At 36.5% G+C, this 144,179-nt stretch overlaps 1 protein-coding gene and 1 long non-coding RNA gene across 6 annotated transcripts; one reads left to right on the forward strand and one right to left on the reverse strand.

Moving 5' to 3' along the window:
- Positions 1–7,484: 7,484 nt before the first annotated feature.
- Positions 7,485–113,001, reverse strand: SNCA (synuclein alpha). Of its 5 annotated transcripts, none has more exons than XM_063663906.1 (6): positions 112,949–113,001; positions 110,240–110,385; positions 102,849–102,890; positions 97,019–97,161; positions 10,625–10,708; positions 7,485–8,090 (listed from the first exon to the last, which is right to left on the reverse strand). In XM_063663906.1, the coding sequence occupies exons 2-6, from the start codon at positions 110,358–110,360 to the stop codon at positions 8,058–8,060; spliced, it is 423 nt and encodes a 140-aa protein (XP_063519976.1). In that variant the 5' UTR covers positions 110,361–110,385; positions 112,949–113,001; the 3' UTR covers positions 7,485–8,057. The 5 variants fall into 5 exon arrangements, with proteins under 5 accessions (XP_063519976.1, XP_054342217.1, XP_054342218.1 ...); XM_054486242.2 differs by lacking the exon at positions 112,949–113,001 and adding an exon at positions 111,795–112,362; XM_054486243.2 differs by lacking the exon at positions 112,949–113,001 and adding an exon at positions 111,441–111,951.
- LOC129035651 (uncharacterized) lies at positions 111,095–116,670 on the forward strand. The gene is made up of 4 exons (XR_008502265.1): positions 111,095–111,432; positions 112,958–113,103; positions 116,014–116,073; positions 116,390–116,670. It is a non-coding gene; the product is annotated as an uncharacterized LOC129035651 (long non-coding RNA).
- Positions 116,671–144,179: the final 27,509 nt, after the last annotated feature.

Below are 144,179 nucleotides of genomic sequence, written 5' to 3' on the forward strand. Positions count from 1 at the left end.
CCTGGAACTGCCACTATTTCTTCCTCGGAAAAGATACCAATTGTGAATATGTCTTTGACTATAGGGAATTATGATTTGGAAGGCTGCCATTTGACTGTCATGTTTTTAAAAGAGCTGTTTGGTAATAAGCTGCTATTGAATATTAAATTGGAAAAATAAATGCAAAATAATAATAATAATCACAAACAATAACAATAACCAAATGGGTTCTTTCTACAGACATTGAAAACTATGTGATCTTTGTGTTGCTCTTATAGATTTGGCTACTAAGACACTTAGATCTCAGTGTAGGATATAAATACATTATTCTGTACCATATTCTCAGCAGTCTCATTTCCCCATTACATATGTAAGTGATTTCTCACTTACGAAAAATTTAGCTTTATTTCATAGTCCAGTGTAATTTTTTGTTTGCTTAGTGGTTTGTGTGTTTATTTTAAACCAGGTCAGTTTTTTGTGGATAAGTGGAATACAAATAAAAAATGCATTCAGAAGTCAGAAACATACAGATATCAAGTGTTACAGATTAGCTATTAACATTTTCATATTGAACACATTCCATAATTATATATGAAGACTACAGGTCAGTCTTTCCTGCACTGCTGCTGGGTGTATATGGGAGCTGGATGGAATGGTTTGTCAGAAAAAATACTGCTCAAAAAAAAGAAATTCAGTCAATTACAGACTGTCAATATGAGTTCTCATCTATAAAAGGGGACTGTAATGTGGAAATCATTGTTATTCCAGAAAGAATTACTTCAAATGAACTGTTTCTAGCATGTCCAGAAATAATTGGAATGAAAATCATGACTAAAACCTATACAGGTGACTAAAACCTAACTAACAGCCTGGAAGTAGGTCTGATCATCAAAAACCAACACAGTGTAGCATTTGAATGTCTATTCTCACCATGGGCAGTGAAAACACAGCCATGGAAACTCCATAATATTGATTTACAGAGCTGTTCTTAAACATAACTTCGAATTGTGTTGGACTCCTTAGAATGGCACCAAGTATCCGCCAGTATTCACCTCCAAACATTACTGTGATAATCAGAGCTCAGAATCAGTTGTTAACAATATATAATTTACAGTTCCTTCAGAGATATGTCTTCTTTTGCTTTATATGAGATCAAGAAAATTGTAGGAAAGGTCTTTTTCTCAGCTGTTACCCTTTTGCCCATCAATCTAAGACAAATGGCCTAACCTAGCTAAAGGATGGCACAAACAGCTAAGGATGCCCAAGATGGATTTCCAAGGAAGTTTGCCAAAAAGACTTGCCAGATTTCTCATCATTCAACATGGACACTCCATCTTCAGTAGCAGGAGTCAGTGCTGCCACATTACTAATGTTTGGCAGCCTCTCAAAACTTGCTATGACCATTTCCATAGAGATTTGGATGACGCCTTACACAACACATAGTACATTCTAGAGGCTCATCTGTCTGTATTTAGTCTTCATTTGTTTTTTTTTACAAGAGTTGATTTTGTTAGGAAACATAGTATTCAACAATAATTTTCTGCTACTCTCAATTCCTAGGTAGTCGTACAGTGTCCAGAAGGCAAAAGGACAAGTATGCACTGCCCTACTGACCTACTTTCCACACTGCTGCACAGGAAAATCTGACAGAGGACAATGACAAACGTCTCACCAGCTCATGTGTTCTTTTTTGATCTTAATTCCGAGAGACTCACCAAAGACATGAAGAGAAAACAAACAATACTTTTCTTAGAAATATTGTAATTGCTGGTATATTTGTTGTTCTGGCATAAGGTAGAAATTGTCAGGTAAACATTGCTTCCTTTTGGATCAAAAAGAAATTTAACCAAATAAATGCAAGAGGTATGAGGGAAGATAATGGGAAATAAATGAGATTTGAGAAATCAGTGGAGATTCAAGTGGTTTTTTTTTTCTTTTGTAGTTGATAATACTCTGTTTTAAATCAGTGAGTTTTACTTATATATGCTGGTCCTTTTTTTTCTGGAACAATACTCAGTGAACCTATGAATATATGGTAAATATTAAACACATCCCACTTGGATGAGAAGATATGTGAGTTGATGAGTATAGCTAAGTCTAAAGTTAGATGTGTTCCATAAACATAGTGTTTATGGAGTTGGTGCATATTCACTTCTCAGTAAGTTACACTTTCTTAATTTCTTTTTGGTGCTAGGTGATATTCTGCTAAGTACACATAAGTATAGTAATATTGGTTAGTAAACTAGTAAAATGCTCCCCTAGCTATTAGTAAATAGCTTCTGCCTTATGTCTCCAAAATATCTCTACCATTATCCTTATCTTGATTGCTATTTTATATTAAAAGAAGACATGTGAATGTATCTGAACATTTAAAAAAATTGTTATTTCTTATTTACCTTTAAAAATACAGTGTGCTGTACTAGCACTACTACTAATAAATAGCATCATTGACTTATTGATCACTTACTATCAGCCAGGAAGTCCTAAGTGTTCCACTTATATTAACTCACTTAATGCATGCAACAATGCCATGAGGCACTATTTTTATCATTTGCATATTTACATATAAGAAAACAGAGACACTAATATTAAGTAGTTAAGTGACATAAATGGGAGTTGAAGTTCCATAGTCTATTAATAGTTTTAGAGTTCAGGATAGTCTCTATTACTCTAACCTACCTCATTAAGCAGCATCCTTGACTATTCTAGGTAAAGAGTATTGTATTCTTTTCTAAGATAAAAACATGACTTGCTACTATATTTGTTTAGATTCAACTTTACTGGAACACAGCTTAGCTTTGACATTTACAGACATGGGTTAGCTTTCATTTTGTTGCAAGATAAAAGGCAATCTGATATTTAGTGTACCTGCAAAAGGCAGTTAGGAAGCCCTAGAGGAACCTAATTAAAATGCAGCACATTTCCAAGGCACCATATCTTGCTGTGTTGCCATAGAAACAACGAGGATTTCTGGTCACTGACCTTCAAGGGAATCTGAGGATATATTTTCATAAGGTTCATAAGAGAAGCCATCCTAGTACATTAACCTATAGTTGCAGATCAACTATATGTTATGGAAATTCCCTATGCAATTCTAGCCAATTTTAAAACCAAATTATACTAGCAAAACTTACTAGAGGTTCAAACTAAGGGCTCTTTGAAGGAATGTGGTTTAACTGCTTTCAGTATAAGATTTCAAATAATTAAGGGTACTGTAGTACCAGCAAAAACATTAAAGAAAAGCTTAGGTAATTACACAAAGAACATTGGAACTAAAATCATATTTAGGAACAGTTTTAGTGTTATATCTATTCTATTGCATTTTGGGTTCTTCAATTCTAGGCTTACTCAAAGGATAAAATGAACATTACTGCTTCAAACAACTACACCTAGAAAATCAAACTTTATTATACAATATTAAGTTGCTAATATTATTTATACCTATAGATTCTTAATTCATGCCCTTTACTATTTATTTATAAATTCATTCATTCCATTACTAAATATGTATAACTGACAATCTTAGTTATACCTTAATTTATATTTTTTTGGCTATTTGACATAAGCCAAGTACCCATGCCATGATTCAACATAGAAAATTACAAAGCCCACCTTACTGTAGACTGCTGCTCTTATTGTATCGACATTTGTATCTTCCACTGAAAATAAATAACTTAGTTCTATAATCAGAATATGCCTGGTTTAGTTACAAGGAAATATCTATCAGGTGCTAATTTTTCTTAGAATTAGAAATCTTGGCCAAGCCTACTGGCTCACAACTGTAATCCCAGCACTTTGGGAGGCCGAGGCGGGTGGATTACCTGAGGTCAGGAGTTTGAGACCAGCTTGGCCAACATGGTGAACCCTGTCTCTACTAAAAATACAAAAATTAGTCAGGCTGAGGTGGTGTATGCCTGTAATCCCAGCTACTTGAGAGGCTGAGGCAGGAGAATCGCTTGAACCTGGGAGGCGGAGGTTGCAGTGAACTGAGATTGTGCCATTGCACTCCAGCCTAGGTGACAAGAGCAAGACTCCATCTCAAAAAAAAAAAAGAAAAAAAAGAGAAATCTCTCTATATGTATCTATAGATATAGATATATGTTTATAGACATATAGAGAGATATATAGAGACATATATAGAGAGATGAGAGATATGTGTACACATATATATAGATACACATTTTGTGTGTGTGTGTGTGTGTATGTATGTGTGTGTGTGTATATGTTTGTCTTCAGGAACCTGAAGAAAAACAGATATACTAGCAAAACTTACTAAAGGCTCAAACTCTAGTAAGTTTTCTTTAGGTGTCTGAAGAAAAACAAATATCTAATTATTAAACCTAGAAAAGTGGGGCTATCACCCCATTTCCTAGACTTCTGGAACTTCTCTTAAATAGCTGTGTGTCCTCACTCAGACACTATGTGGCCAAGGGGCTGAGAGCACAGACTGTGGTGCTGTAATGTTGGGCCTCTTGGCTCTGCCACTTACTAGCTGTGTGGCCATGGGAAATTTATCTAGCCTGTGGGTGCCTCCGTTGGCTTATGTATAAAATTAGAATCATAATGGAACCTATTAAGGTTGTTTTGAGAATTAAATGACTTAATATTGACAAATCACTTACATCTATATTTGACACATAATAATTTGTCACAGGGACAGAGCTCATATGAAAATGTCAGCCCTGTTGCACTCTTGCCCTGCCCAAGACAGAAAGAACAAAGTGGGATGAACGCATTCCAGATAAAACACAGAGTTCCATTAGTGTGTGGACAACAGAGGCAGTCTGTCAGGTTTACAGACTTGAAAAGAAAAATGTGTTTTCTTCCTCAGTACGGATTTAGACAGCACTATCTTTGAGAATTAATGGTTGTCTTTGAGATGTGTGAATGCATGAGTGTGTTTGTGTTTAATCCAGTAGTGAAAAGGAAAAGCTGTTTTTCTTTCTGTACACTCACTCACAACACTCAATATTTCCGGAACACTTCATTTCTGACACCACACGTGTGTGTGGCGTGCGTTTCCTACACCAAGCAATTCTCCCATTCTTCGTAGCTACTGACCGGGTGTCCCGTAATTCAAATCGGACACTATCTACCTGGAGTCAGCACTGACCCACAGGTTAAGGGCTCAGTTTTACAAGACTTTTCCCCTCCCCACTGAAGATGACAATCACAAATGATGAGTCCTCATGTTACTCATAGCTTCTGTTTGACTTGTCTACAAATCCAAGGTCTCCATGGCCCTCTCCTCAGGTTTGAAAATTTGCTAGTGTGATTCACAGACTTCAGGAAAACAGTTTGCTTACTAGATTACCAGTTTGTTATACAAAGGATACAACTCAGGAACAGCCAGATGGAAGAGATGCACAGGGAAAGGTATGGGGGAGGCGTGGGGAGCTTGCATGCCTTCTCTGGACACACCACCCTTCCCAGCACCTCTGCATGTTCACCTATTTCAAAGCACTCTGAATCCTGTCTTTTAGGGATTTTTATGGAGTCTTCATCATGGAAGCATTGCTGCTTATTAACTCAATCTCCAGCTCCTCTTCTCTCCTGTCCCCAGAAGATGTGAATGGGACTAAAAGCTTCAAGCTTCTTATCATGGCTTGACCTTTCCGGTGACCAGCCCCCATCCGGGAACCCAGCAAGAATCACTTCATTAGAAGAGAAGATACTACTCTCACCCAGGGACTAAGGAGCTCTGTCAGAAAGCAGGGTCAAAGACCAAATATTAGAACAAAAGATGACCCTAGCACCCCTACCACTCGGGAAATTACAAGGGTTTTAGGAGCTCTTTGTAAGAACTGGAGGCAGAAACCAAATACATATTTTCATATATGTATATATGTATTATGTCACAAATAGCTACATACTGGATGAGCCAGAAAGATAAGGAAACATATTTGCATCTCACACTAGTGCAGATATTCTGAAAAAGACCCCACTTGGAATACCAAACCACACATTAGATTGTTCTGCTCCCAACTGTGTGCCAAAATGCACTCTGAACTGTTTTGGTAAAGCCCACCGTGGAGTCATATGAGGTTGAATAACTTGGGAGAATGTATGACTGCAAAATAAACCTAGGACCGGATTGATCCTCAGGCCACTTGGCAGGTGAATGTCTCGGGAGTGAATATGAGACAAGCTTCCTGAAAAGGCTTATATGACTTATAGAACTTTTTGTTTAAGTGCTTGGTCCCAAATAAACTATTGAGATATATAAAATAATTCACTGCTCATAAATAACTGTCAGATAAATATTAAGGGAAGAAACACTTTAAAGGAGAATTTGTATCCACATAAATCCTTAAATTCATGGTCACAACTTTCCTAATCTCAAATTGTTCTAGGTCACTGCTATCAGTCTAGTTCTGTTCTCTTATTTCTTAATTTAATACCAATACTTTTAAATTTTTAAAATATGCTGCTTTAGGTAGATTTAAAATATATCCTAACCGCCATTTTCTAACCTTCCTGAAATATACTGTTCAATAACAAATCCTTTCCTTGCTTAAACATAACTTAAATAAAACAAGAAACTTACCATTTCTCTCTAGTGTAAGATGACACATGCAGCTTAGCACTCTGTAGTAGTCTCTTTTCAATTAGGTAAAAAAGGAAGTTTCTATGGTAACCATCCTTATAGTTCCTCATTCCTCCTTCCTTCCTCACCAGTGCCCAATATATATCACATTACTCATGAATACATATAAACTGCTAGCATGTCTAGAATATTCTGTCTTGAAATTATGCTTTCTACTAGTGACTTTTAGAAATGACTATGCCCCAGAATAATTAAAAAGAGAAACCAAATAATTTTTAAATTAATTTATATAGAGTTTCTCACCATCAAGTTTATTTTCAGCACCCATGGGGAGTTAATAGATCTTCCCTGAAAGAGAAAAACCTTTCCCAAGGAAAAATCCTAGAATTCATATATTTGGCAACATTTAAAGGAGACCAGGAAATTTTTATCAGTCTAGAGAACTGATCTCCTTTAAGGTGACTCTGGTAGTTCCAATGATGTTTAAAGGCATTTCCTGGAAAAAAAGAGAGCGAGAGAAAAAGAGAGAGAGAGAGAGAAAATTTCTGATGATTTAAAAAAAAGAAAAGTGGGGAATGCTGAGTTAAACAAAGTTAACCACATTCTCTCAGAGCCTTGAATGTGCTAATATGTGCTAATGTGTCTTATGGTTCTCTAAGGAGGATGTAGTCAAAATCATCTTTTACACAGCTTAGTTCCCTGGAACCCACTTTTTTTTTGTTTTTAATCACAGCCACTTAAGGAACCAGTACATACCAAAACACACTTCTGGCAGTGTTGCTTCAGGGAATTCCGAGTGTAGGGTTAATGTTCCATTTTCTCTACCTCTTCTAAAATTCCTCCTTCTTCAAATGGCTATTAATAACTTTATATTTATGTCCATTGTGTCAGTTCTTAATTCATGTTGCTTATAAGCATGATTTTTATTATTAAAGTGAGATGGGATAAAAATAAAATATTTTTGCAATGAGATAACATTTTATTTTAATTTTCACCATTTATATACAAACACCAGTTAATAAAACACATCACAAAATGGTAAAATTTCATATTTAGTATTTATAGGTGCATAGTTTCATGCTCACATATTTTTAAGTATTATATATATTAACAAATTTCACAATACATCATTATTCTTAGACAGTATCATTAAAAGACACCTAAAAATCTTATAATATATGATAGCAAATCACTAACAACTTCTGAACAACAGCAACAAAAAAATAGTGAGGATTTAGAAATAAGTGGTAGTCACTTAGGTGTTTTTAATTTGTTTTAACATCATAGATTGAAGCCACAAAATCCACAGCACACAAAGACCCTGCTACCATGTATTCACTTCAGTGAAAGGGAAGCACCGAAATGCTGAGTGGGGGCAGGTACAGATACTTCAATCATTGCTGATGGAAGACTTCAAGATACACTGTAAAAACTTTGAGAAATGTCATGACTGGGCACATTGGAACTGACCACTTGTACAGGATGGAACGTCTGTCAGCAGATCTCATGAAACTGGGAGCAAAGATATTTCTTAGGCTTCAGGTTCGTAGTCTTGATACCCTTCCTAATATTAGAAAAATCAAAAAGCACACACTGTTAAAATAAGTTTCAATCACGCATCAGCACTGACAGCCAATGAGATAGGAAATGGCTCCCCACTTACAGTAAAATTTACAATCAATGTTTTCGCAAATATTCTGCAGCAAACATTATCTTATTTTTAATAGTTGTGTCTTTCTTGTCCAATATAGAAGTGAATTACGGTAGTAGTCAGAGTTAAAATATCTAGGTTCTAACCCGGATGTGCCATTTAATGATCATATACCTAGTTTCGTAGGACAAATAAGTTGGACTATCTGGTTCTCAGTTTCTTCACCTGTAAAATGTGAGAACAAAATCAAGCGGTCTATAAAGCCTTTTCCAGACTAAGATGCTCTAATTCTCAGAAGGAAATTAAGACGTTTGAAGGCAAGGTACATTTTCCCTGCTTTCACTCTTCAAGTTGAAAATTTCATCTTCATCTATGGCTTCAATTATTACTTGTATTTCAAACCTCAAGCTCTCCACACAGTATCTGGATAGCATCCACTATACAAATATTAATGGATTTAATTAAAGGGGTCAGATTATTCCTCCTGAAGAGCAACTCTAATAATATCAGGATTCTGCTTAAAAACAAATAAGCATAACTTCAATAACTCAAGTTGTTTTCTGAATAGAATACAAACTGAAATGACAAGATTGTCCTAATACTCTATAACTTGTCTTTGACCCATAGCTGCAAGTTCAATCTATCACCATTTTCCTTGTTCCTAAGCTTGAGTCGTAATTATTCACTGTTCTCAGACATAGCCATTTGCATTCTCAGACATACATGCCTTTGCTTCTGATATTCCCTTGTGCCAGAACATCCTCTGTTTGTTTTGACCTACCATATCTCTTACCTTTTCCCACCCAGATCAACATTATCTCCTCAGTAAAACTTCTCCTGATTGATTGAAACAGATCCTTTAAAATGTTATACTTTTTAATATATCTTATATATTTTTGCTGCTGTGATGCCTGGTACATTGAAGACAATCAATAATGTTTGTTAAAGGAATCATAATGAAGAAATGAATGAATGAATGAATTTCTATTTTTTTCATCAAACCTACCAGACTGTAAACTTCTTATGTCCTGGTAATGTCAATTACTCTATAGTTTTCTATAGTGTTTAGTACTGTGTCTTGCATAAAAGACCCCAAAATATTGGAAATTCTTATTAGGCAAACAAACAATTTAATCTCAATTTCTATAAGTTGAATTATTATCAATATGCCTTTTGTGTGTGTGTGAGACAGTCTTGCTCTGTTGCCAAGATTGGAGTGCAGGGGTGCCATCTCAGCTCACTGCAACCTCTGCCTCCTGGGTTCAAGTGACTCTCGTGCCTCAGCCTCCCAAGTAGCTGGAATTATAGGCGTGTACCACCATGCCCGGTTAATTTTTGTATTTTTAGTAGAGATGGGGTTTCACCATGTTGGCCAGACTGGTCTCGAACTCCTGGCCTCAAGTAACCTGGCCACTTTGGCTCACAAAGTGCGGGATTACAGGTGTGAACTGCTGTGCCCATCCTCAACATGCCTTTTAATAATGCCATGAGGAATAATACATAACCAAACTACAACATACTTAAACTCAATTTTTAATGGAACCATTATATAGTTTCTTTTCTTGTGATGCCTTCATTTGGTTTTGATTATCAGGGTAATATTGGTCTCACAGAATTAGTTGGGAAATGTCTCCTCTTCTGTGTTTTGTCAGAAATATTAATTGGTGTTAACTAATTAGTATTAATTCCTCTTTAAATGTTTGGTAGAATTTACCAGTGATGCCATCTCAGCCTGGGATTTTCTTTGCAGGTAGGTTTTTTTTTTTTATTATTACTAATTTAATTTATTCATTGTGTTACAAATCTATTCAGATTTACTATTTCTTCTTGGGCCAGTTTTATTCATCTAACAGTATTTTCTAATTTCCCTTTTGATACATTTTTTATTAAAGATACTTTTATTTTCAATCAAAATAAAATTAACAATCAAATTGTGTTGTTTAAAACGTTAAACTGGAATATATCAATTGTTGCAAATCATGCATTTATCTTTTCATTCTGTAACTTGTGTGGGTAACTTTTATTTTACTATGCAGTCATCCCATTGGACATGTATGGCAAAAAATAATTACCTTCCTTTGACATTCCATTGATTTCCCTAACTTTCCATTTAGAAATTTATTTTAGAATGTAAAGTTTCTAAAAATATATTCTCTAATGCAGGGGTTAGTAAACTTTTCCTGTAAAGGGTCAAGTAGTAAGTATTTTAAGCTATGTGGACTACATATGATTTCTGTTACATCCTTTCTTCCTCTTCTTCATCTTCCTCCTCCTCTTTTTTTTTTAAGGACCCTTTAAAAATGTAAAAACCATTCTTAACTTGCAAGTTGTCCACGTAATGAGCATGTAGAGAGCAAATGATTCTCACTAAGCACTAATGAAAGAGAAATGTGACAATGACAGGTTTTTGGTACTGTCTGTTAGAAAGATTCAGCTTGGACTCCTACCTCAGAAGGCATTTCATAAGCCTCATTGTCAGGATCCACAGGCATATCTTCCAGAATTCCTTCCTGTGGGGCTCCTTCTTCATTCTAATATTTAAAGTAAGAATCACAAAAAGAACATGATGAAGTAGCATTTTTCATTTTTAAAAATCAGAACCATGTTTTGGAAAAATCTTACATATAGGGATGTTGGCCAGGGATGTTGAAAATCGCACACCTTAATATTACTACTGGCATTCTAAACTCCACAATGCCTTCGGGGAAACATTGTGGCAACATGGGTTATCAACCCTCAAAGTATGTAAACTTTTTGCTCAAGTAATTCACTATTTAGGAAATAATCCACAGATATAGTCCAAAGATATTTTTCACAAGATCAATGACAGCAGGAAACAAAATTGTTAGAACTGTTAACTAAATGTTCAATGAATAATGAAGAGTTAAAAAATTATTGCTGGGTGCGGTGGTTCACTCCTGTGATTTCAGCACTTTAGGAGGCCGAGGCAGGTGGATCATTTGAGTCCAGGAGTTCAAGACCAGCCTGGGCAACACAATGAAACCCCATCTCTACTAAAAATACAAATAAATAGCTGGGCATGGTGTCACATGCCTACAGTCCCAGCCACTTGGGAGGCTGAGGCAGGAGGATCACTTGAGCCTGGGAGGTAGAGGCTACAGTGAGCTATGTGCATGCCACTGCATTCCAGCCTGGGTGACAGAACGAGACCTTGTCTTAAAAAAAAATTATCATTCAACTACTCAGTAGATTATGATAAAGACATGTATTAATATTACCTGAGAATTATGTAACAACAACCTATTCATGGTATAATATTTAGCAGGCTATAAAGTGTTGTCTATATTATAGATACAACCTACACAGAATTCAGATGCAAAGGTAAAAAGTTGGGAAGAAAACACAATAAAATATGAAAGTTATTTTGTTGGATAGTTATGTATGTTATTTTGACTTTTTTTCTAAGTGTTTAACTTTTATAACCACTTATAATGTAAAAGCACACATATTTAACACATTAATTTTAAATGACAACGAAGAAACAAATTCTTTTCTGAAATTTGAAGACTGAGACTATACATATTGAAGGAAAATAATCAAATACATGGTCAGAAAATTTTTCTAGGTATCTCTTCCTAGACAAAGAATACTACAAAACTCAGCCTGAAATGGTCATGGCTTTGTTGGTATTCTTCACTAAATACCCTTTGTTGCTTTGCATTTATTTCAGCAAAGTAATTATAAGAAGATAAAGGTAACTGAAAATTCAAAGAACAGAGAGGCAATGTAAGCCTAACTGGACTTGGAGGAAGAGATCAAATAATCCCTCAGCCAACGCGGCTGATTTTCAACAACATGTCTGATGTAAAAAAGCCTCCCCATGTCTTCACATGGAAGTGACTGACAGGGACGCAGAAATATAAGAAAATGGCTGACAGTAAGAAAAGGTCAAACTAAAGATCATGCTTATGGTAGGTGGGCAGAGAAGCTTACAGATCATTCTGCCCTTGCCAATGCCCTTTTTATAAACTAAAAAAATCCAAATAATATATAAATTAAATAAAATATAAACCACCCCAAACTACCTCACTTTAAAATGTGGAGTAAAGATATTGTTTTCATAGTGTTTCACTTCTTGGTAGATACGGGCTCTGCTGCGGGGTGGCTAGGCACAAGGTCTTCCACATCACAGGAGTTGAGCTCAAGTCCTAGCTTCTCTAGATGACAGAGCTTTTGTGATGCTGAGAAGTTTCCTATGCTTTTTCTGAGTGTCAATTAGCCTTAGTGATCAAACAGGACAGCAAAACCTTCTTTACAACGGGGAGAAGCAAACGACATCATTAACTTTCTCATTAATATTTAGATTACTGTTAGGATATCCAAGTATAAGGGAAATAAGGCAAATCTTTTTTCCTTGCATTTTGAAACTGACAGAGATTTGATTTTCTAACATAATTTGTTAGAAAATTTTGATATGGACCAGACAATTAAATATGGCGGACCTACCCTGTTTGTTGTTTGATTATCAAAAAGTTGTTATGGCGGAACTAAGACTGATGGATATTACTGGATATGTTTATATGTTATTTGGCTGAACTTTGAAGGATGTACGCAGATATGTAGGTTAGGTGAGTGTGGGTGTCTGCATGTTTCCAGCCTGGGTGAGTGGGTGTGTACGAGAGCGCCCTGCAGTAATGGAACGGCATCCTGTCTGAGGTGGGTTCCCATATTGCTCCCTGAGCTGGATAGGCTCCAGCCACCTGTGGTCTCCACTGAAATAATTAGGTAAGTTATTTGACTTGTTTGTATTAATCTTTCTTAAACGTATATATAGCTCACATTAATTTCAATGTTTAATGTCAGAAGTGATTTATCTTTATTTAGGAGTTTGATGGTGTTTTTGTGTCCAGAAATTTGCCATAGGAACTTAATTCTTGCTTATATCAACTAGCCAATGGTAAAACTGGTTTTGTTATACGTTGTTTTGCTTCAAGTCACAGTTTCCAGAAACTACTGATGAAGTTAAGTGAGGATTTACTGTATTATGTGCCCTCTGATGGAAGTACATACACATCACCATCTTAAACCAAGACCGTACTAGTTTAAGTGGGCTATTGTTCACTGACCCAATAACTTCATCAAGTGGGAACAAGTTACACTAGGGATAACAGCACAATCCTATTCTAGAGTCCAAATTGACAATAGGGTTTACGACCTCGATATTGGATCAGGTCATCCTAATGGTGTAACTGCTATTAAAGGTTCGTTTGTTCGACGATTGAAGTCCTACATGATCCGTGAGGTCAGGAGATCTATAGCATCCTGGCCAACATGGTGAAACCCCATCTCTACTAAAATACAAAAAGTTAGCTGGGCGTGGTGGTGCGCCTATAGTCCCAGCTACTCGGGAGACTGAGGCAAGGTAATCACTTGAACCCGGGAGGTGGAGATTGCAGTGAGCCCAGATCACACCATTGCACTCCAGCCTGGCGACTCCGTTCAAAATAAATAAATAAATACATAGAAAAAGAGAAAAAAAGAAAAGCCCTACATGATCCGAATTTGAATTTGATTAACCTTTAACTATCACTGACAACTTACAGCAAATATAAGGTGGTGAAAAACATGTTCACTGTTCACAGCACGGCTACAATCAGCAAATTTTGCACTGTGAAAAACTACACAAGACACAATACGTCTAATTTCAACAAGTAAATTGCAACTAAAAAGAAGTTAGTGGGAACCTGCTGCTTAAAGTAGAAGTGAGAGAGCATTAGCCAATTGCAACCTAAGAACTTTATTTCATTCTTATTGGGATCCCGACATAAGCAAATGGAAAACACATATGAGGTAGTTGGGGAAATTTGAACACTGACTGGATATTTAAGAATTATTGTTTATTTCTTTAGGTGTGATGATATATTGCAGTTTTACTTTAAAAAGTTCTTAACTTTTACAAATTAATTAAATGTTTACAGATCAAATAAGATATCTATCTAGGTTTGGGTGGGGGAAATGGGTGGGATATAGAAGAAACATGAGTTTAATATTTCATCAGTTTTAAAAAGTGTATACAGTAGTCTCCTTTTATCCGTGGTTTTGTTTTCCATGGTTTCAGTTGCCCACCACCAACCGCAGCCCCAAAATACTAAGATATTTTGAGAGAGAGAGAGAGAGGGAAAGAGAAAGCAAGACCATACCCACATAACTTTTATGACAGTATATTATTATAATTGTTCTCTTTTGTTATTAGTTATTGTTGTTAATCTCTTACTGTGTCTAGCTTATAAATTAAACTTTTTCATAGGTACGTAAGCATTGGAGAAAACAGTATATGTAGAGTTTGCTACTATCCTCAATTTCAGGTGTCCAAGTGGGGGTTTCAGAATATATCCCTGTAGATAAAGGAAGACTGCTGTATGCTCATTTCAATAGTTATTTCTCTATGTTTTTCTAAATATGTGATCTAAATTTGTTGACTCTATCACATTCATAGATTTTAAGCATACTAAAATATTTGGCAGCTATTCCAAGAGAGAATATACCAACAAACACTTCATATGACCATCAGACACAATTTTATCCCTATACCTGTATATTTAATGTTTCATAAACCTATCTCTAAAAACATTAAGTGTTATCTATAAAGAAATATTAAATTTCAACTCCAATTTACAACTGTGCCTAATTATAGTTTGGCTGTAACAAAAAAAGAACATTAAAATTTGCATTTTATGAGTATTCATGACTTGTTTTCAAAATGTAATCATACTTGAAGGTATGAAATGCACCTTCTATTTATTTTTACCACAAATAAGAAAAAAAATCTACCAATATAACAAATGTTAAACACTTTTGAAAAAAATCAATTTTTTCTCAAATTTTCATTATGATATTATATTAACCCAGAATATGTTAGGGCAATAAAATAAATGAGAAAAAGTCTGGATTTTGGTATATGCCTGTATGCTTAATAAGAGAACCTACAGGGTAGGATATAGAGACATAGTAAGAAAATACCTTTTATTCTCTCTCTACTAGGCCCTATCCCTGGAATATCTGTAGACTTTTTTTTTCAAATGGGATTGTTTTACAAACAGTGAAATAGACTCAGTTCAGTATCTTATATCTGCATTTGACACACAGAAAGAAAAATGGTTATCAAAAAATTATAATGGAATGGCCCTCATTGCTAATAAGGAAAGACTTAAAAGCTATATTAGGAAACAGAAATGACTGAGACTGACCTCTTTCTCCCTAAAAAGCCTATTCAAGTTCTTTTTAAATAAACCTGTAGGGTTGAATAGCTGATATAACTGATTATCAGCTCGTACTCATCCCAGCTGAGGCGCTCTATAAAACAGATCGTGAGACGAAGCTTCACTGCTAATACCTTATTGGGAAGTACAATTCCAGGGAAGTGAAAGTGAAGGAAAAGGGAAGTGATACAAGGAGAAGCAGGAAAAAATTTCAGCTACTGTCTTTAGGAATACAACTACAGAATTTACATAATCTTTTTTAATTTCCTGTTTTGAACCATATTGTATTTAGATACCTAGTAATACTTTCTGTAAGGAAATTATCTTTATTCAATTCCATGACTTACAACTTTAATTTTAAATATATTTAAAATGACACATAATAAAGGCAAAAATTGCTTTCCAAGCCACACTCTTCTAGAATCATCTAGGGCCCTTGTTAAAAATGCAGGTTTGTAGGGCCTTGTGAATGTCTTGTTAAGTATGTTCCTTGGAAACCACTGCCCAACATCACCAATTGTTTGTAAACCCTGTGGTATAATTTAATATAGAGTATACCAATGTACTTGCTGTCAGTGTGAATAAATTTTTTTAAAAAAAAGATATGTTCATTTTGAAGTCCATCAAAGGTTGGCAAATGGTGAGGGTTGTCTGAAGACACTGGGAAGTAATCCATGGTGATCGTTAAAATGGCAAGGTTTCATCAATTATCTGGTATCTATGCTTTGTCAAAGTTAGAAATGTAGAGATACATTTCTAAATTAAACCTTTTATGTGGGAAGAAAAATTGAAATTCGAGGCTGGTTGGTCTTTGGTATACCCAAAGAACAAAGAGGAGGTTGGAGGTGTTCTAAAAAAGAGAAATGATACACACTGCTCTCTGAGAAAGTTCATTGGCACTAGAAAGGTTCTGGGGAGCTAGTAAGCTTCAATTGGTGAGTGACAGTGCTGGGCAAAATTAGTCCTAGAGCTGCAGCAAGTTTTTTCAGCAGTTACAGAAAAAATTGGTCCCAGGTTACAACAGGCAGCTTCAGCATGCGGACTTGTAGAAAATTACACTTTTGGAGCAATGTGATGTTTCTTGAATGCTTTCCCTCCTAGGCTTCTTGCTTGTTTTAGTTGGGTATAACAAGAATGACCCAATTTTGTGTGATCAACTTTCACGGCCTTAAACATTCAAAGCAGCAGAAGCGCACTTTCTCTTTTCCCCACTGCTTTTACATTCGAAGATATTTTGGGTAGAACCATTGTTTTGCTGCATTATTGAACAATGTCACTTAGCCTCAAATAATGGAATTAATACCTTCACTCAACAGCTCACACCATTAGGATGAAGGAGAGAGATAGTAACCAAAAAGATAAAAGAAGAAACTAAAAAAGAACTTTGACTTAAGAGGAAAAAAAGGTTCAACTTAAGCACACACCCATGTTCCAAAATGAAATCAAGCCCAGAACTCGTATTTAAATAAAAATAGCATAGACGTTTCAAAAATGTGAATATTCTATACTTCTCTACCTTAGACAGGGGAGTGTGTACATAGTGTAGATAGTATATTTCACTAAGAGAATTACCATGTATTTTACTGACACACTTAAAAATGAAGGAGATAGACATGAATATCTTGTTAAAAAGCAAGGTAAAGATATATTTCATATGTTCAATTTTCTATTATCAATTCCTAGTCTGCTCATAATGCCATTTTGGGATGGGGAGCAAAGGGCATCTGATTCAAAATCAAACTAATCTCAATTTTTAAAAAAAGCTAAGGAATTTTATTTTTAAAAAATTGAATTAAAGCAAACTTTGGATACTCTGGTTTCTCTTGAGGTCATAAATCCTCTGCCTTTTTAAGAGATCTGTGTGGAGAGGAAAACTCTGGGTCTTAAACGAATCATTGAGGTCTTGTTTTGGAAAGGCTAGATATTTTGTTAAAAAAATAAGATTTCAAAAAATCTAAATCTTTGGACAATGTTATTTAATCATCAAAAGCAAAACAATATGCATATTTCAGAAATAACACTATATTTTAAGTCTTACTATTATGTATAAGGAAGAACAATATAAAAATAATGTAATAATTATATTTATTGTTTACATACTCTAAGGAGTATTTAATTGCATCCTAGTAAGTATATTCTGTCACATGAGAAGCCATAAAAATTGGCATGTTCTGCTGTATCCAATGCCCAAAGGATAATAAAGCATGATAAAATTACACTTAATGAACCCAACCTCCTTTTCCAATTATATATGGTTAAGTTAAAATTCAAATTTTAATATTTGGGAAAGTACAGTTATGGCTTAGATCTAAGGTAGAATTAAAATGACCAAGGGACTTGGTTCATTTAATATTCTATAACTTTAGAAATGCATCAAAGTGGCAAGCCCAGCATTAAGAGCTTATTTGTCACTAGGGGCCTGTGGTTGAAGTCCATTGGATCCATCTGTTCTTTCTGAGGCAATATGCAGACAAAAGGTAAGGGGAGTTGCAACATAATTTGTAATATTTGATACATTATAATACATGATAAATTATAATATATTATAAATATAATTTATAGCATTACATCTAGTGAGATAGATATAAAAGTGAACAGGTAAGTGAAAGGGCAAGGCATAAGTCTTGTATAGAGTGACAGGTCTGGTACAGTCCTTCTACCAAATCTATAACTATAGTATTTTGAATGTTTTGCACTATTTCAATGTAGCAATATTTTAGGTTTGGTTGGCCTGACTTCACAACAAGATAAAAAATTCTAAGTTTTAACAATGTAGTGACCTACTGTGTTTTAGCTGTCAAAATCTATAATTTTCTATCAACATTTTCTACTCACCTGTAAAAGACATGCCTTAGAATGTGGGAACACACACAAACATATACATACAGATACACACATACAAAGTACAGTAGACCACTGATGATCTCTGGTGCCACTTTCTGAGATCATTTTGAATGTTCTAATTAAAAAGTGCAAGTATAATTTTTCGTCATAAATTATACATGCTATGCTATTATATATGCTAAGCCAAACCTAGCAACAAGGCTGAGTGAAGATGTGGCTCCTGGGTCATATGCTAGGCTTTCTTTCGGCAAATGGACTTACTCTCCTTCAGTTACGTTACATACCTACTCAGATCAGGTCTCAGCAAATGTACAAATTACTATGTCATCAGCCATCTGGATCACTTGGGAATAGTCACGTTGGTGAACGCTCTAAGTCATATTGTAAATACATTATACATAATCCATACCTACAGATTGAGAATGCAAATCTATTTTAATTAAATGATACCTTTAGAGAACCCAGTCTTACACATAAATAACATATATTTAGAAGCCATTTATGCTCTACTTTGTTTATCTTTTGTTTAGAGGCAGGGTCTTGCCCTATTGCCCAGGCTGTAATGCAGTGATACAATCATAGCTCACTGTAGTCTCCAACTCCTGGGCCCAAGTGATCCTCCAGCCTCAGCCTCCCAAGTAGCTGGGACTATAGGCTTACACCACCATGCATGGCTATTTAAAATGTTTTTTTGTAGAGATGAGGTTTCACTATGTTGCCCAGGATGGCCTCAAACTCCTGGACTCAAGTGATCCTCCTGTGTCAGCCTCCAGAAGTGCTGGGATTACAGGCATGAGCCACTGCACCTGGGCCGTGCTCTACTTTGGATAATCTGTTACTATCTTACTCATTTTCTTGCCTTTTGCCCTTCTAACTATTTCTTTAGTCTTGGCAATCACCTTAGAGAGAGAGAAAAAGAGAAAAGATGAAATAAAAACTATTTATTTCACTGTTTTTAAAGGTTTGGCAGTGGAGGAGAGGGTAAAGCTAATATATTAAATATATTTGGGGTTATTTGGGGGAGCTATTTACTGCTTTTATCTCTGAATTCAGGTTTAAATACATTCGACCATTAATTAAAAAATAATTGGTGGATAAATCAGGAATTGGTGCAAAATCATTTTTAAGAAGAAAACGTCATTACATAGCAAAGAGGTAGTATGCTGCTTTAAATCCTCATTTTCCTTGGCAAGCCTAACAAGCAGTGCAGTGCCTGCTGTATTTATGGTAGTGCCATGTAATTAGCTGACTCACCTAATAAGACTTCACAGCACAGCAACAACTGCCAGCTTTTTTTGTCCTGTTACTTGGATAGACTCAGTTGAATATACTAATGCACAAAGAGAAATCTGGGAATAAACTATTTTCACTTTTCATGTCTAAGGGCTGATCCACCTATAAATAAAATTTATTATGTATATTAAACTATATTCAAATTTGTTTACTATTTTAAGCTTTCAGGGATTAGATTCTTGAAGGTCAGCCCCTTGGGTAGTGACTGAATAAGACATCAACAATTTGAAGATGGGTCAAGCTGAGAAAGGTTTGCTCTTGTGCTGAGCTCAGAATCAATGAGTCATTTCATGTTTGCAAATACAATGATATTTGGAGGCAGGTCTTTTTTTTTTTTTTTTTTTTTTTTTTTTGAGACAGAGTCTCGCTCTGTCACCCAGGCTGGAGTGCAGTGGCGTGATCTCGGCTCACTGCAAGCTCTGCCTCTTGGGCTCACGCCATTCTCCTGCCTCAGCCTCCCGAGTAGCTGGGACTACAGGTGTTCACCACCATGCCCGGCTAATTTTTTTGTAATTTTAGTACAGACAGGGTTTCACTGTGTTAGCCAGGATGATCTCGATCTCCTGACCTCGTGATCCACCTGCCTCAGCCTCCCAAAGTGCTGGGATTACAGGCGTGAGCCACCGCACCCTGCCGGAGGCAGGTCTTAAAACTAGCAACTGGGTGAGAAATCAGTGGGGAGGGTAGGCTTTGACAAAGTAAGAGATAAAGAGTCTGCTTTCATAGTTTAGAAAAACCCAGGGAATGCTGAAAAGCCCATAGGAAAGAAGAAATATGCTGTCAAGATGTTAGTGAGCCAAGGCCCAGGAGTTTGCTTTCAAAAATAGATGAGAAACTGGACTTAATATCTGACTGGGAGAAAGTACTTTAGGCAAAACAAACTACTCATATACAAAAGGATGGGCTCTGAAGCAGAGAGTGAAGGCAATAGCTTCAAGATCAGTGGATTTAAAACCTAGAAGTATCTTCTCTAAAAGATAAAAGATTAAGAAAGGCTTTAAGATAGCTAGAGCAGGAATAAAGTAGTCAAGTACATGTGATACCCCAAGGTCCCAGAAGTTTCCATACTAATAGAAACAGACACTAAGTGAAGTTTGAGGGGCCCTCACAATCTGGATAGAAAACTCTTCAAGTAGATGTCAACCTTCAGGCTGGAATATCTTTGCTTAGCTATCCCCAGCCAGAGGACCATAGTGGTTGATTTCAAAAGGAGTTGCAATTATTCTATCTTGTAAATTCTCTCATTGTTAAGTTTTGTCACAGTTTGTTGTTGCTACTTTCTTTTAGTTACCTAGAAAATGTTTTTCTGAAAACCTCTATCCATGCCTCAACAGATCAGAGATAAAAAAGGAATCATCTTACAAGATTATCAAGAAAAATAATGGGCTAGGTGTATACTTAAAAGGTCATTCAAATGAAATATTAAAATTCTTACTTTTCTATGTTATTCGGACATGGAGTAACAATAACAGTTAATGTTTATTTGGTGCTTACTCTGTATTTGGTACCATTTCAAGAGTTTTATATGCATTATTTGATCTTAAAAAACAATTCTATGAGGAAGTTACTACTGTCTCCATTTTATCAGTGAATGAACAGAGATAGGAAGTCTGGCTATTAACTATTATGCAATATTAGTTGTCTAATATCTTGAGAAAAATCTTTGTAATTACTAAAACATTACACTGGGCTGCTTATTAAGGTAAAATTACGTTTCAAAAAAATTAATCCTTTCCAAATGCAATATTAACTATTCTATGATGAAATATCAGAACTATCTCTAGTACCAATATTTTTATTGGAAGAAAATAGGAGGTTAAAGGAAATGTTTGTATATATATAAATGTGTGTGTGTATATATATATATATATACACACAATGCAAACACATACATACATATATATGTGGATATATATGATTTTTTGCAAGGGCAAAAACCATATTTTTTTAAACATAATTATTAAATCTGCAAATATCAAGTTTATCAATTTTTTGTTACAGGAAAAAATAGTTTATTATAAATTCAACGCATAGCATTTTCTGTTTAGACCTTTCCATTATTGTTCTGACAGAATAAAAACTATGAGGTTGTCAGAAATACATTGTTCATTTTGTTTCCTAAATATGTGGCAAAGACACTATATGTTTTTTGTTTGTTTGCTTGTTTATTTGTTTTAGAACAGTTTGAAATGTCTTCAAACCTTTTGATCAACCAAGAAAGCTTTTGCCTGGGCACAGGCTTTATCTTTCTTAGCATTACACTAGAGATACTAATCCCTCCCAACAATTTCATTATGATTATCACAATAAAACTTAACGATCCATTAAGTCCATGGAGCAGATGTTTATTAATTTATAACCCTGCCTTATTCCACAGAGAATTTAAAGAGGAATAAAAGATTATTTTCTCATCGCATCAAATGAATATCTTTTATTTTGTCTAATGTTGTATTTTCTTTTTCTTTAGTTAGGCACTAAATGTTTGTTTGCATTCTTTTAATTACTTTTAAAGCATCCATTGTTTCTGGATCCCATTACTGAACTCTCAATAAATCAATACACAGTTCTGTATTTAATTTTTTCAATATTTTTTCCTTCTTTAATTTGGTTCATTTATATCTCCCTTTGCTGTTTACTGAGTAGAAATTCTGATTTTTGTAGCAGAGGGAGAACAAACAAACAACACACAGAATATTCTGTATTTAATGCTGCAATTGTCTCTATGGGTGCAATGTGTAGGTGGGGTGCATTCAAGTGGGCTTGTGGTATTTGTGTGTGTGTGCTGGAAGAATATATATTGAGGATGATTCCTAATTTTATCACTTTGTTGAGGAACTGAAATTGTGGCTACAAAATCACTCTAAATATTTTATCTCACAGTCCCCTCCCTTCAACAATTATATACAGTACACTATTTGTTGGAAGCTCAGGAGAAAAAGGGCATTTAAGAGCATGAGATTTGGTGGCAGACTGACCTAGTAGTAGATGGTACCAGTGAGATCTTGAGCAACGTAAATGTTTCAACTGAAAAACGGTAACAATAAAACATTTTTTCAGATGATTTTGTACTAAATGAAATGGTATACATAAAGTAGCCTATAATGACCCATGCACAATCATCATATCAAATATTTACTGAGCATCTACTATGTGCTAGATTATTTTAAGCACTTTTGAAAATATAAGTATTTTGATAAATGTATATCATATATTGTCTTAATAAGATTCTATTGTTCTTATATTTCATCTTATTGCTAATTTTATTTTTTTAAGAAAACCTTTTTTTGGAAAGAATTGAAACAAAAAACCCAACTATTTAAAAAATGGAAACTTTTGGCCAGGAGCGGAGGCTCACACCTGTAATCTCAGCACTTTGGGAGGCCAAGTGGGCGGATCGCAAGGTCAAGAGATTGAGACCATCCTGGCCAACATGGTGAAACTCCATCTCTACTAAAAATACAAAAATTAGCTGGGCATGGTGGCGCATGCGTGTAGTCCCAGCTACTCAGGAGGCTGAGGCAGGAGAATTGCTGGAACACAGGAGGCGGAGGTTGCAGTGAGCCAAGATAGCACCACTGCACTCCAGACTGGCGACAGAGTGAGACTCCATCTAAAAAAAAAAAAAAAAAAAAAAAAAAAGGAACCTTTTGCCTTACTTCGTTTGCTAGCTACATTCAAGTCTGCAATTAAGCTCGGTGTTTTGCCTTCTCAAACTGTGCACAGGTCCTCTTCTTTGTTCCCCTTCTCTCTGTTGCCTAGAAATACAGTCAAAAACTTGAGTAATAGATGATAGATGGGTCTGTCACTAAGCACATCCTAGTGACATAGATAAGAAGCAAATGCTACAAAATTATAGGTGCAAACTACAAGTTGTGTTTTAATTGCTTTTAACAAGTACTTATAAGCAGAATAACTGTGAAAAGTCTAACATTTTGTCCTACTTGCAAGCCTTCCAGTTTTTTGGGTGCTGGGCAAAGACACAATAGTGCTGGGTCAGAGACAATTGACTTTACTACTCACATTAATAGCATTAGCAAGAGTATCATGATTTTCTTGCACTGATTCCTCAAGCCCCAATTCCCACAGAAAAGCTCAGGTGACACCTACGTGCTCAGTGGGTTGCATTAGAAAAGAGGAACCCAGAGCTCAGGAAACATGGATATTTTATAATGGCCAGTAAAGATGTCCCTTTGCTTCAGAAAGAGGCACTAGCTCTATCCAAGGCTGCAAGCACACCTGCCTTTTGTTTTAGAAAGAGAAATGATTTCTATCTTCCAAGGCTGTTCACCATATGAAAAGATAGTCCCAAACAAAAGGCAGTTACTGACTTGCTTGAAAAATGTGCAGAAATGAGACCCTCCTTGAATGTGGACAGCTGACACAGGGACAAGGAGTAAAAATGATTAGGTTTTGAGCTTGACCAACTAGGAAGATAATTATTAGCAGTAGAGAAAAAAAGAACAAAGTAGATTTTAGGGCAGATAAGCCATTTTTTAGATAGGTTGAGTCTGAGATGCCTCCATAAATATAAGCTGAAAATATGAGATTAGAGTTGAGACACTTCAGAAATATATATTTTGAGTAGTTACACTACAGAGGTAAGTCATCAGAGTTCATAAAATTAAAGTGAGAAAAAGAGGCAAGTGAAGAAAAACAAGATGGCATTGCATGAAGAACTTTCTTAGGAAGGAAGGCAGCAAAGAGGAAAAATTGGAGGCATAGTCAGAGATGGAAGATGAAAAAGGAAAATAACAATATTTCAGAAATGAAATGAAAAAGGTCTTTTACTAAGTAATTGGTACTACTACTTGTCAGTTTCAAGTGCCGTAAAAAAAATGTAAAGAATCACATGTGCACTTTCAGTACTATGTATTTTATGCTTCAGGGATACATACCTGTTTAACAAAAATATGTTTTTTCTCTAAGTGTGTTGAATAGTCCAGAAAAAGATGGAGGTAGAAGTCAGACTTCAGGAGATAAAGGAACAAGAAAGATCACTGAAGGCTGTGATGGTAGAAAACATTTTGACAAAGGTGTGCAATGAGAAAGTTGGGGTTGGGACAATTAATTTTGAGGGTAACAATTGGGGATTTGAGTAGATTTTTTGCTTCTGTTCTTTAATTATTTTGTCTTCCTTTTTAAAGAAACCAAGAGACTGTTAATGTAGTAGGAGCAGAGTTTCACGATACAGAGCAGAGAGGGGTTGGTTGATAGAGAATTGTCTCAAATGAGAGGAAAAGAAAGGAGCCAAGAACAGAGGTGATGTTTAATTTGGGAAAGGTGGGACATGTTAACATGAGTCCAGAGAACTAAAATGAGCTTATGGCATGCAGATGCTGAAGATGAAGAAAGGAAAGGAAGGAAAAGGAGGAATAATCTTGTAAAACTGTTAATCACCCCTTTTTATTGAAGATAAGACATAAATGTCAGAGGTGTTTTGCCTAAAGTAAAAAATATGATAGTCAAGCTGGGTTCAAAACCATATCAGTCTTATGCCAAAGCATGTTTTAATTGCTGTTGTGTGGTTGTGATTTTAAGGGAAGAAGAAGAGTTTTATAATGGACTGTCTGAAAAATAAAATATCAATTAGAAAGAAATAAAACAAATGCTGAGAAGCAGTGCATCCAAGCAGAATCTGAGTATCATCACTTTTTAGTTAAACTAACCAGTCCAATATCCTGATTTTTCTTTAACAGGCAAAGAATTTTTGAGTCTTTCCCATAGACTGAATTCTTGTGAACTGTTTTACAGCAATAATGGCATCCAGTCCAATAGATAACAATAACAAAGCTGCAGACCATTCTGTTGCCAGGGTTTCTCCTCCAGGGTGGCTTTCCAGCTAGTTTGTAAACAAATAATTCAGGTGGCCCTGTCATGTTACACTGACTAAAAACCAAGTCTAAAGCACACATATAATAACATATGTGTGTGCAAACTGGCTGCTTTCAAATTCCTAAATTATACAATTAAATTTTAAAAATAACTGTATTTGGAAACAAGAAAAAAGTCACTTTGACACCCAACTGATGTATATAAAGGAGACTGTGCATATGGGTTTTAAAATGAGATGAAAATTGAAATTTGATCTTTGAGATTAGAAACAATGTTATGTAAATCTATTTTTATTTAATTTTTCTGAAAAATATTTTATTTGTTTTATACCCTCTTGCTATACAAACCTTTATTGTTTTGCTTACCCTCTTTTTTTATTCCTCCTACTTTTTCTTAATTTTGATATCTCTGAATTTAAAGTCTAGAGAATGATTCATCTTCACTAGTTCTGTCTTTTCCAGTGCTAGTATTTTTGTTTTTGAGCTGTGGCTTCCCTATCCCATTTTTGAGATCTCAAACTATAATTTGGTGTCGAGTACCGAGGTATCTCATCTTTAAAGTGAAGACATAGGCAGCACAAAGATGCTTTTTATTAGAACATCCACTAGATCAGAATGACCAGTGCACAAAATTTATTTTCCTAGTGGACTCACCAAATTTAACCTGGAAGAGAATGTCTGACTCTGTTGAATTTTCTTAGGCAAGTACAATATTTGAAAGTCACTGAATGTTTCAAACAAAATATAACAACATTCAGATAACAGAACTGTGTTATTGTTCTCATGTGTTTATGCCCAGAAAATAAGCAGATTGGAACTTCTCTAAGATTAAAAGTCAAAACAGTACTACAATTCCAGCCCAGATTTGACTATATAATCATTTAAACCTTTGTATCATCATCATCATCATCATCATCACCACCGTCACTGCATACTCATTAAGTAAAAAAAAAAATTCCTTTAAAATAAATGGAAAAGAAAATATCTGCATAAATAGATTAAAGCGATTCCTGCTCACCACTCCCTTTCTCCCTGGGGCAGGAGACTTGAGCACATCAAAGGAATTCATAGGGTTCTTGGAGTAAGTGTGAAAGCCACAGTGATGAACCAAATGAATGCTTACATCTAAAGAAAGATATAAACATATTACATTAAAAGGTGGCATGATATAATGGTATATCACTGATTAAGAAATGTGAGGCGACTTTCATGTGCCACTGATAAATCATTATAATTTGACATAGTAGATAATGTCCCTATATTTCGTCTGCATACCTGGAAAATGAGGACTTTCAAAACATATTCCTGCCAGTTACAGTCAGGTATTGCAAAACAAGCATTTAGTAAGCATCTAAACTGAAGCTTAGAACTTCAGTTTTATGGTGGGGTGCGGTGGCTCACGCCTGTAATCCCAGCACTTTGGGAGGCCAAGACAGGCGGATCACTTGAGGTCAGGAGTTTGGGACCAGCCTGGCCCACATGGTGAAACCCCATCTCTACTAAAAATACAAAAATTAGCCAGGCATGGTTGCACGCACCTGTAGTCCCAGTTACTCAGGTGGCTGAGGCAGAAGAATTGCTTGAACCTGGGAGGTGGAGATTGCAGTGAGCTGAGATCCTGCCACTGCACTCCAGCCTGGGCAAGAGAATAAGACTCCATCTCAAAAAAATAAAGAACTCCAATTTTATTTTCTTAATGGCATAGCATAATAGATGAATTAACAAATTAATGAAACAGATTGACATGTGTTAATTGCAATCATATACAGAACAGAAATCATTTCCATAAAATATTTAACCTGCCTGTTACTTCCCCTAAATCTCTCTGTAGCTGATGCCCCAATTTCACTATTAGCTCTTCAGACTTGGATGTTAAGCACTGTGCCTTCCCCTGGACCTCTCTTTAAATGTCACAGCTATTTCTGGCAGGTAAGACAATTGCTTTGGTTAGTGTGAACACACACCACTGTGGATCACAAGGCACCTGAGAGAAAAGGCTGCCAAAAGCAGGAAAATAACTCAGAAAAAAGAAAAAAAAACACATGGTGCTGAAAAATACAACAGATATGCATTTGTATACTTATGATCTAATTTATGTCAGTCATTAAAAGAAAATAAGGTGTTTAGAAAATACAGTGCTGTCTATAGTTATATTTAATATTGTGACCACTTAATACAAAGCAAAGCATTCTTGCTTGCTCTCATGGAGAGTGCAATTTAGAATTGAGAGCTCAATTTCTACAGAGGGTTTATGTACTCTATCTTGAGGCACACCAAGGAGACTGAGTTTACCAGTATAGAAAGCACTGCCATAATTCAAGTCAGGGAGAGGGCTGACGGAAGATTTTTTAGAGATTTTAAAGATCATGAGGGCAAGCTGGCTTTTAACAAAACAAAATATTTCCATGTGGCTTCTGGCTGACTGAATTAATAAGGCCCACAGACTGATCTGAAGGCAAAAGCCTTTATTTTTTATTGCAATGGAGAAAAACTGAACATTATTTGACTATCAATTGTGAAGTTTAGTAAAAAGATTTTCACTAATGGGTGGTTTTAATATTTATGAATGTGATGGTTCAGCAAATTTTCTCCAATGTATTGCAAGACCACTAATTAATAATCATCTTTACAAATGGAACATGTAATTGTCTGCTACTGTTTTTTCTTTGCCAATGCTTAATACTTATTTTGAATATGTTTTATTATTTTTTTCTAAATTTCTTTATTTATTTCTACCTGAGCATTTCTTAATTTTTTTTATTCAGTCCTGTTATTCTCACTGTAGGACTTTTAAAAGCTGGTATATTATATTAAAATCCTTCAACTGTGAATTCAGCAATGTTTTCAGTTCCAGAGATTCATCTGGCATTAGGCTGACCTTGTCAAGCATAAACATCAACATTAAAGAAAAGATTTAAGAAATGAAAGGCCTGAATCAAAATAAGAGGTCAAATTTTCCAGGGTGTTTTGTGTCTTGAAAATCTTTCTGTTGTAATTACCTAACGACTGTGGTTAGATAATTATTGAGGGACTTTTGCAATTGTCCCTTTTCTCTACATAGATCACCACATTAATTAAACGAGAGTCTCACTGGGGACAGGTTGCTGTTCTGCATCTTTAAGTATTTTTAGTACTTTATTTTCAAAAGAGAAAAAAGAACCATTAAGAATAAGATTGCTTCTCAGCCAAATTTTCTGATATACAGATATTCTCAAAAGACAAGCACACACACACACACACACACACACACACACACACCCCATGGCTCTGGAATGTGCCTTAACAATCTTATTTTTGCACATTTTAAAAAGGAGGTCATTATGAAATTTGCACATATTTTATGACCTGTAATGTACTTCTCTGATCTGATTTCACTTGAGCTAATAAAAAAATACAAATCAGGTGCTTGCTGTGATCAAGATGCAAAAGTTATATTTACACTGCTTCATAAATATAAGGTGTTAAAGCTTAGTGAGACAAGAAGTAAACTGATAATTGATTAACCAAGGTGCTATACAAATCTACCTAGAGGGTGCCTTCCCAGGTTAATGCAATTATGGGAGAAAGATCCTGGCTCCTGGCTACAGAAATGCCAACTAAAGTGTTATCCACCCCATCCTTCACCTTGGAGGATGCATTAGGATAACATTGCGCTGTGTCAAAATGAAAATACAAACGAAAGCAAATAAACCGAGTGATAAGAACTGACTCAGTTTCCTTATCCATTTCCCAGTTACCTTTTTTTTAGGCCAGTCTGCATGTCCACTAGAAGAAAAGGGACCTGGGTTCTTCATCAGCCCATCCTTAGATCCTAGTACACATATGCACCTAGTAAGTGCCAAGCAAATATTCAATGAATGACCGCACCTTTCCTATGAATTCTTCGTTGATTATCCTTCAACAGAGGTAACCTCTCTTTCCTATGTGCTCAGTCAAATGCTCTCCCATTGGATTGAGTTCAGCGTAAACTGCCATGTTTTGAGATGATTGGTGTAAGCGAATGTCCTCTCCTGAGTTGTGAGAATCTAAGAGCAGGACAACATCACACTCTTCTCTACTTTCTATAGTTCTTTTGTCCACTGTCTAACAAATAATGCCAAGTGAAAAAGGGAAAAATGAATGAATAAATTTTGTAAGATGCCAATGGAAAAAAACAGAAAATCAAGAGTTACTGAAAGAAACCACTAACTCCATTTAATTGTTTTAGACTAAGAATCCCTCAGTGATACATAGCCAAAATTAGGATTCAGATAGAAAATAAAAGATACTGTTGCCCCAAGTAGATATCATAATTTGTTACAATAAGTAAAAATATATATTATTCAATACTAAACTGTTATACCACATTTCAAGTTTTTAAAACTTTATCTTCCTTTTATGCATAGATAGTAGTAGAGCATTAAGAACATGCATGGCTATCACCTGAGGTGTTGATTGTAAATTCAAATTCCTAGGCTTTGTCTCTTAACTACTGAATCAGAATCTTTGGGAGTGAACTGACAGGAATCTGAATTTTAAAAATAAGGTCTTCAGGTGATTCTTATGCATCTAAAAATAACTACTTTAATATATAACAAAGAAACCCAAAGAGGGACACTTGAGGATTATTTCAATGTATCTTCTTTTGCAGAGATTAATAGTGAATGTTGTTTTATCTGCTGTTCAGAATTTTACATATGCATTGGATGATACATCTTCTTTTACTGACAAAAAGGCTTTTCTGTGGAGAAAATAAAAAGGCAGCTTTCCCTGAGAGCACACACTTCTAGCAAAGCCCCAATCCATGTGACTCTAAGACAGAGAGTGATTTCCACCTTCTAGTCCTTACTCTCTTGCAAAAGGGGCTTTCAAATCTCATTACTGATGGTCCCATCTTTTATAACTGGTGTTATCAATGGGATGCTTGCAGCAGCGTAAGTATGTGAATAAAGAAGGAATGCACAACATACAGTACTGAATATTTTTAAAAAGTGGTCTTTCAGAATATGTCTGTATGTGTGGGGGCCCATGCTTAGGCATATGTGCATACCAGTGTGTTATTTATGTTGAAACCAATGTTTTACATTAATGGCTGGAATTCCAAAAAAACAAGAAAGTATATGTATTTTCTAAACCATTAAAAGTTTAGTGGAACTCACTAACAGTCTGATTCATCTCTCTGTGTATTTCAGAAGTACATTTTAAGCATAACAGCTAGGGGTAAACTTTCATAACTGTATGATTTGAACAGAAGTACAAGAAATATTCAAGGTTTTCTGTTCTTTCTTTCTTTTTTTTTTTTAGATGAAGTCTTGCTCTTATCGCCCTAGCTAGAGTGCAATGGCACGGTCTCAGCTCACTGCAACCTCTGCCTCCTAGGTTAAAGCAATTCTCCTGCCTCAGCCTCCCTAGTAGCTGGAATTACAGGATCCTACCACCACACCCACTAATTTTTGTATTTTTGGTAGAGATGGGGTTTCACCATGTTGACCAGGCTGGTCACGAACTCCTGACCTCAGTCGATCCACCCACTTGGCCTCCCAAAGTGCTGGATTACAGGTGTCCACCGCGCCTGGCCAATATTCAAGTTTACACAGGAAAAAGAATACTTTCTCTACATAACCTTTACTTATTTACTCATAAGCCTCTAGTTCTCTCTGGATTTGACTTTAAATCTCAACACATTTCCCAGAAACTAATATCTTCTGGCTGACTTCTATTAAAAATTCAGACAGAAAAAAACTGAATACAATGGAGAGAGATTATAATACTGCTATTCTCCCATTCTCTCTCTCTACGGCATATCACCTCCTCCAAAATCAGTTCATATCTAACTCCTAGCACATTTTTAGTTAAAAATATACATGCACAAAATATATGTGTAAATATACATGCTGATATCACACATATGTGTGTGTGTGTGTGTGTATATATATACATATACAAAAGCAGATATATATATACGCTTTCTTGCAGGTGATAGAATACTTTTTTGGAGGTGGTTTTGTGGGCCTATGTAATGTCTCTATTGTTATATTTTAAAAGTTTCTTTTTCGTTTGTTTGAGATGGAGTCTCCCTCTGGAGCCCAGGCTGAGTGCAGTGGCAGGATCTCGGCTCACTGCAACCTCTGCCGCCCGGGTTCAAGTGACTCTTGTGCCTCAGCCTCCAGAGTAGCCAGGATTACAGGCGCGTGCCACCACACCCCACTTTTTTTTTTTTTTTTTGTATTTTTAGTAGAGATAAGGTTTCATCATGTTGGCCAGGCTGGTCTCATACTGATCTCAAGTGATTGGCCAGCCTTGGCATCCCAAAGTGCAAGACTATAGGCATGAGCCACCACACTCCACCAAAAGTTTCTTAGCACTCATTCTCATGAGAAAAATTGCTGAAAACTTGGAAATAAAGAAAAAGAATGACTACATGTCCTTTAAATGTTATTTTTAAGGGGCTCAATCAATGACTATGAAGTTATCTAAGATAAAATACCTGATTTTGACATTGCCATTAACTTTTTTATTAGAGCCCCCAGATCTGCAGGTTATATATGCAGATGTGCAGTGGCTGCTTTATTTCCCTTTTCAAGAGCTTTTCTTATACAGCATCTATCCACTCTCCTATAGAGATGAAGTTAACTCCCTTGACAACTATCACCTGTCCCCAATCCCTATCCCTCCACTTGACATACAAACCCAAAGAGATTCATGCTCATTTATGCTCAGTAGAAAACATAATTCCATAGGTTACTGCTATTATTAATCAAATATTTACTAGATTTATATCTATTAGCCAATTCTCTTTAGAATTCCTTTGACTCACTGTTTCTATAAATCTTTATTCCTCAGATATTCCTTTAAACCAGTCTTACCAGCTTATTGGCTCCACTATTAATTAATTAGTTGAATAAAACCTTTGAAGTGTGTTTATTTTTGTATAAAAACCATCTTCTTTACTTTTCAAAAACTATACTTGAGCACACTGTGAAAAGATAAATTGCTAGGTTCAATTGAGGAATTGAATAATTTTTTCCTCTTTTAGTTTTAACATTCTACAGATTTAAATTATTTTAAAACTCAGAAAATGCTTTAAGCTCATATTTATAGACTTCCTAAGTAGTACAATCTGTTAACTGAGGTAGGTAAGTAAATGTCCTTGAAAACTTCCATAAATGATGGTGAATAAATTAAAAAGGTAGAAACAATTTTCCAGGTCTCTGAGCCATATTCAGTATAATGAATCCTGAACAGGAGTTCAATGAAAAGATTAGGTAGATTTTTTTTTTTAAACCCACATCCCATGGGATCTTGCTGTAAGGTACTTTTATAAATTATACTGATTATACTGTCTCTTTCATTTCTCTTTCTATTTGCCGTGTGTTATATACTTTGGTGATCTTTGAGAAAGCATTTAACTTATTACAAGAATTTTTTTTCCCTAAAGTACAAGTAGGTATGCCAAAAGAACAGCAAGGACAATGTCTATCCATCCAATCTGGTGGCCTCAGAAGGACAAAAGCCAGAGGTAATCTAAAGCAATCAAGGGGTCTGATCACTGTGGAAGCCCTGAGGAAGTGGCTGCTGTATTTCCCTTTCAAGAGCTTTTCTTATACAGCATCTATCCACTCTCCTATAGAGATGAAGTTAACTCCCTAGACAACTATCACCTGTCCCCAATCCCCACCCCTCCAGTTGACATACAAACCCAAAGAGATTAATTAACATTTGTTCCAGGAAGAGACACAGACAAAAACATCCGATATTGGAATATTCTTTTGTGAATAAATATAAAACTTATGGAGAGGGAGGAAGATATTTTGAGAGGAAATAAATCATTGGACTTTATTGCTCAAAGCCAAAAGAAATTGTTTTTTGTGGCAAAAGTAAAACAAGGTAATTTTGTACTGTGTGCTGTATTTCTGGCAATTATCTGTTATCTTAAGAGGCTTATATAGAAAGAACAATTGTACCTACCTTCATAGCATGCTCTGAGGATCTAAGGACCCTCAACAAATAGTTTTCATGCTATAAGCAGGCACATATTTAGGCACAAATAGGATGGGATTCTTTTTTTAACTGTAGTATAAATAATTTTATATAATACAGTTATATAGGCTTTTTTAAACAAAATACAGTCAGATTTTAAATCTCTCTATTCTAAGACAGACACTTCACAATTTAAATTCAAGACTCCTTGTTTCTTGAAGACATCTATGAAAGCAAATGCTTTTGAGAACTTGGCTGAATCTGAGTCCCTTCCGATTAGCAGATTCCACATTCACTTTTGAGCCATGACTTAGAAGCTATCAAGACATTATCTAACAATCTTTTTCTCAGTATTCCAGGAAAATAAAAATATGCATGCATTAACTCAATAGGTATTCAGATGTTTCCCATTAGTAAGTTGTGACCATGCAATAAAAACCATGCTCAACAATATTCCCCAATAAACTTCAAGATTTATAAACTCATGCATACCCACGTTTATGTCAAAATTTGAAATAATGAAATATTTTTACATTGTGAAAAATAGATATATATGCATTTTGTGACCAAAACCATCACCACAGTTCCATTGCTGTTGTTCTTCTTCTTATTATTATTATTAGTTTTGGTTTGTTTGTATCTGGCACATTTGGGATTATAAATCACAAATAACATAAATAGGATAATGTTAATCTCCTTCTTACAAAACCCAATGGCTTCCCACAAGTCTATGTATAATATGCAAATTTCTTACTATAGCTTATAAGATCTGGAATAATTTTTCCTATTTCCAGCCTTCACCTCTTCTCACATTCATCATATTCTAGCTATTCAGGACTCTTTTATGTCATAAAATATGCCAGATTTGCACACCCTTAAAGCCTTCATATACGAGTTTGGTCTGCCTTGGATACCTCTGTTCCACATTCCCGAATATTCTCTCTCTCATCACACAGCTGGACCCTTTCACCCTCCTGATCTCAATTGAAACGTGATCTTCCTGTATAAACTTTCCATGAGCTGGCTTGTCTGACTGAACCCAAACAGCTAATGGATTTTCCTTCCCATTACGTGCTCTCTAATTTATGATGCTTTGCTTGCGGGGAAAATGAGAGATGAGAGTCTGTCTATGGAACATGGAAGTCCTCTCGCAGAGGTACAAGAGTGGAAATGGCTGTTCCCCAGCCTGGCTCTCTGAGTCAGACCTGACGTCCACAGAGAGAGCACTGCAGTAACTGCTAACGCTTCTGTTTTGATTGTGGTAACTGGAACACTCAGGGCACAAGCCACAAGGTCACTGGCAAGGGTAGCAGCAGCATGATTCCTCCCTTAGTAATTTTAAAGCAGCAGATTTCAAAAAGGAAAACCAAGCGGATAAAAGTGAGCAGATTTGTTCTTCAGCACATGTGAGATACCCTTGGAGATGCCAATAAATCACTGGAGAGACTGTGAAGGAGGCTTAGGCCCTGCAGATGAAGTTAGTGATGGAGGGAAATCGTGTTTATCCCCGGGCTGTCAGGTCTGAAATACCTGGGTTAAGTAAATGACCTCTGGGATGGTCACAGTCGGCAATTATTAGCAGTTACAGATCCATCTCTATGCCAAAACAGGTAACGGCATCCAGGAATTATCCAAAGTCACAAATCAATCTCAGTGTCTTGTCATGCACCCACGTAGTGCTTTTCCCTTTCTCCTAGTTACTTAGTGGATAAGGGCACTTCGTCAAATAGAGAAACAAGTGAGGATAAATTTTGCTCCGAAATTTAAGGTGAATCATTAGTCAGACTTGGTATCGTCATGGAATTTGGTCTGTTTTCTAACTAGCTTTATTTTAGCACAGCCATAAATCTGGCTGTAATTGTCTTTAACTCCGATGACTCATACATCTAAGCATTTCATTTAACTTTCAACCGTGAAAAATTCCAACTGATTTGGCAGTATGAATGTGCTCTTACTCACATGCATATGATCATATGATGCTGTCAGTACAACATCTGTTTTTGTTCTTGGGATGTTGATGGACTATCATGAACCATCTTACAACTTTGCCAGTCCCCTTTAAGTCCAAGACGATACAGCCGAGAAGGCAGGTAGAGTTTTTGGTCAGTGGCTAGATTTTTTCTGTATATCAAACAAATTGCCTGGTATGAGAATTTAACAGAACATGACCACAATTTTTTTTAACAGATTTATCTACTTGAAACATCGCCTCAGTCAATGAAGAAACTTATGTTCTATAACTAATAATAAAAGATCATCTGTAACTGAAATATGACAAATTGCTGTTTTAATCATGAGGATTACCATTTACTTTTTAATCTGGAAATAAGTTAAAGCAAATAATAAAAATTTATATTTAAATCACACAACATGTTTTATCAGGAATAATAAATGTTTTTAAAGTTTAAAAATGTATCTGTTACCTTGTGGGTATTCCTGAACATGATTAGGATTTTTATTTCTCCAAGTATTTTTATTCACTCACAGAATCAAAATGTCAAGGCTATATAAGTTTTCATCAAATGCTAATTTAGCATCCAAGTTTTTATTAATTAATTTGTAAAGGAAATAATAATGAGAGTCAAAGGAAGAAGCATCTCCTGTGGAGAGCTCCATTTCCAGATTCCAACGAAACCATTAAAATATTTATGGCACCGAGGCCGAATCAGACGGGTCTTGTGTACTCTCTTGTGTGGCCATATTGTGTAGCAATAGGAGGTTTCGAATAATAAGATTCAGTCATCCATTTAGACTCCAATTGGCGCTCAGACAACTTCCATTTGTGATTATAATGATTAATTTCAAAAAGATGCACCATTTGTAGACCTATGTTGAAACTTATGCAGTGGAACTAAAAAGCCACCTATTTTTATAATAAAAAGGCACAAATATGCAAATGCAAAATAAATTCATTGGAAAATTTTGAACGTTTCAAATATAATTATCACAAATGCAAATATAAAATAACAGAATATGTTTGTTAATATTATACTTTCATTTAATCAATTCTACTAAGTAAGGCAAATATATGAATTTTTTAATATACAAAAATACCCCCCAAAACTCCATTAAGTATACCTATATGACCATTGGTTAAGATTTTTTATGATTATTAGTATGGGAAAATTGTGACCGTTTAGATATATTAAATATATTACGTAATATATTTAATGATTTAAGATTGATAAATAATTCATATTAAAATTGAAACCTCATTTTGCCAGTATTAAAAATTTCGAAATTTAAATACATATGACACCAATGCATACAGTGTTACTTTGTCCTGAACATAAGTTTTAAAAGAATTTAAGTTTAAATATTCTCCTAAATGCTTTGTGAGACTTAAGATAAAAAACAGTTCCTCAGAACTCCTGACAAAGGGGGGCAGTAAAGAAGCAAAAAGATTTTTATGGAGTTCGGGGAAATCTGAAAGGTCTTTGTGTACATTCCCTATTTTCTAAACAGTAAATGATGGATTGCTTTTTAGGCAGACTACAAAATTGCTAAAATTAAATGTTGGGATGGAAATGTGGAATGCAGAGTTTGTTACCCCCTTTTAATTTAATAGTTTCAAAGAATTAAGAGAAATTATTATATTTTATTTTATAAAATATTATATTTAAAATTACTCAATTCTAAATGAATGTTATTGCAAACCTAGGCTTACAAGAAGAATGCATTTAGAAGCCCTAGATAACATACAATATAAAAATAATATTTACAAATTATGCATTTGTTTTCTTCCTTTCTTTTTTTTTTAGGATGGAATTTCATTCTTGTTGCCTAGGCTGGAGTACAGTGGCACAACCTCGGCTCACTGCAACCTCCACCTCCTGGGTTCAAGCGATTCTTCTGCCTCAGCCTCCCCAGTAGTTGGGATTACAGGTATGCGCCACCATGCCCAGCTAATTTTGTATTTTTAGTAGAGACGGGGTTTCTCCATGTTGGTCAGGCTGGTCTTGAACTCCCAACCTCAGGTGATCCACCCACCTTGGTCTCCCAAAGTGCTGGGATTACAGGCCTGAGCCACCGTGCCTGGTCTGTTTTCATTTTAAGTGTAGTTGTCTAGCATTTTCAATACATTCCCCGCCTTTTGACAAATTTTATCTTGACCTTTAGCTAATGGGCAAGCAAAAAATTAAGTGGAATAATTGGAGAGAACAATTATCTGGTAACCTAAACAATGGTAATGTGAGATAGGTATTTTATGCATTGTTTGGACTTATAAACTATCTAGTGTTCTAATAATAGACATAATGGTTTATTCAACTAATAGCTACTGTCATCCTTACAGGTTATTAGCAACTCAAAGTAGTGAATTACATCCAACTAAAGAGTGCTTTTGTATAGACATTTGTTCTTATTGCTGGTCACTTATTCTTCAAGTATCTTTTAGGCACCATTTAGAAAGATGACCAGAGATACAAAATCTGCATATATAATAGAAAGAGCCAGGTAGTCATTCAATAAAAGAAGGTATATAGTACCAGGAAAAGATTTTTATCTTAGCCTAAGGCAATCTGAATTCTCAAGCCCAAAGTACATAAATTTGTTGGAATTATTTCAATTTCTAGTCATTAAAAATGTGACACACATTTACACCAGTGGTTCGGTTGATTACTTCTCTTGAGCCCTAGTCTCTTAAGCACAGGTATACACACTTACAGCAATATCTCTGCATACAATATTTTTGACAGAATGAAAAAGTTAAAAATATTGATGTTTATTTCTGCGATTCTGAAATGGTTTATAAAAATTCTATGACTATAAGAAATTCATGAGGAATGCAATATATCAGGAAAGAACAATGTCATCTTTACATAAAAAGGATGTGTGTCAGTAATTTGAGAGGCTGGAATCTAGTGACAAATGTGTCACTTTTTAAGGTGTGCTTGATTCACAGCTGACAGCTTTGATTTGAAATTGCCTTTAAAAAAATGTCTATGTATCGATGCAATGAATTCTAACCAAAAGTTTGTTGGAGCTAACCACAGTACCTATATATTCAAGATGTTTATGGGAGGAATGGAAGATTTGATATTTAGGCACTAAAGGGTTGCTATGATAGTTATTATACACAATTGAGTTTAAAATGAATCTATGTGTCAGTTCTATTATTAAATGTTATAAAATATGAGGGAATATTAAATGCTATGTAATTTATAAACTACAAGAAAATTTATATCAGAAAACTGCTAATTTCCTAATATATGCACGGTCTTCAGTGTCTCCAGAACTGTCAACTCTGCCAATGTGACTAGCAGATGATGAGCAGGCAGTCCGTGTGATATTATCAATTACACAGTCAGAAATCTGAGTCTTTCTTTCACCTTATAAGCTGTTTAGGAAGAAGGTGTATGTGTGTGTAACAGGGAGCAAGAGGAGATTAACTTGTAAGCCATTATCTGATACAAAAGCAGACATTTACTAAGTCATCTATGAAGAGATGTTTCGATAATAGCTAAGCATTCATATAAATCTTCAGGGACTCGGATTCTCTCAAGTGTGACAGAATACTCCTCTCAACTGCCAGCACTCCTGTTGTAAAAAATCACATTTGGCAAAGGGCTCTGGTGTTTTGAGTTCTGCTCAGTGACAGGTTTGTTTTAAATAAGATTAATACTATCTGAGGACAATAAAATGACCTTAAATTAAGACTCCTTTTAAATTTTGTCTACCTGATTTCCACTATGGTCCGTATCCAGCTGTACTCTATCTAAGAATGATCTTCAGAACATTCAAAGGTGATTATGAGAGAGATAGCTAGGAAGTCATAGGAAATAACCACTATTCAATGCTGTTCTGTACAACATTAGTAAACCATAAGAGAGGACAAAGATTTATCCAAGAAAGAGACTATTACATAGCCACCGGGATCCGATATGGATGCAGCACAATTGAGCAATACATGTAACAGATTTGTGGTGAACAACAGGTGCTGCTCAATTGCTTAGTCTAAAGTTCTCCCTCAATTCCTTCCCATCACCTAATTTGTTTGACATCTAGTCTTTTTACATTATAATATAGTATATTAAAAAGTTCTTATTATAGTTTTTTTTTTTGAGATGGGGTCTCGCCCTGTCGTTCAGGCTGGAGAGAGGCTCACTGCAAACTCTGCCTCCTGGGTTCATGCCATTCTCCTGCCTCAGCCTCCCGAGTAGTTGGGACTACAGGCTCCCGCCACCATGTCTGGGCTAATTTTTTGTATTTTTAGTAAAGACTGGGTTTCATGGTGTTAGCCAGGATGGTCTTGATCTCCTGACCTCATGATCTGCCCACCCTGGCCTCCCAAAATGCTGAGATTACAGGTGTGAGACACCGCGCCTGGCCCTTATTATAGAATTTTTAGGCATACATTGGACATTTTTCTAATTGTGCTTGAATAATACCAAACAAGTGGGCAAATGCTTCACTGGGCTACATTTGCATCCCTGAGTACAATTCCACATTGGTTTTGGTTTTGTGAATTTTGGAGGAATTTATTTTGAGAGGTGCCCCTGGAAATAAATAATGCTGATGTTTTGGTATAATTTTATTTATTGTATTAATGGAATATGTAAATACAGTCTATCAGCATTAGGCAGAAAATATTTAAGAGATATCAAATGCTTTTGCCGAGAAAGGTAGTAGTTTGTCACGAACTACAAGCTTTCTAACTTAACTTTTAAAAATAAATTTTAATTTTTAATTTTAATAGATCTTCATAGTTGCACATATTTAAGGGCTATCTGTGATATTTTTATACAATACTGCCATGTTTACTGCATCACTATTCACAATAGCCAAGATATGGAATCAACCTTTGTTCATCAACAGAAGAAGAGACAAACCTGACTTTGGTCTGTGCTGGCTGCAGGTTCTGGAGAGCTGTTTGAAGTGACAAGATGGCAAATGAAAGGGTCAGTTGGTTGCCTGGTGGGTTATTCGTCCCCATAACACTTTACCTAGAAATTTTGCCTTTTCTCACAAAACCGTAATAATGGACAAACAGCATGAACCTGGATAGGCACAGCCAGTCACTATCCTAAGGTCAAGTTGGTATGAGTCACATAAGTAGAGGACTAGAAGTTTTATCTGAATAGTATTGTCATAGTGGCTAAGAATGAGAGTGAAAAGTAGACTAGATGTGTGCTTTGATATGGCTTGGAGCAAAAGGTCAGCTATTAGGGGCACTTCCGAAATGATATCTATTATTTAGGAACTGGGTCAGGAAAATCTATAATTACATTCCTACTGTATTTACATACCATTCATTCCTAAGAGAGCTCTTCCAAAAAAAAAAAAAAAAAAAAAGAGAGAGATGTCAGTGCATAAAAAATAAATTCCATTTCTTTCTCAAGCCCAAAGTACATAAATCTTGAAATTTTCCATCTAAAAAATAGGCATATGTTCTAGCATCAGCTTTAATTTCTCCCACATTCATTCTCTGCTACAATAAAGTGACAAAGCCATTCATATTTTATGCATATTTGTTACATCTAATTATCTGTTTTTCAGTTAGATAAATATGCTTTATGTCCTAGGTACCATCAGAATTTCAAAGCTCAGAAAATCACTAATGAGAATGGAAGGAATTAACCATCATGCAAGCAGAAGCATGCGGCTACCATGCTACATTGCTCAGAGTTCATGTAGCAGTTTAATCAGGGTAGCAGCTGTGCGATGAGCTTTATTGGAACTGGAGTCTTGCATCCTAAATGTGAAATATCTACTGTTTGAAAGGGTGATAACTCTATGCCTTGCAAAGAAAACAGTCCTCAAGTGTTATTTTTTAATGAATTAACCCTTTATCTTTCCTCACACCTTTTCTCTTCTTTTTTTTTTTTTTGCCCTCAAAGTATTTAAAGGATAATCCCATATGATAACTCACACTGCCTAGCTTCAGCACAATGTCTCATACATTGCAGGCACTCACAAACATTTGTTTAATGAATGAATAAGTGAAAGTCGAATGGAAAATTACACTGTTGAATTTAAAATGGTTTTAGAGGTACATCTCTAAATGTGTTGATTTATTTAGGATTAGTACATTGTTACATTTTCACTGCTAAATTTCATATTATTCACTAAAGAAAGGTAGTATTGGAGAGTTTTATAGTTGACAGATGAATTATCTATAACTTCTAATATACTCAGACATCATGTTTTTCTAGCATGTAACTTTTAAAATATAAACTCTCCAACATTTGGAGTTTTAACACTTTTTAGTAATTTTTTAAGAAATGACAGATCAGTAGTAGCTTTCCATAAATAAAAGCCTATTAATTTGTATAACATAACAAAATTTAGTGCAACATAAATTTATATAGTACTCCTACAAGAAATCTATAGGAGTAAAATTATGATTATAAAAATCAGCAGACTTAAACAAGCAAATAACAGCTTTCAATTAAGTTTATAGATACCAAAGACATTCAACCTTTAACATCCCACTGTGTAAAATCAAATGGGAAAGGATAAAAGGACCAAAGCTATGGTTAGTAATACAATTGATTGCTGCCTACCTACAAACTAATTTGTTTCAATATCTGTGCTAGGACCAGTATGTTACCTCTTTTAACCTTAGCTAAATAATGTTTATACAAACCTTACTATGCAGAGCTATCTTTAACAAGAACATCCCATTGAGGAAAAAAGAAAATAGAAAGATATGAAAATTTTCACTTTTTTCTAATACCAACATATATCACTTTATTGATATTCCATTTCTGTATATAATGACATAGAATATGAGCATTCCCTGTAATTCAGTTTTACTGACAGTAACATTGCACAAATCATTTTAGGGCTATGTGCTATGCAGAGACATTGTACAGCTAATTGGCATCATTAAGTAACATTTTAAAATGATGATGTGTTCAAATGTAGTAGTTAAAGGCTTGATTGGACATTGCTAAATTGTGTAGTAGATCTCTAAAGAGATGGAATTTACCCCCTAGTAGGCTTTATCCTTTGTCATCTGTCTCAAATTTGGAACTCATTTCTTTTAAGTTGAAAATTTTATGTTCATGTTGGAAACTTAAATTTTAACAATTAAAAGATTACTTGAAATGCAATGCTACCCACGGCTGCCTGTCATTTTGGGGGTTTCTTGTAGATTCTTTTTAGGGATAAGAATTATGTTAAAACCACATGCTAGAATTGCTTTAATTTTTATTCCCCAATTTCTCATTGCCATTTTGACAAAGAGGCCCAAAACATGAATAGCCTTTTGATCTGTTTTTTTCTCCCATGTCAGTTCCCATGAGACCAGTGACTTCATTCTTTCTGTTATTGCAGGTTTACATTTTGCAGTCATCTTTTATTCTTGCATCACTGTCTTCAATTATTTTGGCCAGTTCTTTCCAATTCATTCCAGGTCTAACCTCCATATCAAAGCTATAGATCAATAACTGTCAGAACAAGTTAAACATTAAGATAAAGTTAATCATCTTTTCTTAATAATAATAACCACCACTGAATTGCAATTGTTACGAGGTATTATGCTAAACACTTTATCAAATCTTATGAAATAGGGGTAATTTTTATTCTCATCTCACATGAGAACTTGAGGCACATAAAAATTAAGGCATTTTGCCCCAGGTCTCATGGCTGGCAAGTGGTCTGTCTGACAGTAGAGAGCCAGCTTCAAGCATTGTACTATAGGGCCTCTGTGTCACGACTATAAACCTTTCATGGCATGGTCTATACATGTGGGCTCTTCAGCTTCAAATTTATCTATCATGCAGGCATGACTCTAGGTTTTCACTTGCACTGGAAGTCAACTGCTGGAAAATTAGTCTGTAGAAAACTGTAGGCCACAGAGTTCCTGAATGTGTTAATAAAAGGCTTAGATTTTATTTTGGATGGGCTGGGAAATATTTGAAGGGTTGTAACAGGGAATGTGCAGAATTGCATTGTGGAGAGATCTAATTGGAGATTGGGGGAAAGATGAGCAGGCCCTGAACTGTGATAATGTTGGCAAGCTTAAGGAGAGGGACGGAATCAGAAAATATTTGTAAGTGACATCTCTAGGCCCCTGTGATTTACTGGATGGAGGATGAGCAGGTGAGAGGTGTTTGTTTTGAAAAAAGTGATTTTGAAGAGAGGACAGAAAAAGATTTTCATTTTTTTACTTCATGTGTTCATGAGTTGGGGAGTCGGGGTACAGAAGGAAAGATACATGAAGCCAGGGACTGACACAGAGACCAGACACACAGTGGGTGCTTCGTGGATAGCCGTTGAATGATTTGTGAAAATCAGATAGCAGTGGTGAGGGTTTTTATGTAAGTGAAATACAAATGAACTTCTCAAGGTGCCATATCTGAGTTGTGGCTTTGATCTGCTTCCTGACTTTGAATTATTTTGTTCCTATGAAGTACAGGCCTTTGTAATAAAAATCCACCATACACAAAATCCCCTGGACTTAAGAATATCTCCACGAGTTATAAAAATTGAAACTGCTTAGAAGGAACAATTGCTTGTACTCAGCCAGTCATCTTCAGCTGCATGAGATGAGTCTCAAAACGGGGGTGGAGAGTGTCTACCTCCTCCAGAAAAGGTTTTTAGAGCAAAATCAAAGAGACTGCCTCTTCTCCACCAAAAATTATTTGTCTTAAGATGGGGACAAGAAACCTGGCACCCAGGGGTAAGGACACAGACATGCTCTCTCATTTTAAGCTGAAGCTGAACTGTCTTGTCCTAAAAACATATGCCCAGACTCTAGAAAAGCTCTCTTAGACAGACTGCTAATTTCTCCATTTCTGTCACTTAAGAGGATTTTAGGGACATATAACTTTGAGAATTCCATTCTGCAGCTTTCAGAGGTAACACAATCCAATACTCATTGCAGGCTTATGGTGTACCCGGCACTTTTCTAAACACTCTACTTGTTATAGCTTGTTTAATTGAGGTAAGTATTCTTATCATTCTACATTTGGGAGATTTGAGAGAGAGGCAAAGTATGTGCCTTAAGATGACACAGTTGGTAAGTAGGAAAGCAGAACTTTAACATCAGTGGTAAAACCCTGAGACTATTGTTTTAATGTGTTTAATAAATGCCCTACTAAGAAACCAGAGCAAATTAAAAGTATGCTGTGTCCTATTAATTTGATACAGGCAGAAGAAATCTAAAAACAATAAAGATCTGATATTTAAGAATAACTCTACTTTAAGTAGTTGTAGGACATATGCTTAAACTGAATGAACTTTTTATGAACTTTTCATCAGAGATTGTTTTTTAATTGTTGTTTTTCTCCTGTGTCTGTGACTGAATAAATGGCCTCTGTTCACTGGAATACTTCACATGCTTCCTCTCTCAGTTGTAGGTGTGTTTATTTCTATTCAGACACCAAAGGCCTATGGGTATCTGCAAATAAACAGTTTCATTTGCTATTATGTTCCATCATTGTGAAGCAGCACAGGAAATTAACATATCTGTAACCACGCCCTTATTATATAATATGAAAGTGTAAATTAAAACGTGCCGTGTTCATTAAACTGAGATAAAACCACATTTTGAAAATAAAGTTTAGTAAGTGGATACTTAGTATCACATTGACGATACTAAGCTTATGACTTGCTTTTAATATTTGGATTGCAAATAAATTTGGAAGCTAATGTATGGAGTACAACAATAGCGAAAAGCATGGGCTTTGATGTTAGACATGGCTATGCATCCGAATTACTAGGTCTTTGATCAAGGGCAAGTTATTAAACTTCTCAAAATGCCTATATAACTAGTTACTGTGAAAATTAAAAGAGATAGTGCATGTAAAAGCCATAATCCTGTGCCTGGCCCACCTTTAGAGCTCAATATATGTCAGCGATTATAAGGATTTGTTACCAAGTCAGAGTAAACTCTGTAGTTTAAAATACTATGTTTCTTTGATTAAATGACACACATTTTTTCACATATTTTTCATTTCTGATATTAAGATACATTTTTAAAATTAGTGTGTATATTCCCCTTCTTGTCTCCTCAAGCCCTTTCAAAAATATCATTAAATCCACTATGTATCTTATTATTGGATATTAGATTCAAGAACATATCAGAATAGTAATTATGTTGTATTTGATTCAGTGGCTGAGATTGAAGGGCAACTAACCAACAGAGGAGAAGATATTATTGATTGTTCTAAAGATTTATCCTCCAAAGCTTTCCTTTACCCTATCTTGTTACATCTTTTTTAAACAATGCTAATTGTGTCCCTTGTACATATTCTTATTCAACTCTTGAGCAAACATATTCTATGTGACCAACATTCTAAGAGGTGCTGGAGATGCAGGGAAGAGTAAGATGCTATCCTTGACCTGCAGTATCTTGAAGCTAGTTGGGGTAACAAACCATTCAGACATTCAGCAGCATAGCTGTTGTCTGCAGAAACAGATGGGGATCCAAGGGTTGGAAATAATACAGAGGAGAGATGGATTCATTTGAAGAGTTCTCTTGTTGCATGCTTAATGTAATTAAAGTGCCTAGCCACTAGTAGATGACAATTTTCTAAATTTACACATCATGTAATCCCCTTGGTCTTGAAGATATTGATGGTGTCAATCACTTGAATGCAGTGACATTAATAATTTCTTAGATAAAAAGTATACTGTTCCCAATCATAAATTCCCTGCCTCCCAGACTCTCTATGAGCCTCACATGGATAAGTGGAGGGAAGGACCTGCTGATCTAAGAATACCCCTAGTGTCAAAGAAGTAAATGGTCAAGTAAGGTTGTCCTAAGAAGCCATGTTACCCCTTCTGCTGGTGAGCACAGAGCCCAGGTGTAAAATTTTTTTTTTTTTTTTTTTTTTTTGAGACAAGAGTTTCGCTCTGTGGCCCAGGCTGGAGTGCAGTGGTGCAATCTCGGCTCACCACAACCTCCACCTCCCGGGTTCAAGCGATTCTCCTGCCTTAGCCTCCCGAGCAGCTGGGACTACAAGCACATGCCACCACGCCTGGATAATTTTTTGTATTTTTAGTAGAGACGGGGTTTCACCATGTTAGCCAGGATGGTCTTGATCTGACCTCGTGATCTGCCCGCCTCAGCCTCCCAAAGTGCTGGGATTACAGGCGTGAGCCACGCACCTGACTGCAGAATCTTTGCCTAGGTTACTGTTGTCCGTATGGGTAAGAATCTTGACATCTGAAGTGTTCATTGAATAAAAATTTTTATTGAATATTCTTCTAACAAAATCTGAAAAAAGTACAGAGCTATTTTTGAAATGGATGAGAATGTATGGTAATTTAGCTAGTTCATTGTATGTCCTGTTTTCAGTTATCATTGCTACTGAATTATTTATCTTTAGGTGTATAAATTATAGTCAAGATGTTTACAATTGATTAAGGAAGAATGATTTTAAAACACAGAGCAAAATGCTATTTTAAATACAGAAGTCTATTCTTCTCCTCCATGAATAACTGGCATTCTTTTTCTATTGTATATTAAGTTGAAATATGTGTTTTTGTCATTACCAGTGTTTCCACAGGATAAGACCGAAGTCACAAGCATTTAATATTTGCTGAAAGCACTTAAACAGAAAAAATATTGGCTAGTGAGATTAAGAATGAAATAAGGTAGACAAATAGCTGGCTGCAAAAGAGACCTTAAAAAGTTTCTCAGAGCCTGGCCAAAATGGAGAAACCCCATCTCTACTAAGAATACAAAAATTAGTGGGGTGTGGTGCCATGCACCTGTAATCTCAGCTACTCGAGAGGCTGAGGCAGGAGAATTGCTTGAACCCAGGAGGCAGAGGTAGGTTGCAGTGAGCCAAGATCGTGCCACTGTATTCCAGCCTGGGCAATAGAGCAAGACTCTGTCTCAAAAAAAGAAAGTTTATCAGTCTATTAAGAATATACTTGATTTTTACAAGAAGAATCAATTGCTTTACAAAGTTATTTATCTAAAATGTATGAATAAAAATGTATAACTATAAACATACCTATAAAACTAGCAAAGATCAAAAGCTCAGGTATCTTTAACTTTCTCTACTTCTACTATTCACAAAAATATTTGCTCAGAGACACAGAAACTCATCTTCAAGATTTATTTTTATCTGGGTGGAGTTACAGAGTTGCCTTGGTAACAGCAACTATCACCAAATTAAGTGTTAACAACACATTTTTAAACATTTTTAACATTTTAAAAATGCAGATGCCAAAGGAGAGCAATGTCAGGAGAGAATGTTGTAAGCTCCCTTTTTCCCACATCTACGTGACATTACAAGGTTTGTACTACTTTCAGAAATTTTCCAGTGTTTAAAAAATGTGTCTATAAACACACATATACACAGAGCACTTCTTATTGAAGTAATCACCTTAAAAATTATGTAATGCAATGAAAACCACAATGGTTTTCCTACCATTGACTAAGAAAGCAAAGAACCTTTCTTCTGAAAGTGAGGAGGACCTCTTGCCTCCTGTCGTTTGTGAATAGAATTCTGTAGTCAGAACCAGAGCATTTCTGGCATTTGGTCTAGAATAATTCTGAAGGGCAAGCCTGGTGCTGTGTTGCTAAGCACAAACAATTTGGTATTTGGCTCCAAAAATATGCTCGAGATTAGTTCTTCCCTCAGCAACAGGCGCTCAGCCAAATAATTTTTAACCAACTCTCAGGGCCCAATATTGCTTGAGCTACTGAGATCCTATTTCAAGTTATTGCTATCAAGATATGGAGGAGAGTGAAATACTGACACTTGTGAGATCCCAAGACTTACATTAAATCCATACAATTTCTGCCCTGAATTAAAAAATTTTTAAAAAAAGAGATTAACAAAATATTAATTGACTACTAAAATGTACCAGTACTAGCAGTACATACCAAAAACTAATACAAATATTCCAATAATATTAAATAATGATTGCATTTGTATTTCATCTGAGAGTGGCTTGTGGTTCTTCCCCATAAGTGGCTGATTTATTGATGGTCACTTTTTCTTAACTCCTGGTCTTTCTCACAATCACAGAAAACAGTCCCTTATCACACAAATAAAAATGTCGTCTCACCATTCCTCTGTACCTTTTATCTTAACAGACTTGTGTTTTGAAATATTATTTATACTGTTTTTTTATTTTTTGAGACCGGGTCTTTCTCTGTCACCCAGGCTGGAGTGCAGTGTGCAATCTTGGCTCACTGCAGCCTCAGCTTCCGGGTTCAAGCAATTCTCCTGCTTCAGTTTCTTGAGTAGCTGGGATTACCAGCGCTCATCACCACACCCAGCTAATTTCTGTATTTTTAGTAGAGATGGGTTTCACCATGTTGGCCAGGCTTGTCTCTATCCCCTGTCCTCAAGTGATCCCCGCAACTTGGCCTCCAAAAGTGCTGGGATTATAGGCATGAGCCACCATGCCTGGCCTTATTTATACTATATTAACTCTAATAATCACTATGCCACTTTCTGTTTTAATTCTTTAGGCACTTCTTCTTTGTATGTTTTTAATTAGCACGTAGAGTAATTGTTTTGAGGAAAAATGCTTTTATTCCATCATAAAATTTTCAACTTAGAGAAACAATTTGTTTACTTGAAAAATTATAACATTTTCAAGTAAAAATGGTTATACTTACAATTTATTAAAACATAGATAAAAGTTCTTCCCACACTTAGACACATGATTAGAAAAGAAGGCAATAAGATTTTCATATAGAATTCTGGGGTTAAGTAGAATTCACTTGTGTTTGCTGGTCTAAGATGCAATGGAATTTGGAGGCAATGGGGCTGGATTCTATCAAATCAGACACACGGAAGAGGTTATAACGTGAGAATTTACATTTTTTCGTTTTTTCAGCCCACATTTGAAATAACAATTTGCAAGAGTTTTGCTTTGCTGAATATTAGGCCTGATTAGCTAAAATGCTCAAATTTCCATTCAGTCCTTAAAAACAGATCCACACTTAGTCATTCTTCACACCTCTCTCCCTCGCCCTCTCACACCCAAATTGTTAACTTTTTTCTGTATTCTCACATTTATAGTCTGGTTCAGACTTCCGTGATCTCTCACTTGCTCTTGTGGTTAAATTTCTGAAGTGAAATTCCTGTCTCTAATCTCTTCTCTTAATTCTATGCATGTCATCAGACTTGCAATTTTTTCTAAACCCAAATGTGATTTCACTAGTCCCCTGTTAAAAACTGTCAATGCATCCACATTGCCCACTGGCTATAGAGTTCAAACTAGAGTCATTCACTACTTGGACAACCAGCTTCCCAGCTCCACCTCTGGGTATTCTTTCTCTTGCTTTCAGAATGGTGTTGAGGATATAAGGTGAATGCAACAGCCATTGCTCTCAGTGAGCTCATAGTCTAAGTGAGGAGACAGATGAGCAGATCATTATAAAACAAATTGGCAAGTGCAATGACAGAAGTGTGCACAGGTGCTATGGGAACCAAGAGGAAGGATATATAATAAGCCGGGGAAGGAAGAGAAGATTCAGGGAGACTTACTGGAGGATGAAATGCCCTCAGAAAGTCTTGAAGTGCAGGTAACAGTTGGTTAAGAGAAGTAGAAAGAAGGAAAAGGAGACAGCAGCACAGGGTGCCAAAGTAAGAAAAGCCTGGGTAAAACTGCCAAGAGAAATCTACAATTAAATGCAATTCCCATCAAAATACCACCGTCATTCTTCACAGAACTAGAAAAAACAATCCTAAAATTCATATGAAACCAAAAAAGAGCCCACATAGCCAAAGCAAGATTAAGCAAAAAGAAAAATCTGGAGGCATCACATTACCTGCTTTCAAACTATACTATAAGGCCATAGTCACCAAAACAGCATGGCACTGGTATAAAAATAGGCACATAGACCAATAAAACAGAATAGAGAACCTAGAAATAAACCCAAATACTAACAGCCAACTGATCTTTGACAAAGCAAATAAAAACATAAAGTGGGGAAAGTACATTTGATGTATTGTGTGGGTTACATAGGATCGATTAAGTGGAGATGGAAATTTTACAACTTTTTGTTGTATCTTGTAAACTATTTTTAAATATTAGAGGCAAAAAGACTAATATGGATAAATATCCCCAACAATTTGATATTTGATGTCCCAAACTATTGTGAGATTGGTTATAATAAAAAACAACAAACTACCCTGCTGATTTCCCATGAAGCTTAACCCTCTCTCACATTTCAGAACCAGCCCAACTTAAGCCCCTACATACTTAAACAGCTTCAAATGCCTATCTGAGACAGCACTGTAATGGGTCTCTGCCCCTGTTTCTCTGTCCATAAGAGGTACTAATTCACTTCTCTTCAGTTGTTAGACCTAGGACACAATAGACACCAAGTTACATTTCTGTTAGGTGCATCTTGGAAGTGCCTGAGAACTGATCACTGGGCACCTACCTTTTTACCTAAGTCTCTGTTAATGTTGGTCTGTTTACCTATTAGTGGTGGAGCCTGGTGCATAGAATTATCTCCTTGCCATCTGTGTCCCACAACACATATATAACCCCCTCCATGGCATATGAGGCCCTTTCCTGAGAGGGGTGCTTTTAAGCCAATATTCCAGAGACCTAGTTCCCCTGCCCCAGGTGCCTCCGTTTTTACACCTAGGATGCTACTTTGAATCTTCTCCTCAATGACAAGTATCTGTACTCACTTAATTTGGGTCCATGCCACGTTCCTGTGGGAACTGAAACCCACCTACTCCTTGATGGCCTTCCAGGATGCTTGTCTGTACTATAGTGGACCTCCTTTCCTGCCTCATGGATGTCTGTGTGTGTGTGTGCGTATGTGTGTGTGTGTGTGTTTGGTTTTTACTGGATTCCTGAGGAAGGCCTTCCACTGAACTTCTTTCATGTGCTTTGCTACCTGTTAGAAAATGTAACCTAATGTAAATATAAACCTCTGGTGCCTCTAGTTTTACTGACTTATGTTATATAAATCTTGCTTCCTGTTTCTTTCTGCTGTCCTGTTATGAGATGTATCACCCTAAGCCAAGCCCAAACACTAAGATAACAAGTGCTAAAGAAGACGAATATTCTGAAGAGTTTTCAGGACACACAGAATTGTTTGTGGCCAGCACCTCAGTACCAATAACAGATATTTCATGTTATATAGTGGGGTCCTTAAGGACTTATTTGAGGGAATAATGAAGAAAAACTTCCTAGTCTTGCTAGAGATCTAGATATCCAAATATAAGTAGCACAAGGAACACCTGGGAAATTCAATGCAAAAAGATTACCACCTGGGCACACAGCCATCAGGTTGTCTAAAGTCAAGATGAAGGAAAGAATCTTAAGAGCTGTGAGGCAAAAGCATCAGGTAACGTATAAAAGAAAGCATAGCAGATTAATAGCAGATTGCTCAGCATAAACCCTGCTAGCCAGAAGAGATTAGGCCCTATATTTAGCCTCTTAAACAAAATAATTATCAGCCAAGAATTTTGTATCCAGTGAAACTAAGCTTCATAAATGAGAGATAAAGTCTTTTTCAGACAAACAAATGCTGAGAGAATTTGCCACTACCAAGCCAGCACTGAAAAATGCTAAAAGGAGCTCTAAATCTTGAAACAATAACTTGAATACATCAAAACAGAACCTCCTTAAAGCACAAATTTAACAGGACCTATAAAATAACACAATTAACAACAACAACAACAAGGTATTGAGGCAACAACTATCATGATGAATAGAACAGTACCTCATACCTCAATACTAATGTTGAATGTAAATGGACTAAATGCTCTACTTAAAAGATACAGAATGGCAGAATGGATAAAAATCCATCAACCAAGTATCTGCTGTCTTCAAGAGACTCACCTAACACATAAGGACTCACATAAACTTAAGGTAAAGGGGTGGAAAAAGATATTCCATGCAAATGGAAACTAAAAGTGAGAAAGAATAGCAATTCTTAATAACAGACAAAACAGATTTTAAAGCAACAACAATTAAAAAAGACAAAGAGAGACATTATATAATGATAAAATAATTAGTTCAACAGGAAAAATTTACAATCCTAAGTGTACATGCATCTAACGCTTGGGCTCCCAAATTTATAAAGCAATTACTACTAGACCTAAGACATGAGATAGACAGCAACACAATAATACTGGGGGACTTCAGTACTCCACTGACAGCACTAGACAGGTCATCAAGACAGAAAGTCAACAAAGAAACATGGACTTAAACTATACCCTAAAACAAATGGACTTAACAGATATTTACAAAACATCCTACCCAACAACTACATCATTTTCATCAACACATGGAATATTCTCCAAGACAGACCATATGAACAAGTCTCAATAAATTTAAGAAAATCAAAATTATATCAAGAATTCTCTCAGACCACAGTGGAATAAAATTAAAAATTAACTCCAAAAGAAACCCTCAAAACTATACAAATACATGGAAGTCGAATAATCTGCTCCTGAATGATCTTTGGGTGAACAATGAAATCAAGAAAGATGAAAATTTTAAAAATATTTGCACTCAACAATAATAAAGACACAACCTATCACAACCTCTGGGATACAGCAAAAGCCATGTTAAGAGCAAAGTTCATAGCATTAAATGTCTACATCAAAAAGTCTGAAAGAGCCCAAATAGACAATCTGAGCTTACACCTCAAGGAACTAGAAAAACAAGACAAAGCAAACCCAAACCCAGCAGAAGAAAAGAAATAACACAGATCAGAATAGAAATAAATGAAATTGAGTCTTAGTGCGGTGGCTCACGCCTGTAATCGCAGCACTTTGGGAGGCCAAGGCAGGCGGACCACCGTAAGTCAAGAGTTTGAGACCAGCCTGGCCAACATGGTGAAATCCCATCTCTACTAAAAATACAAAAATTAGCCGGGTGTGGTGGCAGGCACCTGTAATCCCAGCTACTTGGGAAGCTGAGGCAGGAGAATCACTTGAACCTGGAAGGCAGATGTTGCAGTGAGCCGAGATCATACCATTGCACTCCAGCCTGGGTAACGAGGGTGAGATTCCATCTCAAAAAACGAAAATAAAAATAAATAAATAAAAATAAATAAATAAATAAATAAAATTGAAACACAAAATACAATACAAAAGATAAATGAAACAAAAACCTGGTTCTTTGAAAAGATAAACAAAATCAACAGACCATTGGCAAGATTAACCAAGAAAACAAGAAAAAAGATCTAAACAAGCTCAATTAGAAATGAAATGGGAGATACTACAACTGATACCACAGAAATAAAAAAGATTATTCAAGGCTACTGTGAACACATTTACATACACAAACTAGAAAACCAAGAAGAGATGGACAAATTCCTGCAAATATACAACCCTCCTAGATTAAAACAGGAAGAAATAGAAATTCTTAACAGACCAATAATGCATAGTGAGAGTGAAACAGTAATAGAAGAAATGTAAAGAAACAAAAAAGTCCAGGACCAGATGGTTTCACAGGTGAATGCTAACAGAAATTCAAAGAAAAATTGGTACAAATTCTATCGAAACTATTCCAAAAGATAGAGAAAGAGGGAATCCTCCCTAAATCATTCTATGAAGCCAGTATTACCCTAATATCAAAACCAGGAAAGGATATAACAAAAAAAGAAAACTACAGACCAATATCCCTGATGAACAGAGATGTAAAAATCCTCAACAAAATACTAGCTAACTGAATCCAGCAGCATATCAAAAAGATAATCCACCATGATCAGGTGGGTAATGCAGGGTTGCTTTAACATATGCAAGTCAATAAATGTGATACACCATATAAACAGGAGTAAAAACAAAAATCATATGATAATCTCAATAGATGCAGAAAAAGCATTTGACAAAATCCAGTATTGCTTTATGATTAAAACCCTCAGCAAAACTGGCATAGAAGAGACACACCTTAAGGTAATAAAAGCCACCTATGACAAACCCACAGCCAACATTATATTGAATGGGGGAAAATTTGAAAGCATTTCTCCCTGAGAACCGGAATAAGACAAGAATGCCTGCTTCCACCACTTCTATTCAACATAGTACCGGAAATCCTAGCCAGAGCAATCAGACAAGAGAAAGAAATAAAGAGCATCCAAACTGCTAAAGAGGAAGTCAGACTGTTGCTGTTTGCTGATGATATGATTGTATACCTAGAAAACCCTGAAGACTCATCCAAAAAGCTCCTAGATCTGATACGTTAATTCAGTAAAGTTTCCAGATACAAAATCAATGTACACAAATGAGTACCAGTGCTGTACATCAACAGCAACAAAGCTGAGAATCAAATTAAGAACTTGACCCTTTTTACAACAGCTGCAAAAAAAAAAAAATACTTAGGAATACACCTAACCAAAGAGGTGGAAGATCTCTACAGGAAAACTACAAAATATTGCTGAAAGAAATCACAGACAACAGAAACTAATGAAAACACATCCCATATTCATGGATTGGCAGAATCAATATTGTGAAAATGACCACACTGCCAAAAACAATCTAAAAATTCAATGCAACTCCCATCAAAATGCCATCATCATTCTTCAAAGAACAAGAAAAAAATCTTAAAATTCACATGGAACAAAACAACAGCCCACACAGCCAAAGCAAGACTAAGCAAAAATAACAAATCTGGAGGCACTAGATTACCCAACTTCAAACTATACTACAAGACTATAGTTAGGAAAACAGCATGGTACTACTATAAAAATAGACATGTAGATCAATGGAGCAGAATAGAGAATCCAGAAATAAAGCCAAATACTTACAGCCAACTGATCTTCAACAAAGCAAACAAAAACAAGGTGGGGAAAGGACATCCTATTCAATAAATGGTGTTGGGATAATTCGCAAGCCACATGTAGAAGAATGAAACTGGATCCTCATCTCTCACCTTATACAACAATCCACTCAAGATGGATTAAAGACTTAAATCTAAGACCCAAAACCTTAAAAATTATAGAAGATAACATTGGTAAAACTCTTCTAGACACTGGCTTAAGCAAAGAGTTCATGACCAAGAAACCAAAAGCAAATGCAACAACAACAAAAAAGATAAATAGATGGGACCTAAAACCATAAAGTTTCTGCACAGCAAAAGAAATAATCATCAGTGTAAACAGACAACCCACAGAATGGGAGAAATATCTGCAAACTATCCATCTGACAAAGGACTAATATCCAGAATCTACAAGGAACTCAAACAAATCAGTAAGAAAAAACAAATAATCCCATCAAAAAGTGGGCTAAGGACATGAATAGACAATTCTCAAAAGAAGACAGACAAACAGCCAACAAACATATGAAAAAATCCTCAACATCACTAATGACCAGGGAAATGCAATCAAAACCACAATATGATACCACCTTACTCCTGCAAGAATTGCCATAATTAAAAAATTAAAAAAATAGACGTTGGCGTGGAAGTGGTAAAAAGGGAACACTTTTTTACACTGCTGGTAGGAATGTAAACTAGTACAACCACTATGGAAAAGAGTTATGGAGATTCCTTAAAGAACTAAAAGTAGAACAATCATTTGTTCCAGCGATCCCACTCCTAGGTATCTACCCAGAGGAAAAGAAGTCTTTATATGAAAAAGACACTTGCACATGCACGTATATAGCTGCACAATTCACAACTGCAAAAATATGGAACCAGCCTAAATACCCATCAGCCAATGAGTGGATAAAGAAAATGTGATATATTTACATATATATATATATAAAACACAGGGGTATGTGTGTGAATGGTATGGAATACTACTCAGCCATAAAAAGGAACAAAATAAAGGCATTTGTAGCTACGTGGATAGAGTTGGAGACCATTATTCTAAGTGAAGTAACTCAGGAGTGGAAAACCAAACATTACATGTTCTCATTTATAACTGACACCTAAACTAAAGGATGCAAAGGTATAAGGATGATATAATGGACTCTGGGGACTTGAGGGGAAGGGTGGGAGGAAGGTGAGGAATAAAAGACTACACATTGGGTGCAGTGTATGCTGCTCAGGTTGTGAGTGCACCAAAATCTCAGAAATCATACCTAAACAACTTTTCCATATAACCAAAAACCACCTGCTCCCCAAAAACTATTGAAATAATAATAATAAAGTTAATCAAAAAATTATTGTCTATAACACCAATATATTATTTTTATTTATTAATGCATTCCTTTTAATGTATTATTTGTCATTAATTAAATTAGTAGTTATACTATTAAGCGATCTGTTGTTATAATTAATTAATTAACCTCCCTTTATCAATTAGATTATAAAGCCCTGAAGGCAACTGAGTAGAGGCCCAATAAGTGATTGCTGAATTGAAATGCTGAACTGAATTATACTTCATTATATAGACAGCCTCATGTATAGGGCCTCACATATACCCTTACACAAAATATAAGAATCCACTACAAATCACTTCATCGATTAATCAACTGGCTGTACTTTGTAACAAGGTTTGCACAAATAAAATATCTTTCAGGAAAAGTGTAAAATATATTTCATTAATCTGTAAAAATGCAACTGGAAGTTTTGTGGCTTCCTAGTTTGAACTCCGTCCAAGAAGGCAAAACCTTTATAGACCCATAGTTTCCCCTCTAGGTACTGCTCTTTCACACATCTCTAAGCCTGACTAGACACATTGTAACATAAGCTGTGGTCACATGACAGGTAGGTATCTCAGTAACAGGCAACACCAGTCATGGAAAAAGAAAACTAAGTGTCCAAATGAGTGCAGAATCCTGATTGCAGCTCACATTTACTCTTAAACAAGAGGCCCTCTTCTTATATTCTCAGGTAAGTGACTCTGTAATAAGAGGATTGTGTAGCATTTACCTAACAGCTTTACTTTAGGACTGTATACTGTCCTTAGATATTTTTTAAACTTTTATATTTCATTTCTAAATAAGAATATTACAAAAAATTTCCTAACATTTATATAACATAATTCTCAAAGTAGATACAGCCGAATAACTGACTTCTGCTAGTTTTTTTTCCCAGATATTTGTCTTTTATGTACATGGCCAGAAACCACTTAGAACTTGCATAAAAACACGTTAAGAAGCAAAATGTCAGTTGGTTCCTTTCTCTATCCCAGAGCGCAGTGTTTCATTAGGAATTTTTCAATAAAAATAATAATGTAGAAGGCGTGACTTTTACAGTTTTCATGTCTTGATATATGGTGAAATTGTTTGAGCAATGTGAGAATAAGTGTGATCTAGAAAAGAAAAATATCTTTAGATTTGAGAACAGATGGTTAATAATAATCATGACAGTGATTCAAGGTTAATGACCTGCATGCTAAACTTGTTTTAATTTTTAAAAGCCATTACTAACTGAAAACGCCCTGCTTTAGCTGAACCAACACTTACAAGCATTTTTTAAAGATGTCTTGATACCTTCAGAAAAGTTATCTTGCTGCTAGTTTTCTCTGGAGCAACAGTGGGAAACCCTGGGTGGTTACTCCTTTGTGAATATAAGCATCCACATGAAATCGGTTGTTTCCGCATGCACGGGCAAACATGTTTTGTTATACTAATGTCTGAAGTGCAAATTGTTGTAGAATCATTTTATTCCAAGACTTCCAAGCCTAATTCTAATACTAGCTTCCATCAATAGTTAAATTATTATTTATCTTCTATCCAAAGGCTACTTGAAAGTCCTATCACTTTGGTGTGAGAAGAAGCGGGTAAGACAAAAAGTTAGGCTTGCACCAGTTATCAATAGAATATTAAGAAAGATTTTTAAGAAGGAGAATAGCAGTTCCAGGTTCCGGATATTTGATACTTTTTACTAGAAAATAGGAAAGACAGATTGGGTCTGTAATGTATTTTCAAAGTCAAACTTCTATTCTTCTATTTAATATATTTTTACAGAGATGACTTGAGAAAACACACATTTCTTCTGAATCTTTATGTATATATTTTTGATGGATCAGACACTCTTACTTGAGCTAGGTGATCTCACATCATTATCTATTGCTATGTACTATTGTTTCTGTAGCCAAATGAATGGGCCATTGGCAATCAAGCCAAACAAATGTTGCTTTTACACCCGATTTTAGCATTAATCTACAGACATGCCTTTTCGATAGTAGAAAAGATATCTCCCATTTTTAGTCCAAATTTAAGTATAGTTAAAGCTACATTTTGGGAAAAATGTTTTATCATTTTTTGTTCACTTGTGGGATGAAAAGTAGGATTAAACAACCCATTATCTCTACCTTTTCTAACTGCCTTTACTAAAATTTTAAAATATTTCTTTTGAAGAAACAAAACATAATATTTGCCATTAAATCTTAAAAGTATGACAACTAAATGGATGCTAAGGCAATTGTGTTTCAACTGTGGGCTTATAAACTCTATTGAGAAACTCATTTATGATCATGAGTTTTTTCCAGGATGGACATATAAAGATGGATTTTTAAAATACTGGCCTGGAGAATAGGGAGAGAGGAGGTAATAAAAAAGCATTTATATTACTTATATGAGACATATCTTTTTATAATATCTATATTTAAAACATTTTAAAGTATAAATATTTCTGTACTATAATACAATATACAGTATTATAGTTTATGGTCTGTGATTTATGGTAATCGCTGTGGGTCATTTTTTCTGAATTAATTTTATAAGTGAACAAGCAAAGTGACCAAGAGAATGATCTATGATGCAGAAATAACTTTCAATGATAAAAAACCTGAAGTACAACAAAGAAGTCAGAGGCAAGGCTAGACAAAATGGAACTAAATATACTAAGAAGGTGAAGAAAAAGTAGAGAAGAGTATGTTGTGGCTTAACCCCATATTTCCCCATGGCAGAAGGACAGAAACTAAATCTGAGGGCAACTCAATAGTAGTCAATAATTATCAGCCAAATCAATGGATGAATAGGTGGATGGATGAATGTACGGATGAATGTTTGTGCCTGGGAACCCTTCTGTCATCATGCATAAGCAGCCTGAGTCCTAGATAATACCATATGACATGTTTATTCACTGTGAATAAACAGATCTAAAGACAGGCACTAGGAGACCCTGGGACCACAAAGCTCAGATTGTTATAATAAAAAGAGGGAAAGAAAGCTCCTTGTTGAAGAAAATTTTTGCACACTTGATACACAATACTTCTACTAATGAACAGAGAAAGCTTGACTTGAAAGGACACATTTATATTAGATGTCATCCCTATCTAGATGCCGTTACTATCAAGCATCTGTCAGGTAAAGGAGATGAGATGCCTGTAATTTTTTCTTTAAGTATTGTTTTTTCTAAGTTGGGTTGGAAATGGGGAGTTGCAAGTTTGTATTTCCATTGCTTAAAAATAGAAAACAGATGAAGAAGGGAGATATCATCAGCAGAGAGGGCCTTCAATACTTTCAGAACATAGAAGGTTTCATAATATGGAGGCTATAACACTAAGAAAAAGCGATATTTATTCTAGTGCCCAACCTACCATGAGGAAGTTTTGCGACTTTGGGCAAGTCATTTAATTACTTGGGTCTGAAGATGAGTCTGCACACAAGAGCCTATAATGGTCCCTTCCAACACCGGGACTGGCGGTTCTGCAGCCACGTTTACATCTGGAAACTCCACTGGTGCTTTTGGAGCTTCCCAAGAGTATCAGGAATTCAATACGCAGTCATAAAAAATTTTGGGTCATGTTCTCTAAGTACAACACTGCCATGTGTGTGAAGAGATATCTTTATTAAAATTTTTCTTAAGTTGTTCCTTCCTAAGGTAGCGAAAGCTGAGCAGATATTAGAAATTCATTTAGAATTCATATTACTCAATTACACTTGACTATAACACTTAAGAATCTAGTTATTTTCCTTTTGTAGTAACAATATATTTTATTTGAAATATGTGAATGGTTACTTAGTCATTTTAATCTACATGAAAAATTTAACCTTAAAGCTACTCTATTTTAGAAATATGAAATGAGACTATCAATCAGTATTTATGAAGCAGTTTGTGCTTCTAATATAGTGTGGGAAGAGAAATGTAAAAGTCTTGTAACACAAAAGGGATTGTTCTCACAAATCATAGGTTTGTGAGATGGGGTGGCAAAATCTCATTGTTTTTAAAGAACCAAGCTGTTCTTCACGAGCAAGAACACTGAATTCCGTGGTTTTCTTTTTCTAGTCACTATACCCCTGGCATCATAACACTATTGTCAATCAACTGCATCCAGAAGGTGGAATAAAATGCCAAGTGATACTTTCGGCAGAATTCCAGAGATTCTCAGATGGCTTTTTATTTTCCCTCTTAAAAACTGTACCATATGAGTTAGGTTTATTTTGAAATGTCCATGAAAGAGAAGTCAGATATTTCTTAAAATTGGCCCCTCTTAGATGTTTCTGGGGAAGCTTCATATAATTCCATTTGTTCATGTTACTCCTTTTCATCATAAATCAGTCCTCTATAAAGAGCTTCAAATTTTCACTATGTCTGATGCTACTGTAAAAATATACCTAATATGTTTGATTGAAAGACAGTAGTCAATGTATTTATTAGGAGAAATACTATATTCACTGATCTTAAGAAATACTAGAGGAAATCCAGTACAATCTGAAGTTAAAACTAATGATTATTAAATGAATGTTACCATTTTATTAAAAATTAATAATAGTAATAAAAAACTACAAAGTACTTTCACATTTCCACTTGACTCTCACAATAACTCTGCTATTACACATAAGCATATATACTTACTTACCTGTACACATGTACACATATTATGTACAACAACCCTCTTACTATATGTAAGATTCAGAGAGGGTAAATAACATGAATAAGACCACAGGACTCTTAAATTATGTGCTAGTGATTATAATTCCTACATTATTTCTATAGGATCAGCTGGCTTCACTGATATCAAAAGATTATATATAGTTATATAATTTTATAAAGTTCTGCTAACTTGGTGACTTTATATGCATTTTTCAGGAAACTTGCAAAAACAAGAAGGTGAATAAACTTCGAAATGAGAAGAGTTCACTAAGCACAATGCATTTATTTTGCATCAGGATTTTTCAACGTTTTAATTTTTAATTTTCAATTAATTTTTTAATTAAAAATTTTTAATAGCCGACATACATCTCCAAAATTTACTTCTCCAATCTTTCCAAAAGAATTGATGAAAATGTAAACCAAGATTTAGATGTAAGGATGATCATCATAACATTATAACAAGCAAAAATTACAGAAAAACATAGTATTCAAAAACAGGTGTTGATGAAGGTATTTACTTTATTCACAAGTAAACTGAAACCAGAGAGATCACATGATTTGGTCATAGGCACAGCAAGAGGTAGGAGCAGATCTGGGATCCAAATCCATGTTAGCTATCTCCAGACATAGAACTCTCTCCACCAAAACACACTTCAGACCACACTCCAACTATGGGACCGATGGTTTGCCCCATTGTTTGTTGCCTATGGTAATGGGTTTATGTATAATTGTGACTAAAATCATTATCCTTTTAAATTGAAAGAAAGATGGGATGGGTGGGTAAATAGATTATAGCAGAACCAAACAGTAGATTGCTATTTTGCCACACATACCAAATATTAGATAATGAACTTCATATTAAATATCTTCTCTAGGTCTTTATCTTCATCATAACTCACAATGTTGTATGATGGTCTGGCAGAAACTAAAAACTATGCTTGTAGAATGTCTCATTTATATGACAACAGAACGACTGAGTGAAATGGAGCTTAAAATTAAGTCTGTTAAGAGGTTAGGGATAAGCCAAAGACAGAGTGAGACTCCATCTCAAAAAAAAAAAAAAGTAACTCAGAGATAAATGAAAGTAAGTTCTGAGCTGACATCCATAAATGCTTTGTGGCATTAGATGCTGCTAAGAGTGAATTATTTCCATGAAGCCAAGATCAAGCTGTTGCACAAGCTGTACATTAATTACTTGAAAAAAATTCCCAGTAGGGCAATGTCTAAATATATTTCCATGAGAATAGTATATATATTTGTTATTAAGGTGATCATCTAGCCAAGAGGGTGTCTGACCTCCAAAATATATCCACTAATAAAAAAAATCCAAGGAGCATTTGGATAAGAGTGGTTAAAAAAAAATTGCAACACAGATGGACTTCAGATTTTGGGCATGACTACACACGTGGCCAGATCAATCCCAGTGATCCTTCCATGCAAAGATGTTAGTGTGATTAGTTGATTGTAGGAAATGTGGCATTTGCATTACTAACATGTTTTGTTCTTCTCATGGTTGTAAAAACAGTCTTTACTTAGTAAGCAAGTATAAATGTTAGCAAGTATAAATATGTTTAAACATAAAAAAGCAAGACTAAACAAGAATAAAAACTGTTTTTAACTATAATTATCGTCTACAACCCAAAACATCTTTTTCCCATCCTTGACACAATAACATTCAAACATGATTTTTAATGATCTCTTAGTACATTTATTGCTAAATTGTACTCAAAATAATGTTTCATTTTACTTAAGTGGCACAAGCCCCCTGTAGGTATGATTATATTCCGCATACTAATTCTTCATGAGCTCACTGACAGAAGTGACGATGTCTTCTTATAAAATTTCTATACTCCCATGATCTAGCTTAGTTCCACCCAAATAAACGGCATTCAGTTTATATTTGCTGAAGGGAAGAGAATCTCCTTCTAGTTAGCATCTATCCACACACAGTGCTTAATAACAGATTGTATCAGAGTTCGCTAGTCGTCCACCAAAATCTGTTCTCCCTTCTTTGTCAGGGCATATGGCTATATACTACAATTTTCTATCTACCTTGAATAAACTGTGGCTGGTATCCAAAGGAATGAGAAAGGAAATAATGTATACTACTTCAAAGTGGGTATGGATGCATCCCCTTAGAAGATGGTGGGGCTGCAACTTGGGAGGAGTCTGGGTTCCTCAATCTCCCTGAGGGAGAAACTCATCCACCTGCCAAAAACACCTACCATGGACTTATGTGAATGAGAATCAACCTCTACTGTGTTTGAGCATTTTAATTGACATTCATTTAACACTATTTAATATACAGATGTTCAGTAGATGTTCACTAAATGAATTAATTTTTTGTAGTTTGATTTTCTGAAGAATTTGAAACAGATCAAATGTATAGAGAAGTTTCAAGAACAGTCAAAGAGTCCCTCTATCCACTTCACCCAGAATTCCTAATTATTAACATTTTACCTCATTTGCTCCCTCTGCCTAACACATGGATGTATTTGTGCATGTGTGTGTGTGAGTGTGTGTCTGTGTATCTTTTTCCAGCACAGTGGTGCATTAACCCTAAGTACTTCAGTAAGTACCTCTCTAAAGCAAGGATTCTCTTCTACACTAACACTGTGAAACTGTCACAACCAGGAAGTCAACACTGACAGAACGCTGCCATCCAAGCCAGAGGATGGTGAAATTATTATGTGCTTATTGGGTGCTCAGTTGGGTGTTCAGCATGACAAGTATCATAACCACCATAATCACCCTGGCTTTCTCTTTCACCCACCATCTCTGTCTCTCTCTCTTTTTCCTCCTGCTTCCTAGGCTGCTGGGCACACTGCCATTGACCTCTGCTTGACATCCCCTTCCTCCCCTTGTCAGCAGCCTTGCTCAGACATCAACCACCAGTGTTTGCATGTCCCCATGGCAAGAACAAGGGGGAAGGGAGTAGGAGGGAAAATTAGTAAGGACAAGGGAAGGTGGATGAATGAACTCATTTTTAATATAACGCTACGTGAAAATAAATGCCAGAAAGTAACATTCTGAAAATCACTGGTAAAAGCATCCCCAAAGTCTACCTGATGTGGACATTTAAATTCACTAAAAAATTCTGAGTTTAAGAAAACAGCTAAGAGGTTGAGAAATCAGAGTTGGCTGCCCAACTTACAATTCTCCTTGCTGACCAGCATCTTTTGGCTGCCTCTCAAAATAACAGGATCAGGCACACAAAACTGAATTCTTCACTTGGATTAAATCTGAATCTACCTTCTCTTATTCCTTCACTTATAAAATATCTTCCTAGGCTTGAGACAGTCTAGAGACCACCTGAGAACACTGAATGTTCCTTTCAAGTATCCAGTAGCATAACTCACATTAGCAACAAGGCCTTACTTACGCGGGCTGAACATTTTTATATTTTTGTATCCTTTATCACAAACAAAACACTGCTTACTTATAAAATATATGTGTAAGTCAACATAATTTTTTTTGTCAAAGCAAAGATTTTTTCCAAAATATAGCTACAGAAGAAAAGGGGCTTATAAGAAGTGTATAGTACACATTCAGAAACATTTTGTTTCATGGATGTTTCAGTAAATGCTTCATTTCTATGTAGGAGGTATAAGATTCCTGCTAAAAATACATTCCCTTCCTTGAATATTCACAATAGCTTGCCAAAAATGCTCACAAATGAATTAAAACAGAACTGATTAACTGTATTAAGTGTCCTACTTAAAACAATAATAATTCAGGTTTTAAATAATTTCAACATCATTTCATTATATTAATCTCATAAAAATCTCCCAATTAATGTACTATGTATAAATTTTATCAAGTACTTTGATGAATTAAGAGGAAGGTAAAGGTTTTCATCAATATCTGCAATAATATTATTAAATTGGGCTAAAAGGAACCAAGACAAATGAAGATATATAAGAAAACTAATCATGATTTTAGACTAAAACAGGAAAAGAACATAGTTATCTAGGACACTGTCTCCTTAGTTTTTAATGTTTCTTCCCTAGATGTGTTTGCACATCTTTTGCCTGAAAAAAGAACTTATTTCCACCATACAAATTACATTAAATACGTCTTTTAGCTCCTAGGGAGCTGAAAGGCAAGTCCAAAATGAACTTTTTTATTCGTTATGTCATGAAACTATAACACTGCATTATTAATACACCTCCAATCAATAAATCCTAAAAATCCATTCCCAAGAGACCCAGATTTCTCTACCAGTTCTAGTTGTACTAGTTATGATCATTCTCAGTGGTAAGTTTTCCTAGTTCTTAATATTGAAATGAGAAGTCCAGAGGCTCTAGGTGGTGGAGGGGTTGCTAGCTAAAAGGAGGGGGTTCTACAAAAAAGGACAGAGTCTCCATGAGCAATGCTGGATGGTACCTGCGGTCCAGTTCTTGGCACGTAGTGAGTGCTGCCTAAGTCTTGGTGCCCTAGACCTCCAGCAGCAATCAGCGGGGAAAGGACCATGACTTTGGTGACAAAAGTGACGGCAGAAGGGTGGAAAGAGGTATGAGTGATGACTAAGGACAAAGAAACAAGGGTAGAAGGACAATTCCAGCAGCAGCCTATCCGAATAACAGAATCCTTATCTCAGGAAAGCCATCTCTGCTATGAATACATACACACACATATATTCATCAGGTATCAATTTAATTACTGACTGGAACACTGTAAGCTTGTTCAAAATAGCGGTTATTATTCAAGATCTTCAGCTGTCTGGATTCAGCATTTTATAGCATGCTCTCTGACATTAGTGAGAACGAATTGCACTCTATATGTTTAGGTAATGGTTTGGTATACAGCTGCTATTAAAGATTTGTGTGCTATGTAATATTTGTGGTCTCCTGTCACCCACTTCAGGAGACACAACTGATGTAATTGAGACAGCTCAGCAAATCCTATGGAAAAATATCTTATTAAATAAAGGTCAATGATTAAGTAGTATAGTCATTGAATTAATTTGTTTTCCTTAAGAGGAGCTCTCCTCAGGTCAAAATTAAAGTCAGGGATAGATAAGTCTCTCATACTGTTCCCCCAGTGTGAGAGGAGCAAGCTGTTGGTTTCCTTTGGTGGCTTTTTTCCTGTCTCAGAAGAATAAATTAATAAATTCTGCACAGCTGTGATTTTGTGTGACAAAAATGAAGAATCTGTGCCTCTGTTTACAAAGCAATGCAATGGGAATCACCTCCCCTGGTGTCTCTTCCCCATCACCACCACTTAACCCGCTGAAATGTTCTTAACCCCAACCACCATAAAAGGTGATGATATATTGTTGCTTCAAACTCATGCTGATTGAAATTTTCCAGCTATTTGTAAATACACTGACTACTGGATTTCTTGCTTCTATGTTGTATGACAATGCTTCTTTCAGGTGAAAATGTCCTGGAAACAAGTAATTTTTACCCGGCTACCTTTAAAGATGGATATTGACTCCTCCAAAATGCTTTCACTTGAAAAAAAATGAAAAAAACCTCAAAAATGAGAAGGGCTTTCCGACTTGAGGAAAGCAAATCTTTTTAACTTGCACTAAGAACATCACAACATTTTCTTGCCTCTTAGATGGTTTGTATTTTGGATGCTTCTGAAGAGAAACAAAGACATATGGAATTTAAACATTATCTGTGTTTATTTGTAGAATACTTATTTTTTGTATTTTGTTTTTTAAATGAGTATGTCTGATATCCCACACATTTCGAATATTGGTAATGGAATAGCAAATTTCCTCCATGGAGTCAGTGGAGAGCTATGCAATTTAACAACTGCAAAGAACCTTAGAGATCCTTAGAGTAACACATCCTCTTATTTACAAATGGGGAAACAAGGTATACGAGTAGAAGTGACTTGCCTAATCCATAAGCTAGGGGCACAACAGGGTCATTAGGGCCATCCTGTTCAATTTCTCCCTGACATGATCCTAGTGATGGAGTACCTACCAACTTTCTTTACAACAGCCCAACATCTAGTAGGAGAATCATTCTGTGGACACTCTTCCAAATTGAAACAATCTCCTTGGATTACTCCTGGCCCAGCTTATGTATTCTCATAGCAAATCCCCTGGTCATGACTCTGACACTAGTAGATAAAAACTGTCACTCTAATCTCTTGATCTTTTCATCACGCCTTTATTTTTACACATGGAGTACTCAGAGTCTAAACAAACCTTAGCTTGCATTTTCCTCTTAAAAGCCTACCATGGATCTCACAGTTTTGTTGTTGTTGTCGTTTTTGAGACAGGATCTCACTCTGTTGCCAGGCTGGAGTGCAGTGGCACAATCTTGGCTCACTGCAACCTCAGACTCCTTGGTTGTTCAAGCGATTCTCTTGCCTCAGCCTCCCAAATAGCTGAGATTACAGGCACCCGCCACCAGGCCCAGCTAATTTTTGCATTTTTAGTAGAGACAGCTTTTCACCATGTTGGCCAGGATGGTCTCGATCTCCTGACCTCGTGATCCGCCCACCTCAGCCTTCCAAAGTGCTGGGATTACAGGCGTGAGCCACTGCGTCCGGCCTCTTATAGTTTTTAAAATTAAATTTAATCCAATAAAACATTTAGTTTGCCTTTATTTGGAATTTGTTATCTATTGTTATATACTCTTTTAATACCTCCTCTTCAGCAAGGAAATTTTCTTGTATCTGCTTACACGTACATCTTTTGTTAGAGCCCCTAAATATTGGTAATGATGATGATGATATTATAGCATGAATTACTTTATGTTGAACACTGGCCTAAGTGCTTTATACACATTATTTGCGCAGCATTTACAACATTTTTGTAGGCATTATTTGTCACAATTACATTTTCTTGTTCTATGATATAATTTGTTTTGATATCGTATTAGTTTTCTATTGTTCCCCTACTGAATTACCACAAATTTATTACATTGTGGGACTGTAAGTCTGAAGTCCAATAGGGGTCTCACTAGCCTAAAGTTAAGGTGTCAGCAGGACTGTGTTCTGTTTTGGAGACTCTAGGAGAGAATCTGTCTCCTTGCCTTTTCCAGCTTCTTGATGCCATTCATAGCTTTTATCATGATCTGGCATCCTATACGTTATACTTATTTTCTGATTATATTTTGCCTAAACTCTGTGAGAATATTAATTATTTGAGGGCAGGGACTTTTATTTGTTTGTTCATAACTACATCCAGGTGCCTTAAAATGATGCCTGACACAAAGTAGGTACTCAATCAACATAGGTTAATAAATGAATGAGCAAAAAGTTTTATTGTGCATATTAACTGTTACCTGGGGGAATATACTTAGACATCTTAAGTCTCATATGTAAACTTGGGGTATTGATATCAACATGCCATTTTGAGGATTAATTGAGGTTATGTTTATAAATACCTACTAGCATAGTGTCTAGCACATAGTATGAAAACATTGTATTATTATTATTTATTAAAATGGCATTTTGTTTTCTTTATAGCACCTGCCACTATCCAAATTACCTTTTCTGTTTCTTTTCTTTTTACTTATTTCTTAATTGTTTCACAAAGGCAGAGTCTTGTACTCTTTGCCTCTGTGTCTTTAGTACCTAGAATAGTGCCTGTTTAAAAGTAGGAGCTGAAGAAATGTTTGCTGAATTAATATTAATCATGTGTAGGAAAAGAACCTTGGGAATGTTATTCTACCACCCACAGCTGTGCCCACTATTATGATGGCTGTTTTGTGTGTTCTTTCTCAAGGATTCACTTTCAGAACTCAAAATCGGGTGTAGGGTGGTGGTGGTGGTGCCAGCAGTGGGGATGGGAGAAGCTCAATCTCTCCCTACAGTAGAAGTGCTTACTGCTCTATGTGTTCTTTAACCCTATAAGAACCAATGAAAGCCATCCACACTTCCCTCGATATTGGACATCCCTACATACTCACAGCAGTCTGCAAAACGTATCCAAGGGCCCACTGAGACACTGAAGATGACCCATTGATTTAATACATATTTACAAGGCTCCGATTGAGAACCTCTGGACAGGTGCTTATCTAGAGGTTACAGTGTGTGACTAACATAACACAGTTTAGGATTTATGTAACAGGAATATGCTATAGGGAGAGAAAGAACTGAAGACCTCAGTTGACACTGTGGAATTGGAGTAAGAGAGATTTCCATGAAGCCAAGTAAATAGTATTTTGGAGAGTGAAGGAGGAGAAATTATCCTTAACTTCAATATTATTATCCTGTGTAGATTCATACTTTGTATATTTTTTACTTAAGCGAAAAAGTAGTAATAATATTCGCTAGGAGAAACACTTCGAAGAAAGAAATAAGTCCAGGAGCCCTGTAATGTACTTTTCCTCTATTTATTTCCCACATAAAATTAAAGCTGCTCTAGTTCTCATCGCATTTATCATCTTGAACTCATTTGCCACATTATTTTATTTAAATATTCCTTAACCTATAGAGAGTGGACTTAACTGCTAAAAAGTACATAATACATGTTCCCAAGGAACTGCTTCAATTACCACTGCACAAAGGTTTGTTTGTTTTTAATAATACAGTATTATTACTAGAAGTATCATCAAGTCATGGAATGGTCAAAATATTTTACTTCTATTGCTAGGGTGTTAGAAAGGACTCTGGACTACCTGATGTCTAGATGCAGATAAAAAAAAGCAGCTGTTTGTTCACTTCACATAAAGTAGCCGCTACTGCTTAAAGGTAAGGGTAAATCTTGTTCACTGTGGATGAAGGTTACTAAAGAGAAGTACTAACATATAAAATAGGTTCAAATATATATGGAGATATAGACTTAAAAAATTAAGACTTCTCCTTCAATTAATATTCCAAGAAAAGAAACTCCATATTCCCATCCAAACACAGAAGCTTTTCTGTAATGGTATTCCAGTGAAAGTCATTTACATTCAAATAGAAAAATTTAACTTGAGATCTGCCCTTAAGAAAAGTGGTGAGAATTCAAATAGTTCTCGAACCCTATCTGCCATATCACTTCCTGAAAGGATACTCAATCTCTTAATTTTTTTCTATTACTTTGTACTTTATGGAAAAATATTTAGGAAGATTATAGAAAGAAAATTTTTAGGAAGTAGCGTCTCTAGTTTTCCTAAAATTTATTCAAACTCAGCATTATTTATTTTACATATAAAAAGATCATAACCTTTACTCTTTGTTAAAACTATATTAAAACAAAAGAGAAGCAACCCACTAAATAATAATTGATTAATTTCATTTGGAGGTCTTCTATGTTTAGTATGTTTATGGACTTTTTAAACACTGAGGATTCACTAATTTTTTTTTTTTTTTTTGAGACAGGATCTTACTTTTTTGCCCAGGCTGGAGTGCAATGATACAATCACAGCTCACTGCAACCTCAACCATTCAGGCTCAAGTGATCCTCCCACCTCAGCTACCAGACTAGCTGAGACTACGGGGGTGTGCCACCATGCCAGCTAATTTTTGTATTTATTTTTTTTGGTAGTGACAGGGTCTAACCGTGTTGCCCAGGCTGGTCATAAACTCCTAGGCTCAAGTGATCTGCCTACCTTAGCCTCCCAAAGTGCTGGGTTTATAGGCATGAGCCACCATGCCAGGCGAGAATTTGCTTTTAAATGAGAAAGACACAATACCTGCCTTCAGAAAGTTCCCTGTCAAATTTTAGAAATAAATAATTAAAGTTTCTAGGCATAATAAGTGATAATATTCATGAAAAGATATGCAGAGGGTTCCAAAGGAGCACCAACCAACCAGAAGGGAAAATACGGGGGCAACAGAGGCAAGAGGTGATGTGAGAGAGAAAGCCTGAGCTGGAACACAGAGCCAGGTCAGTAGCTGGGACAGTGTCCTGAATCTGAAGGCAGGAACAACTCTGTCAGCTGTGAGACATGAATTTGGAAGGCTGCTGGGAGAGAAAAGCAGAGATTAGTTGGTGCAATTATCTACTTAAGATATTTTGGGCTGGACGCGGTGGCTCACGCCTGTAATTCCAGCACTTTGGGAGGCTGATGCGGGTGGATCAGGAGTTCGAGATCAGCCTGGCCAACATGGTGAAACCCCATCTCTACTGAAAATACAAAAATTAGCCAGGCGTGGTGGCAGATGCCTGTAATCCCAGCTACTCAGGCAGCTGAACCAGGAGAATCGCTTGAACCCGGGTGGCAGAGGTTGCTGTGAGCTGAGATTGCACCACGGCACTCCAGCCTGGGCAACAGAGCGAGACTCCATCTCAAAAAAAAAAAGATATTTTGAAGTCTAGAGATGAATTCCAGAAATAAGGTACACAGAAAGTGAAACTGCAGGACTTTGTGATTGACTAGAACTGAGGGACGAGGGAGAGGGAAAGGGAAGAGTTGAAGATGATGGAAACAATAGATTACAGGAAGAGGATCAAATTTAGGGGGAAGAAGATCAGATCATAATCAACACAACTTCATTCCACATGTTCTGAAAGTTAAATATCTCCTCTAGCCAAAAGATCCTTCCTATTTTACTTCTCTGGACCTCTTAATGTTTCTTTGATGTTTATTCCCCTGCACAAATAATTTAACCCCTTTACAGATCCAAAATTTTATAGTAGGCAAATATTGTAACCCCCTTGAAAATGTATGTTATGAATAGCCTTTGTAGGTGATATTTTTGCAGTTTGGTAACTTAAGACAAGGTCCATTTTCCTGTCCCTTGCTAAATGTCACAAGACTTCATCTTCTCTACCTATATATCACAAAGTACGTTCCGCTCTGCTGATCACAAGGTAATTAAGTTTTGAAGTGGAGGAGTGTCTTAGGTTTATGTTCATGCATTAAATATAAAGAAGTCATGATTTTTAAAAAATTAACTATATTGAGGTATAATTCACTTACAATCATATGCACTCATTTTAAATGTACATTTCTTGAGTTTTGATGCATTAATAAACCCATGTAATGACCACCACAATTGAGAAATCGTATATCTTCATTATTTTCCCCAATTTTCCTTTGTGCCTTTTTCTAGTTAATTCCTTCTCCTTCTCCTCCACCTCCACCCCAACCCCATGGGGGTAGCCATGAAGGTACACCTCTTGGATCTTTTCTCTCCAATTAGCTGCCAGGAGTGCTCTTGGCCTCCTGCTGCAGCAGCAATGGGATCCACCGCAGCACAGGAACCCAGACTGGCCTCCAGCCAATGACTGGGAGCAGCAAGGAAACTACAGCCCAGACATGTCTGCTAATGCATGACTCCTCAACAAGTAACCTTTGTTGGAAGCCAAGACTTCCTTGTAACTGCACTGTAATCTGAGGCTATTCCTACCCAATTCTCCTTCCTTCTGCCTCTCTTTGAAGTGATATCACAACTACACTGTGATTTTTCCTTGCCTAGTTTTTCTCCTGTTCTCTTTCTACTTTTCACAGGTATTGCCTGCAATAAATCTCTTGTGGATGGTTGTAATTCTAACACCATCTTGGAATCAGCTTCCTGAATGACTGAACTGATGCCTCTACCTCCAGCAAGCATCGATCTTGTTGTTACTATGGATGACATTTGTCTTTTCTGGAATTATAGTATGTACTGATTTGTGCCTGGCATCACACAGCATGATAGTTTTGAGATTCATCCATGTTGTTGAGGTTATCAGTAGTCCATTCCATTTTTGTTGCTAAGTAGTATTCTGCTGTATGAATACAGCACAATTGTTGATTGATTATTGTGTTGTCACCAGTTAGAGGTATTAAGAGTAAAGCTATCATGAATAATTCTGTACAAGTCATTGTATGAACATATGCTTCCATTAATCTTAAGTAAATACCTAGGGGTAGAATTTACAGATGAAGAAATAGAAGTACAGCATGTAAGTAACTTTGCACAAGTAAGCAGCACAGGTTTTCTGACTTTAAATCTATGCTCTTAACTCCTATGCTGTATTCTTCATGGAAAGAAAAGCTATTTTTCTTGACCCATTTAAACTCTCCATAATGTTTAATCAAAATATTCAATATTTAGGTTAAAAACAGCAAAATCTGGGATACAAGGTGTACCAACCTCAAGTAAACATGCCAGGTGTTTGGAAAAGTAGAAGAATAATGAACCTTACTACATGCAAACTGTGCAATAGTTACATGTAGACTGCATCTCAAAAAAAAGGTTCCTGGAAACCACAGTGCTATGAAAAGATAATCATAGAAAAGAAGGATAAATTTGAATACCGCATACTCATTTTAAGAAAAATTTTCACTGAGAGAAAAAATTTAAAGCAAGTTGACGGCATATAAACATCCTTGAAATTCTTCAAGTGAATACAAATTAGTTGAGTTAAGCATTCAGATAATTTGGGTCCTTCTCAGGTGGCCTAGCAAGTTAGTCAAAAGATAAAACCTGTAATCAAGCTGCCCTCTCCCATTATCATTGTTAAACTGCATAGGCAGACATAATAATCAACTTGAATAATGTACCATCAAACAACATTAAATAGTCTATCGGATCACACTGCTTATAGTACACATTAACTACTGATATGCTTTACTATCTAGAGTAGGGTTGTCCAGTCTTTTGGCTTCCCTGGGCCATATTTGAAGAAGAATTAATTGTCCTGAGCCACACATAAAATACACTAACACTCATGATAGCTAATGAGCAAAAAATAAAAACAAAAACAAAACAAACAAAAAATTCATAATGTTTTAAGAAAGTTCACACATTTGTGTTGGATCTCATTCAAAACCATCCTGGGCCGCTTGTGGCCCATGGGCCACGGGTTAGACAAACTTGATCTAAGGCAATACTGTCCATTGTAATTATTCTGTGAGCCAATTATGTAATTTTAAATTTTCTAGCCACCACATTTCACAAATTAAAAAGAACCGGGTGAATTTTATATTTTATTTAATATAACTTATTAAAAATGTTATAGTTTCTACAGGTAATCTATAAAAAAATTACTGAGAAATTTTATGGGTTTTTTTCATAATATGTCTTTGAAATCTGTTGTGTATTTTACCCCTATATCTCAACTCAGGCTAGCTACTTTTGAAATGCTTGATAGCAACATGTGTCTAGTCGCTATGGTATTGTACAGAGCAGGTATAGAGATCAACAGGAAACATTTATTGTGTACCTATATAAGAAATTGTACTAGATATCAGGGAAACCAAAAAGAAAAAAAGTCATCTGTAAGAACTTTAGCAGGAGCAACACAGTGAACAGATTCCAGCAGAGATTATGGCAGAGATTACTGTGATCTTGGGCAAAAGTGTGTATCTTAGGAATTTAAGATTTAAGAAAGAATTTTAGGCATGAACTATATGACAAACATACATAAAGGCAGGAAAAGCCTGCTATGTTCTGGTGACAATGGATCAACTAGTATTAGAGAATTCGCATGATAGATACTGAATTTCCTGGCTGCTCAATGGTTAGCTAAGTCTTAAGTTTATGAATGAACAAACGACACAAGATACAACATTAGAACAAGGATGGAGAAAAAATATAAAAACTTTAAAATATCAGTCAAACGACAAATTCCAGCTTCTTACGAATGAAGAGCCAGTTAAATACGTTTGAATGAAAAATGATGTGTGAAGTGATATATGTGGCAGTTAAAGTTAACCAGGAGAGAAAGCTAAACTACTGCTGCACAGGCTCAGCGTCTATTGCACTAATCTAGGCATGAGTTGTGTCCTATCCAAACCTTCATAATAGAAGAGATGGGGGAGAGAATGAAAGAGAGATTGGAAAAGACAAGGATCCTAAAATCGTCTTATGGCTAAATTTGAGAGGGAGGGAACTATGGAGGCATCAGTGATTTATATGGTTTATACTGTAGGTCATGGGAAGTCATAAGAAAAATTCTGGTGCCAATGGTGATAACTGATATGAAGGGACTCCTTGCTTGAAGGAAAAATTAAGTTAAACTGAGACCTGTTGAAATCAAAGTAGTAGTGTGATATCTAAATAAAAATGTGTAGCGTGCAAAGAGAAATATGAGAGTGTGTATCAGGCAAGAGATCTGGCTAGAAATGTAGGCAAAGGGATAAACAGTCACAAGACTATAAGGCATTGCGGAGGGAAGAGGAAAATCTTGGAGAATGAGTCAGAAATCCACACAATAGATTAAAGATTTAAGTTGTGAGAAACAGTTTTTATGAAGAGTGCTCTGGGGAATAAATTAGAGATTAATAAAGAATAAAAAATCAACCAGGTAGAAAGGGCATGCATCCTGGTGTGTGCAAACATGTATAGCTGCGTAAATGTCAAGTTTACTATCTTACGTGGCTATATCACTATGCAAACTATAGCCTTTCATAGTACATAAGTGAAAGCATTAGAGGATTATCTGTGTAGTCCTAAAATCCTTTGTGAATACATCACGTTGTCCTATTACATTCTTGCCCATGTTTTACATAACCAGACTGACTGTAATATGAGTATTGTGTGTGCCCTTTATTAATAAATCCTTGTATAAACCCCTCAAGGATTTCTCTAAAGACAAACCTGGCTTGCTAAATATTACTCACTCCAGGCTAAATTTTAATAAATTCCATAAAACACTATCAGATATATTCCTGAGACTTTTGTATTTTAAGTGCTGTCTTTTCCTGTCTGGTATTTGCATTGGTTACTTTTGTGGGGTGTGCTGGTTTCTTCCTTCTTCCCCTTCAGAAACTCCACCCCACTCCTGCACTGTGCCCGGAGAAGATGAATTGTATTGGCTACATCACGGTTTTTCAACCTTAGCACTAATGACATTTTTAAACTGGATACTTGGTTGTGGAAGGATGTCCTGTGCATTGTAGATGTTTAAAAAAATCCCTCGATGAATCATAGTAGCACTCCACTAGTCTCCCTTCCTCCCCTGAGCTGTGATAACCACTAATGTTCCCTGGGAGCAAAATTGCCCCTGGATTAGAACCACTGCTACATCAATGCACTCCTTTTGTCTACGCTGTGAGTTTGGCCAGCGGAAACACCACAAAGAGGAAACAGGGAGGGAGGAAAGTAAGGCCAGGTGATCCATTTTCCAGATATTGACTATTCACTCCCTGCTAGGCCAGTGCAGGCAGGTGGTATTAGTCTAAAGATCACACAGCTCATGTCAGGCAGCTGTCTTCACGTAGGATTTGCTTGCTCATCTCTCCTTCCTTTCTCCCTCTTTTTCTGATAAATGGTAATCTCCCTGTTCATTTAGTTCATTTCGGCCTAGTGGTTATAATGGTGCTCACTGTTGCCATCCTAAAGTATTGCACTACTCCGTGTGTTTTTCCTAACCCGGTCTAAAACTTCATAATTAGTCCCTTTATAAAGTCTCCTCCAACTACCAAATTTGCGTGCATTGTTTGTTTTCGGCAGGAGTTATAATTGATATAAGGTAAGTACATATCAAAATATTTACAGAAAAGCAAAATTCCAAATATTGAGATGTTTCCTCTGTATTGGCCCCAATCATTGGAATGTTTTGTGCATACAACTTTATAATAATCACTGACACTTATATTATTTTCATACTTTGATTTGCTCAATGAATGCTAGTTATAAAAAACAAGATCATTTAAAATACTTCCTTGCCTTTATTATTCTCAGGTGAAATGGAGATATGAATTTATAATAAAGAGTGACAAGCTAGTGGAATTGTAAAATAACATTATACTCAAGAAAGAAGAATAGAGATTGTAAAGAAATGAGATTGAATCCATAAGTAACATATAACTATTTCAGTACTTCATTGTCATACCTTATAAGTAAGCAGGGAAGTAGAAATAGATGTGTACTGATTAATTTAGTCCTGCAGTCACTCATTGAGTCAATCAATTCTTGAGGCCAATTGTTTTTGAAGGCATTGATTGTGCTAGATACTGTGGATGTTACAAAGGTGAGTAAAATGTCTTAATCTGAGGAAGAATTTACAATCTACACAGGCATGAAAAAACAAGGAAGAGTGTAGGTGAATGTGAAATCACCAAGGTCAAAAAGCATGTCTCCTCAGTGCTAGTGAAGGACTATATAATAGGCTCACAAAAATATTTGTTTAAAATGTAATTAAATGAAATTTGAAGAAAGCAGAAAATGTCTCACAATGCTATGTGGAAGTTATTAGAAGAACACCCCCTTCCCAGTTTCTAATTGCATTCCTGGCATATCTTATGTACATTAATCTATAATTAAATGAAACATTAACTGCTTTATTAATGGTTACTTTAGAAGGAGTGCATTCATTAAGGATTATTTTGAAATACAAATAATATCCCCATAAATCTTAAATTCAGATATTTGGATTCTGAGTTTTACCCAAGTGGCACACAACCATAATTTGTAGGACAGGTGAAATAAAGTTCCTACTATTCTGGTACTGTATCTAGACTGAGTTTTACATATTTTTAATAGCTTTTTTTTTTTTTTTTTTTTGAGACAGAGCCTTGCTCTGTCACCCAGGCTGGAGTGCAGTGGCGTGATCTCACCCTACTGCAACCTCCACCTTCTGAGTTCAGGCAATTCTCATGCTTCAGCCTCCCGAGTAGCTGTGATTACAAGCATGAGCAACCATGTCCATCTTTTTTCTTTTTTCTTTTCTTTTCTCTTCCCTTCTCTTCTCTTTCTTTTCTTTCTTTCCTTCCTTCCTTCCTTTCTTTCTTTTCTTTCTTTTTTTTTTTTTTTTTGTATTTTTAGTAGAGACAGGATTTCACCATGTTGGCCAGCCTGGTCTGGAACTCCTGGCCTCAAGTGATCTGAGGGCCTTGACTTCCCAAAGTGCTGGGATTACTGGTGTAAGCCACCGCACCTGACCAATAGCTTGTATTTTTGAAAGAAGTTTTAGGTTTATGAAATAATTGTACTGAGATTACAGTGCATTCCCATATACTCCATTACCCTTCCCCCAATTCCCCTATTATTATCATTTTGCATTAGTGTGGTATATTATTAAAATTGATGAAGTAACATTGATACCTTATTACAACTAAAGTCCATAGTTTATATTAGAATTCACTCTGTATTGTACAATTCTGAGTTTTAACAAAGGTGTAATGTCATGTATCCACCATGACAGTATCATAGAGAATAGTTTCACTGTCCTAAACATGCCATATACTTCACCCATTCATCCCTCTGCACTTTCTCAGAGCCCCTGGCAACCACTGATCTTTTTACTGCCTCCAGAATTTTGTCTCTTTCAGAATTTCATATAGTTGGAATCATATAGAATGCAACCTTTCAAACTGGCTTATGTACCTAAGTTTTCTCCATGTGTTTTTGTGGCTTGATAGCTCATTTCTTTTTATCACTGAATAATATTCCATTGAGTAGATGTGCCAGTTTGTTTGTTCATTCACCTATTGAGGAACAACTTGGTTGCTTCCAAGTTTTGGCAATTATGAATAAAGCTGCTATAAACATGCAGGTGCAGGTTTTGGTGTGGACACAGTTTACATTTCATTTGGGTGAATATCATGTAGCATGATTTTGGATCATATGGTGATATGGTTAGGCTTTGTGTCCCCACCCAAATCTCATCTTGAATTATAATCCCCATAATTCCCACATGTCAAGGGAGAGACCAGGTGGAGGTAACTGGATCACGAGAGCTGTTTCCCCCATGTGGTTCTTGTGATAGTGAGTGAGTTCTCACGAGAGCTGATGGTTTTATAAGCATTTGGTAGTTCCTCCTGCATTCATTCTCCTTCCTGTCACCTTGTGAAGTAGGTGCCTTGCTTCCCCTTCTCCTTCCACCATGATTATAAGCTTTCTGAGGCCTCCTCAGCCATGCTGAGCTGTGAGTCAATTAAATAAACCTCTTTCCTTTATAAATTACCCAGTCTCGGGAACTTCTTTTCAGCACTGTGAAAATGGACAAATATATATGTTAAGTCTAGTTTAGCTTTGTAAGAAATTGTCAACCTATTTTCCAAAGTTACTGTACCATTTTGTATTGCCAGCATTAGTGAATGAATGAAAGTTCTTGTTGCTCCACATCTCACCAGAATGATGTGCTCTTGGTGTTTTGGATTTTAGTCATTTTAATAAGTGTTTTGTGAGCTTTACTGCTTGATAGCTGAGTTACGAATGGGCAAGTATCCAATCAAAGAACAGAGAACTGGAGGTTTGCTTTTCTACTGAAGGAAATATGTTAAGAATATAGGAAAGTTTTATGTTAAATGTAAATAATTTTTTACAGTTAAACTAATAATGAGTGATTGTAAAAAGTTGACTTGTGACATACAAATGATACAAACCTTTCACTGTCCTCTCTTTCATGGGTATTATTTCATTTGATAAAGATTTAAGTACTAATGAATATCAGTATCTGTTGATTGCTAGCAATTTTGAGTAGAACAATTTTTCTGATATGTATGAATATATAGACAAGAATCATGTGATACACCTGGATTGTGTAATAGTCTTTATGATGCAGTAAGGCAACCACTGAGCTTGGAATCAGTGAATTACAATTTGTTTCTTCTGGGTCCCTCACTAGCCCTGTGACTTTGGTTTATTTGACTTCTGTGAGCCTCAAAAATGCATTTGTAAAACGGAAATTAAATTTTTTTCTGCCCATCTTACTGTGAAGCTGTTGTAATAATAATATTGACAATAGCAATAATGATACTAATAAAAAGCACTTTACTGTGTGTTTGAAATTATGTAAACAATTTGAAAATCATAGCACTATATAAAATGTAAGGTCACATTAGTGTTGGAGTTTACAATTTGGCAGGGAAGCTATGCAACTAACCACGGCACAATTTGATGAGCAATAAACTTCCTTTAGAGTATACGGGGAAATGGGGAGGACTATAAATATTAAGCTCTTTTGTGCCGGGCTCTGGGACCACATTTATCCCATGTAATCTCCATCACACCTTGCAGATGTAAATTTTCTTATTCTTATTTTATACAGATGATGTAACTGAAGAAGGAAGCAAGTTGTCCATGGTCACACAGCTAATAATGATAGTATTTTCCTATTCCTCATAGAATAGGAATGAGACGGCCACATTATATATCCTTAACTACAGGGACCATTTCTAGAAATCAAATTTCTAGAATTCAAGCCATACCACATACAATATATTACCCCATAGCTTATTGATAGTGCCAAAATATGGGATATCTTTGCATAGAGATCCTTAAATGGTGCTAGAATATGAGATCTCTTTGCATAGAGATCCTCTTGCATAGAGAATTCCTGCTACTCAAGAATCAATGTTAGACATTCACTCTGGGCTCACAGTGTTCTTTTCTCTTCTGTCAAAAACAACAACAACAACAACAACCTTATTCTACTTGTGACCTTCGGTACCAAGTAGGACTGGATAGAGTATCAAGATACATTTGTGACAGATTTAGTGTCCTTTCTGTCACATTATCATGGTTGCCCAGAAGTTAATAGGTTTGGAATGATTCCAGTCTGATAAGGAGAACAAGACATTGAAGTAAGTGTCTGGAGTCTAAAATAGATCTGGGATAGCTATTACTTTAGCTTTTCTGAGATTTAATATGGGAATGAGGCGTAAAAGAAGAGTTGAAATAACTATTACACAGAGATGCTTGTTTCTTCTTCCTAAGGCCTAAGAACATTTCTCACTCATTCTTCTATCCTAGAATTTATAATGGTATATGGCACTGCACAAAAATTCATTAAATGTTAGTGAAATATTACATGTGAAAGAAGGTAGTGATGTAAATAGAACCTAATATAATTTTTATGGGCTCATTTATGTTCTGCATTTTCCTATAAAATTACTTTTTAGATTGTTTTGCTGCTCGAATAATTACTTGTTGCTATCTAAGGATCACCTTCAAATCCCTTTCAAAATACAATGTTTAAAAAAAATAAAAACAAGGGCCTGGCACAATGGCTCACACCTGTAATCCCAGCACTGTGGGAGGCCGAGGCAGGAGAATTGCTTGAGCCCAGGAGTTCGAGGCCAGCCTGGGCAACATAGAGAGACACTGTCTCTATAATAAATAAATAAATAAATAAATAAATGAATACTTTTAGAAAAACAAATGCTGTTAAAATGCATTTCTAGCTTAGGTCACATAAAGGATCTGAAATGGGCATTTAAACAATGGGAAGTTTTTATATATATCAATTAACAGGTCTTGAAAAAAGTATTGACTCTACTAGCTTGTGTGAAATTTCCCTGAATGAAATCAGACAATGGTGTTCTCAGAAACAATGCATCTTAGAATAGTTAATATCAGCCAAAGACATTATATCATACTAACTTCTCTCCCAATAAAATACCTAGAAAACAATGTATCTCTAACAAGAAAAAGTTCAATGCTGTGTTAACTGGCGATTCCATTTAAGATATTTTCAAACACATTCCCTAAGGTAACAAATATAATTATTAAAAGCCTAATAAATCTTTTAATAATCCAGAAAGAAACATTTAGAAGACATTAAGAAAGACATATTCAGAATTCAGACAGAAGCTCATAAAAGCTAACATAAAAAGCAGGTTAAAAATCAATTTCTACAAGAAAAATATAGACATATAATCAAAAAAAGGGGGAAGTACATAACAAACACTTGACGAATGCAAATTTTCAAAGCCATATTTTACCAAATTTTAAAAATTAACTTTAAAAGAAGAATTAACCTTGGTGGCAGCAAAATCCATGTCTGTGTGTCTGGCTGATTTGGGTTCAGTTAAAATCTTGGGTAGAGAACACTTAAGTGAAAATATAGGGCAAAAATAATTCCATACAAAATATAATGAATAAATAGAGCAAAATTTCGCATATAACCAAATTCCAACATTTTAAGGAAGGTATTAATTTCAAGCTAATATCCAAATTTGTCTGGTAAGAAAAAGGTGAGCATGATCCCTATGATAGTGGTTGCCATTACTTCTACTTTTATGAGGCAGAATGGGTGGAACAGCTCTAGGGCTCTTCTGATTTTATTCTATCAGTTATAAGAAGTCTGAGAACAGGAAATGAAAAAAGCTATGACCCTCAAGCCATCTAGCTCAAACGATTTCACTGGCATCTAGGATCTGATATATTTTGGATTAGGGAAGAGTAAATACATGCAAAATTTGCATTGGATGTGAAGCTAATGGACCTTCCACATAATTTTGCTGTAGGATATCAATTGATTCCCTGTTTCAGAGGAAGGATTGTTAAGCTAAAATGGTTTCAACCAGATCAAACATTAAAGTAGGCAGAATTTTTCAGTAGATTTGACTAGATTCTTCATTTACTATAAAGATCTGCCACACCCAAAATACCACCTGAAATTACAGTTTTCTAGTTAAATCAGTATAGACTATGGATAAAAGAAGTTACGAAGACAACCCTCTTAATCTTGATCAATATTCAGAGATGACTACTCCCCATCACAAAAGCTAATTCGTTTTTCACATTTTTCTCTGCTCCTAATGAAATCTTTTTTGCTGGAGTGTTCTGAAGAAATAAAGAAGCCTGGTGCCTCTCAGAGTTCCACACAGCTGATGAGTCTAGGCAGTAACAAATGACACTGTATTCCTCAGCGTGCAACCTTTCTCTCCCTCTCATCTTCTTGCAATGGAACACTGCTACATTCCTTGCGGAGGAAACGTACTGTACATTTCATAGCTGTCACCTTGGCATAAAAGGCGGAGGGAGGGCGAAATTCTTGTTTTGGTCTGCCTAAACATTTTACTTTATTTTTTATATAACAATAACCATGAGAAAGTATTGAGTAAGTTTAGATATAAAACACAGAACTTTGTTTTGGAAGGCATTACTTTTCAAAGGAAATGCATCGTGGAGAGTGACGAGCAAAGGGTCCATGTTTTCAAGAGCGATCAGAAGCTCCCTGCCTTGATATTCCTAATCTTCTTTCTGGCATCTTATACTCACCAACTGCCTAACAGCGGATGCATGTGGTTCCGCCCATCTGTCCAATTGTCATTCTAAATTATGTGGTTTACTAAGAAAATACTTAACATTATATGAATAATGTAAAATTATAAGTAGTTTTTAAATCTTCAAGATTTATCTCATGAGTGAAATGGTTGCTTTGTTCTTAAGGAGAAAATTAATTTATTTCCCACATATCCATGTACAATAAATAGAGTTGTTATAAACATATGAGAAAATTAGCTATCATGATAAGTACACAGCATAGAGTTAAGTTCACTAGAATAACCTCATATTCTATAATACACAAAATTACTAACACACAGTGAAATCACATGGAATTCTGAAGTAGTAAATTGTTTCCTTACTGTTTAACACATTCTTGCAGTTTGTCTTTTTAAAATTAAAATCAGGAATTCTGGGCAGTTAGTTGTTTTTGAAGACAATGTCATTTATCTTTGCTTTAAGAAGGAAACAGTCTACATTTAACCAACAATTCTTTTTCTACTTATTAATTGAGCAGTGAAAATATGGTTGGCAGGTCTGAAGAACAGGGAAAAAGGCAGTATAGAGTGTAGTTGGAGGGTGGCATACAAGGAGAAAAGGGATAGGAAGTAAGAAGTTACTGAGGGCCAGATAATGTAGGGCCTTTAAAACACAGTAAAGATTTGCATTTCATTCTATGTATGATAAGAGGTCACTGGATGGTTGGGAGCAGGGGGGATGTGATCTGGTTTCTCTCTTAAAAAAATTATTCCGACTGCTCAAGAATGGACTAGGTTGGGTGTCTAAGTGGAAACAGGCACATCAGTTCAGAGGCTAGGGAAGGAGTCCAGGTGAGAAATGATGAACGCCTGGCCTAAGGTGGTAACAGTAGAGAATGGAGACATGGTAAGACTGAGGATACATTTTGAATTACAGTGTAGGTAAAATTATTAGCTTAAGGGTTAGATATAAAAGGTATGAAAGGAAAAGGATCAAGGATATGTATATCTTGAGGATCAAGGTATATCTGCAAATGCTACAAGATCAAAGTGAAATTTCACATAGTGAAATTACTGTGTTTCCACAGTTAGGGATAACTTTTTGGAGTTCTGGAGGCTTGGGCTGGACTTTTTTGCGTGGATAAAACAGACAGGAGACATAAAAGCCTTCTTAGTGGTAAGACAGTTATTAGATAATTGGGAAGTATTTTGAAGATACTTGTCTACCTAGAATGAAGAGTTTCGTTGAGTATTTGAGAGACATATGGCTGAAAAGAAAGAGGCCAGATAAAACAAGGCCCTGAGTAACAAGAGTAGGCCTTGTGCCTTGATTCTATAGAGAGTGCAAAACCACTGGCTAATTTTCTGTAACTAATCTGGCTAGAAATTTCCAGATTTCCAGCACACTATATTAAAGGAAGTACTGCCAAAAAACATTTCATGGATTCCAAAGATAGAGATCAATGTAGATGCATTTATAAGATGAATGAACTCTGGGAAGACCAAGCAGATTTCTGAAAAAACACTACCATATATTTCATTACATACACACACAGCTACACACATACACACACACACACACACACACACACACACAATACCCTGAACATACCATGCACCCTACATAATGGTTATATATACAGATGTTAGTGCTCCGCAGTTAATTTTTATAAGGGCACCAATTAGTTTCTAATAAGAAAAAGAAATGTGTAAAGAAGAGAAGAAATTTCATTCTCTCCATGAAGAATAAAAAACACAAATATTTGTTAGCTGTAACAAATATACATTTTTTTCTCAAATCGTTTCAGGATATTTATCACATGAAAAATGGGTACTTTGGGGAGATTTTCTCCTAAAGCCTTCATTTTTTCATATATAGTGGGATCTAAACAACCAATTTCTATTTACAGTTGAATTCTACTTCCAAAAACATACAACTATGACTCAATCCTTGTTACCTTTCAATAAACTGTTAAGCCCAAAGATATAACTTATTTTAAAATGTGAACCTAGACATTTGGGATGATCAGCCATGCTAGTTACTATTAAGAATAGCAGTATGTACTAATAAGATGATATTCAGAGATTATGAGGGAAGCACTAATGAATAAAAATGACCCAAACTATATATAAAGTCTTTGTTCATACACAAAATAAACCCATGCACCGTGGATGGGGTTCTCTAACGACAGTACAAGTAAACTGGCAGCTAAAGAGTGTATCAAAAACTGCACTTTTACAGTTTCCTATATATTGTCAGACAGGTTAACAAAAGTATCGAAAACTTGGCATACTGTGGATAAAGTACCTTAAAATGAGAAAGGCAAAGTTTTAAGGATACATGAAAATGAAAGGACGGCAACTACTATGGTCGAAATTCATGTGATAAATCGTAATCACCAACGTGATAGTATTAAGTGGTGGGGCCTTGCAGAGGTAATAAAGTCATGGGGGCAGAACCCTGATAAGTAGAATCGGTAACATTATAAAAGGCCTTGAGGGAGTGAGTTGGCCTTTTCTATCTCTCCACCATGTGAGAACACAGCATTTAGCCCTCTGGAAGATACAGTGACAAGACACCATCTTGGGAGTAGAGAACCGGCCCTTGCCAGACACTGAACCTGATGACAAATGCCTTGATCTTGGAGTTCCCAGCCTCCAGAGCTATGAGAAATAAATTTCTGTTGTTTGTAAATTACCCAGTTTCATGTATTTTGTTATAACAGCACAAACAGATTAAGACAACAGCTTTCTCAGAGCCCAAAAGATTTATAATAGTAAGAATTTGCAAAATCAAACAATGAGTAAGGCCTCAAATGATCAGCTGTACTTGCTAAAAATGAAACAACAACTAAATCACTCAATTCACTTGGGCAAGACAATCCATTATTCGTCTAAAATTTTTGTTAATAATTTTCTGATTTACTATCTAATAATACTGGATACCATACAACCAATTACTCCTACAAATTTTTTTGTTAATAATTCTGTTTTGCTATTTAATAATATTGGATACCAATACTGGATTTCCAAAATGGTTTGATAGTTGGGAACAAAGCGGGTAAAGGAAAGAAATGTACTATAACCAGAGATTTTGGAAAATAATGAGACTGTATGTACTATGATACTTCACTCAGAAAACCTTACTTCAGACTTAATGGGAAGAGAAAAAGATTGGGGAAGAAGTCTTCAAGCAGGGTCCATAATATTAACAGATAGACTCCTACACATATTCATGGTTGACAGCTAGATGTCAATGCCTAGAGCACAACAAATAGGTCTTATATATCACTATATTTTTGATGATGCTTGGCATAGTATTTTTTTTTTTTTGAGACGGAGTCTCGCTCTGTCACCCAGGCTGGAGTGTATTGGCATGATCTCAGCTCACTGCAACCTCCATCTCCCGAGTTCGAGCGATTCTCCCGGTTCAGCCTCCTAAGTAGCTGGGATTACAGTCATCTGCCACCATGCCTGGCTAATTTTTGTATTTTTAGTAGAGACAGGGTTTTTCCATGTTGGCCAGGCTGGTCTCAAATGCCTGACCTCAGGTGATCCACCCACCTTGGCCTCCCAAAGTCCTGGAATTACAGGCATGAGCCACCGTGCCAGGCTGGTGTAGTATTTTATATACAGCACGCATCAAAAAAATGGATCAGATGGATGGGTGGACAAATGGATAATTGAAAGAACAAATAGCAGCAATGATAACTCTAACTTTTAAGAGTCTATCAAGCTAAAATGACTTTTGAATCAGTCAAATGAATGTATGTGGGAACTGGGAACTTAAGAAGGAGAAAGAGCATAAATTACAATTGTGGCTAAAGCAGCAGAATGCTTATTTACATAAGTTTTAACCAGTGCGGAATATTGTAATTACCATTTATGTTGCTTTTTTATGAATCCAGTACATGCTTATTAAAGGGAATTTGATAAAATAAAAATAAGAAAGGAACACAATAATCCAGACTGTAATCTAGGACTCAGTAATAGTTACTCAGTTGCAAAATTTCCTCAAGGACAATATGAGAGACCATTTTGTGCTTGTTGCCATGCCAGTGGGGTCTAGTGGCATTAAAGAGGTAAGGCCCAGGGCTTGTAAACATCCTACAATGAATGAGAGTTCTCCACAGAGAAGAATTACCCAGCCCAAAATGCAAAATGGGCTTCACTGAGAAAAACTGAGTACCTTGTGCATTTATTCCACGTCTTTATACGTACATAAGCCACATACAGGTTTTTAAAAAATAAAAATATTATGCTGCACAAACTGCTTTGTAATTTGTTCTTTTCACATACTGCAACAATAGCATCCTTCCACACCATTAATAATTATTCTACAATATTTTAATGGCTGTTCAGCAAACCACTGCATGGATCAACCATAATGCATTTAATGAGGTCCCTATGATCAAACTTCTAGCACTATTCTTTTCAATTTTGTTTTATAATCAATTCTGTGATAAACATCTTCACATTTAAACTTATGATCATATTTAAATTCTTAGACATGAAACTGGTCACAGCACGCATAATTTCAATGCTTTTAATAAACTTCCAACATGTCCTCAAAAATAACTTTTATTAGTTTATTCTCTAACCATATTTTCTGATTGATGGACATCTCTAACATAAAGTTGCTGAAAATACGAAACATCAGCTGAGGCACTGTGACCCTGGGAACTGGCTGGTCCCTCCCTAGCCCACATCTTAGTAGAAGATGCAAGGGTTATTGTGGAATAATACGTCTGTGGGTTAAAAACCATGTATCAATTCTAAATTTCAAGTGCCAGACCCTTTCATTATCTTTCATTAGCGAAGTATAAAAAGAAAGAGGGAGAAGGATTTTCAAGGAAGGTAATAAGAACGGAAGTATTAGTGGAACATTAGAGTTCGTCTCTGGTCCTTCCTCTGTGGAGGCGAGTGGGGACTCATGAGGCTTGGTGTTGTCTGAAAGCAGGAAGGACTTGGGTCTTACTCCCTGGTAGGATGCGGCCTGAGGAGCAAAGCCTGCAGTCAGAGCGTGAGCAAACACTCATACAGACGTGGGGGCTGACATACCAACCTGGAGAATGTATGCTCACTTCCCGTCACCCCCATACACCCTGGTTCCCAAGAGTTGAGGCAGTTGTGGTGGGGGTTCTTAGATTTCCCATGGGCTCAGATTAGGCCTCGGACGGAAGTGAAGGCAGTGGCTGGCTGGGTGAAATATGGCAGACAGAGTCGGTGAGTGACAGGAGAGCATGTTATCCCTTTTAGACCCCTGAAGTATTAGAGAGGATCAGCCAGGCACGTTTAGACCATATGATGTATCATATTGTAGATTCACCCCAAGGCATTTGTGGCTGGGCAGTAAAAGTGCAAGATGAAACCAGACTCTCTGAAGGGTAAGGATATTCCTGTCCCTATCCCTCATCCTTTCCCCCTTTGCAGATAAACCATCCCACTTTCAAATGAACTTGGGAGGAGGGGCCTTTGAACTGTGCTTGGGGTTGTTTCTCCTCTGGAAATGCTTCCATTCTAAAAAGTTCTGGCATAGGAAATTGGCCTAAGGAAAAACTCTCTGCCCTCCTTCCCCTTAATGGACTGTCTTGCCTTTGGGTGTGAGTAAAAGGGGCTGAGATCATTCATCAGCCAATTTTACAGCTGCAATCTACTTAGACCTGCCTCCATCTAGGTCACCAAGGATCTTTGTCAGAATTTGGTACAAAGCCTATGTGAATGAAGATGGTTATTTCTTTGGTGTTGTCCCAAGAAATGTAATAGAAAATGACTATAAAAGAATGGATTCTGATATGGGATGCTGAGTCCTGATAATCTCTCTAAATGTCTTTCATCTAGGACGTGAAATCAGCCATTATTAAGAGAAAGAGAAAAAGATTGCAGGGGACAGTTCCAATTAACCTGTGGCATCCCAAATCTGTGTTCTATTGAACACCTAGAACTATTCTCCATGGATTTGGCATCAAAGAGGCATTAGGAAAGATGGTAACTATTCCTCTTACATACAATATTAAGGACTCTGAGATTTGCTTCAACTTAACAGAGATACTTTTAAACTTTGTTAATTTCAATGTTTCCCAAAATTATTTGAGCAGAGAACCAATTCTAATTATACCATGTGCATAATACTCAATGGAATCACATGACTTTGGGGAAATCAGAGGAAAACTAATAGTGATTACATTTTATTTAGCTAAATAAAATGGCATGTTCAGTGATGCTTTTCCCTCTTTGTGTTATACAATTTACTTACTTAATATCATCAAACTACAAAGGAATATGGAAAAGATTTTCTATGATCATGTATCAACACACTTCTCAGAGAAAATATAAGTCCTTAGCAAAATATTGTAACTGTATAATGCACTACAATTTTTAAAAATCTTTTGTCTGCATTATCTTATTTCATTCACACTCCAACCCTGGGCAGTTGGCTGGCCAGTTACAGATGAGTAGCTATGGTTTAGAAAGATTAAATGAGTTGCCAGGGGTCTGGCAGTGCATAATTGAATACATCGTCTTAAGATTCAAGCTATTAAACACAGACTGAAAGCATTTTGAACTCATTTAATTCGACATTTTTATGTCACAGATAAGAAAACTCATGCTCAGAGAGGGGAGATGACATCATCCAGTAGAGTGAGAGAGACAAGACCAACTCTCTGTTCCCTGAATTCAAGCCTATGCTCTCCACACCAAGCCATGTTTTCCCTGTATATGACCAAACAAAATGGTGCAGTTAAACCAGGAGCCGTCATGCACAGGAGGGCCAGCTGGCCATCATGCTGGATCAAACAGCAGATATAGACCGTCTCTAGTAGAACACTTGTGAATTGCCTTTGTTTCAAACTCATAAATGTCAGTGTACCTTTGTAGGAGGACTACCATGAAAGATGAATTGCCACTATAAGCAGTCATTAGTATTTAGCGGAGATTATCTTTTAAACGTGCCTACTTTAGATATGTCATAATATTAGAAATTAAGGGTGAAGTATTTCTATCTATCCATGCTTTGTAGGACAATTACATTAATCCCAAAGCTACGTGACATAAATAGGAAGCACATGCCTCTTCTGATTTCCCTTAGCAATAGCAAATAATACATACTCAATCCACTGAGCAAAAATTGGAGCCTCAAGGCAAAGCTGTATGTACAACCTCAGAAAATCTGTGTGGCATGAAATACTGTAACGTACACTGAAAGGGCAATTTTCGATTTTTGTGAGGATTCCCAATAGCCAAATAGAAAAAAAGTGTGTATACATGTGAATTGCAGATGACTTGATATTAAGGATTGTCAGACTTATGTCACCCCATTGTAAGCACAGATAGTTAAAATCTATTTGATTTCATTAAATTAAAAGTGTACATTATTCATCACAATCCATAATGTAACTGAATTCATTCCTATGAACTGAATTCCAGTTAGATTTATCATATTGTTGTTGTGAACACCAGAGAAAAGTAGGACAGTCCCACATCTAAGCAGGAAGATAAAATATATATCTGTTCTTTCTTTCCATTTTTTCACTTACTTGTTCAATAAATAATCTATTTATTCAACAAGCATAGTTTCTGGCTCAGTATTCTTTGCATTAGTACTCACTATGACATTAATAAGAATTAAATGCTACTTTGGAATTTTCACAAGTAACTGTTTAGTGATTCCAGAATCACCTGGTAGAGGGGGATATTTAAATTGCAACTTAAAAATCCAAATGTTGTTAAAAGTTTTAATAAAATTTCTTATAAAAATTACTTCATATATGAGTTGACAAACTGTTCATTTTCTCCTTGTAGAAGAACAATTAAATTGATGAGACGTATCATCTAACTCTCATACGCGTAATTATATATTTGCATGAAAAATACAATTGGCATCTCATTTACCTCATTTCTGTACCCTTGAATATCACGTAAACATATTTTGTCCTAATTTTTAAATACTTTGAATAGTTTGAGAACCATAAGACCTCTTTTGACAATTTCCTCTTGATAAAGCAAATAGCATCATCAATGTCTCCCTAAAACTTAAAAGCTAACAGCCTATGCTTGAAGGGGCAGAAAAGTCAAGTTATTTGTTCCTTTTTAGGGACAAACAGGTTGTTTATCATTGTAGTTGGAGACAAGATATATGGAATAATATATAAACACATCTTATCCTATTTATGCTTGTCACCTAAACATATAAATGCTATTTTTTCCAAGTTTATTATCAAATTACAAAGTGGAAATATGGCTCAGATGGTAATAGAGGTAAAAACAAACCTAAGTCATGTAAGATGAGTAAGTCTAAAGATCTAATGTACAACATGAAGATTATTGTTAATAATATTGTAGTGCATACTGGTAATTTTTCAAGAAAGTAGATTTTAGGTACTGATTATAAAAAAACAAAGGCAACCATTTGATGATGGGTATGTTAATTTGCTTCAATGTAGGAATCACTTTTATATATGTGTGTATATTATATATATATATATAAAGATAAGTATCTCAAAACATCATGCTGTACAACTTAAATGTATACAATTAAAAATAATTTTAAAATACAACTAAGTTTGAAGTCATCCTACGTTTAACAGTATCTCATTAATGAAACCAGCAAAATTATCATGCCATCTTTGCAAGTGAAGGAATACTAACAATAGACGTTAGCACATGCACAGTAAAAATGGGTTCATAAAAGTGTGGTCATTGCTCTCACGTTGCAGTCCACAGAATTTTAAGCTATGTTAAACATTTATGAAGGAACAAGGGAAGTGCACGAATATGATTTAAACCTATTTGTTGGTATACCGTGATGCAGTTCTATCCCACTCATCCTATAATACATTTCTTTGACAAACAAAACCATAATCGCAATCAGTTCTTTGAATATTAAAATTGGACGTATAGTCATGTATATGTTGTGGGGTTGTAATGCTTACAGACTATTAACCACTGATCCTAAGATTTGGGTGGAAGTATCTGTCTCTATATCTAAACAGCTAAAATATCATGGCTATTATCTGTGTGTGTGTGTGAGGTAATTTCAGTCTACTGACAAAAACGCAATTTAATGTATGATATTTATTGAGAGCATCAGCCTCTCTCATTTCTAAGATAAATCTCTTTTTTTCCATGATGGATATATACTTGTTACAAACCATACTGTTCTCAGAGACCACAGCTGCTCCTTTTTTCCAAGGGTAAATATGTCAGTCTCCCGGCCTGAACTGCCCATTTCTTGAAGGCAGGAGCCATCCACGTGTTACTCAGTTTTGTATTTCTCATGGTGCCCAGCTGAGTGTCTGGCACATATTAAGTACTCAGTTAATGATTTTTAATGAAAACATAGCAGTAAGCCTATTTTCCTTATAATTTTATACATAATTACGGAGTGCTTTCCCACCTAGAACCTTACAGGATTAAGGGTCATTAGAATTCACTATTCATCCATCTTGAACCCAGTGAAATTTTGTCAGATACAAAGAAAGGCCATAATAATTGTGTTTCTAAGTGGGGACAGTTTATGTACCGTTAGTGGGCTCTCGTATGAGTGAAAAATACCAACTTTTACATACCACATTGCAAAATGTCACTGTTACATACCTTTAGAAACAAATCAATCTTAATTTTTTCTTTAATAATCACAGTATGCTTTAATCTAAGATTATAGTGCCAGCAATAGTATATGCCACTCGAAACACAAATACAAATCAGGCAATTCATTGCACCTCAAAGCTTTTAATTTAGATCTAAATATACCTAACAGTCATCTGGTTATCTTCTGAAGTCAAGCACAAGGATAAGAACCAAACTTCTAATTATTTGAGGCAATGTATTATATTAACAATTATTAGACACTTAAGGGGAAAGTTTACTATAAATTAAAATATTTCTCCAGTCCTGATATCTCTTATTACTACCTTGTTATAAAATTATTTTAAGATTATGCCTGTGACCTGTGTGTGCTTCTTCAAAGAAATCTGAAATGTTGCCTGTGACCTGTGCTTGTTTGTGAAATCAACATTAAATGATTCAGCTGATAGCAACATACATCATCTGATTAATCATTTAATCAGAGGGTCCATAACACCCAAGTGTTTAAAAATAAATTTGCATGAAGCCCCACACGACAGCCATAGTAAGTCAAAGGAAATGAGTAAAAGGATGCTTAGATATTATAGTTCATGATGTCAAACCTGACATTTTAAATCCTGCTTTTGTTTTATTCATCTAGCACACAACTGGCTAGCTATCCTTTTATAAATTAAGTCAGGATTATTACAGAATATACATGTGTCAATCCATTTGAAATCAAGATTTAAAAAAAACTGTTCATAATCTATTGATCTAATTTTTCCAAAATGGCATTGCTTACGAACTTCATTCTGATTTTGAACAACAATAAATAACATCGCTGAACCTGGATGTTTTAAGTATCCGAGGCAACAGACATTTCAAGCTTATTTCTTGCATGAAAACTATTAATCATCATGTAGATAAGTCGTGTCTAAATGGGATATGATAATGAAGCTGACTGCTGTATTATTTGTCAGGCAGTGGCTTCACAGTTTATTCAGGACGTTTGCTCTCTAAAACTCCAGAAAATTACAAAAATATAAAAACTTCAGGATCCAACTCTTCTAGAGCATTCCATGTGGCATGAAAGAGATGCTTATTAGTTCAGCAAGGATTTATTTGAGCACCAGCCACATGCAAGACACTGTTGAGGAGCTGGGATAGAGGAAGTGTTCTAGTGGCTACTCCACACTGCACGCATAGTAGCATTACAGAAATAACGCTGATTCAAGTCACTTTCTTTGTACAACATTCTTAGAACAAGCATATCTTTCTTCCTCAATAGAAGTAGGAAATATAAATTTTCTCTATATAACATCACTGTTGCTTTGCACTTAAAATTTCTGCCAGTGCACTTTTAACCTGTTTCTACTCTGCCAATAAAAGGTATGAACTTCAAGAAATGAATTGTATGACTGATAACTTCTTATGTGCACATGAGTAAAAATATAGATCAAAAGATCTAGTATTCTAATGTACTAAACACGAGTTAATATTGTTCTGTAAAACAAAATCTTATAATTCAAGATAACTCATTTGTCCTTTAACTAGTCTTATACTTGGAAATTATTACTAAGGGTGGCTACATTCACATGATCAAATGAACAAAACAGGTATCTCCTTTGATTTACTCTTGATTTATTGGTTGTTCAGAATTATGTCATTTAATTTCCACATATTTGTGAAGGGAGAGGGAACTTTCCCCCCCTCATCAACTAGATGGTGATGGACCAAACACTCTCAAAGGGCATGAAAGGTGAAAACCGGTGCCATTACTCCCTTTCAGTGTTCCTGATCTTAAAGCACAGCCATTAATCCACTTCTACAAGCTAGACATCCAGTACCCCTACTTGTCACATCCCTCTTCCTCCAAGTTTCTGGCACAGTGTGAGCAAACATTCTTTCTTGAATGATGAATGAGTGTCTCAATGCGGTCATTAATAAGCATTTCAAGCAAAAAGAGTTTGCTTATTTCTATTTGCCAGGGTCATTTTGATCAGAGTTTAAAAAATGAAATAAATTATTTCAAAGTTCATAATGAACAAATTAAATACTTTCATTGAAACCATCCAGATTTTTTAGCATCCCATAGATGTGACCACAATTGCAGACATTTATTAGAGTATTCTTTGAATTATTATAGAAACTCAGAACTTTATTGCTAAATTAGACTTCAACAATTTTCTAGTAGAGCTTCCTCATTATATGAGAAAGACTTTTAGGAGATCTGCAAAAAGCTATCCAGTCAGGTGGTGTATGAGCAGAGAGGAAGACTAGCCATTTTCACTCTCAGTCCAATGTTTATTTCCGCAACTATGCTGCAATTTCTAGGTTCTATGGCTTCATTTTCATATTAGAAATCAGTAAGAAACTGTACTACCTATCAGGGAAATATCTCCAAATGATTAATTTTGTCACATCACTTAGATTTCTGCTTTAAATATTAAAATAAATAGCAGAATTTTTAGATGGGTGGAAAGCAAACCCAGTTTTGTAAAAGATTAAGCACTTTCATGCTCCATTTGTAATTTATATTGTATGCCTTAAATACAGGTGAATAAAAGATGGTACATGTTTCCCTGTTGTTTAATATTCTGAAGCAATAAAATTCTCTAGTTAAATCTAGTTGTCCATAATTGAGTGTATAAAGACCCAAAGGAAGGTAAGTTTTGAGGAAGTGCTTGGGGAAGTGATATAGTGGCTGGAAAAGTACTATTGGTGTCCCGTCTATTCCAAATGACTGTGCAACCTCGGACTACCCACTTCCTCTGTAGATTTCAATCTCCTCATCTCTACAATCAGAAGACTGATCTGAACAGAGGGTCTGTCAATGGACTTCCCATTAAGCCCTTTGATGTGTGTATGTGAGTGTGCATTTTTCAGAAGCTAAGAGGGTCCATAGCTTCTATCAGCCTGTGAAAAGGGTCTGAGACACAAAACTGGTTAATTGCCTGTGTACTAATTCTGAGGTCCCTCTTAACTTGTGAAATCTTACAAAGCTATAAATAGAATTAAAATTTTAGATGGAAACCAGGAATTAATATAATTATTATCCCTAATAAGATTATTTGAAAAGCATATTTTGTACAAAGGGGTACCACCATGACCAACCATTCATTCAAGCATTAGCTGAAGAGCTTCACTAGAAGCCCAGTAAGGATTTGCCATAATTAGCATCCATTGCACCAGACACTAGACATGTAACTACATGTAGTAAATCTAAATATATCACAGATATTTTTGTTCTGCCTTTTTATTATCAGAGTTTTAATGGGCTATCAAGGTAAGGCTGCTACTTAGGATTACATGAAGTGGAAAAAACCCAGAATAGTTTGCCAGCAAATAAAACTTCTTTCTCACAATTTTCAAGATATTCATCCAAAATCATTTTGATTGTAACTTTTGAATAGCTGAATAGCACTGTTCTTATACTAAGCATATGATTATAAAAGACCCAGAAATAGAAGTTGTTCTGCTTACTCACTTACTTCCTTCCCTCCTTAATTTAATAAATGTTTGTTAATTGTCTACTATAAGTTGGAAACTCTCCCAGACACTGGTGAAATATCAGTGAACAAAATAAATATATTTCACTCTCATGGTGCCTACATTCTAGAAGGGAGAAATAAAATTAAAAACATGCATTAAAGTAAGCATATTATGTATTATATTTAAAGGTGAATAACACTTTGGCAAAGAAAGAAAAGGAAAGAAGGAAGGAATGAAGGAAGGAAGAAAGAAAGAAAGAAGAAAGAAAGGAAGGAAGGGAGAGAGAGAGAGGGAGGAAGGAAGGGAGGAAGGAAGGAAGGAAGGAAGGGAAAAGAAAGAAAGAAAAAAAAGAGAAAGAAGGAAAGAAAAAGAAAGAAGGAAAGAAAAAGAAAGAAAGAAAGAAAAGAAAAGAAAAAAAGTAGGGAGACTGGGAATACCAGAGGTGAGAAGAATGGCTCCAATTTTATATAGATTAGGGCAGGCCTCCCCAAGAATGTATCAGGGCAAGGGTATGCTTGATTTATTCAAGAAATAGCAAGGAGGCCATTGTGGCAGGGAAAAAGCAAAAATTATTTTGCTGTTGTAGTGGTGACATTTGTAAAATTTCATCATTGTTGACACCTCATACTGTATTAGTTCTATATTTAAAATGAAAGTTATAATATCTTTGATATAATCTTATTCGTGTCCCATGTTTGTCAAAAAAATTCAGTGAAAATTCTTCTCAGAATTTTAAAATCTACCTCAAAACTATGATCTCTGGTTGGTATGTATTTTAAGTCTCTCAGTTCTCACAAATATGTATTTGGCAATGAACTGTTATGTAATATGCAGATATGCCATTTAATAAGAGATGACGTCACTATAAAGAAATCAAGTAAAAGAACTTTATTTTGGAAATTAGGAAATTAGGCACAAAGGGATTTGTTACTCCAAGGAGGAGAAATTCCAAGACTTATAGTTAACATGAAAGCCCTCATTCTTTCTGAAATGTCACTGTTCCTTTGGCATTTTACTACATTTTTTGTTTCATTAACTTTCTTCCAGAAATTGAAACAATCATGATAATTGTAAAATTTGCATGGCATTTATCTGGGTTAATGCCTGAAACAAGCAAGACCAATATAAAGGTAGCACTTTTTCACAAGGGGAGGGTCAGGTAGCCGTTCCCCACAGTAAGTATCTTGCTCCTGCCTCCAGGCCTCACGTGAAAATGAACCGTAATCTCACCAGCTTATAAATGTAACACAAAATGTCTACAGCCATACCTTGCCCAACTGGTCCTTTTTGACAAAGCCAGTGGCTGCTGCAATGCTCCCTGCTCCCTCCACTGTCTTCTGGGCTACTGCTGTCACACCCGTCACCACCGCTCCTCCAACGTTTGTCACTTGCTCTTTGGTCTTCTCAGCCACTGGTACAAATAAAGAGCAACAACAGATTAAAGGGTGGTAGAATAACAGTGACTTAAAATCATTCCACTTCCACTAGCCATCGACTTCCATACACCTGTATCTACACAAGCCATAGATAACTGAGGGGTCAGAAGAAACAAAAGCCACCAAGATGTCCAAGTGAGTGTGGTTCAACCAAACATTGAATCTTGGCTAAGATATTTTTGCTAAAGTCATGCAGTATTAAAAAGTGCTTCAAGTTTAACGATCAGGAATGTAAAGCCATGAGTGATCTGGATTTGGTTTATACTAAGGAAAGTTTACAGAAAGCAATTCTTACAGGTGCAGTTATACTTGAACCAGACTCGGCATGAATATTTATTTATTTCAATTCAGTGCCAATCCTTTGATCTCACTCGGCAAGTTAATTTCCACCACACCTTCTAAACAACACAATACATACTTCTATTTGTTTATTTATATGAGATGGAGTTTCATTCTTGTTGCCCAGGCTGGAATGCAATGGCACAATCTCAGCTCACAGCAACCTCCGCCTCCTGAGTTCAAGCTATTCTCCTGCCTCAGTCTCCCGAGTAGCTGGGATTACAGGTGCCCACAACCATGCGTGGCTAATTTTTTTTTTTTTTTTTGTATTTTTAGTAGAAACAGCGTTTCATCATGTTGGCCAGGCTGGTCTCGAACTCCTAACCTCAGGTGATCTACCCGCCTTGGCCTCCCAAAGTGCTAGGATTATAGGCATGATCCACCGCGCCCAGCCCCTACTTAATTATCTATGTGTTCAGACGTGGTATTATCACATATGTATGAATAACAGCATAAGAAATGGTTGTGAAGGAACTTGGATCTTTTTATGGAACTTCAGGTAGTGAAACAAAAGGTTCTTAAAAAGCTAAATTTGCAGTAATTTTAATAGGAGCAAAGGAGCTAGACAGTATGAAAATGAAGAGACTATTGAGCACCCTTACAATTTCTTTTCATAAAACAAAATGAGATGTGGTCATTCAGTAGATTTATTAAAATAGGTTAACATTTTTGAGTAGACAGTGTAAATAGTTTGAATTGAGTTTACAAGCAGAAGTTTAATTTCATGTCAAAATTTTTCTTGTTCAGTTAAATAAGCCAGAAACAGAAAGGCAAACAACCACATGATCTCACTCATGTGGAATCTAAAGAAAAAAAAAGTTGATATCATAGAGGCAGAGAGGAGAACAATGGAGGAGAGTGGAGGATGGGGACACTCATCTAAGGAAATGAAGGCACATTTTCTTGACATGCTTTGTACTCCCCAGATAAGCCTTAGTCTGAGAGGAGTTACACCATGTCAGCTCTTTAGTGCTATTCACATGATTATTGTATAGGTTTCATCTCACCAGTTGAAGAAGCCAATATTTATTTATTTATTTATTTATTTAGAGACAGAGACTTGCTCTGTCATCCAGGCTGGAGTGCAATGGCACAATCTCGGCTTACTGCAAGCTCCGACTCACGGGTTCACGCCATTCTCCTGCCTCAGCCTCCCCAGCAGCTGGGACTACAGGCGCACGCCACCACGCCCGGCTAATATTTTTGTATTTTTAGTAGAGACAGGGTTTCACCGTGTTAGCCAGGATGGTCTCGATCTCCTGACCTCGTGATCCACCCGCCTCGGCCTCCCAAAGTGCTGGGACAACAGGCGTGAGCCACCGCGCCCGGCCTGAAGCCAATATTTAAATGGTGTGGACAAAGCAATTCGTTTTCAAATAGACTATGTAAGTCATAGAAGCTAAGGGGGTCTGTAAGGACAAGAGGCTTTCTCTTTAGTTCAGGCAATGTGGGGAAGCCTGACATAGCCACACAGCCCAAGACCAGAAAGGGTCCACAGTAGTGTTGCTCCCTATTTGTCTTTTAGGCTAGAATTTTGTACAACTACCTACCAACTCCGTGCCACTTCTAAGGATATGGCTGATGTCTCCTTAAGAATAAGAGCTATTTACAATTCAAAGTTCGATTTAAATGCCAGTGAAAAGCTGTACTGAAAATCTTATGTTTTAAAACATTTCTGAAATGTTGATCCTTTAAAAATAGTCAATTATGTGTTTCAAGTTGTCATTTTTTTCCTTTTCAAGGACGTGAATTGAAAATTTTGCTTGAAACGAACATTTTCTTGTTATAAAATCTCAAAGCAAGATTAAAAATAGGTTTTGAATTTTTTACAGATCCAGCCATAAATTTTATAATATCTAGATAACCTTTTATATATGTATAAATTTTAATCTAGTTTTAATGCAATACACTGCACAGTAAAATGTACTCTGCACATTACAATTTCATTGTTTTATTATTATAATCATAAATAAAATGGTTACATTACAAAATGACAGTGTACATGTAGCAATAATCGACACATTTAAAAACATTTCTGTAGAACTGATTTCTCTAGTAGGGTCTCTGCTGACCTTTAACCTCTATTTTTCCCCTTGAGGGCTTTTCACACTATTTCTCTACTCACTGACATTCCAAATGACAGGTGACAAAACAAAAGGAAAAGAGACACACTCATATTAGTACATTTTGTGTCTAATAAATGATATCTGTTTTTCAGCAATTGAGTTCTTTGAAATCAGGGATTCTGCTTTATTTTTCTTTATATTATTTCATAGTAGATAATAAATAATTTAGAATATACTAAAATGAATTTAGTGTCTATCTCTAATGTCTGCATTAATATAAATAATAGGTTTATATTTGACTTTAGCTACTTTAAAAATAAAATTCCAAAAAGGAAATGTGATACCAACTTTTAGAATAGATATAGCCAAATCTAACCTTTGACATTAAACAAAATTATAAAATTAATATCTGGTTTTGAATTGTTATACAAGTGATGGATTTAAAGAAAATAAATTTAAAACAATTTACTAAGGAAATTTAAATCATAATATGTTGAAAATTAGTTTTGTTCATTATGATGTAATAAATTTATAAGAATCAAAACCTTCAGAAAATCTCGTGTTAGAAATTTCTTTATATTATACTTGCATGAAAAATAAGTAAATTTATATCATAGTTTATTTTTAAAGTACCTTAAAATACATATCATTCAGTAAGTTTAATTAAACACATTTTCATATATTTCTATAATATGATGCATTAAATTGATAACTGAGATCAAACAGCCAGGATTTAAGTTGGTGGATTTTTCATTGGTATTATCTAACTAGGATAATTTATTTTCCTTGAACTTTGTAGGTGGAAAGTTCCCAGCCCAAGTTTACTTAAGTCTATATTTCTCCCCTGCCCCACCGAAAAAAATAAAAGCTAATGGGATGAATTTAGGGGAAATTGTTTCTTTAATATTAGAAGATAATATTAGGTACTATGTAATAGTTTCTTGTTTCCCTGCATTAAGACTTGTAACAAGAACAATTGACAATTAGTTAGCACTTAATATGTACCCATAATAAACATTTTACATCAGGCATAATATGCAAATTATTCTCCCTCTCTTTAACCATTGAAATGTAATTATCTTATTTCTTCTCATAATTAGACTTAAGCACTTTATATTAAATAACCCTATTCAAAAAGTTAATTCATTTATCTGATGTGAGAGAGGAATGATTATGATAGCAGCTGATTTATCCCAATGTGTTTCTCATAGCCATACTAGTTATGGCAGCATTTTTGGTTATTTCACTACTTCCAGGGTAGTTCATGGGTGCAATTGCTGTAAATATTGCCCATGCTGAAATCACCATGTCCTTACTGCCTAGCAACATTTCCCATAGTTTTCTGTGGAACACTAGTTTCATTCAACCCTAGTAACTAATGAAGAAAGGTTTCAATAATCAAAAAGTTTGAATAACCCTGATTTTAACTATGTAATGCAAATTTCTTTACTGTAGGACATCTCAGATTCCTTAATATACTAAAGAGAAAATAAAGTATGCAAAGTCTCCCAACATTGTACAATGTTGGAGAAACTTAAGATTGTAAGCCACTGTCCTTCAGAAAACATTTTATAAAATGTCTAATTGTACAAACTTCAGTCTCTCTCTCTCTCTCTCTCACACACACACACACACACACACACACACAGATATGTGTTTACATTTTGGCATTCTGGAGAAGACTAAAAAAATGCAGCCCATCTCCACAGTCTCCATTAGATCATTAGGTGACAGTAATAGTTGGGTTATTTAATTTTTACCACTGACTCCAAAACTTGCCACATGCTTGTCTGCTTTCTAAACCTCATGGGTTCTTCCTCAACTACTAAATGGAACACCATTCATCTAGGTTGACCCTCTTCAGTTAGTGGAGTCTCCACCTGTCTGTTATCTAGTTCTTATTATAATCATGCTTCACAATATCATATTTATAGGAGGTCCCTAGAAGTCAACATAGTCCACTTACTTACCTAGTTCTCTGTTGGATTGCAACAGAGCCCATTAAAGATGCACAATTAACTTCTAACAGAACTAGTTTCAAAGGAGTCTGTTTTATTTTTACACTCTGATTTTTAAATCAAAAGTATTCATTTAAAGAAATATTTTTCTCCACTAGTTGTAAAAATGTTGCACAAGATAAAGTTCACTATAAAACTATAAGTAACACTTATAAAATACATATGGTTTGCTTTTGTTTTCCAGATATTTTGTGTACATTAATTCACTGAATTATTTTATAGATGAGGAAGCTAAATCACAGAGAGGTGAAGAATCTTGCAAAAAACACACAGCTGATAAGGAGTAAGGAGGAAGCTGAACCAAGAAGATCTGACTCCTGTGTTTTTAGTTCCATCCACGACACTGTATTAAGATTCCCATAACATTGTCTTCCTTTCCATTTTAGAAGTCAGTGATAGGAAGATTTTATTTTTATAGGCACTATTGTGTTTAAAGCTTTCTGATCATATAAATTATATTTCTGATTATATCTTTTGCTTCACCACATCTGCCAGGAAACGTGGAGTACTTAACAACAGAAAACTTAATTACAGCAAATCTGTGGGCTTTTAATTTGTTAAATTTTGGTTCTCCTTTGATTTTTCTATTTCTGGCACTCTCATCCTTATCTTCCTCAACATCTGATGATGATTATCATCATTTTTGATATTTCTTGATTGTAAACCTAATTGACTTATTCAAATTCTTGGTAAATTTAGGCCAAATGAATAATATAATCAGAAATGTAATAATTGCACAATAATACTTGTACAAATAGCTATACCATAACAATACAAATATAAATACAATAAACAATTTACTGACTGTCCAAGGGTGTTTCCTGAAATGCACTCTGAATTATCAAAGGAATATTATAATCAACATAATTTAAGGTCAAAATATTTTACTGTAATCAACAGAAATTTTACTTTTTTTAAAATTATGGCAATATTCACATTTTATTTTTGTCAGCAGTTTGTCAATACATTTTTGGTCAGAATATTTAAATGCCCACTTACTATAAACATAGCTTATCAATTCAAAGCCATCATTATTCTTGGCAAGTATATTTTTTATTTATAATCAATATTTACCTATTTAAAAATACTTTATAAAGAATTCAGTTTCAATAAGACGGATATGCTCTTAGAATGCTCAGTGATTGTTTTACAGTTTCATTCAGAATGTGGAATACTGGGCCACACTAATCACTAGATATTTTAAATATCATCTCTGGATATAAGCACAATGGAGCTTACCTGTTGCCACACCATGCACCACTCCCTCCTTGGTTTTGGAGCCTACAAAAACAAATTCAAGACATAAGTCTCAAGCTAGCCTTACATTGCTGATTAGCTAGTTTTCAATACAACTAATTTAAAAATCTCAATCTTCAGAAGTCTGTATATTATTATATCTTCAGGGAAAGAAAAAAAAATATATATATATCCTAAAACTAGAAGAAGGAACTCCAGTAACCACCACAATAAATAGAAGAAAGCCCAGCTAACAGGAGGTCCTCTCCAATTATGATTTTAGCACAAAATAATGACTTTATCCCCTTTGCTCCCACATCACATGTCAACTTACAGAGGAGAAAAAAGAATGAGATAACACTGGGGCCCAGTGAGAAGATAATTTTGAATTCAGAGCTGTAGAAGCTTTAAAAGTACAGCACTAGAGACAGATCAGTCAACCCATGAAACAAAAGCGAAAAAGGATGGAGAGAAGGCTATTTAACATGTGCTGAACACCCATTATGTAAACAAACATTTTAGGCCGGATGCGGTGGCTCATGCCTGTAATCCCAGCACTTTGGGAGGCCAAGGCAGGCAGATCACGAGGTCAGGAGATCGAGACCATCCTGGCTAATATGGTGAAACCCCATCTTTACCAAAAATACAAAAAATTAGCCAGGCGTGGTGGCGGGTGCCTGTAGTCCCAGCTACTTGGGAGGCTGAGGCAGGAGAATGGCGTGAACCTGGGAGGCAGAACTTGCAGTGAGCCGAGATTGTGCCACTGCACTTCAGCCTGGGTAACAGAGCAAGACTCTGTCTCAAAAAACAAACAAACAAACAAACAAAAAACCACATTTTACATATCATCTTATTTAATCTTCATAACATCCATTTAATATAGTTATATTATGCCCATTTTAAATATCTGATGAAATTAAAAATCTGAGTTAAGTAATTTATGTAACATTACACATGTAATAATAGGCTATAAGCACATTCAAACTAGGGTCTCCACACAGGATCAGAATTTCTTCCAAACCTTGACCATTACTAAACTTGAATACAAATAATTATTATGTGTATTATTAAAATTATGCTTGTGAAAAATTTTATTCATATCCTCTCTAATGTTGGATTTTTCAGTGTAATTCACACTGTATAATTTATGGAATAGGCATGATTTTTATGTTTTACAGAATTATCATTCTCCTTTTTAAGTTTGGATCAGTTTACAAAATGTTACCATTTGCACTTTAATGTCATGATATACTAACAGTGTATTTAACATAAGGTGTATTTTTCAGCATCGCTTCCTCCGGGACACCTTCACTCTTTATCACAACCTCTTTCCCCATTATACGGATACCTTCACCTCAATACGTTCCTCTGACTGCATATTTAGAGTCTCCTGAATTGCAGCAGTGACAACATCCTCGGGGTGGCTACTTCTTGTATAAATCAACTTATGTTTGATTCAAATTTTACTTCCAGCATGTTTCACTTCCTTTGTTTGCTACTCTTTCATCTTTGCTGGCCAGTTTCCTCTTTTGATTGCGCATTTTTGTGAAACATCACATGGGCTCACCACTGGGAGACAATGTGGCCACACAAGTAGGGGCATTGCTGTCTGTATGAACTGCATAACAGATATGAAGCAACCAATCTCCAAAAAGCTTTGAAACAAGTGCTGTGGTTTTGTCACTGATTATAATGGGTCTCTGTTATTTATGTAATGATTTGAAGGCTGAAGAGTTAGCAGCGAAGCTTGTACTTTATGCAATGACTTTCAGTATACTGTGGTAACAGAAATTTGAATTGTGTTGTTAGGGGCTGGTGTCATTTAACTAACCATAGTAACTGGAATTTGTGTGTGCTAGAACTATGCAGAGTGAGAATAGCTGATATTTAAGAGAATATGTTTCAATCTCTATTTCTCATCCTTACCCCCTGCATCCCATGTTGTCTTAAAAATGACTAGTAGTAAGAAATGTCTAACAGCTGGAATGCGATCTTTGTTCTTTGCCTTAGCAGTACCTAAGAATTTGACCTTTGGTTAAGTTATGAAACGTATTCTAAATCAAAGACAATGAGATAGAAGTAGACAGTAGAATTATGATTATTAGACGCTGACAAGGGTAAGAGGGAGGGGAGGACATGGAGAGGTTGGTTAAGGAATATGAAATTGGAGCCAAATATGAGGAATAAGTTCCAGCATTCTGTAGTACTGTAGGGTGATATACTTAACAATAGTTTATTGCATATGTTCAAAAATCTAGAAGAGAGAATTTTTAATTTTTAATGTTCTTAACACAAAGGAATGATAAATGTTTCAGGTAATGGATATGTTAATTACCCTGATTTGATTATCACACATTGTATACATGTATGGAAATACAATTCTGGATCCCACAATTATATACAATTATTACATGTTCACTAAAAATAAAAGAAAAATTAAAAATAGAGTAGCATATGACCCAGCAATCCCTCTTCTGGGTGTAGATCCACAAGAAAAGATTTCAGCATATCTGTTCCCAAGGGCCCAACACAGTGGCTCTTGCTTGGAATCCCAGTGCTTTGGGAGGTCGAGGCAGGAAGATCACTTATAAATATACAAGGAATTTTAAAAACACTAAAACTAATATTTATTTATTTAGCAAACCAGAATTTAAAACATTAAAAATTAAAGTGTTTTATTTCTTTGTTAAAAACTTATCAACAGTAATGTAAATAGTGTTTGTCGTCTTCTCATTGTATAACTTCCTATATGGAGTGGACATGTTTTTTATATTTTACAGAATTGTCATACTCTATTTTAAATTTGAATTATGAGTTTGAGACCAGTCTGGGCAACAGAGTGAGATGCTATATCTACAAAAAATATTAAAAATTAGCCAGGCATGGTAATGTATGCCTGTAGTCCCAGCTACTTGGGAGGCCAAGGCAGGAGGATCTCTTGAGCCCAGAAGTTTGAGGTTACAGTGAGCTATGATAACACCACTCCATTGCAGCCTGGGTGACAGCAAGACCCTGTCTCCAAAAAAGAAAAAAAGAAAAATATAATAGCCACAACTAAAGTGTTTACCGATAGATAGGTAGATAAAAAGACTGTGGTACATAGATACAATGGAATATCAGTCAGCCCTAAAAAAACAAGATCCTACCATTTACAATATGGATGAACCCAGACAACATTATGCTAAGTGAAATAAGCCAAACACAGAAAGAAAAATATTACATTATCTCACATATATGTGGAAGCTTGAAACAAAATTCAAATATACAGAGACTAAGTAAAAAACAGGGTTAATAGGGGTGGAAAAGTAGGTAGAAAATAGGGACATATAGGCCAGAGGGTCCAAGCAAGTAGCAGATGTGTAGGATGAACAAGTGTACAGATCTAATGTATGAGGATTATAGGTGATAAAATTGTACTATATTTGAGATTTATGATAAAGAAGTGGATTTTAGCTGCCCTTGCCACAAAAACAACAAAAAAGGTAACTATGGGAGATTATGAATATATTAATTTGCTTCAATATAGTAATTTTTTTAGTGTCTAATGTATCCCATAACATCATGTTGTATACCCTAAATATACACAATTAAATTTATTTTTAAAAAAGAATGCCACTAGGCTGGGCGCAATGGCTCACACCTGTAATCCCAGCACTTTGGGAGGCCGAGGTGTGGGGATCACGAGATCAGGAGTTCGAGACCATCCTGGCTAACATGGTGAAACCCCGTCTCTACTAAAAATACAAAAATTAGCCAGGTTTGGTGGCGCATGCCTGTAATTTCAGCTACTCAGGAGGCTGAATCAGGAGAATCACTTGAACCTGGGAGGCGGAGGTTGCAGTGAGCTGAGATCACACCACTGCACTTCAGCCTGGAGTGAAGTGACAGATTGAGACCCTATCTCAGAAAAAAAGAAAAAGAAAGAATGCCACTAAACCACATCATTAGAACTTATAATTAATTATTTTTTATAAATATCTTATGCAACATATTTTATATTTTTGTAGTGTAACCCCAAACAAAAAGACATGTATATACCTTGAAAAAAAAGAGATAAATGAGAGTCCTCATAAGGTTACCATGTATCAAACCAATCAGCTGTTTTTTGAGGTCATAATTATTTACTAATAATCTGTAATTGATGGTTAGCCTTTAATTTATGAGTAATCTGTAATTGATAACATACAGCTACAAAATAGGTGCCAAGTGGTTATGTGACTAGCAAGGTATAAATGCTGTAGGGACACCAGAGCTGATGGCTTCCCTGAGTGGAGGTGTCCCACACCCACCCTATCTTGTCTTCCCAACCTCAAAAGAGCACAGAGTGGAGAAGAATGTCAGAAGTAATACCTGAGAGTTTTGAGAACTCAGCTATCCCTGTTGTGCATGTTATGTTGACTTTGTCAGCTTAGTGAGGTGAAGCACATTTTGACTTGAGAATTTACTATCAATTTCACTGACGGCCACTGCGGCTTATTGAGCAGAGTGGCATTGGAAGAGACTCAAAGATCATCATTTTCTTGCATTTATTGCATTTATATTACTTAGCATTATATAAAGATAATTAAATCTTTCTGCTTTTGAATTTAGATCTAATTAATTTCTGAGTCATCTGAAGAAATTTTTGTCTATTAAATTGAAGTACGTTGATTGAAAATTTGTGTACACAGATAACAAAAATGGAGGGAGCAAAACCCACAAAAATAACACTGATCATTAAGGTAGTTCTTCAATGAGTTAAAAAGTAGTTGTCAAAAGTATATTCTTATAAAGGAATGAGATTACTTTTCTTATGAGGCTTCTACCAAACATCTTCGGCCGTAAGTGAAATTATGAAATGGTCTTTGGTCACCTCCAATATTTTAAATTAGGTATGTAATGAAGGACAAAAGAATAAATAGAAAACATGCTGGCAAAGTAATTATTCCGTTGGAGAGTTTATTTGATAATAATAACCATGGTTCCTATATATAAAAGTGTGCTCAATTATTCATATGTCCTGTCTTATTATGACATTCTCACAAAAAACTGCCAGGTAGTTGCAGTTTTCTAAATCATATTTTTTACTAATCAGGGAAGTGATGCTCAGAGATGTTAAGTACGCTTCCCCAAGACCCTAAAGGTAATAAGTGATGTAGTCTCAACTAAAACTTTGGTTTTTGTGATTAGTGCATGTTCTTTCCACTCTATCAGTAGTCAGCAAGCTACAACCTACAAGACAATTCCAGCCCACCACCTGTTTTGGTAAATGAAGTTTTATTGGAACACAGCCACACTAGTTATTGTTTATGACTACCTTCACACTTCAACAGCAGACTGGAGACACAGATTTTTTTTTTTTTAGACAGGGTGTCACTCTATCACCCAGGCTGGAGTGTAGTGGTTCGATCTCAGCTCACCAACCTCTGAAGCGAGCTGTATGGCTCAAGCCATCCTCCTACCTCAGCCTCCTGGGTAGCTGGCAATACAGGTGCATGCTACCATACCCGGCTAATTTTTGCATTGTTTGTAGAAACAGGGTTTCACCATGTGGCCCAGGCTGGTCTCAAATCCCTGGGCTCAAGTGATCCACCAGCCTTGGGCTCACAAAGTGCTGGGATTAAAGACCTGAGCCACAGCACCTGGCCAAGACATAGATCTCATGGCTTAAAATACGTGCTATCTGATTCCTTACCAAAAATTTTGCCAACCTCTGGACTATACTATTGTGTCTTCACATGGTCATTTTTTATCTTAAATTCTGTGTATAAGTTCAACTCTCAATTAGAACTCAGAATGTAACCAATAAATAATTTATAGAATGTGCTATGTGTTAAATGCCATGAGAGACATTGAAAATGATTTCAATGAACAGTTATAAGGTAACTAAGTCAAAGAAACTTGTGCTTGCAGAACTTGGAAATCTGAGGACAAACGGAAAGATATTGATAAACTGCATGTCACTGATTCAGTATTCCAAATTCCATCTAAAAAGGTATAATTCACACTTCATAAAATATTTAAAATTAACTCATCAGTTTTTTCCTCTTGTAACGCCCTATTTCAATGACTTTCTGAAAATATGTTTTAAGGTAGAAAAAAAGTAATTGAAGATTTGTGGGAAGATTAAGTCAACATAAGAAACGTCTAAATAATGAGGCAGTGGCACATGCCTATAATCCTGGCTACTCAGGAGGCTGAGGTGGGGGCATGACTTGAGCCCAGGAATTCAAGGCTGCAGTGAGCTATGACAGCATCACTGCAGTCCAGCCTGGGCGACAGAGCAAGGCCCTGACTCTAAAAACTGGAAATAAAAAACTGAAAAAAAAATGTGTTGTGAACTTTGACGAGACTCATTCATATAAATCATTCCAAGTATAAAATTTCCCCCACTGATCTATCTTGAAGAGATAGTGTAGCTTTCTTTCACTTTGCAGACATAGACGGAGCATGTGTTTCAGCTAGGCAACTCAGTGTTCTCATCCTCCACCTGACTGTTCATCCTGTGATTCTTACTGCTATAGTCGCCACCAGAGAATGTGAAAAAGCTCTGAGGAGAAAGAAGAGAGGAAGAATGGGCAGTGTGTTTGTGTTGAGTGTGTGTGTCTATGCCTGTGGATGAGAGCATGTGTGTCTATTCTTGTCCAAGGAATTCAAAGTGGTTTGTAAAATAACACTCAATTGAATACAGTTCAAGATACAGAAAAGACAGTCAGAGTTTGGGTGTATACCCCAAGGTGGAACTTTAGGAACAAGTAGGTAATAAGCATCAATTTCTTTATTCTTTTAGTATGTGTGTCATTTGATGGATGAACTATATAAATGTTTCTGAGAGATTAGTAGCAGCCCTCAAGCACTTTTCTCTGTCCTCAGTGTTCACAGAGACCAAATGATCACATGAAGTAACTCTACCAAAGACTAATCTGTTCTTTCCATTTTAGGGCCACAAATAGGTCTCTTTATACACATCACAGGGGCGTATCAAAGTCATATTTAAAAAATCAGAATGGATTAAAATTGACAAACATTATTCATGATGGTAAAAGAAATCACAGACCCATCAATGATTTTGATTCTTAAGAATATTCTTGATTATTTTTTAAAAGACTATGGGTTTTTAAAACTGTCCTCTGAAATAGAATTATGTAGGCACAGAAACATTCATTTTCAAAAAGTCCTAAATATTAGGGCAAAATTAAAAATCTGGAAAAGCAAACAGTCGCATTTTTTACTATTAGCTCAAATACACACATTCACATTCACCTACCTACACATACCTCTGACTCAGTCCACCTTTTTGACAAGCAGTGATGCAAAAATGAATCAAGAGAGAGAACTACCAGCATTTAGAGTATTGATTATCCTAACCCATCAGTCATGAACAAACACCAAAGTGACATTTGGGGTTTACCTACCTACATAGAGAACACCCTCTTTTGTCTTTCCTGCTGCTTCTGCCACACCCTGTTTGGTTTTCTCAGCAGCAGCCACAACTCCCTCCTTGGCCTTTGAAAGTCCTTTCATGAATACATCCATGGCTAATGAATTCCTTTACACCACACTGGAAAACATAAAATACACTTTGAATGAGAACTTTTGGGGAAAAATAAACAAAAAGCACTGAAAAATCATGAGAAACCCTCCAAAGTGTGAGACTCTTTTAAGTGTACACTCATTTAACCATTGGACAAAGCAGACATTTTTAGCTCTGGCATTAAAAATTTAGCATCTCCCATCCATCCTGGCTAGTAAAAGTCTAGCCACCTAACCATGGATTAGGATGAATCCTCTGAGTTGTTATTACTGCATTTCAGAAGTGGAGTTGCATGAAAAAATTAACCCCTTTTTTAAATTCCCGGGGTCTAAAGGGTAACAGTATGAGTTAGAAGCATGGAAGCTGGAGGCTTAAGGTCAGGGGCATCCTTAACATGAATCCCAGAAGAAGGCTAACAGGTTGATGGTGGAGAGGCGTAGGTAAGAGAACTAACTACTCACTCGGGGTGTGGTTCAACCTCAGGCAAACAGCCAGCCCAAGGGTGGTGGTTCTAATCCATCCGAACATCCACCCCCGCCCTCAGCTATCTACCCTGAGCAGGCGCCGCTCACACTCGCGGGCCGTCTCCAACCCCGCGCCAGCCACCTGAGGGGGCGTTCTCAGCCTCCACCCAGGCGGACCCCGCGCCCGCCCTTGTTAACCCTTTACCACCTGTTGACTTGGCCTCCCTGCACTTCCATTTCATTATTTAACAAACGCAGCTTGCTTACTTTACAGAGAAAAACCAAGAGAGCGGGCAGACAGATTTTAGGTAAGAGAAATAAAAGTTGGATGCTCACGCTCCATGGAGCATCCTCGCGTTTCCCGGGGAAAAGCGGATCCCGGAGAAGCAGCCTAATCTCTCAGCCCTTGTGGAGAAGGGAATATCAGAAGCAGGACGAAAGCCAGGTCAAGTCTCTTTCCTTAGGCTCCCCAAAGGGACAAGTACTCACCTCCCAGAGACCTGGCCCAGCGGGTCCTCACGGCAGCACCACCCCCTCCCGGTGCCCACGACCATTTGTCTCCCACCCGGCGTTCTCCAGGATTTCCAAAGACGCCCGTTTAGATACACAGGTACTTACCTGAGTCCCTCTGCTTCTCCACAACTCCGACTCCTCCCCACCTCTCTCTTTAAAAAAAAAAAATTTAAACAATTCCCAAATAATATTTAATAGGGAATAAGGAGGAAAAGGAGCGCACAGGAAGGGCGGAGGCGGCACCGGGAGGGGGACTGTCCCCAGAGGAGGCCGCTGTGAGCCGGCGACGCGAGGCTGGGGGCGTGGGAGGCAAACCCGCTAACCCGTCGTCGAATGGCCACTCCCAGTTCTCCGCTCACGAGGATGGAAAGGCAGAAGGCTTGAAGGGAAGGCGTGAGGGAGCGCCCAGGACGCTCTCGGAGGGGCCGGGCCGGGGTCTGCGCTGCAGCCCGCACGCACCTCACTCCCGCGTCGCGGCGCTCGGTCGCTCGCCCCCTCTCTTGGGCCCCTTCTGGCCGTCGCCGTCCTCCTCCTCCTCGTCCTCCTCCTTCTTCTTCTCCTCGGCTCTCCGCCCCCACCGCTGATTTGTCAGCGCCTCTCCCCGCCCTTCTCCCGGCGCTCGCTGCTTTCCCTGCAGCGTGCTCTTCGTTCCCTATCTCGGATGGGGATGGGGCAGGGGGCGCACGGTGAACCATCAACTCCAGCCGCCTGCCTGGCTGCGCAAGGCGGGAAATTGGGGGCGCTTTTGCGCCTCACCTCAAGTTTAGGATCACGAGCACTCTTGTGGCGATCGGGAGCGGTTGGGCTTGGGATGATGCCTCTCCCTCTTTCCCATTCCCCTCCCTTCTTGTCCCCGCCTTTTCTCTGGGTCCTCCCGGGGACCACCCCCTACCCCTCGTCAGAGTCGACCTGGGAGAGCCGAGGGCCTGAGGGTCGACCACCAAGGGCGAGCCTATCCCTTGGGGAGCTGCTGGAGGAGACAGACAGCGCAGGGAAGTGGCTCACACCGCACCGCCGAGAGCGCTTTGCCCTCGCATCGCTGAAATTTAATCACGGTCACAGGTTACAACGTTAGGGGTCGCTTTAGTTCAAATATCTTCAAGGTTTTCGTTTGCTGTTAATCTAGGACGAGCCGGAAAGGGTCCTGAGGGTGAAGGGGAGACTACTAAGGAAGAGTTACAGGTTGAGGAGGCAGGAGAAGGCTCAGCAAATCCTCTTCCCACCCCACTATCACCATTTTCCTTTCCACCAATCAGCGCCTGCCAGACGCTGATTTTCCCATCAGTGGAACAAGGAATAAATATTCCCCAGCCATCTAAAACAAGCGGTCCTAAGGCTTTTCGCTCTAGAAATGGGACTTACTTTGCAGACCTCCCTTTATCTGGGAGACAAATCCAGCGTGATTTAGCCTACCGGACCATCATATCCAATTTCTTCTTCAGCCCCTTCTGAAAGGGAGATGCTACACACCACTCACCTTTCTGACTTCTGATTCTCGTTGCCCTCAGAATTGGCACCCCCTTTTCTCTCCCCACACCCACCACACGCACATGCACACAGACATACACACGCGAACTTCAAGACAATTTTTGCATCGCTTAACACATTTTCACCTCTTTCAGAGCTGGAAGACAGCTGTTCCTGGATCACACCAGAATGGAGAAGCAAGCTCCTCCCACTAGCAGAAAGCCTTTGCTTTCTGTGCCTGGATTCGGAAGATTATTTAAGCACTGGAAGAGGAGGGGGGAAACAACAACTCGTTTTTGCTGTATGTTTTTTTTTTTAATTGTTTTGAAAGTTATGCTTTGTCTGATTCTTGCACTAATTTGGGTTCTGAAATTTGAGTAAAATAAAATTTAAACATACAAAACAACTTTAAAACCGCAAGGAACAGGAAGCAAATGATTATACATAAAAGACATATAGAAGATAATGCATATGTGTTCAATGGAAAATAGAAAAGCATGAAAGTAAGATCACAAATATTTATTATTTAAACTCTTCCTTGAACTCTTGGTCTGCCCTTTGGAAAAGCAGACTTTCCATAATGCAGTAGCTCATATTAATATTTTTTGTTTGCTTAGGACCAAAGCAAGAAGGTTGGACTTGGGAGCTAGTTTGCTGTCTGGCTTTGAGACCTTGAACAAGTTTTGTTCTCCTTCTGTTTCCAGTTCTCTTTTTTGTAAATGAGGAGATTAACTCATGTGATGGCTCTATTTTCAACTTTTTGTTATGGGAAATAGTCAAACATATGCAATAGTAGACAGAATAAAGGACTCTCATGTGAAGATCATCCAACTTTTACATTTTTTCAATGCATGGCTGATCACGTCTCATCCATAAGTCCACTCACTTTATCACTACCAATCCTCCCTCTTTTTTTTCACCAAATTCAAGCTTTATATATATATCTTTTCAGCTGTAAACATTCAGTATGCATCCACAAAATATAAGAAGTGTTTAAAAATAACCACAATGTCATTAGATGATTCTTTAAAATTGCAGTGTAATTTACACCTAGGGAAATGCTCAGATGTTGTGTCCCTTTAAATCAGTTTTGAAAAAGCCATGCATTAGTGTAACCCACACTATTTTGAAGACACAAGACATTTTCATCATTCCAGACAGTTACCTTGTACCTTCATGTGCATATTCTAGAATGTCACAAAGATCTAATCACTTAGTATAAACTTTGTTTTATATCTGTCTGACTTCTTTTACTCAGCATAATATTTGTGAGGTTCATTCATGTCATTGCATGAATGGGTGTTTTGTTTTTTATTGCTTTTTGTTGTTTCTTTTTACTATTGTTAATAGTATAAGTTTTCCATTGTGCCTTATTACAACTAGTACCTCAATAGAGTATTACAACAATTATTTAATATATTATTTCATATGACATATTTATAGTATAACAGTGACCTCCTTGAGACCTGGTGCTTTAAGTCAAAGAGGTAAATAAAATGAGATATTTTAGGTCTCATTACAACAGATCAATGTGAGAGAATTATTTCTGGACGGTTGCACTTCTTATAAACATTTGACATGATTCCAAATTTTTATTTGGTAACTTGTTAGTCCTTTGGCAAAGGACTAATGTACTATGTTATTTAGTCATAACAAGCAGATAAATTACATTTTATGTAACTTTTATAGGCAGAGAAACTGAGCTCCAAGAGTTTTGGTGATACGCTGAGATCACCTAGCTTTTTTAAGTGGCAGAGCTGAGACAATTTAACAGAAACTGTTACAGAAGGCACAATTGTCTCCTGACTTAGCAGTTTCTGTCTGAAGCCTCACAGATTGGGTGTGGTAAAGAGTGAGAAGGAAAAAGGTAGAACCCAGCTGTGTTAGAAATAGCCTTCAAATTTGGATGTGACAATGGAAATCAAGAAGAACTTATGTTATTATAAAACAGTTCATTCATATTTAAAGTTTTGCCTTTTCTATATTGGTATTCCTCAATAGGGGGAGATGATTTCTCGCTACCTACAAAAAAAGAAAACTGTAGACTAATTTCATTGTCATTTTGAATTACAACTATATGTTTAACTCTTATCACCCCTCAAAATGCCTTGAACACAGTAAACATCCAATGAACTTTTAATTACACATAATATTGATAGTGATATTGCATATGTTCTAAATCTGTATTCTTAAGGAGGCAAACCTGCTCAAGTACAAAGAAGGGAACTAGAAGTTAAAATAAAGTTTTTTTAATTTTTCTTTTCATTATTGATGGACAGCATGGTCTTCAGTAAATCTTTAGCCTCTCTGAATATAACGTTAAACTAATTGAATGGCTTGTACCTCATAAGAAATATGAAGTAATAATGTATTTGGAAACATTACTAACGTGCATATTCTATTCATAACTACAATAATCATGTTTGGTTTTCTCTTTGCTAAGTGAAATATGAATATTTTACCACACCTTAATAGGATTGTTTTATCTGAATTTAATTCATTAATTTTGCTATAGATTAACATTCTATGAAATATATGTTTAACCTAGACTTTGTTTACCCCCGTAGAACAACTGAATTTTTAGGTATGGTATGTGGTAAACTTGTGCTATAGCAAAGACAGCAGAGTAGAATGGCATGAAAATAAAGACGCTGCCCATTAACAAGTGATTAAAGAGAGGACTGATTTAATGTGTTTAAGTTAAGAAAATACAATCTTTATTATCTTTGGATAATATTCCATATTTGTTTGAACACAAGGGTGATGTAATGTTGATGCTGGAGCCACCTGCTTCTTATTCTCTATCTGCACCTTCCTCCCACCTTCTGTAAACGTATAAGAGAGACGAGGTATTGAGATCGCGATAGGCTTCTAGTGTAATTTCATGGTGGGTAGAGTAGAGAAAGCCTAATGCATACTGTTGGGAGTGCATTATTTATGATTTTGGAAAGGGGGTGAGCGTGAGATGGTGGAATAGGGTTACTGTGAAGAAATATGAAGAGCAATCAAGAAGAAGCATAGTATTCAGATTCTCTAATTTGACCCCATGGCCAATTTCATACTGTTTCCACTAGATATCATTTTAAATATTCCTGTGGTTTTGTGGTCCTAAGAATATGAAGGCATGCAAGATTCCAAGATTAAAGATATCAAAGCCAGATAGAAAAGACATTTAAATATTTCAAAATCTAACAAGTTCAAATGACTTTAGTATTAGAAAGAAAAAAACACATTAATGAGCCCAAGAAATACACTCAACTCTGCAACTCTGGTGAGCATGATAGACTTCTAAGAGTAAATGTACTAGATACAACCTAAATTCAGGGACTTATTAAAGCTCTACTACTCATTACCAGTGACTCAGAGCAAGTATCTATAACCTCTCTAATCTCTAGTTTTTTCATTAAAGAATGGGCATGATATTTTACTTGTCTTGTTTGATTGTTGTAAGGAATGAATAATGTGGTTCATAGCAAAGAGCCAGGCAGAGTGGAAGCTCTCAGTACAAGTGGCTGTTGTTATTGTCTAGCCTCCATGTTTTGGGTGTCCTAGGACATGCTTTTTTTTTTTTCTTTTTTCCATTGCAGTACATTTCCACCTATTCCCATCCTCCACGGTCTCCCATCCCACCAACAACACACGTGAGATATCTGATGCCTTCCCATCAATAACTCTCACTTAGTATGGGTAAGCAAAAAATTTCCAACTAGGGATGGAAGTTGTGGAGAGATAGAGTGGGAAAGGTCAAGGAGCATTGATAGGGATCATTAATTAAAAATCTACCAAACATCTCTTTCTCTACCTAATGTGTGAATTACAATAACATCACTCAAAGCAGTTTGCAGCCACAGCTTGAAGAAATGCAGTAACAATGACAGAATTAATATTCACTGTCTTTATTAACATTTTTACATTCTTAAACCTGGTTTCTTTCAAAAGACAGTGGCATAGTCCTGTATGAATTATGTGGATCTGCCAAGAGAAACAAATAAAATGATACAACAAATGGTGTTCCAAGTTTGACAGACCCTTTGTGCCAGTGGCTCTGAAAGGCTTCAGAATGAATATCCAATTCAGAAATCAGTCCCTAATATTTCAGATTAGTGAAGAATCAACAGACTGAACAGCATTTGTATTCAGAAAGGAAGAAAATAAATGAATTTTTAAAATATCAAGGGAACTTATAATGTTTTGTGTATTGTTTTGAACTGAAGTTACAATACTGTTATAAACAGAGTATATACAGCAAATAAGTATGTTCCTTACAATATCCAAAATATCCAGGAATCTAATACATTTTCCTTTCTAGATAATTTGAGAGTATAAAGTGACATTTAAGAAACTTTTTAGGTCAGGCATGGTGGCTCACGCCTGTAATCCCAGCACTTTGGGAGGCTGAGGAGGGCAGATTACCTGAGGTCAGGAGGTCGAGACCAGCCTGGCCAAGATGGTAAAACCCCATCTCTACTAAAAATACAAAAATCAGCTGGACGTAGTGGCAGGTGCCTGTAATTCCAGCTACCTGGGGGGCTGAGGCAGGAGAATTGCTTGAACCCAGGAGGTGGTTGTTGCACTGAGCCGAGATCGTGCTACTGTACTCCAGCCTGGGCAACAGAGCAAGACTCCATTTTGGGGGAAAAAAAAGAAAGAAAGAAAGAAAGAAACTTTTGAACACTATATAAAAAGCACATCACTAATGGTTTGAAAACTTGGTTTTCCATATAAAGCTGGAAATTTATGTAGTTAAGAAATTTAGAAAGCAAATTATTCAAAGAAGTTATCTCTTAATGGCTATTTGATAAACACTTCAGTATAAAAACATATCCATGTCAATAAATACGGATTTGTAACATCATCTTGACTATAAAATGTTATACTGTATCATATATTTATTTATCTATTTTTAATTTACTGTTGCTTTTTATTTTCATATACATCGGTTGAATTCAGTTTTTCTTCTTTTGTCTTCCAAGAATAAAATGCTTGTCTATATACCCAGTCTAATAATTCTTTATATATGTTAAATATTACTAATAAGTTAATCTTAAATCAACTTCTCTATAGTAGACAATGATCCTTCACTAAGTCTTACTGATTCTTTTCTGAGTCCATTTCTATTTAAATTATCCTTAAATTTCATCATTAAAATATTGAAATTAAAGTTGTGTGTGCAGGGTTGCTTTTTTTGGTCACAATAAAAAAAACTCCAAGTAATCAGATTAGCCACAAAGAGAAATTTTTGTTAGCAATGGCTATTAAACACTTGAGAGTTGAATAATAAAGTTATGAATTATTTTAATTATCAAAATTTAGAGTACAGAAATATACCTGTTTACATATGTAAAACTGATTCCTACAGGACATCTAGCTAGATGTTTCACAGATATAAGTATACACATAACAAAGAAAAAACAGCATTCAAACATCTTCGTATAATGTAATCATCAAAAGGAAAAATTGATTTATATAAAAAAGTCACCAATATTACTCAAATATGTACAGCTCATTTTCATGTAAGAAAGTAGCATATACATACTAGATCATTAAGATATAGACAGAATGGTATACTCATGCACACTCACAATATTATGATGTTACGTATACTAAAGAAAGCAGTAAAATTATTTGCCACATCTTTTCAAATGTAAAAGAGACATGTGTTTAATGGCTTTATCTCTGTGTAAGTGTCTGTGAAAACAATCAATTAAATGAGAATTCAACCTCCTTAATCATCTTGGATTATGCCCTTAAGCTGTAGGGAGCTAAAATAACATCTCAAGGTAGATTAAAAGTCAAAGTGGATTTCAAACTGGACAGGACAATCTGGCATGACACTTCACAAATATAATCATCCTTTATTTTCTGTTATACGAGTAGTATATGCTCATTAAAGAAAAGTGATTAAATGCAGATAAGAAAAAGAAAAAAATCAGTATGCCTAGCAATAAGAGGTAAACTTCTACTTTCCTACTAAAAATTACCTTTTCTAAAAGGTAATTTAAAAATATGTATCAAAATCCCTCAATATGCATCTTGAGTCAGCAATTCCATTTCTAGAAAGATATCTTAAGAAAATAATGTCATTTATCAAAGAAATAAATTTTATGCCATCTTATAAAATTTTAAGAACTGTATTCCTGCGTATCCCATAAAAAGTTTTTACCAATCCAATTGTCCAAGTTAAATTTTTGGTTGGTTACACTCCCTCTTTTTGTGATATGTCACACAACTGGTAAATGATGAGGCACTTTGACTCCATATTTCTTCTTAAGGAGCACACAATACAATCTCAAGCATCTGCAGTTGACCTTTATTTCCACTTGTTCTCTCTCTTTAAGAAATAAAAGTTAACTTTATCCATCTCATAAATTTGTGAAAATGAATCGCGCTAATGCACGTAAATAACTACCATGATGGTGTGTGAAAGGGTTGCTCCCACTTAGCTTCTAAAGCAAGTTTTAGGAAGAAAACAAGAAAGAAAATCATTTTGCTGCTCTTTCCCTAACTGGAACAAAAATACATATACCAAAATAATGCTCACAGAAGTAAAGGTTATATTTATCTGTGGACACAGAAGAGCTACTAATCAGACGAAAAGAAAGTGGAGTTATAAAACTTTTCCAGTCAGGCAGAAATACACCAAAACAAAGGTCAAGATAAAAAAAAAAAAAAAAAAAAAAAAAAAAAAAAAAGAAAACCTACCTAGAGCAAAAGAGACTTGACCCAAGTGTGAAAATTTGAAATAAACTAGAAAAGCCAAAATTTAAGTCAGAGATAAAAATATTTGAAAACATTAAACATGCTCTTCCCTAAAACAATTCTCTTCGTTTCCATACCATAAAATATAGTTCTGTTAGAATACCTTCAAATAAAAATCCATCAGATTATATCAGTACAGTCAGGTCCATCTTGGGAGTCATCAGTTGAAATAGTTGAAGAGCTTTCAACTCTGTTTTCATATATACAATATTTGGTTAATAATCCTTCTATACAATGTAATTGTAACAGCATGAATATATGTAAAATACACTGTTTTTCTTCAGGGAGTTGAGAATCTTGACTGAGAATATTGCAAGTGTTCTCCTCTCTTTACTACACAGCTACAGAATGCTTCTTGTTTTGCAATAATGCAGAGAAACTTATCCAAAGATCAGTAGAGGCTCACGTCTTATATTGTCAGGGCCTGAAACCTGCCTAGCAGAATGGCAGAGAAGTAGCTTAGCAGGCCGTGCCATGCGCTCTCTCCATTGTAGAGAGGGTCAGCATCTGAGAGACTGCTCTCCAAAGACTTAAGTCTAGATGGAATCACTTGTCCACATCAGAGAAAAGAGCATGCTCTTCAGTTCTTACCTTGGAGTGAACCCTAATCTAATATGACTGATATTTTTATAAGAAGAGCAGATTAGAACACTGACACAAACACAGAAGACAATATAAAGACACTGGAAGAAGACAGCCATCTACAAGCCAAAGAGAGGCCTTAGAAGAAACCAACCCGCTGATACATTGATGTCAGACTTCTAGCTTTCAGAATTGGTAGAAAATAAATTTCTGTTGTTTAACCACACAGTCTGTGGCATTTTGTTATGGCAATCCTAGCAAACTACTACATCAGGGTGATATTTATATTTGTATATAAAACTGCATATAATTTGCATATAAAATTTATATATATAAAATCTCTTTTGCTTTAGGTAGAATCTTTCTTTATCTTGACCTTTGTTTTGGCATAGCTACATAATGAACATTATATACTGCTTTGTCCAGAAAGCCTAAAGTTTGTAGAAGCTACATGACTGGCCCAAGATTAACCAACTGATATTATACCTATGGATTACGTGAAGACTTACATCACATATATATCATATAAATCATTATATCCTATATATAGTATGTGTATACACACGACATATCTGATGCCTTCCGTGTGTGTGTGTGTGTGTGTGTATATATATATATATATAGAGAGAGAGAGAGAGAGAGAAAGAGAGAGATCATAGCTACGAATCCATCCTTTTGTCTACTCTATTGGAATCAAATATGCCAGGGAATAAAATACATAAAATTAGCACCATCATCTCCATTATAAATCTTGTTTCATACTCTGTGGGCCTCAGAAGGTGGAGAACAAAATCTGGACATAGAAAACATAAGCTGGCACTACAAATATTTTACAATAAATATGCACAACTAAAAATAAATTTCTGGAACTTGAATTTGAGGCTCTAAAAGCAGCCCCATCAATATCATATGGCTGTTATAATTTCAGCACTCACTCTTTAAAAGGGGTATTGATGGGAGGTTAACTTCAAAAATCATCAGTGTGGTAAACAAAGTTTAGGTTTGAGAATGTACAAAATTGGATTATAATCAAATTATAAAGAATATGCTGTTGTATTTTACCACTCTTATTAGAACCACCTGGAAGAACAAAAGCATTCATTAACTCTTGAACTTCTTACCCTGCAGGACTTTCATTCTAAACTGTCTAGAAAACTCAGTAGAAAATGTGGAAGGTTGATTGCTAAACAGGGCATAGACAATAAAGAATATTGCTATATTCTAAAGGATTGACCTTTTAAATGTATTTTTCTGGGCTTTGAAATCCTGATTGCGGACAGTTGCGTTATTACATATTCAGTTTGAACTGATGGCTATTTGTTGAACAATTGAGGGCCACACATTTCTTTACATCTCCAGTGCCTGCCTTGTGTCCAGAGCAAGCATCCAGGAGATTCCCAAGAGATTCCTCACCCGCTGATCTTCAGATCATAGCACTCAGCCTCTCCTTTGATGTCATTTTTTCTTATTGTAGCAAAAGGTCTACTTACCCAAGGGATCCCTGTTAGGGCTAGGGGCCTGCTTTGGTCTGGACAGGACCTGTCCTTAGAACTTAGCAATTTCTTTCAACGGCTTCCTAAATGCAGACTTCTTTCTACATGAAAAGACTGCTAACTGTTGATTTGAAATCTTATTGAATCATTCTAGTTCAGCTGTTTGATATTTTAATGACACTAAAGTTGGTTTAGGCATTTTAATTATTTCCCTTTTCTTACCCACAGTTTCCACTTTTACTGATGATATTATTTTTCCATTAAGGAACCAAATTTATCCAGGTGGTAGAATTATTTATTTTAGTAGAGTGAAGGAACTTACCAGAATGAGAAAAGACAGCTTTAAGGAATTCACTCATCTTTCTCCATTCCTTTTACCTGGTTGTTGCATTATTTATTTCCCAGACTCAGTTCAGAAACTGTTGCCAAAAGACAAAATTACAACTTATTTAAAGGTCTTAATTGGCTTTTATCTGTAATTCTAGAATCAGGCAACACTTCATTCTATATCATATAATAAGTTTTTTGATAAGCTGAGCAGAGGAGTTTGGTTTTATATACAGTAAAAGGCCAAGGAAAGCAGAAACAGAGAGCAAAAAGTAGACTTCTTATTTCAAAGGTACTTTCCTTATAAAAGTTAAAGGCAGAGGGGACTTCCTTATAATGCCAGCTAAAACTGGCTCCTCTGGGGATTTGGCTATTATCTCTTACTCTCTTGATTTCTAGGAAGGTCAGACAAACAACTTAGTTTTGGCTTGATAATGTGGGACTGTAACATGAGTCACTCTATTTTTGTTTGGTCCCTTGGGCCTAGTGCAAGAGCTCAGTCCAAAGCAATGGCTCCCATAAATTTTATTTCACACCATCAATCCTGGCAGAAACACTTTTCAATGACAGAACTATTGAACACTCTGTGAAGAAAATGAAAACTTGAGAGCAGCTGTCCAGTAGGGTGTGAATTCATGGACCCTTTGGGAAAAATTAGGCTACTCTTGTTACTACATTAGTTTTATACTATATTCTCCAAATTTCCTGTCCTTCCAATTGTGATAGAGTGTGTTTTGTGTCCTGACATGTATACTCAGTGGATAAATTTTGATTCAAGAGGAACCTTAAAATAAATACAGTTTTGTAGATGCTGAAATTGAATGCCAGGGCTGGGGAAGTTGTCTCATGCCTGTAATCTCAGCACTTTGGAAGGCTGAGGTGGGAGGAATTCTTGGGCCCAGGAATTTGAGACATGTCTAGGCAACAAAGGGAGATCCTGTATCTACAAAAAATTTAAAAATTAGCTGGGCTTGGTGGCATGCACCTGTAGTACCAGCTATTTGGGAGGCTGAGGGGGGAAGATCACTTGAACATGGGAGGTCGAGGTTGCAGTGAGTAGTGACCATGCCACTGCACTCCAGGAGCTTGGGTGACAGAGCGAGGTTCTGTCTCAAAAACAAAACAAAACAAACAAAAGCACAAGGAATAAACATGATTATACAGGCAGTAAGGATTTTGACAACATGAAGGGACTCTGAATACAAAAACAAATATTTATGGTCCTAATCAAATCACTGGCACATTTTCCATGGACATAGTAAACAGAGGAGATTAACATTGTACTGATTCAGGATATGGAATACTTCTGTTTGAATAAATAACAGCAGAATATTTGTACAGTAAATAATAATAATAAATTTATTAATCATTTTATAGGGTCCTAGAAAAGAAGATGTATCTTATTGATGAATATTTAAGGTTTGATAGAAAGTAATAACTTCTGAGAATTAATTTCTGTTTTACAACTAGATGTCATAGTTGGATAATCAATTGAAATGATGATGATAGTCGACTGTTCTCTGTATTTAAATAAAGACATTTAACATTGAAATGAAAATTATACTCAGATATTAGTTTGCTTTCCATAAACACCAGATACTCAGTTCTTTTTGACAGATTATCAGAAAAACAACACATGTTAAGATCTAAATAAGTGAATTTGCAGAACAAAACTGATAAAATAAGAGTTTTCTAAACTTACAAAATGTTGCTATGCTAGTTACAAAGCCATTGCTCTTTAAGTCTATTTTTTTCCCTTTTTTCTCTGGCACTGGGGCTAAGGTCTACAAATTATGTTCCTGTACCATCTGGCTTTCTATGAGATTCTGCCAATTAATGACCTTAGAAGACAGTGAAAGGCGGGAGAAAAGGCATTCGATCCTTCTTATTTGATAGTTGTTACTGTTAGTGGCACCCCCACTCCAGCCATCTTCCTTCGTTCCAGTGGTAGCAATTGGTTCCAGCCTTTAACTTCTTTCTGCAAGTCCAGAAACATTCTTATTGCTCCTGTGTTAGTCTTTTTTAATGCTGCTGATAAAGACATAGCTGAGATAGGGCAATTTACAAAAGCAAGAAGTTTAATGGACTTACAGTTCCACATGGCTGGGGAGGCCACACAATCATGGTGGAAGGCAAGGAGGAGCATGTCATGGATGGCAATGGGCAAGAAGAGAGAGCTTGTGCAGGGAAACTCCCATTTTTAAAACCATCAGATCTCATGAAACTTATTCAATATCACGAGAGACAGCACAGGAAAGATCCACTCCCATGATTGAATTATCTCCCATCAGGTCCCTCCCACAACACATGGGAATTATGGGAGATACAAGATAAAATTTGGGTGGGGACACAGCGACAAACCATATCATTCTACCCCTGGCCCCTCCCAAATCTCATGTCTTCACATTTCAAAACCAACCATGTTTTCTCAGTCCCCCAAAGTCTTAACTCATTTCAGCATTAACTCAAAAGTCCACAGTCCAAAGTATCATCTGAAATAAGGCAAGTCCCTTCCATCTATGATACTGTAAAATCAAAAGCAAGTTAGTTACTTCCTAGATACAATGGGGGTACAGGCATTGAGTAAATATAGCCATTCCAAATGGGACAAATTGGCCCAAACAAAGGGGCTACAGGCCCCATGCAAGTCTGAAATCCAGTGGGGCAGTCAAATCTTAAAGCTCCAAAATCATCTCCTTTGACTCCACGTCTCACATCTAGGTAACACTGACACACAAGGTAGGTTCCCACAGTCTTGGGCAGCTTCACCCCTGTGGCTTTGGAGAGTACAGCCTCCTTCCTGGCTGCTTTCATGGGCTGGCACTGAGTGTCTGCAGCTTTTCCAGGCACATGGTGCAAGCTGTCGGTGGACCTACCATTCTGCATTCTGGAGGACAGTGGTCCTCTTCTCACAGTTCCACTAGGCAGTGCCCCAGTAGGGACTTTGTATGGGGCTCCCACCCCACATTTCTCTTCTGCACTGCCCTAGCAGAGGTTCTCCATGAGGGCCCCACCCCTGCAGAAAACTTCTGCCTGGGCATCCAGGCCTTTCCTTACATCCTCTGAAATCTTGGCAGAGATTCCTAAACCTCAATTCTTGACTTCTGTGCACTTGCAGTCTCAACACCATGTGGAAGCTGCCAAGGCTTCGGGCTTGCGCCCTCTGAAGCCATGGCCCAAGCTCTACATTGGCCTCTTTCAGCCATTGCTGGAGCAGCTGGGATGCAGGGCACTATGTCCCTAGCCTACAACAGCACAGAGACTCTGGGCCTGACCGACAAAACCATTTTTTCTCCTAGGCTTCCAGACCTATGATGGAAGGGACTGTTGTGAAGACTTCTGACATGTCCTGGAGACACTTTCCCTATTGTCTTGGGCATTAACATTTGGTTTCCTGTTACTTATGCAACTTTCTGCAGCCAGCTTGAATTTCTCAGAAAATGGGATTTTGTTTTCTATCACATTGTCAGGGTGCAAATTTTCTGAACTTTTATGATCTGCTTGCCTTTTAAAATTCAATGCCTTTAACAGCACCCAAGTCACATCTTGAATACCTTGCTGCTTAGGAGCTTCTTCTGCCAGATACCCTAAATTCTCTCTCTCAAGTTCCCAGTTCCACAGATCTTGAGGGTGGGGCAAAATGCCACCAGTCTCTTTGATAAAATATAACAAGAGTTACCTTTGCTTCAGTTCCCAACAAGTTCCTCATTTTCGTCTGAGACCACCTCAGCCTGCACTTTATTGTCCATATCACTATCAGGATTTTGGGCAAAGCCATTCAACAAATCTCTAGTAAGTTCCAAACTTTTCCACATTTGCCTGTCTTCTTCTGAGCCCTCCAAAGTGTTACAACCCTGGCCTATTACCCAGTTCCAAAGTCATTTCCACATTTTTGGGTATCTTTTCAACAGTGCCTCACTCTCCTGGTACCAATATACTGTATTAGTCCATTTTCATGCTGCTGATAAAGACATACCTGAGACTGGGCAATTTACAAAAGAAAGAGGTTTAATGGATTTACAGTTCCACATGTCTGGGGAGGCCTCACAATCATGGCAGAAGGCAAGGAAGAGCAAGTCACATCTTATGTGGATGGCAGCAGGCAAGGGGAGAGAGCTTTTGCAGGGAAACTCCCACTTTTAAAACGATCAGATATCATGAGACTTATTCTATATCATGAGAACAGCACAAGAAAGACCCGCCCCCATGATTCAACTATCTCCCACCAGGTTCCTCCCACAACACGTGGGAACTATGGGAGCTACAAGATGAGATTTGGGTGGGGACACAGAGCCAAACCATATAAGCTCCCCTCAGGGATTCCAGGACCTCGAATACAGCATCCTCTCCTCAGATCTCTGAGGCCTAACAATGTGGGACTCCTCCCCTGGGCATCTGAGTAACCAGCACCAGCCATCCATGCAGTGCACCTTCCTCATGCATCTGACTGAAACTCTTCAAGGCTTCACCTCGTGCTTCCTGAGGTGCCAGCACCTCACCTCAGAAGTATAAGTGCCAACTCTACAGAGGTATGGCTTTAAACTTTTTGGTTTTAATAACCCCAACCTCTATCTTTCATTGCTCTTCTCTTATGGGAGATCCCTGCTTCCTGCATTTGTTGATCTTCCTGTTATTCCATTATATCCTTTGGCAGTCCTTCAGTACAGTTAGAGAAATTCTTATATTAAGTTCTGTCTTTGGAAAAACCCACTATTTTTTCCTGATTTTTGAAAGACTTTATTGATATACTTAGTGTTTTGGATGTATTTGAATAAGACTATTCTGAATATATGACAGTAAAATTATAAAGCAGTTTACAAAAAGTAACAAAAAAACTTCCTTAAGACCATGATAAACAGGTTGAGTAAACAAAGCTTTTAGATCAGTTTTCTTATTACCTACAATAATTAATAATATGCATATTAACTAATCAAACATGCAATAATATTTTCAGTATGTAATGTAAGAGAAAGTACATTTTAGTCTCTACCTCAATAACTAATTAAAAAATTTGGACTAAGGTGATCTGAAAAATAATAAAAATTTTTAAAATTACTCAGTAAAAATTCTGCTTATACTTGTAGATGCATAGAATTCTGTTTTATTATTACACTCACAAAGTCTGCAAGCTAATACTCATACTCTCTAGTATAGCAAAGTCAATGAGCAAGGATACTTTGAAAACATCTTTTCTCCAAATCATAGATTTAAATGACTAAAGATGGTATCTTGCCTTTCCTCTGCCTATATGTAAAACAAACAAGAAAATGCACAAAAGTTAAGAACCCAGCACCTCTCAAATTGAGTAAGAAAAGGGGTAATATTTTTTAGCACTAATTGTAGCAAGCAATATGTTTCTTGCCTCTTAGCATTTAACCCCCACATTAACCTTTAAGGTAAGAATGAGTCCCTCTCTCCCTCTTACTTGAAACATGAGGAAAGTGAGTCCTTAGGGAACTTTAAGTATAGGTCCAGGATTTGAACCCAGCTCTCCTGTTTCCAATGCCTATGTTTTTTCCTATAATGCATTCTTAGCCCAGTTGGTGCTTAATACCATCATTACATGAAATAATGAGTCATATCTCCAGTTACCAATACGGTCCAGTTCTCTATCCAACTCTCTTTTCAGAATGCACCAACTTATCACAGTTTGTTTATCCAAGGTGTATTTCTCATTTCCTTACTTCCTTTTTTCTCCAGCTCCTTCTCCACTTCTATATTCTCTTCTTCCTTCATTTTTCAAATGTTTGCATTTAAAATCTGTGAAAAGTTGAAGTTGCTGTCCCATAATGCATATTATTTTTCAAATTCATGTAATATATAGCATTTATTGTATATGTGTGTGTACATGTATCTATAGTAAACTCATTGACCAGTAACAATTTATAGCAACAGCCACAATTTTCATCACCTGTATTAGTTTTTTGTTTTGTTTTTGAGACAGAATTTCACTCTTCTTGCCCAAGCTGGAGTGCAATGGCGCAATCTCGGCTCACCACAACCTCCGCCTCCCAGGTTCAAGCAATTCTCCTGCCTCAGCCTTCCTGAGTAGCTGGGATTATAGGCATGCACCACCACGCCCAGCTAATTTTGTGTTTATAGTAGAGACGGGGTTTCTCCATGTTGGTCGGGCTGGTCTCAATCTCCCAACTTCAGGTGATCCGCCCACTTCGGCCTCCCAAAGTGCTGGGATTACAGGCATGAGCCACTGCGCCCAGCCCCTATATCAGTTTTTTAAATGACCAATCCCCCAGTGGTTCCCTTTATTTTTTAATTGGCATATAATATGAGTTACATCATTTTAATTAAGAATACAATTAAATTTCTGTTTTTTTGTTTGAACAAACATTTTGTTTAATATCAACTGTTGGGAAAGGTTTTAACTCATATCCTTTTCAGAAACAGTCATAAATATTAATATGTAGATCTTATGTTTCTTTAAGCTTATTTTAGGAATTTGATAGAGCCATTATTGAATGTTCCAGTTATGTCACACATCCTTTGCTGTTCTTTTTTAAAGCAACAAATGATTCTTTATTATTTATTGACAAATACTTGAACTTTGAAAAATCTTAAACTATGTCTTGAGGTCTTTGAGATTTAAATTTTTTTTAATATTGCAGCATTTTTTTTTAATTTTATTATTATTATACTTTAAGTTTTAGGGTACATGTACATGACGTGCAGGTTTGTTGCATATGTATACATGTGCCATGCTGGTATGCTGATATTGCAGCATTTTTATTTCACCAAATTTAACTTTCAAAGCTAGCAAGATCTTGAAAATCTCAAAATGGCAAGAGGAGAGCTGACATGCATTAACACTCAGTGTTTACTTAAAATAAGAAATTTCCACAGGACAAAGTCCCAGACACTTTCTTTTCATGGATTATGGTGAATTTAAAGGGATCAACAGTAAATTAACTGAATTTATAACGCTAGATTTAAAGGTGGATTTTGTGACCACAATAATAACCTTTCTTAATTAGAACAGAACATTCACATATCAGCAAAAGCTACTAGCAACTCATGAAATCTGAACAAAGTAAACTGAGGCCAAGGATGTTCTCATACCATGTACAGACAACCAATGCATAAATTCATCTCTGTTTACTCTAAAAGGAGTGTAAAGGAGATGATGTTGCCAGAGACATCATACAATTCTGGCCTAATGTGAGGGAGGAGAAAGTTTTGAATTAGTTTACCACCTTTTGGAGTAAATTTAATAATTGAATTTGTCAAAGTTATAATTTCTACTCAGATTAAGGGACAGGAAAGAGAAAGCAAACACAGTATGTGTCTTAGTTCACTTGTGTTGCTATTAAAGAACACTGATAATTTATAAAGAAAAAAGATTTATTTGGCTCACAATTCTGATTTTGAAAAAAGTTTAAAATTGGCCATCCGCATCTGGTGAGGGTCTCAGGCTGCTTCCACTCATGGCAGAAGGTGAAGGGGAGCTGGAATGTGCAGAGATCGCATGGTGAGAAAGGAAGCAAGAGGGAGAGGGGAGAGAGGTACCAGGCCCAGCCCTTTTTAACAACCAGCTCTCTTGGTAACTAACAGAGTGAGAATTCACTTACCATCACCATGCCTAAGGAGGGGATTAATCTATTCATGAGGGATCTGCCCCCATTACCCAAACACCTTCCATGAAGCCCCATTTCCAACATTGGGGATCAAATTTCAACGTGAAGTTTGGAGAGGTCAAATATCCTAATGATAGCAGTATGGCTAAAATAATAAAGAAAATTGAAAAGCTTCACAGTTATACTCAGTCTAGGTGAGGCTGGTAAATGAAGTAGCTACCATGGTTGATGTGTCTGACTTGACCTTCTAAACTGCCAGCCCTTGATTGAGACCTAGGTCTCATCCACGTGCATAGGCACAGCTGAAACCTGAAAATTAGAAGAAATGACTCCAATCAATGTGGGATATAAATGAATACATTTTTACACATTATGCCGTGATTTTGGCAAAAATACTATTGAATTCAGATGCCCTATTAATATAATTTTTATTCTGAAATAACCTTTGTTGACCTAGGGCAAGTGTCTTTTTCTTTAAGTATGCTTGTCACACTGCTACCAGGCTGAATTTTATGAATTTTTATACTGTTTCTCTCTTTCTCTTACATGACACCCTTTAGACACTCATTGTTGTTTACAAGGACTGGCCAATAATCTCCTCTGAGCTCTGGCCTCTATGAAACCTGTCTAGGCTAATCCATGGCTCCTATTATGTCCTACCACAGTTCTACTGATTGTCTACAATTGCTCATCTTCCAAGACTGCCCAAAAGTCATTTCTTTCATAAAGCCATTTTTTCTCCTCCACTCCCTGAGAGTTGATAACTTCCTCTTTTGTGTCCTCACAATATCTTGAATCTAATTCTGAAATCTTCTTGTGGGAATTGTGCCCTCATTTACAGATGATCCCAAACTTATGATTTTTTGACTTTACAATGGTGTCAAAGTGATGCCCATTTAGTAGAAACTGTACTTAAAATTTTAAATTTGGATCTTTTCCTGGGCTATTGATATGTGATATAATACCATTACCTGAGATATTCAACACTTTATTGTAAAATAGGCTTTGGGTCATGCACAAACATAGCTTAGCCTAGCCTGCCTTAAAGGGCTCAGAATACTTATTAGCCTACCCAACTGTAGGAGTCCAAATTTGTAGGTTAATGTAAGTGTTCTGAGCATTTTAAGCTAGGATAAGCTAAACTATAGTGTTTGATAAGTTAGGTGATTAAGCGTATTTTTGATTTGCAATATTTTTAATTTATGATAGGTTAATTGGGAAATAACATCACTGTAAATTGAGGAGCATCTGTAATTAGATGTTTGTTTTTTCAGTTTCTCATATCCAAGCAACACCAGGACATTGCTCAACTAGACTACATATTAAGTACTCAGTGATCATTTTATAAATGTGTAAATAAATATGTTAAAAAGAATGTTGAGTCAGTGAGGGCAGTTCCAAGATGGCCAAATAGGAACAGCTCCAGTCTACAGCTCGCAGCATGAGCAATTCAGAAGACTGGTGATTTCTGCATTTCCAACTGAGGCACTGGTTTCATCTCACTGTGGCTTGTTGGACAGTGGGTGCAGGACAGTGGGTGTAGCACATCGAGCATGAGCCGAAGCATGGCAAGGCATTGCCTCACCCAGGAAGTGCAAGGGGTGAGGGAATTCCCTTTCATAGCCAAGCAAAGCTGTGACAGATGGCTCCTGAAAAATCGGGTCACTCCCACCCAAATACTGTGCTTTTCCCATGGTCTTAGCAAGCGACACACCAGGAGATTATATCCTGCACCTGGCTCAGAGGGTCCCATGACCACGGAGCCTCGCTCATTGCTAGCACAGCAGTCTGAGATTGAACTGTCAGGTGGCAGCGAGGCTGGGGGAGGGGCACCCACCATTGCTGAGGCTTGATTAGGTAAACAAAGCAGCCAGGAAGCTCAAACTGGGTGGAGCCCACCGCAGCTCAAGGAGGCCTGCCTCCCTCTGTAGACTCCACCTCTGGGGGCAGGGCATAGCTGAACAAAAGGCAGCAGAAACCTCTGCAGACTTAAATGTCCCTGTTGGACAGTTTGAAGAGAGTAGTGGTTCTCCCAGCACGGAGTTTGAGATCTGAGAATGGACAGACTGCCTCCTCAAGTGGATCCCTGACCCCTGAGTAGCCTATCTTGGAGGCACCCCCAAGTAGGGGCAGACTGACACCTTCCACAGCCAGGTACCCCTCTGAGACGAAACCTCCAGAGGAACGATCAGACAGCAACATTTGCTGTTCAGCAATATTCGCTGTTCTGTAGCCTCTGCTGCTGATACCCGGGCAAACAGGGTCTGGAGTGGACCTCCAGCAAACTCCAACAGACTTGCAGCTGAGGATCCTGACTGTCAAAAGGATAACTAACAAACAGAAAGGACATCCACACCAAAACCCCATCTGTATGTCACCGTCATCAAAGACCAAAGGTAGATAAAACCACAAAGGTGGGGAAAAAACAGAACAGAAAAACTGAAAATTCTAAAAATCAGAGAATCTCTCCTCCTCCAAAGGAATGCAGCTCCTCACCAGCAATGGAACAAAGCTCAATGGAGAATGACTTTGACGAGTTGAGAGAAGAAGGCTTCAGACGATCAAACTTCTCCAAGCTAAAGGAGGAAGTTCGAACCCATCACAAAGAAGTTAAAAACCTTGAAAAAAGATTAGACAAATGGCTAACTAGAATAACCAATGCAGAGAAGTTCTTAAAGGACCTGATGGAGCTGAAAACCGTGGCACAAGAACTACATGATGAATGCACAAGCTTCAGTAGCCAATTCGATCAACTGGAAGAAAGGGTATCAGTGACTGAAGATCAAATGAATGAAATGAAGCGAGAAGAGAAGTTTAGAGAAAAAACAATAAAAAGAAATGAACAAAGCCTCCAAGAAATATGAGACTATGTGAAAAGACCAAATCTACATCTGATTGCTATACCTGAAAGTGATGCCACAAGATACTCCTTGAGAAGAGCAACTCCAAGATACATAATTGTCAGATTCACCAAAGTTGAAATGAAGGAAAAAATGTTAAGGGCAGCCAGAGAGAAAGGTCAGGTTACCCACAAAGGGAAGCCCATCAGACTAACAGTGAATCTCTCAGCAGAAACTCTACAAGCCAGAAGAGAGTGGGGGCCAATATTCAACATTCCTAAAGAAAAGAATTTTCAACACAGAATTTCATATCCAGCCAAACTAAGCTTCATAAGTGAAGGAGAAATAAAATCCTTTACAGACAAGCAAATGCTGAGAGATTTTGTCACCACCAGGCATGCCCTAAAAGAGCTCCTGAAGGAAGCACTAAATGTGGAAAGGAACAACCGGTACCAGCCACTGCAAAAACATGCCAAATTGTAAAGACCATCAAGGCTAGGAAGAAACTGCATCAACTAAGGAGCAAAATAACCAGCTAACATCATAATGACAGGATCAAATTCACACATAACAATATTAACCTTAAATGTAAATGTGCTAAATGTCCCAATTAAAAGACACAGACTGGCAAATTGGATAAAGAGTCAAGACCCATCAGTGTGCTGTATTCAGGAAACCTATCTCACATGCAGAGACACACATAGATTCAAAATAAAGGGATGGAGGAAGATCTACCAAGCAAATGGAAAACAAAAAAAGGTACGGGTTGCAATCCTAGTCTCTGATAAAACAGACTTTAAACCAACAAAGATCAAAAGAGACAAAGAAGGCAATTACATAATGGTAAAGGGATCAATCCAACAAGAAGAGCTAACTATCCTAAATATATATGCACCCAATACAGGAGCACCCAGATTCATAAAGCAAGTCCTTAGAGACCTACAAAGAGACTTAGACTCCCACACAATAGTAATGGTAGACTTTAACACCCCACTGTCAACATTAGACAGAGCAACGAGACAGAAAGTTAACAAGGATATCCAGGAATTGAAGTCAGCTCTGCACCAAGTGGACCTAATAGACATCTACAGAACTCTCCACCTCAAATCAACAGAATATACATTCTTCTTAGCACCACACCACACCTATTCCAAAACTGACCACATAGTTGGAAGTAAAGCTCTCCTCAGCAAATGCAAAAGAACAGAAATTATAACAAACTGTCTCTCAGACCACAGTGCAATCAAACTAGAACTCAGGATTAAGAAACTCACTCAAAACCACTCAAATACATGGAAACTGAAAAACTGCTCCTGAATGACTACTGGGTACATAACAAAATAAAGGCAGAAATAAAGATGTTCTTTGAAACCAATGAGAAAAAAGACACAACATACCAGAATATCTGGGACCCATTCAAAGCAGTGTGTAGAGGGAAATTTATAGCACTAAATGCCCACAAGAGAAAGCAGGTAAGATCTGAAATTGACACCCTAACATCACAATTAAAAGAACTAGAGAAGCAAGAGCAAACACATTCAAAAGCAAGGAGAAGGCAAGAAATAACTAAGATCAGAGCAGAACCGAAGGAGATAGAGACAAAAAATACCCTTCAAAAAATCAGTGAATCCAGGAGTTTGATTTTTGAAAAAACCAACAAAATTGATAGACCGCTAGTAAGAATAATAAAGAAGAAAAGAGAGAAGAATCAAATAGATGCAATAAAAAATGAAAAAGGGGTTATCACCACTGATCCCACAGAAACACAAACTACCATCAGAGAATACTATAAACACCTCTATGCAAATAAACTAGAAAATTTAGAAGAAACGGATAAATTCCTCAACACATACACCCTCCCAAGACTAAACCAGGAAGAATTTCAATCTCTGAATAGACCAATAACAGGCTCTGAAATTGAGACAACAATTAATAGCTTACCAACCAAAAAAAGTCCAGGACCAGATGGATTCACCGCCGAATTCTACCATAGGTACAAGGAGGAGCTGGTACCATTCCTTCTGAAACTATTCCAACCAATAGAAAAAGATGGAATCCTCCCTAACTCATTTTATGAGGCCAGCATCATCCTGATACCAAAGCCTGGCAGAGACACAACAAAAAAAGAGAATTTTACACCAATATCCCTGATGAACATTGACACAAAAATCCTCAACAAAATACTGGCAAACCAAATCCAGCAGCACATCAAAAAGCTTATCCACCATGATCAAGTGGGCTTCATCCCTGGGCTGCAAGGCCAGTCCAACATATGCAAATCAATAAATGTAATCCAGCATATAAATAGAACCAAAGACAACAACCACATGATTATCTCAGTAGATGCAGAAAAGGCCTTTGACAAAATTCAACAGCCCTTCCTGCTAAAAAGTCTCAACAAATTAGGTATTGATGAGATGTATCTCAAAATAATAAGAGCTATTTATGACAAACCCACAGCCAATATCATACTGAATGGGCAAAAACTGGAAGCATTCCCTTTGAAAACTGGCACAAGACAGGGGTGCCCTCTCTCAACACTCCTATTCAACATAGTGTTGGAAGTTCTGGCCAGGGCAATCAGGCAGGAGAAAGAAATAAAGGATATTCAATTAGGAAAAGAGGAAGTCAAATTGTCCCTGTTTGCAGATGACATGATTGTATATCTAGAAAACCCCATCATCTCAGCCCAAAATCTCCTTAAGCTGATAAGCAACTTCAGCAAAATCTCAGGATACAAAATCAATGTCCAAAAATCACAAGCATTCTTATACACCAATAACAGACAAACAGAGAGCCAAATCATGAGTGAACTCCCATTCACAATTGCTTCAAAGAGAATAAAATACCTAGGAATCAAACTTACAAGGGACATGAAGGACCTTTTCAAGGAGAACTACAAACCACTGCTCAACAAAATAAAAGAGGACACAAACAAATGGAAGAACATTCCATGCTTATGGATAGGAAGAATCAATATCGTGAAAATGGCCATACTGCCCAAGGTAATTTACAGATTCAATGCTATCCCCATCAAGCTACCAATGACTTTCTTCACAGAATTGGAAAAAACTACTTTAAAGTTCATATGGAACCAGAAAAAAGCCTGCATTGCCAAATCAATCCTAAGCCAAAAGAACAAAGCTGGAGGCATCACACTACCTGACTTCAAACTATACTACAAGGCTACAGTAACCAAAACAGCATGGTACTAGTACCAAAACAGAGATATAGACCAATGGAATAGAACAGAGCCCTCAGAAATAATACCACACATCTACAACAATCTGATCTCTGACAAACCTGACAAAAACAAGAAATGGGGAAAGAATTCCCTATTTAACAAATGGTGCTGGGAAAATTGGCCAGCCATATGTAGAAAGCTGAAATTGGATCCCTTCCTTACACCTTATACAAAAATTAATTCAAGATGGATGAAAGACTTACATGTTAGACCTAAAACCATAAAAAGCCTAGAAGAAAACCTAGGGAATACCATTCAGGACATAGGCATGGGCAAGGACTTCATGTCTAAAACACCAAAAACAATGGCAATGAAAGCCAAAATTGACAAATAGGATCTAATTAAACTAAAGAACTTCTGCACAACAAAAGAAACTACCATCAGAGTGAATAGGCAACCTACAGAATGGGAGAAAAGTTCTGCAATCTACTCATCTGACAAAGGGCTAATATCCAGAATCTACAAAGAACTCAAACAAATTTACAAGAAAAAAAAACAACGCCATCAAAAAGTGGACAAAGGATATGAACAGACACTTCTCAAAAGAAGACATTTATGCAGCCAAAAAACACATGAAAAAATGCTCACCATCACTGGCCATCAGAGAAATGCAAATCAAAACCACAAGGAGATATTATCTCACACCAGTTAGAATGGCGATCATTAAAAATTCAGGAAACAGCCGGTCCTGGAGAGGATGTGGAGAAATAGGAACACTCTTACACTGCTGGTGGGACTGTAAACTAGTTCAACCATTGTGGAAGACAGTGTGGCGATTCCTCAGGGATCTAGAGCTAGAAATGGCATTTGATCCAGCCATCCCATTACTGGGTGTACACCCAAAGGAATTTAAATCATGCTGCTATAAAGACACATGCACATGTATGTTTATTGTGGCACTATTCACAATAGCAAAGACTTGGAACCAACCCAAATGTTCAACAATAATAGACTGGATTAAGAAAATGTGGCACATATACACCATGGAATACTATGCAGCCATAACAAATGATGAGTTCATGTCCTTTGCAGGGACATGGATGAAGCTGGAAACCATCATTCTCAGCAAACTATTGCAAGGAGAAAATACCAAACACCACGTGTTCTCACTCATAAGTGGGAATTGAACAATGAGAACACTTGGACACAGGAAGGGGAACATCACACACAGGGGCCTGTTGTGGGGTGTGGGGAGGGGGGAGGGATAGCATTAGGAGATCTATGTAATGTAAATGACGAGTTAGTGGGTGCAGCACACCAACATGGCACATGTATACATATGTAACAAACCTGCACATTGTGCACATGTACCCTAGAACTTAAAGTGTAATAAAAAATATATATATATATATAAAGAATGTCGGAAAGCATATGGATGCATTCAATAATCTAAGGATGTTTCACATAGAATATGATTAATAACAAAAACTTCAATTTTAAATGTAACTATTTAAAATTTAATAAACATCATTACATGCCTATTCAATGGCAGGCATGGTGCTAAATACTAGTTGTTTTTAAGACATAATCCATGATTTTGATGAACTCAAATTGTAAAAGGGTAAAGCAGGGTGTAAGAGCAATCTTGCATCTCTTAATGGCAGGACTCACATTATAAATGAAGACTTTAATGTAAGATTATTGAATTCAAACAAAATAATGAAGGCAATGAGAAGGCTAACCACATAATTTTTAATTCAGAACAGGCACTTGTGAGAGTGAAAGGAGACACTCCTGACAATTATGCTAGTCAGCAAGTATAAAACTGGAATATCTACATTTGGACAAACTGGGATGCATATTCATCCTAGTTAGAGGAGCATAATAATAAAAGACTTAAATAAGAGAAAAATGTAATCTGATTTGTTTTGCTTAAAGAGCACTGTGATATCTTGCAGACATTGGAGGGGATGAAAACTAGATTTGGGGGAAACAATTAGGATGTTATCTAGAAAGAAATTAGGAGAAGCAAAAAGAAGGCACTGACAATACAAATGTTAAAGGAAAAAATAATTTGAAAAACATTGGAAATGCAATGGATATGACTTAAGGATGCTTGTATAAGAGAATTGAGGAAGAGGGAGATGTCAAAATGGTTTGCTATATATAGATTTATATAACATATATATATAAATAGATTACTTTCACAAATAGGGAAGATATATATGCAAATATATATATGCAAATATATATATATATATATATATCTTCCCTATTTGAGTGCACACTACTTCAGTGTAGGGAGAAAATACTGTTATTATTTCTACCCCATGCTTTGTTCAATGCCTGCAAAGTATTAGGCAGTCAATAAATGTGTATCGAACTGGGACAAACACCAGGCATATATTATTTTTGCAGGAAAAGACATTTCACATTTTTAACTCAGAATGTTGGTGTTTATTGTGTGCTTTTTATGTGCCATGTGCTGTAAAAATATGTGAAAATATGAAGAAATTCTGTTCTAGGCAGAGGGAACAGCATGAACACAGAGCCACCACTACTAAAATAGAGAATCTCGATTTTTAAGAGAGACTTCATCTTTGGGGATAATGGGATTGGAAGCCTCTCTGGATTCTAAAGCAGCAGTGGAGGCTTCTGCTGTGTAGATTGAGAAAGAAAAGAGGACTATATTGGTGACTACGTTTGGAGGGAAAGATAAAAGAGAATAGGCTAAGAACTCCAGGGGGAAACAGTTCTGAAAAGGCAGGGAGGGAGACTAGGGTTCAAGGGAGAAGGAAGACAAGAAGAGAGACATACGCTTGTATGTAAAACATGCCCAACCCTGTACAGTTGAGTTCCGGGATGAGTATTTCCCCAAACATAGACCACCATACAGGAAATTCATTGTGAAAAAATTTACAAGTTTAATTTTAACAATACAAATCAGATCTGGTTTCTATAAGAAGAAACTTTTAAAAGTAAAGAGAGGTATCTATCAATATCAGAATTATTTTTTTCCTGAATGAAGCTAAGTGTTTTGATTTTTTTCCTTCTAGATACACTAAATCGGTGGTTTTCATATGGGCCTGTGGTGGGGCCTGAGAATGTGCATTTCTAACTCATTTCCCAGGTAATGCTGATGGTGCTGGCCCAAGAATCATACTTGGAGAAGTACTGCAGTAAATGAACTAAATGTCCAGGTGGTTGGTGTCAGATAAACACAAGCTAAAGTAACTTATAATTTTACTAATTAATTTCTATATTTTAGCATGTTAGATCATTTTATAAAAAATATCCTTACATTAATCCTATAAATATGTTATAAATATACTTATATACTTCATTATAACCTATGTAAGTACTTGTATAAGTATATTCCAAAAGTATAACTACTTACACTTATGTAAGTTATAAATATATATCTATAATTCCATCACTCAAATAAATTGGAGTAATTACATCACTTAAATAAAAGTAAAGATTGCTAACACCAATAGTAAGTGTTTATTGATAGCTTATTACGGCCCAGGCTGTGACCTAGTGTTTTTAATTAATTAATTAACACTTGTTAAGTTAATTAACCTCATTCAATCCTCTGAATTGCGTTGGATATTCACAGTAGTATTTACTCTGCAAATCAGGAAACAGTCGCTGAGGCCACAGTTTGAGGCCGGGGACCCAAGCTGGGCTGATCCAGAGCCTCATTCTTGGCCACGTGCTCTTTTGTTCTGCCTCAGGCAATGAAGCAGACAACAGATTCACAGAGGGATCATGGACAAACCCTAGAGCTGCTCTTCTCCTTTTCTAGGACTAATGTATTCTGCTTTGAAATATAAAGTCTTTTTTGGCAGTATCACAATATAGCAGCATGCTGTTAATCCAGTGAAAAGTGCACTCAGCTGCTGTGCATATTTATACATTTAAAAGGCATTGGGAATTATATATTTCACTTTTATGGTCCACAATTTATTACCTGGACAATAACAGAACCTTGTGTAAATCCCATTTATAGGTTCTGTGGCACAGATTCCAATCCGATGGGGAGCAATATACCTCAGGAATATTGTACAACGATGCTCTGAACTTGTTTGAAGGCTGCCCTCCTCTCACAAGGAAGGGGAGGTTTGTGGTTGATATCAGCCATAAAATTAGAGGTCATCTAAAGCAAGAAAAAGTAAGATTTAGCCTTTTCCAGGTGATTTTAAATTGGGTCCCTTTTAATACGCAGCAGCACACTGTTGATGTAGCAGGTAGGCATGCGCAACTGAGGTATTTTGTACTTTCAAATGAGTAGTAAGGAAGTCAAAACTTTTAACTTAAATAAGCCAATTTCTTAGACATTATCTATAAGATGATTAGAAAAGAACAAGGATTGAAAGGTGGGGAGGAAGAAAGAAACATTTTCCATCACATACATATTGCTTACAGATTTATCTCGGATAGTAGGGACTGTGAACAAAAGTTCTCTGAAAAGGAATTTGGAAGAAAGAGACTGTATTCCAGTGAACAGTTTGCAAACCGTGAGACAAAGCCTTTGGTGTAAAATGAAGGTGTGATCCAGAGAACCAAGAGAGGGTTCAGTTATTACGGCAAAAGTTAGCACCCAAGTTTCCGGTCAGGTTTGTTTATGCAAATGCTCAGTTCCCGTTGTTTGATATAGCTGAGCCCTGATTGGTTGAAGCAGCCCAGGCCCGATTGGTAGGATCAGGTGAGCTCTGGAAGTCCCAAAGTTGAGCAGAGCTGTGGGTTTTCAGGGAACTCAGAGTATACACGTGTGACCTTTAGTCAGCAAATGGCCACTTGCCTCTATTTAAAACATAGCCCCATTTAGCCACTCAGGTTGTATTTTGAAAGATTGGCTCTTTCGGTTCACATTTGTTCACAGGACTAAGGTGTTTGCAGATTAGGAGTAAAAGAGAATGAACTTCCTAAGTTTCATTTTGGTAAGTGAAGGAAAATATAGCTATCTCGATTACTAGGAACCAACCGTTTTCCAAATTTTAGAGTTTTCTTGAGGAGGCATTTTCCCCGAATTATCCTGTATTCTTTCCCTACCCCTTATTCTGCTCAGGAGAGCTGCGGTAATTTAATAAATGGGTTAAAATTGGGAAGAATATACAATTAGGCTTGGTTTAGCTACTTCTTGTTACCACTTGGGGAAAAGCTGTCATTTTTCCATTTCTTCTTGACGTAAGTCTTCACTTGGGCACCGTAGCACTTTGGAATGCCTTCCTCACAATTCTCCAAATCGCCCTCCCTCCCACGCTGGGAACTTCAGGGTTTGCAGTGCTTTTCAGGAGCTGCACTCTCAGCCCGAAGAGGACCCCTGTGGGCCAGCCTCTTCTCCCTTTTGAGATACTGCTCTCAGACTTTCTAGCCCCGCTGCCTGTGGGTTCAACCAGATGCCCCACAGAACGCTGGGGCTCATGCCTATAGAATAATTCTGGGACTCTATGGTTAATTCAGGTCTAGGAGGGCAGCCTGGCTAGTGCATCACTTCTCACTGAGTGGAGAGGTATTTCTTTGCAAGATTGGGCAGGCAGAACCATGCTGACGTGTCTTTTAGGGTGACCCACTCATGTTGAACACAGGACCAGTGCAGGGTTCCCAGCTAGCTATCCACTATCACTGACCCTGGGAGCTTGAGCCGTGTGTCTGGGCTCTTGCATGCGGCCTCAGCTGTCCATGTTTGCTTCATGGTACCACCTCAGGTCTACGGCACCACAAGAGTTGGGTGGGGAAAGGTGTTCTGTACCCTGTGTGCCCCTCCAGTTACTGTGCCACTCTTTCCATAGGCTCTGTGCCACCCATCAGGAAAACCTCCAGGAATAACTACACTTATCTGACAGCTTTCAAGTCTGTAGCTCCATGTTGATAATGAGTCCTTCTGGTCCATGTCCTCTCTTGCTTTTCCTCCCTATGGTAAAGTCTTGTTCTCGAGAGTTGGTCTTAAGCTGTGCTTGGAGGTCGGAATGGATGTTTTTACACAAATGTAACTGCTCTTCTAGTTCTGCTCACAGCCCCTCCCCTATTCTCCTGGCTGATGGCCATGTGTGACAGACACAGTGAGGTCAACATTTAAAGAAGTCACACTCCAGAAATTCAGTATCCTAAAACCTTCAAGAGAGGACAGGACTATAAAATGTGTTATTTTAAGTTTACAGTATCGAATTCTGAACAGTGAACAATTGCTGTTCACATTTTCCTGCATACAAGATTTGTATACTTAGTCCTCATCCACAAAGCACAGTGACAGCAGTGAGGGACTCAATGGAAGCCAGTGTTCACAGGCAGCATTGTGGGTGACACATCATGTGTAACCATGCAAACAGCATTAAACAAATGGTGTTAGGGAACTGCAGAGGCAAGAAGATCCATATCATTTCAATACAAATGGATTCTGGAAAGCCATGGCCTTGTGAATGGTAAAAATGTTGCTATCTTCTTTCAAGGTAGAAGATATGAAATTATCCAGGATGATGTATATGAGAGTAAAGAACATGTAAATATAGTTCCTAAATCTGAAAAGGAAAAATGATGTCTGAATAAAATCAAGAATCTTTATAATAGTAATTGGACAATAAAAAAACATTTTGTAATACATTTTTAATTACTTTTTATATCTCGAAAGGAGCCTGGCACTCCCTAGTCATGGCCCTGCCTTAAGTGTTACCTGTGGTCCCTGTGAAGAGGCCAGTTGCAGTTTGGTGCTACAGAAGACCTAATGGGTAAATTTGTTCAATTCTGTGATTCAGTTAGTAAGCCTGTTTGTCTCTTAAATTTAAGCTATGTTTTCTAACTTAGGCTTCTGTACTGATAGAAATAATATTTTAATTTTCTCTCTGCCTTCTTCTCTTTTGCCTTATTCTCAATTGGTTCAGAACATAGACAAAGAAAAGCGCTGCTATATATTGGGCCTGCCTAGGCACCAAGACCTTCCTTGAAGTGCATTCTTTTAATGTGTGGAGATAATAAAAAGAGACAATGGAAGACCAAAGGCAACCAAAATTATTCTATAGACATGAGCCCCAGCATTCTGGAAGTCATTTTGTTTCAATCAACTGGATATGTGATATATTTCCCCACCCATTTCCTTCTGTTCATAGAGGAAAGATTTCGTCATATAGCTTAGAAGAGTATATCCTACTTTGAGTCTTATTACCATGGGACTAATGAACATTGAGAGGAAATAAATGTAGTACTTTTCAAACACTGTAATATAAATTATGTCATCTATATATTGCAAAAGCCTATGAAGTAGGTAGGTAGGTAGGTAGTTGTATCAATTTACTAGAGCTACTGTAACAAATTATCACCAACTGGGTATCTTGAAACAACAGAAATCTAATCTCTGACAGTTCTGGAAGTCAGAAGTACAAAATTAAGGTTTAATCAGGGCTATACTCTTTCTAAGGCTCTAGGGAATCATACTTCTTTGCTTTCTCTTAGCTTCTGGAGGTCACCACCAGGTTTTGGCACTCCCTGGCTTGTAGCTGCCTCATTACAATTTGTGCTTCCAAATTCACTTGGCTGTCCTCCCTCTGTGTTGGTGTGTTTCTGTATCAAAATGGCCCTCCTTTCTTTTACAAAGACAACAGTCATTAGACTATAATATGACTTCATCATAGCATATGAAAAACTCTATTTCCAAATAAGGTAACATTCTTCATTTCCAGGTAGACATGAATTTTGAGAGGATGTTATTCAGTCTAGTACAGTATTATGCTTATCATCATCATCTTCATCCATTTATAGTTAGGAAACAGGCCATAATGGCAAACAGATGAAAGGAGTTGCTCAAATTCACCTTGCTGATGCAAGTCAGTTCAGTATTGTGACACTGTGTATTGCCGCATTTTAAACCTTTTATTTGAAGTATAACACATGTATAGGAACGGTGCACATATCCTCTTTCTCTCCTAGTTTGTAACCTCTTGAAGGCAAGGACATCTTTTAATTTATTTTTATAATACTCTTCATATATACACCTCATACAGCCGTATGGTGAGTTGTGTTTGTTGAATTCATCATAATTTATCTATCAGCCCCAGAATAGATTAAAGACAGGCAAAATGTTGAGAGACAATCCCCATTCGTCTCTTACTTTTCTGCATGTCTTAGAAACAGATTCATTTGCTGCCTTTTTTCCAGAACACATTTTCAAAGATATATTAATTGAGAATGGCCTTGGAAGATGAAGACAGTGTTTTTCTCCAGAGCAAGTTTTATTTCAACATTGGAAGACAGCCATAGTGTCTCATCCTAGGGCAAAGGGCAGACACGCATATTCTCCGTTGTAAAATATTTGAACCCTTAAGCTCAGGGTTCCTCTTTTGTAATGCAGCCCCCTGTGTGCACAGGCACTTGGCCCTGTTTGTGTTGTCCTGTGGGAACTGGGGCATGGAGAACTGGAGTAAGTGCAGATATTCTTGCACCTGCTATTGCTATGAGCAATACACTGTCTTTCATCTTTGACCCAGGAATCTCACGTCTTTTGCAAACATCTGTACAGTTTTGTCAGGCTAACTTGTTAGTTTCCAAGTAGGGTAATGTGTTGGACACTTCAGAGTTCTCAAATCAGCACTTTGAAAAGAACAGAAAAT

Source organism: Pongo pygmaeus, chromosome 3 (genome assembly GCF_028885625.2).
Source record: "Pongo pygmaeus isolate AG05252 chromosome 3, NHGRI_mPonPyg2-v2.0_pri, whole genome shotgun sequence".
Lineage (NCBI taxonomy): Eukaryota > Metazoa > Chordata > Mammalia > Primates > Hominidae > Pongo > Pongo pygmaeus.

Coding starts and splice junctions, on each gene's coding strand:
- SNCA (XM_063663906.1), bottom strand. CDS start 110,360: ATGGATGTATTCATGAAAGGACTTTCAAAGGCCAAGGAGGGAGTTGTG. Junction 102,891..110,239: donor AGAGGGTGTTCTCTATGTAG/GTAGGTAAACCC, acceptor TTGTTTTTGTAG/GCTCCAAAACCAAGGAGGGA. Junction 8,091..10,624: donor CTTATGAAATGCCTTCTGAG/GTAGGAGTCCAA, acceptor TTCTAATATTAG/GAAGGGTATCAAGACTACGA.